This window comes from Theropithecus gelada, chromosome 13 (genome assembly GCF_003255815.1).
Source record: "Theropithecus gelada isolate Dixy chromosome 13, Tgel_1.0, whole genome shotgun sequence".
In the NCBI taxonomy this organism is placed as follows: domain Eukaryota; kingdom Metazoa; phylum Chordata; class Mammalia; order Primates; family Cercopithecidae; genus Theropithecus; species Theropithecus gelada.
Window position 1 is genome coordinate 85,673,449 of NC_037681.1, and position 144,179 is coordinate 85,817,627.

At 44.5% G+C, this 144,179-nt stretch overlaps 2 protein-coding genes across 7 annotated transcripts; one reads left to right on the plus strand and one right to left on the minus strand.

Moving 5' to 3' along the window:
- The first annotated feature begins 32,424 nt into the window (after window positions 1-32,424).
- Window positions 32,425-60,603, plus strand: CEP68 (centrosomal protein 68). 4 transcript variants are annotated; one of them, XM_025405733.1, is made up of 7 exons: window positions 32,425-32,579; window positions 45,276-45,678; window positions 47,334-48,860; window positions 50,157-50,279; window positions 53,768-53,864; window positions 58,617-58,790; window positions 59,725-60,603. In XM_025405733.1, exons 2-6 carry the CDS (start codon window positions 45,322-45,324, stop codon window positions 58,784-58,786), a joined length of 2,274 nt encoding a protein of 757 aa, XP_025261518.1. In that variant the 5' UTR covers window positions 32,425-32,579; window positions 45,276-45,321; the 3' UTR covers window positions 58,787-58,790; window positions 59,725-60,603. The 4 variants fall into 4 exon arrangements, with proteins under 4 accessions (XP_025261518.1, XP_025261521.1, XP_025261520.1 ...); XM_025405736.1 differs by having other exon boundaries at window positions 47,334-48,449; XM_025405734.1 differs by having other exon boundaries at window positions 32,431-32,575.
- A 2,332-nt stretch (window positions 60,604-62,935) lies between these two features.
- RAB1A (RAB1A, member RAS oncogene family) lies at window positions 62,936-110,640 on the minus strand. 3 transcript variants are annotated; one of them, XM_025405737.1, is made up of 7 exons: window positions 110,594-110,640; window positions 110,187-110,348; window positions 82,674-82,746; window positions 76,217-76,312; window positions 67,389-67,484; window positions 65,026-65,157; window positions 62,936-64,766 (listed from the first exon to the last, which is right to left on the minus strand). In XM_025405737.1, the coding sequence occupies exons 2-7, from the start codon at window positions 110,207-110,209 to the stop codon at window positions 64,569-64,571; spliced, it is 618 nt and encodes a 205-aa protein (XP_025261522.1). In that variant the 5' UTR covers window positions 110,210-110,348; window positions 110,594-110,640; the 3' UTR covers window positions 62,936-64,568. The 3 variants fall into 3 exon arrangements, with proteins under 3 accessions (XP_025261522.1, XP_025261524.1, XP_025261525.1); XM_025405739.1 differs by lacking the exon at window positions 67,389-67,484 and having other exon boundaries at window positions 110,187-110,596; XM_025405740.1 differs by lacking the exons at window positions 65,026-65,157; window positions 67,389-67,484 and having other exon boundaries at window positions 110,187-110,596.
- Window positions 110,641-144,179: the final 33,539 nt, after the last annotated feature.

Genomic DNA, 144,179 nt, shown 5'->3' on the forward strand with positions numbered 1-144,179 from the left:
TCACAGACCTAGTACCCTCAGCATCTGTGGGCACCCAGGTTCATGGTCTTTTCTGGAAAACTCCATTCTAGGTAATTCCCCAAAAGCCTCTAACTACAGTGGCCATGGATGACCTCATTTGAGGGGAAATCTGCTCTTGTTTATACCCTGTTGGCCAAGGAGGTGATCTTTCCACAAACAAAACTGAAATGCAGGGCCAGGCATGGTGGCTGATGCCTGTAATCCCAGCACTTTGGGAGGCTGAGGCAGGTGGATCACCTGAGGTCAGAAGTTCAAGACCAGCCTGACCAACATGGTGAAACCCCGTCTCTACAAAAAACACAAAAATTAGCCGGGTGTGGTAGTGCACACCTATAGTCCCAGCTACTCAGGAGGCTGAGACAGGAGAATTGCTTGAACCCAGGAGGCGGAGGTTGCAGTGAGCCAAGATCACACCACTGTACTCCAGCCTGGGCAATAGAACGAGACACTGTCTCAGGAAATAAATACATAAATACATAAATACATAAATAAAAGTGCCTCTACTGGTGTCTTGCAATACAATGTCTCAAAAGCAAAAAACAAAAAAAACTGCAGTGCAATTTCACACTCTGATTGTTGTAACATGGACAATTACAGAATCATCATTTCCATGTTTCACCTTGCTGCTACCTGTGGTTCCATTAAGAATCAAGAATTCTTTTTTTTTTTTTTTTTTTTTTTGAGATGGAGTCTCGCTCTGTTGCCCAGGCTGGAGTGCAGTGGTTCAATCTCGGTTCACTGTAACCTCCACTTCCCAGGTTCAAGCGATTCTCTTGCCTCAGCCTCCTGAGTAGCTGGGACAACAGGCGTGCACCACCATGCCCAGCTAATTTTTCTATTTTTAGTAGAGACAAGATTTCACCATATTGGCCAGGCTGGTCTCAAACTCCTGACCTCATGATACTCCTGCCTCGGCCTCCCAAAGTACAGGGATTACAGGCATGAGCCACCAAGCCTGGCCAAGAATCAAGAATTCTTTAAGGAGAGACAGTATTTGAATGGGAAGCTGGCCTCCAGCCACAAATGTTACTTACTACAAAAACCTACGAGGTTATCTGAAAGCCTCAGACAATGCCTGTGGAGAGAGGAAGAAAAGCCACATTCACAAGGATAAATAGGGCAGAGTAGAAACCCTATCCACTGGTTCTCAATGTTGAAGGCTCATTCGATTCACTCACGCTAAAAAAAAAAAACAAAAACACCAGCACTCCACCCACAAAGATTCTGATTAGACTGGTTTGGGTTTGTGCCTGAATACTGGGATTTTCTTTTCTTTTCAAATTTTTATAAAGGGGAAAGTGGCCTGGTACGGTGGCTCACTCCTGTAATCCCAGCACTTTGGGAGGCCAAGGCAGTAGAATCACTTGAGCCCAGGCATTCAAAACTAGCCTGGGTAACATAGTTAGACTCTGTCGCTACAAAAAATTTTAAAAATTAGCCAGGTGTGGTAGCACATGCCTGTGGTCTCAGCTACTCAGGAGGCTGAGGTGGGATGATCATTTGAATCCAGGAGGTTAAGGCTGCAGTGACCGATATTCATGCTGCTGCACTTCAGCCTAGGAAACAGAGTGAGACCTTGCCTTAAAAAAAAAAAAAAAAAAAGCCAATACACCACTAGAGTCAGTAAGGTGGGTGGAACCCTGGCGTCCTCCAAATTCCCTGGCCTTCTCCCCACTTTCCTCTTTATTTTTGTTTTTCTGCCATATATTGGCATTTTAAAAAAAAGAGCCCAGGTCGGGTGCAGTGGCTCACGCCTGTAATCCCAGCACTTTGAGGCTGAGGCGGGCGGATCATCTGAGGTCAGGAGTTCAAGACCAGCCTGGCCAACATGGTGAAGCCTCATCTCTACTAAAGATACAAAAAAAAAATTAGCCAGGCATGGTGGCACGTGCCTGTAATCCCAGCTACTTGGGAGGCTGAGGTAGGAGAATCGCTTGAACCCTGGAGGCGGAGGTTGCAGTGAGCCGAGATTGCGCCATTGCACTCCAGCCTGGGCAACAGAGAGACTCCGTCTCCAAATAAATAAATAAATAAATAAATAAATAAATAAATAAATAAATAAATATTTTTTAAGAGAGCCCAGGCAATTCTATAATAACACACAACCAAGGCTGCAAACCCTGGACTGGCCGCTTCACGTCCTTTTCTTAGCGCAGGTGCTTTCTCTTCCTAGTTAGTGCTATTTACATGAAGTATCTCCAGGTGACTTTCAACTTCCCTAAATTCAAACTTCCTGCCATCTGCTCTTTTGCACAATAAAAGTACATATACCACATTGAGTATTGTTCTGTGTAAAGCTGGTGGTGCTGTTCACATCAGAAATTGCAGCACTGAAGAACAAAGTTCACACAGATGTTTACAACATGCATCACCTACAGTGAGTATTCTTGCATACTTTTGGCCAGTGCAAGCTCTCATGGCACTCCGTACTATAAGCTCCGGGTCGGTGTGCACTTCTGTTTTGTTCCTGCATTTGAAGCCATGCAAATTGACACATCTTCTTCCCCATGGCATTTGTTTGCTCTTGCTACCAGCTGTCAAAACCCAAGCAAGTGGCAATGCTAGAGGTGCCACAAAAGTGCGAAGGAAGTGTCAGGCTGGATGTCAAAATGAACACCTTGGAAAAGTGGATGATGGAACAGACAGTAAAAATCAGCTAAACATCAGAGTAAATGGAGGAAGAGGTCAAAACTGTGAACAGGAACTAGAAGAAAGTGTAGCAGAAGAAGACCTGTCACAAACCTCAAGAGATTTGGAGAAAATGATGTCAAAACACATCTTCCTCAAGCCCATGCTGAGTATCTCCGATCTGGTTACAGTACTTTCTTGGTTAGTGTTCCAAGTACAGACAATAAAGCAGAAAAGCATTGACTACAGGGAAGAATTAAGGAATGTACAGAATTTCTGGGAGGGATAGGGAAACAGGTGGGTGGCTAGTAGCCGGGAACAATGCAGTTAAGAGTTCTGAGTTTCTGCGGCAGCTGCTTGCCCACACCTGTGACATTAGGAACCGGGCAGTGAAGCCTCCCTCAGAGCTACCCCAATCAGATCTCCCAGCAAGCTCTACCCCACACGGCCCATGCCCACCTTCCCAGCTGCAACTTCTGAGTTTCACACAGGTGCTCTGCTCGGCAGACCTGCGAGGAAGTCTGAAAAAGCAGTTTGTGGTTTTCAGTCTGTGTAGCTCAGGAAGGTACACCTGATGGGAATTAGCTGGGCTTTGGGTAGCCAACCTGCAGGGTCTGGAACTGCTTCTGTTTGCAGGACGCATCCCCCTATTCCAGACAAGGTCTGGATTCCCCTAAGTGCCTATTACATGACAAAGGCAGGCTTTGTGAATGAATGAATACGTCAAACTCTCTCATGGTGCTGCTGCCTACCAGCCAGTGGGTCTGTTTCTGTGCTGCCACCAACTTTGTTGAGCAATATTTGTCTTACAGCTATTTTTAGTGTTTTATTGCACTGCCTTTGTTATTTTATTCCACCCCTCCTTCTCCTCTCTCTCTCTCTCAAATGAGTGGAAAACAGAGAAGTGAAATTAACAATTAACGATATTTGTGATAAGAAGTGTAGGTCTAATACATTTTATGAAACTGAAATAATTAAAATTACCAGTAGTATCTGAAGCAGCCTATCTATATCCTCAATGAGACCTCAGTGGGGAAAAAGATCTACTGCCTCTTCACCTGTAAATAACATGAGAAACTGCTAAGACTATGTTATCGACGAATGTGGCTAGTGGGCAAAGTGCCATTTGGAATTTTATAGTCGTCATTATTTTCTGGGAGTGGAACCTCCCTTATAATGTGGAAGGCTATTTTCAACTTGTGCATTTTTTTACTTGGATGCCTTTTCCAGACTCTGTTAACGCTTGGAATTGGGTTTCAGTCTACAGAGAAAGAGAAGCAGGTGGACAGGTGTAGAGGGGAGGAGAGGGAGGACTGTGGGTAGCAGATCAGGCCTATTCCCCTGCACTCACCACTTTGTCTGTCACTGCCAGCCCACTTCCCCCTTTTCAGATACCAACACCAGGCCAGGGGTAACAGCCCAGGAAGGTGGCATCCACAGCCCTCAGCCCTCTGTCCTTGTCACTCACTCCTACCAGTCCTCAGCCGTCTTATCTGTCTGGGCGTGAGATGAAGGGCAGCTGGAAGCTGGAGGAAAGGTTCTCTCCTCTCCACCACAGTGACAAGAGTTTTGCAGGAGCTTCCGGGTGAGGTTTAGGGGGAGTCCCTCCTGTGCAGAGCACCATGGGCCACAAAAGAGTGGATGTTTGTCCTGTGTGTGGGTCCTTCCTGGGGGCTAAAATGAAATCTTTCATTTTCTGATATCATGTCATCTCCGACTTACAAACCTACTTTCCTGTGCCATTTCTATCTAAGACAACAGTCACTTCTAACAGAGGCAGTCCTACATCACTGAGGAAACCACCACCATATCCCACGCATGAAAGGGCTGGCCTGTTGTGAATAACAAACTGGTGGCCTTAGAGCTACATTTAAAAACAGACAGAGAGAGAGAGAGAGAAACAGAGAGAGAGAGAGAGAGAGAGAGAGAGCGCCTGGGCACAGTGGCTCACGCCTGTAATCCCAGCACTTTGGGAGGCTGAGGGGGGCAGATCACTTGAGGTCAGGAGTTCAAAACCAGCCTGGCCAACATGGCAAACCCCGTCTCTACTAAAAATACCAAAAAAAAAAAAAAAAAAAAAAATTAGCCAGTCATGGTGGTGTACGCCTGTAATCCCAGCAACTTGGGAGGCCGAGACACGAGAATCGCTTAAACCCGGGAGGAGGAGGTTGCAGCGGGGCCGAGATCGCACCACTGCACTCCAGCCTGAGCAACAGAGTGAGACTCTGCCTCAAACAAAAAAAAAGAAAAGAAAAAGAAAAAGAAAAAAAAAAAGAGAGAGAGAGAAATGGCTTGGAAATTCTCCAAATAACAAAAGGTGTTTTAATGGGGTGGGAGTGGGGGCTATGGAGTAATTATTGGAGCTAGGGGGCCACCCTGTGGCTAAGTATCAAAAAATGAAGTCCAGAATTTTTCCGCCCAAACGCATCTGCAATTAATCTTTTCACCCAGAGAGGCAGAAAGGAACACCAGGCCAAAATCTGCCAAATTTCTCCTCAGAATGGCCAGTTGGCCTTCCAGGCTAGAATCATTAAGCCAAAGTGTATGCCTGGACCAGCATCACCTAGAAACCTGTTAGAAATGTAAATTTTTCTGGAGGTAAGGCCCAGCCATCTGAGTTTCAACAAGCCCTGCAGATGATTCTGATACTAGGTAAAGTCTGAGAACCACAGGTTTACACTAGTTGGTAAAAAAGCATCTCTCTGGGTGGGGCTAGCATATAGCTGGTACTAACTGTAATTGATTATAATTATTATAAAATTCATTCATTCAGCAACCATTGTATTCCATTCATACAAGAAATATTTATTTATTTAATTTTTTTTTTTTTTTTTTTGAGACAGAGTTTTGCTCTTGTCACCTAGGCTAGAGTGCAATGGTGCGATCTTGGCTCACTGCAACCTCTGCCTCCCGAGTTCAAGCGATTCTCCTGCCTCAGCCTCCCGAGTAGCTGGGATTACAGGCACCAGCCACCATGCCCAGCCAATTTTTGTATTTTTAATAGAGACGGGGTTTCACCACCTTGACCAGGCTGGTCTCGAACTCCTAACCTCAGGTGATCCACCTGCTTCAACCTCCCAAAATGCTGGGATTACAGGCATGAGCCACCACATCCAGCCAAGAAATATTTCTTGTGTGTTTAAAGAGCAGAAAGAAGGCTTATGTGACGGGTAGAGTGGCTGAGGGGAGCATGCAGGAATAAGTCCTGAGAGGTAGCAAGGGCCAGAGGGCATGATGAGGACTTGGGTATCACAAGAGCCACTGGAAGATACTGAGCAGGAAGAGACGTGATGAGGCTGTCTTCCTATAAACAGTTGCTCCAGCTACTGGATACAGAACAGTGATGGAAGCAGGAGATCAGATAAGAGGCTAATAAAAAGAGAGTGATGACTTGGATTGGGGCGTAGCAGTGGAAGTATGGAGATGGCTGGATTCTGGATGGATTTTGAAGGTAGAGCTAACAGGATTTACAGATGGACAAGATGTGAGATGAGGCCCAGAGGAACCCAGGATGACTCCAAGGTTTTGTGCCTGAGCAAAACTCTATTTAGTGAGAAATAATTAACTGCCTACTAAGGATGCACTTAAGATATATCTCATAGTTCAACTTCAGTAGTTTTTGTAACATAGTTAAAATGTGTAAGAAAGACCAATAAAATTAAGATTATGGGTCAATTTTGCTTCCACCCAATTTATCTGTTTCTGTGTTTTAGTTTAAATATGTTGCCTTCTTTTATAAAAATGTGCTTGTATTTCAGCAAGTAGCTTTGAATTTCATAGACAATCCCTTTTTTTTTTTTTTTTTTTTTTTAAAAGGTTTTTTGTTGCCCCCCAGGCTGGAGTACAGTGGCGCAGTCTCAGCTCACTGCAACCTCTGCCTCCCAGATTCAAGCAATTCTCCTACCTCAGCCTCCCAAGTAGCTGGGATTACAGGTGTGCACCACCATGCCTGGCTAGATTTTGTACTTTTAGTAGAGACGGGGTTTGCCATCGTTGGCCAGGCTGCTCTAAAACTCCTGACCTCAGGTGATGCACTCACGCCCCTCACCTCGGACTCCCAAAGTGCTAGGATTACAGGTGTGGGCCACTGTGCCTGGCCTCGACAATACTTTTATGTCCTGGTATACTACAGTGAAGGTAGGGGTTATACTTAAGATAATCAAGTGCTACTGTCTTTTAAATTGATATATAATAGTTGTACATGTATGGGGGGTACATAGTCTTCATTATAGAAGTAGAAATAGGTCTTCCTTATCAATTTGCTACTTTTATTCTTCCTGTGGTACAAATAAGCAGCAATTATGTGTGCCTTCAAAGACACATTTTCATGTATAATAGAGCCATACACCCCGCTTAATTCAGCAGCCAAGATTCCTGACAACCTCAACCATTTGGAACTCAGGTATGAATTCTCAAACTACACTCAGGAGCTTAAGGAATGTGTCTAAAATTAAGGTTAATGAGTTAACAAGCTTAATTATTTTGTTTCCTCTGGCAAACTTCCAGTCTCCCTGGGTTTAACTCAATTGAAGAAACGGTTATTGAGTGCCTACTTGTACAGGCACCCTGTTAGGCTGTGAGACGGGTACAGGGAGAGCTGAGAACAGATCACAATTCCATGGGAAGGGAGGAAGCAGACATGCTGACTGCAGCAAAATGGGAGGAAACAGAATGATTGCCAGCTAGAAAAGAATAAAAGCCTCTAAGCTCTCGAATTAGCACTAATAACACCAGAAAATTAAATAGCCCCCAAGGCTGGAGTCCAGCCACGACAGTGCCTGGGGTTTCATAATAATGACTGAGTCGTAAAATTAAAAGAACAGAAAAAGTTAAGATGTTACTAACTCAATTTCCTACGGCACAGAATGATATAAGATATTTTAGGAAAAAAGTCTAATCAAAACAATTAGAATTTAGTTTCAAGGGGTCATTTTAAATTGTCTGAATAATTAATTAAATCCAGACTATCCTTTTTTTTTTTCTTTTTGAGACAAAGCCTCGCTCTTGTCCCCCAGTCTGGAGTACAATGGTGCAATCTTGGCTCACTGAAACCTCTGCCTCCTGGGTTCAAGCGATTCTCCTGCCTCAGCCTCCTGAGTAGCTGGGATTACAGGTGCACACCACTACGCCCAGCTAATTTTTTGTATTTTAAGTAGAGACAGGGTTTTACCATGTTGGCCAGGCTGGTCTCGAACTCCTGACCTCAGGTGATGCGCCTGCCTCAGCCTCCCAAAGTGCTGGGATTATAGGCATGAGCCACAGCGCCTGGCCCAGACAATCTCATTTTTGTAGGAATTAATAGGATAGGCGGGGCGTGGTGGCTCATGACTGTAATCCCAGCACTTTGGGAGATCGAGGCGGGCGGATCAGGAGGTCAGGAGATCAAGACCATCTCGGCCAACAATGTGAAACCCTGCCTCTTCTAAAAAAAATACAAAAAATTAGCCGGTGTGGTGGCGCATTCCTGTAATCCCAGCTACTTGGGAGGCTGAGGCAGGGGAATCGCTTGAACCCAGGAGGAGAAGGTTGCAGTGAGCTGAGATCACACCACTACACTTTAGCCTGGCGACACAGCAAGACTCCATCTCAAAAAAAAAAGAAAAACGAAAAAAGGAATAGGATGTTACTATAAAGGAAGAATTTGAAAATGGAATCTTGACTGACCAAATAGTCTAGCCTTTGGATGTTTTTACATTAATGGGCTGCCTTGGAGATGAGGGTTTGGGAATAGAGGGAATAATTGCTAGCTTTAACTTTATTTTATTTGCTCCCTAGAATTTTTTCTTCCTTTTTAAAAATCTTTATTAGAGAAATTTAAAAATGTAAAAGTAAGCAAATAGCATAAAGAACATTTTGTACAGTATTCATCACCCACTACTGAATCCCACTTCATCTAAACCCATCCAAATCCTCCTCCTGCATTATTTTGCAGCAAATCCTAGATATCATATAATTTTATCCATAAATATTTCACTGTGTATCTCTTAACAGTCAAGGGGTCTTTCTTTAAAATCCTCAAAATTCCATTATCCTAACCAAAAACATCAATGGTGATTATTTAATATAATCAAATATCTACTCCAAGTTCAAATTCCCAATTGCTTTATAAAGTTATACTTTTTTTTTTTTAAGAGACAAGGTCTCACTATGTTGCCCAGGTTGGTCTCCAACTCTTGGGTTCAAGTGATCCTCCTGTCTCAGCCTCCCAAGTAGCTGGGATTACAGATGCATGCCACCGCACTCAGCTAAAGTGATAACTTTTAAAGAGTTTATTTGAATTAGGATCTGCAACTGATTGATGTTATCTCTTAGTCTGTACGTTCCCCCAACCCCATTCAAAATTTTTTCATTGAAATTAATTTTTTGAGTCCAGCAGGACATTTGGCCTAGAGAGTTTCCCACGATCTGGTTTTGGCTGATTACAACTCTGTGGTGGCATCATTGAATGTGTTCCTCTGTCCTCCCCTTTGAGTTCCTATAAATTGGTTGTTGGAAAGAGAGGCTCATTTAGATTCAGGTTCCATGTTTTTGCAAGACTACTTCATGGGCAGTGATGTGCACTAGCAGAAGGCTCCTCATGTCTGTTTGTCTCTTTTTTTTTTTTTTTATGACGACAACAATTCATGCATGATAGCTAGAGCCTTTACTACATTAAGGGTTGTCAAATGATGAGAGACTAATTCCACAGGTCCTTATATAGCAAGCTCCTTATCCTTAAAAGAGAAAACACCCTTCATCTTCTATTTTGTTCCCCAGTGGTACAGTTCACACAGAAGAATAAGATAAACGCTTGAATTTTTTATTTACCAGTATTCAGAATGAGTTACTTTCCTAGCATCCTCCAACAGAAAAAAACACATTTCTTTTTAGCAATATTATTAACTCATAGCTTTAAATATATTTGATGTGTTTTAATCCCTTGCAGTTTTTATCCATGTTGATGTTGAAATCACCCCATCTTTGGTCAGTCAAGTCAGCTCCCGAATCCTTTTAGCATGACCTCAGTTTACATTGAAAGCTTCAGAGTGCTTTGGTATGACAAGTTCTTCCAGGTTCACCTCAGATGTTTCCTGCCCAAGACCTGGACCCAGTGATTTCTCCAAATAGTCCTGGTTCCTTTTAGTGGGAAATGGTCATGTGAGACCACAGTCTAGAGGCTAGGGGTGCTCATTATTACAGGGTTGGTCACTGTTTCTAGGTCTTTTCCATGGACAATGTCAAGAAATACATTCTGAATTCATACTGATGGTTCCTATTCAAAATCGGGACAATTTCAGCTTTGTTACAGGTGTAAAGAAAAAAGTTAATAATAATAATATTAAAATCAGGATAACAGCATTTTTACTTAACCCCTTCTGTCTTACATCTACATGCCCTTTCTCCCACACTGAGAATTCTGGTATTCATTGACTCTGAGAATGACAGAATTATAAGGTCACACATTGTACTGCTTTATCATATCACAATAAATACTCAACAATCACTGAGTAACAATTCTGAGTAACAATTCTGCTGGCAAAAATATGATTGCTATAAACAGCTTGATACATCATTATTGTTTTAAAATATGTATGTGTGTTTATATCTTTTAAAAATATAGTTGCATATTCTATATACTTTTTTCTACCTTGTTTTTTGTGGGTTTTTTTTGAGACAAGGTCTCACTCTGTTGTCCAGGCTGGAGTACAATGGCGTGATCATGGCTCACTGCAGCCTCAACCTCCTAAGCTCAAGGGATCCTCCCACCTTAGCCTCCCTAGTAGCTGGGACCACAGGTGCCTGGCTAATTTTTTGATTTTTTAGAGATGGGGGGTCTCACTTTGTTTCCCAGGCTGGTCTCAAACTCCTGGGCTCAAGCAATCTTTGCCTCAGCCTCCAAGGGTGCTGGGATTACAGGGGTGAACAACTGCAACTGGCCCTACTTTGCTTTTTTCACTTCACACTGTATCTTGAAGATCACTCCTTGGTAGTATTTAGAGATCGTTTTCATGCTTGGTTTACCATGTGCCATGTACTGTGCTAAGTGGTTGTATTAGGCCATTCTTGCATTCCTATAAAAACCTGAAAGACTGGGTAATTTATAAAGAAAAGAGGTTTCGGCTGGGCACGGTGGCTCACACCTGTAATCCCAGCACTTTGGGAGTTCGAGGGGGGTGGATCACGAGGTCAGGAGATCGAGACCATCCTGGCCAACATGGTGAAACCCTGTCTCTACAAAAATTAGCTGGACGTGGTGGTATGTGCCTGTAATCCCAGTTACTTGGGAGGCTGAGGCAGGAGAATCGCTTGAACCAGGGCAGTGAGCCAAGATCATGCCACAGCACTTCAGCCTGGCAACAGAGTAAGACTCAGTCTCAAAAAAAAAAAAAAAAAAAAAAAAAGAGGTTTAATTGGCTTACAGTGCTGCAGCCTGTACCGGAAGCATGGCCCCAGTATCTGCTCTGGAGAGGCCTCAGGAAGGTTTTACTCATGGTGGACGGTGAAGCAGAGCAGGCACTTCACATGACGAAAGCAGGAGCAAGGTGGGTGGGGTGGGGAGAGGTGCCACGTACTTTTAAATGACCAGATCTTGCAAGGACTCACTATCATGAAGACAGCACCAAGCCATGAGGGATCCGCCCCCATGATCCACACACTTCCCACCAGGCCCCGCCTACACCATTGGGGATTACATTTCAACATGAGATTTGAGTGGAGACAAATATCCAAGCTGTATCAGTGGTTTATACAGATTATCCCATTTAATCCTCAGAATGATCCAGTGAGGTTGGCACTGTTATAATTGCCATTTCATAAATGAAATTTGAGTTTCACTTGAAACTCAACATGTAACTCAATTTCATTTGAAACACGAGAAATTGAAAGTTAAGTAATTTGTCCAAGGTCATCAAGCTGAGAAGCAGTGAATAATCTTTAGCGAATAATCTTTTTCTTTTTTTTTTTTTTTTTTTTGAGATGGAGTCTTACTCTGTCACCCAGGCTGCAGTGCAGTGTTGCAATCTTGGCTCACTGCATCCTCTGCCTCCCGGGTTCAAGTGATTCTCCTGCCTCAGCCTCCCGAGTAGCTGGGATTATAGGTACTCACCATCACACCTGGCTAATTTTTTTGTATTTTTAGTAGAGACAGGGTTTCACCATGTTGGCCAGGCTGGTCTCAAACTCCTGACCTCAAGTGATCCTCCCGCCTCAGCCTCCCAAAGTGCTGGGATTACAGGTATAAGCCACCATGCCCAGCCCAATGAATAATCTTTTAAGACAGACGGAGAAAACTGATAAATTTTATATATTCATTATTCATATATATATCTATATCTATAGTTAGCATAGAAGCAGATAAATAATTTACACCAGTAAACTAGTAGACATCAGTATCCCAGAATATTCACAGCCCTGTCTGGTTCATAAAAAAGGATTTGTGGAGAAATTTCCAAGGATGCAGAGGGCTTATCAAGTAGGCAAAAAACTTAAATACACATAAAGTAACTTTAATACCAAATTTTTTTTTTTTTTTTTTTTTGAGATGGAGTCTCTGTCACCCAGGCTGGAGTGCAGTGGTACGATCTCTGCTCACTCTAACCTCCTGGGTTCAAGTGATTCTCCTGCTTCAGCCTCCCAAGTAGCTGGGATTACAGGCACGTGCCACCACGCCCAGCTAATTTTTGTATTTGTAGTAGAGGTGGGGTTTTACCATGTTGGCCAGGCTGGTTTCGACCTCCTAACCTCAAATGATCCACCCGCCTCAGCCTCCCAAAATGCTGGGATTACAAGCAAGAGCCACAGTACCCAGCCTTGAAAACCATTTTTAAAAGCTATCTAATACGTGGGAGGAGAAAACTGTATAGATTAACAATATAAATGATGAGATAACTTGGAATAAATGAGAAATCAAAGCAGGCATATCACAAAACTCATTTTGGGGCTATAAATTCTTTGGGCACAGAACCATACTCCATCTTTGCCCATTTGTTGCTGTTCTTTCTTTTATGTGTATGGTGTTTTATAGCAGAATCTCTTTCTGCTTGCCATCTACTGCGGCTGGTCCCTACCCTGGGGTGGGTGGAACAGGTTCTAGAGAAAGGGAAATGACTGGGGGGCTGGGATGGCACCCCAGAAGGCATCTGCCCCAGGCCTTATAATTCTTTGGATTCTAGTTATTCACATGCTTCTTTTCTCCTTTCTTGTAGGCTGCTAACAAGTTTAGGCAGGTCCTAGCACACTCATCCCTTTGTGCTCCCCCAACCTCAGCCTAGCTAATGAACCAGGTAAGCGTTTGACTCAAAGGAAGCCAATTAAACTCCTGTTGGAATTTGCCTTTTGGACTCAGAGATGCTGGGTGGCTTCTGGCCGCTGACCTCCTGATTGCCATCCCTCCCCCATCACCACAACTCAATAATCAAACCAGCAACTGAGGAGTTACTCTACACTCTTCTCCTTTACCTCCCAACCACCCCGTTTCAGCCGCTAGTCATCACGCTGATTCCACCTGTAAAATACAGCTTGGTTTGTTTGGTTTTCTCCGTCTCCACAGCTGGCACTCTTTCCACATCTCTGCTATCTGTCACCTAGACAACACAGCACCTTCCAAATGAGTGCCCCTATTTCCAGAGTGACCTTAAAACAGAAATCAGATGTTCATCCCTGCTGAATATCCTTCAGGGACTGCTCTCAGAACCCAGCTGGAATCCAAACACTGGTCCAGGAAGCCCCGCCTGCCTCTCCTGCCTCATCCAGGTGGCTCTACCCTTTGCCTCCCTCGCTTAGCCACCGTGGCCTCATCTAAGTGCCTCCACATTTAGTATCTATTCATTCTCTAGCCAGTGTACCTCAGAATGCCTGGAATTCGGCCGGGCACGGTGGCCCATTCCTGTAATTCCAGCACTTTGTGAGGCCAAGGCGGGTGGATCACTTGAGGTCAGGAGTTCGAGACCAGCCTGGCCAACATGGTGAACCCCCGACTCTACCAAAAATACAAAAATTAACTGGCCATAGTGGTGTGTGCCTGTAATCCCAGCCACTCTGGAGGCCAAGGTAGGAGAATTGCTTGAACCTGGAGGTGGAGGTTGCAGTGAACCAAGACTGTGCCACTGCACTCCAGCCTGGGCAACACAGCAAGACAAATAAAAAGAATGCCTGGAATTCCTGTCTTTTCCCATCACTTGTCTCTTTCTCATCTTTCCAGCCTTAGCTTAAATGTCACCTCCTCAGGGGAGCCTTCCCTGGTCACATGATCTGAAATAGGTCATCCATGTTTTTCTTCCCTCAGCACCTCACATTTGTTTCCTTCCTAGTACTTAATGTAATAGATCATTATTCTTTATTTGTGTATTTAATTGTCACCCTACAGTGGGTGCAGTGGCTCATGCCTGTAATCCCAGTATTTTGGGAGGCTGAGGCGGAAGGATCACTTGTGTCCAGGAGTTCAAGACCAGCCTGGGCAACATAGTGAGACCCCGTCTCTATAAAAAAAAATAAAAATTAGCCAAGTGTCGTCGTGCAGACCTGTAGTCCCAGCTACTCGGGAGGCTAAGGTGGGAGGATCACTTGGGCCTGGGAGGTCGAGGCTAAAGTGAGCTGAGATGGTGCCACTGAACTTCAGCTTGGGTGACAGAGTAAGACCCTGCCTTAAAAAAAAAAAAAGTTAAATTAAATAACTGTTTCCCCAACTACACTATAATCTCCATCTTGGGAACTACACCATCTTGTTGGCCATCATGTTGTATCGTCTTGGGGGAACAAAGACAAGCTTCAAAGAAGGAGATGGCACTTAGAAAGAATGTGCTGAATTTTCTCCTCCTTCCATTTAGCACTGCTGCATCTTTGATTCTGTTCTGGGAGAACAACGCTTTGTCTATTTCAGTCATGGGGTTTGACTTGAAATGACCCAACCTTCGCACCAGGAAAGTCTCTTATTAGTTTAGGCAGATTACAACTGAGGCCAAAAATAATCAAGATGTTTGCTGGGGCCAGGGACAGTGGCTCACGCCTGTAATCCCAGCACTTTGGGAGGCAGAGGCGGGCAGATTACTTGAGGTCAGGAGTTCAAAACCAGCCTGGCCAACATGGTGAAACCCCGTCTCTACGAATAATAGAAAAAAATTAGCCAGGCATGGTGGCATGCACCCGTAATCCCAGCTACTCAGGAGACTGAGGCAGGAGAATGGCTTGAACCTGGAGGGGGAGGTTGCAGAGAGCTGAGATCGCGCCACTACACTCCAGCCTGGATGACAGAGCAAGGCTCCGTCTCAAAAAATAAAAATAAAAAAGAATTAAAAATATGTTTGCCAGGCAAGAAGTTCACTCTCTCTCTTTCCTGTTAAAATGGCCAAAAGAGAACCTCTTTCTCCCACCTTTCTCCCACTGAGCAGTGTAGTGTGATGATGTGTGATTGGGGATTGCTATATCAGTCAAGATCCCAGCAGGAAGCAGATGGCACACTCAAACTGGACAATTTGAGGAGCAATTAGTAAGTGGACTGTTGGTGGTGCACACCCGTAATCCCAGCTACTTAGGAGGCTGAGGCGGGAGAATCTCTTGAACCCAGGAGTTCAAGGCCACAGTGAGATATGATCTCCAGCCTGGGTGACAGAGTGAGACCCTATCTCTATTTTTTTAAAAAAACCAGGGACTGTTTGCAAAAGTGTGAGCATGTGTAGTGAAAACTTAAGGAATAATGAAGTATCTTAGGGCCATTACCACCCTACGCCTACAGAGGGTGGTTGCCGGAACACAGAGATATAGAGAGAGATGGAGACTGTCACCTCATAGATGAGGGATGAAGGCAGCCTGTGCTGTACACCACGGAGGACAGAGACTTAATTAATACCCCAGCCATCCATGGATCCCATGCTGGTGGTCCTCACTGGCCAAAACCAAGTGGAAGACAGAAGGCAAGGAAGCCCATGAATCTAAGCTAGATCATCCTCCAAGGGCACTGAGCAGGGGAGAAGAATAGAGATGTGAAGAGGCAGAAGGAAGATACGGAGCACACCTACCTGCTAGGGGAGGACTGAAAGAGTCACTGGGGGTTCTGAACGCAAGCCGACACGGCAAAAGGTAGAAGAGGAAAATGGAGTAAAACCAAGTCACCTGCGGTGCTGTCCAAGCTGCGGAACAGACGTCACCTGAAGCTAACTAAATACCTCGGTATTTCTCAGTATAGGAGCCAAGAGTTTCCCTCTATTGTCTGGGTGTTACTTGAAACCTAAAGAGCCCTCACAGATGTAACGAGTTCTTCGAGTATGACTGAGGTTTCAGTAAGCAGAAATGGAGAAATAACTTTCCAGAAACAGGGAACAGAATAAGCAAAGGCCAAGGTGAAAATGAGGGGCATGTTTGGGGATCCGTGAGTAGGCAGTTGACTGGAGCCTATGGGCCAAGTAGAAAAGTATTAGGAGAAGATTCCAGAAAGGTAAGTGGGGTCTCATAGACTGGAAGTCCTAGAGCTGCCAGGTCAAGGAGTTGGGAGCTCATGCAACTGGTAATGGAGAACCACCAAAAGGTGAACTGTTGTGATTGTAATTATTTTGTTCACGGTTTCTTTGGGGTCCTGGGAGTGTGTGGTGGCTGGTATGTGTAATTGTGATTAACTTTATATCATGAAAAGTCAGTCACCAAAAGGCAGAAGAGGCTAGATGGGACTCACCTGTAGAACTGGACGGAGGGTTCTGCGACTGCCACCGAATCTGCTCCAGGATCCTGCCGCGTCCCCTTCCACCCAGAGTAAACCATTTCCACTTACTACGGACTCCACCTTGTGGTCATGCTTGAGAACTGCACCACTGCCTCCGCGGTTCTACCCACAAGGGCAACAGGATCACCACCCTCTTTCCTTGTCCCTCTCATACCTTTAGGTCTCTTAAAAAAATGAAAGCAACAGTGTACAGAAAGAAGTATAAAGGAAAAATTATTTCAAAATTAAAATTTAAAGCAAAATTAAAATAAAAAACAAAAGTATACGAAGATAAAGTCTATTTTGTGAGATTTCATGTATCTTAAACAAATGGGTCTCAAAACAAATATATTCTTTAACCCTCTGTACATCCTCTTCTATTAGTGTTATCTGTTTTCATTAATTTCTTCAAAGCCCCAATGGGCCAGGCGGTTAAAGACATTTTCACACTTATGGCCGGGCACTGTGGGAGGCCAAGGCGGGAGGATCGCTTGAGGCCAGGAGTTGGAGACCAGCATGGCCAATATGGTGAAACCCCGTCTCTACTAAAAATTCAGAAAACATCTGGGCGTGGCGGTGCGTTCCTGTAGTACCAGCTACTTGAGAGGCTGAGGCAGGGGAATCACTTGAATCCGGGAGGTGGAGGCTGCAGTGAGCCGAAATCATGCTACTGCACTCCAGCCTAGGCGACAGAATGAGACTGTCTCAAAAAAAAAAAAAAAAAAAAAAAGTCACATTTAATCCTTACGGTAGTTTGGTAGGCATAAATGCTACTATCCTCATTTCACAAATAAGGAAATCTAGGCATATGGGCTCAGAGAGTTTTAACAACCTGCCCAAGGCCACACAGCTGATTAGTTGGGACAGTTGGAATTTGAATTTGGTCAGTTACCTCCAAAACACAGGCATTTCCCACCAAACCACATTGCCTCTTAGTTGATAGGATTTTCATCTACTCGATTTTCAACTGGAAATTAGTAAGGAGATCTTGATTGTTGCCTCTCCCTCACTTCTTCACCCATATGCAGATATGGGTTATTGATAGCACCTCCTGAATGATACGGGATGTTGTCCCTTTCTCTCTCCCCATGCCATAATCTCAGATAATCTCAGTCTGGCCCTTCCTCGCATTTCATACGAAATATTGCAATTGCTTCCTACGAGGTTTCCAGTGTTTCCCCCATCCCACCCTACTGAAGAGAGGGTTCTAGTTTTAAAATCCAAATCTGAAAAGCCTCAATCCATTTAGGCCATACATGTGGCATTTAAGCCACATGTATCAAGATGCTTAAAAATGTCTATATCCTTTCAATCAGTAATTCTACTTCTGTGAATCTATCTTTTAAAAAAATTCCTGTGTATAAAAAAGTTATATGTACAAAGATGGTCAGGCAGTATTATTGATGTAGTATACCTCTTCCTTACAAAATTTTTAAATTTCCTTTATGAGGCTGGGAATGGCGGCTCCCATCTGTAATCCCAGGGCTGTGGGAGGCCACGGAGGGAGGATTGCTTGAGGCCAGGAGTCTAAGATCAGCCTGGGCAACATAATAAGAACCCATATTTACAAAAAAAAATTTTAATTAAACTGTAACAGCCAGGCATGGTGGCATGCACCTATAGTCCTAAGCTAAGGCAGGAGGATCATTTGAGCCCAGGAATTTGAAGCTGCAGTGAGCTATCATCATGCCACTGCACTCCAGCCTGGGATAGAGCAAGACCCCCTCTCTAAACAAAACAAATAATAAGGCTGGGCGTGGTGGTTCACGCCTGTAATCCCAGCACTTTGGGAGGCCGAGGCGGGTGGATCACGAGGTCAGGAGATTAAGACCATCCTGACTAACATGGTGAAACCCTGTCTCTACTAAAAACACAAAAAATTAGCCGGGCATGGTGGCAGGTACCTGTAGTCCCAGCTACTCAGGAGGCTGAGGCAGGAGAACGTCATGAACCCAGGAGGCGGAGCTTGCAGTGAGTGGAGATCACGCCACTGCACTCCAGCCTAGGCAACAGAGCGAGACTCCATCTCAAAAAAAAAAAAAGAATTAGCCGGGCATGGTAGCGCACACCTATAATCCCAGCTACTCAGGAGGCTGATGCAGGAGAATTGCTTGAACCCAGGAGTAGGAGGCTGAAGTGAGCAGAGATCGCACCACTGCACTCCAGCCTGGGCTACAGAGCGAGACTCCGTCTCAAAAAAAAAAAAAAAAAAAAAAAAAAAGGAGGGGAAAGAAAAACAAATAATAATAATAATAAATTTAAACCAACTTAATTTCTACTCCAAACCCAATAGGATTTTCTACTTCAGGCCATCCTTCAAGGTCCTAGGAAGACCCTCTAGTTATAGATCATTACTGGTCACTGCCAAGGCCACCAGGGCCCAATTTATCTGGTTCCCTCAGTTCTAACAGCCCACTAGCTTTCACGCCACCCTTGGGACACAGGGATATTTGGTGAGGCTGGGAGCCCTGTAACTGTTCCTCTCTGAGGTCTGGCCACTTCCCTGGGTGTTGTCAGAGGGCAGGGCACAAGTCCCAGCTGTTGCAGGACCCTGGACCCCTCCCCTGGCTTGGAGCAATCTTTTACCCTGGGGGAAATCCACCACTGTCTGCTCAGGTTTCCCTCAGAGCCACTTCCTGTCTCCTCTCCCTCCAGTATGCTGTACACTCAGACACTTCAGGGGGCTTAGGCTTTTGAAAACAAAGCCAGGAAAGGAAGTGTTTTGCAGGCAATTTCTGCCTTCATCCTGCCAGCCCCTGAGGAAAGTAAAACAAAGCCTGCCTGAGGAGGAAAAGCGGGGAAATACAAGGAGAAATTCCACATTTGTAGCTCAAAAAGTTATCCTACCTCAAGATGCTTAACGATGAGACAATGTCATAAGATGTAAATGTTCGACATGAAGTCTGCGGGTTGTACATAGATGTTGATGCAGCCTGAACCATACAGTTGGCAAAACTAATTCACTTCACTTACTCATTTCAGATGCAAATTTCCAAAGTTCTGGTGAAAATGGTTGAAGGAATAGTGTTACAGCAACTGCCCTTGTCTTTTCCAGCTTTACATTCTCTTCCATGCCTATGGAAATCTCTTCCCTGTCTGTAGCTTTAAGCATTACATCTATATGATCGACCATCCCATCTTCATCTCCATCCATGACTTCCTAACTTGAGCTCCATGTCTCCAACAAAACAAAAGGCAGGGCGGGGTGTGGTGGCTCATGCCTGTAATCCCAGCACTTTGGGAGGCCACGGTGGGCAGATCACAAGGTCTGGAGATCGAGACCATCCTGGCTAACACAGTGAAATACAGTCTCTACTAAAAATACAAAAAATTAGCTGGGTGTTGTGGTGCTAGCCTGTAGTCTCAGCTACTCAGGAGGCTGAGGCAGGAGAATCGCTTGAACCCTGTAGGCAGAGGTTGCAGTGAGCCGAGATCGTGCCACTGCTCTCCAGCCTCGGCGACAGAGCAAGACTCCATCTCAAAACATTAAAAATTAAAAAAAAAAAAAAAAGACACAAGGCAGCACCACCTGGGAATCTCACTTTCACTTTCATGCCCCAAATCAACTCATTGTCTTTACCCCAAGTCAGCTTCCTCTACACATGTCTCATTCCATTAATGAAACAGAAGGGTAAGGTCTCAGCAAAGTTCTTTCCTCTACAGTGCTGTTAGAAACGCTTGTTCCCTGGTGCCACGAAGAAATAGCACTAGAACATAAATTTAATTTTCTCAGCAAGGCAATTTTTACTTCTATAGAAGGGTGCAACTAGCAAATGGAGTAATGGCAAGAGCACACCTGGACAGGGAAGGGGAAGGAGTTCTTATTCCTGAGGTAGGTAGCCCCTACTGCTGTGTTGTTCCCCTATTGGCTAGGGTTGGACCACACAGTCTAAGCTAATTCCAACTGGCTATTTTAAAGAGAGCAGGGGTATGAGCCAGAGTAGCAGGGTGAGTAGTGTGGCAGGAAAGACGGTTAGGAACAGGTAACTGAAGGTGACTTAGGTCAGAGCAGGTGACCAGGGGTGACTCAGGTCAAAGCAGGTGACTGGGAGGAGTCAGGATGGAGCAGGTGACCAGGGGAACAGATGTGAACTACTGATTAGGACAAGTGGGAAAGTTGTTTACTGAAACCAGAAGCAAAGGGGTGAAGAGCACCAGGAAGTTAAACTTTAAAATGGAGAATCAAAGAATAAGAGAGCTGAACATACTGACATACTGATTCTTTGAAGAGAAACTTGGGGTTCACTATATTTAACAATCCCCCATCTTGAAATTTTACAGTTCTTTCTCTTCAAACTTCCTTAACATGTCTTGGCTTAGTTGTTCTGCTTGATTCTCTAAAAGAAAAAGCTTCTCTGAACAAGGTAGAGGAGAATTAAGGGAGGTTTTAGTAAGTGCTGCCTCTGTGAGTCTGTACACCAGCCCATGGATGCATGGTATGACACAACACCCAACAAGAAAGCGTACACTGGCCAAGCATGGTGGCTCACGCCTGTAATTCCAGCACTTTGGGAGGCCGAGGTGGGCAGATCACGAGGTCAGGAGATCGAGAGCATCCTGGCTAACACGGTGAAACCCCGTCTCTACTAAAAATACAAAAAATTAGCCGGGCGTGGTGGTGGGCGCCTGTAGTCCCAGCCACTCGGGAGGCTGAGGCAGGAGAATGGTGTGAACCTGGGAAGTGGAGTTTGCAGTAAGCCGAGATCGCGCCACTACACTCCAGCCTGGGAGACAGCAAAAACTCCAATTCAGAAAAAAAAAAAAGAAAGAAAGAAAGAAAGAAAGTATATAGCTACTATGGCTGCAAGAGAAGTAAGAATTGAGGCTATGATTCCTTTCCATTTACCAAACCATTTTTCTAGCCACCTTGTAAAGGGGTCATTTACCCCTGGGTTTTTGGCTAACTCACTGGACAGAGAAGTTAGACCTTGCAATGCCTTTGTTATACTTCCATCAGGGGTGATGTTGTTTGGGATGAAGGTACAACCTTGAGTTTTAATCATGATGCAAACTCCTCCTCTTTCTGCTAATATCATGTCTAAGCCTATTCTATTTTCCCAAGCCATCTGGCTAGTAGCCCCTAACTGCTCAGCTATTCCTTTAACAGCATCTCTAATGTAGTTAATAAACCACTGTTGATTGTAATAAATGTAATTTATCTAATCTATGTTCTAATTAATTGTCACCCATCAAAATATTGACTTAAATCCTGCAGCTATTTGATCTTGGGCTTTAAATTCATCTGGTACTCCTCATGGAGCTCTAATAGCGTTTATATAAACATGGGAGTCAAAGGACCCATGTGAGGCACTTCTTTTTTTAACGCTTTTCTTTTTTTTTTTCTCTGTGTTGACAGAATGCTAGGGTAAAAGGGATGACCAATTGGACTAGGGCACAAGTGCTGCTCTAATTACTTGGCAGAGCACAGTACCCAGCAATAGTCCCATGCAATACCACCACACATCTGCTTGGAGATGAACCAGGGCAGACTGATTGGTAAGCTCTTCAAAAGGCTTGGTTTCACTGCACCCTGTTAAGTCTTCAAGGAATGCTAACTCTCCCCTGCTCCCACCCCGCCACCCGCCCCTCAGCAGTGAAAGGCACAAGGTGAAGGTGAAGTTAACATCAGGGGCCGCATGGCCCTCGGGGGCTGACCCACAGGGCTCTTAACCTCAGGGAACAGCAGTGAAAGAGTCTTGCATGACTCATCGCCCCAGGCTGTGGGGTTCTGGAAGAAGAGAGATACCGTACAGTTCATGCTCGGTCCACGAGAAGACCACCCAACTGGAAAGGGGACAATCTGGGTCTCTGGTCTGCCTGTCGCACAAGCCTAACGTCGCTTTGTTTAGTGTGTGAACAGAATATTTAATCCATTCCAGCCAAGCATTTGCGTCCTGATACCGTTTCAATTGCTATAGTTTGTTTTAAATATTTAACCTCTACAACAACTACTTTGGTTTTATCATTGGGTAGATAACATGAAAAGGTTTGGTTAGCAGAGAAGTTAGGAGAGGGAGAAGGGGGTGCAGGAGGTGGCGAGGCAATGAACAGCATTTCAAAGCATCCTGAGACTTCTGCTCCTATGCTATGGAACTCTGGGGAGCAGAGATGGTAATCTGTCTCAATTACATTGGTCTACCTGACAATGGGCAGGGGTAACTCCTTTAGTCAAATGAATATATGGTTTTAAGAAACTGCAAGTACTAGTTGGGGCAGCCCATCCTTGTTCTTTAATATTTTATACAGTATTGGACCGACTTTGGCAGAGAAGATCTGCTCTAGGAGGACAAGATTTCCAGTTTACACTGGAATCTTCGTCAAGCTCTTCTCAAATTAATTTATCCCAGTTAACAGATTTTTAGTCTGAAAAGAGCTAGGAAGGATAAAGCTACTTTTCTGAAGTGGAGAGTTGCTTCTGACTTGGCAAGTCTCCACAGGGTATAACAAGGCAAGCATCAAATGTAATAGTTTGAGGTGAAATCGACTTGGTTACATTAATAACTAGGTGGTCAGCAATACAGTGAGAAAAGAGGAAGGAGTAATCAAATAGATAAAAGAGAGTTAAATTTTTCTCAGCTTTAGTTTGGTAGGGTTTTCCCCCAGGACCATGGCCCATGACTCTGGAGGGAGTGGCACTTTCCTGACTCTGCTGTGATGGCTCCATTCTTTTTCTGCTGCCCAGATTGCAGTTTCAGTAGTTAGGAGCACTAGGTAAGGTCCTTCCCAGGCCGGTTCGAGTTTTTACTTCTCTCCAACTCGAGTGCTATTTCTTTGCAGCATTGGGGAACAAGCATTTCTAACACTGCCCCCTTATAAAAGCCTCAAAATGCTTGTACAAGTCCATGACTTAGGGGACTTAGGGGCTCCTTTGTGGAAGTTGCTCTGTTTGTTACCACCCTGCAGGCAAATAAATGGATTGGATGGAGACTGGTCCCAAGGGCATCTAAGCTATTGGTCAATCCAGACCTTCTGAAGTAGCCTGGAGTGAAAATCCAGATCAACAAGAACACCCTCTGTTAAACAGTGACCAGCCAAGCCATCAGATCATCTCTCTTGGGGCTTTAAAGAGACACAGACAGAGGGGGTTGTTACTGGCAGGAGAGTAAAAACGGAAACAGAAAGAGGTAGTAGCTGAGCTACCCTAATGAGCCTCCAAGCATGTAAACTAGATCATCAGGAACTCTGCTGATATGATTCTCTCCTACAGCAGGGGAGCACTCTGGGCAGCTGGGAGTAGAGGAGTAGAAGAAAGTATAGCAGATGTTTCTCTTCTTTTCACTTTCTCCTCCCTCTTTTCCTTCTTTTTCTTTTCTTATCCATCCCCGCCCCTTTTTGTTTTTTTTTTTCCATCTACTCAGTGTCTGAATACTTCCCTATTTGAGAGACAGGGCCACAATTCTCACTATGGAAGCTGTGAGGGTCAGGTACTTTCTGACCTCACACCTTGGAAGCTGGAGCTTGGGTACATGATCCTGCTAGTGAACCAGAGACTCAGGGTCAGTTGAGAAATAACTTACTGCTGCAGCATCAAATGTTAGCCTGACAGCATGTAGTATGCAGTGGCTATGGTGCCAACAGCAGTGTGTTCACCTGTCAGCACATAAAACTGCAGATCTACAGAAAAGTTGAAAGATTACAATGGATATACCCTTTACCTAGTGAATTAGTTATCTGTTGCTGCAAAACAAATTACTCTAAAACATAGCTTCATGGGAAGAAACATTTATCACACCACAGTTGCCATGGGTCAGGAGTGCAGGCACTGCTTACCTGGCTCCTCTGGCTTGGGGTCTGTCACAAGGCTACAAATCAAAGTGTCAAATGGGCTGCAGTCTCACATGAAGGCTTCACTGGGGAAGGACCTGCTTCCAAGCTCATTCATATGGTTGTCAGCAGGTTTCAGTTCCTCACAGGCTGTTGGACTGAGGGTCTCAGTTCTTCACTGGCTGTTTTCTGGAGGCCTCCCTCAGTTGCTCACATGTGAGCCTCTTCCCCATGAGGCAGCTCACAACATGGCAGCCCATTTCCATCTGAGCAATTGAAGGAGAGAGAATTCAATTTTGGAAGGAACCTCCCACATGCTATTTGCTAGAAGCCAGTCTCTAAATCCAGCCCCTACTCAAGGGAAAGGGATTACACAAGGTGTGAATTCCAGGAGGGAAGGTCAGAATTCACCGAGTGCCACCTTAGAGTCTGTCAACCACAGATTCATCAATTACTAACATTTTATCACATTTGCATGTGCTCCCCTTTAGATAGATAGCTACAAATACAGATATACAGTTTTGTTTGTTAAACAACCAAAATTAAGTTAAAGATTGATATGGTTTGGCTGCGTCCCCACTCAAATCTCATCTTGAATTCCCACATGTTGTGGGAAGAACCTGGTGGGAGGTAATTGAATCATGGGGGCAGGTTTTTCCCATGCTGTTCTTGTGGTAGTGAATACGTCTCACAAGAGCTGATGTTTTTAAAGAGGGGAGTTTCCCTGCACAAGTTCTCTCCTCTTGTCTGCCGCCATGTGAGACATGCCTTTCACCTTTCACCATGATCGTGAGGCCTCCCCAGCCATGTGGAACTGTAAGTCCATTAAACTTCTTTCTTTTGTAAATTGCCCAATCTTAGGTATGTCTTTATCAGCAGTGTGAAAACAGACTAATATAAAGACATTATAACAGTTCCCCTCTAATTACTTCAGCATGTATCTCCTAAGAATAAAAACATTTTTCTACGTAACCACAATGCCATCACCTCCCCCCAAATTTAACAATTGTGCTATATCATCATCTAATATCAGCCCAAATTCAACTCTCTCCAATTATTCCCCAAATACCTTTTATAGCTCTTTTTTTCCTGCTCCAGTATCCACTCAAGTTTCCTGTATTGTTTTTGGTTATTGTCTATTTAGTCTCTTTTAATCTAGAACCATTCTTTCCAATATATTTATTTCTGGGTATTGTTTTTCATACTGTTGACATTTTTGAAGAGTTCAGGCCAACTGTTTTGTATAACTGTTGCCCACACAACAGGTGGGCTAGGTCACTTGGTAAGTGACAACCCAATGGCCACAACCAAGCAGGATTTAACAAGGGGATTTTATTACTTACAACTAGTAAAGAGAACAATGGGTATAGATAGCTCCCAAAGCAATGCCTTCCTGAGCTCCGGGCTGTGTCAGATTTTATAAGCATAGGGTAATGAGGCATGATCTGACTGGATCTTGCAATGAGGTAATGCCAAGAGGCATGATCTCACTGGATCCTGCTAAGGAGTGATGCCAGAGCTCAATCTGATTGCATCATAGATCCAGCCATGCAATGTCAGCTTCCTAATTCAGTCCCTGCTCCTCTGAGCACTTAGGTTCCGCCCTGTGACTACACACTTGTTTAATCTGGGCCTGCTCAGGTTACATGACCTTAGGCTCCATTAGCAACTGAAAAACAACTCATAACTTTGTTACATAAAAGTTGAACCAAATTCGTCTAGTGCAGCTACATAATATCCCATATTCTGGAGATGATTACTTCCTAATGGTGTTCATCTTATACCAGTATCTACTGTATTTCCTGTAAGCAGGAAGTTAGGTTAAATATTTTTGGAAAGAATTTTACTTAGGAGGCACATATCTAGTAGTCCCATTATTGGTGATGTTTGATCACTTGGTTATGGTGGTAACTGCTCAGTCTTTCCATCATAAATGCATAATTTCCCTTTTGTAATTAGTAAATAATCAGTGGGGCAATACTTGGGAGTCTGTGTGAATACCTTGTTCCCAGAAACTTTTTTCCCAATAGTTTTAGCATCCATTAGTAATCCTTATCTTGGTTAATTATTACATTTGAGTTTCCAAAAGGGTAATTGTCTAATCTAACATTCCTCTTACATCTATCACTCTGTAAAGACGAGCTTTTCTTTTTCTCTCCCTGTTTTCTTATGTTTTGTTTGAGATTGACTATGGACCATGATTTTCAAAAAATTATTATATTATAATCAATTATAATTATAGATTACAAATATTTATTTTACATTAACATTTAATACATTATATATTTATATATGTTAAACATTACATAGTACTATATATTAATACTTAATAGATTATATAAATTTTAAATATAATCATATATTAAGCATATATACTTAACTATATACCTACTAATTATATTGAAGTTAATTATACATTTCAGTATATAATTATCTTAAATATAAATACAATTATACTTAAAATATAATTAAATAATAATTAACATTAATTTTTATTTGCAGATTGTCCCAAATTTGGCCAATGAAAAAGTCCTTCAAGGCCGGATGTGGTAGCTCATGCCTGTAATCCCAGCATTTTGGGAGGCTGAGGCAGGTGGATCACTTGAGGTCATGAGTTTGAGACCAGCCTGGTCAACATGGTAAAACCCTGTCTCTACTGAAAGAAAAAAAAAAAATTAGCCGGGTGTGGGGGCAAGCACCTATAATTCAGCAGGCTGAGGCAGGAGAATCACTTGAACCAGGGAGGCAGAGGTTGCAGTCAGGTGAGATCGTACCACTGCACTCCAGCCTGGGAGAAAGAGCAAGGCTCTGTCTCAAAAAAAAGAAAAGAAAAGAAAAAAAAAAGAAAAAGTCCTTCAAGTTGACTCCTATATCTTTTTTTAAAAAAACAGCTTTCTTGAGATATAACTTCCCTACTATACAGTTCACCCATTTACAGTACACAGTTCCATGGTTTTAGTTTATTCACAGAGTTGTGCAAGCATCATCACAGTCAAGTTTAGAACCATCAAATTTAGTTCATTACCCCTAAAAGAAACTGTTACCCATTAGTGGTCACTTCCCATTCCCCTGAATTCCTGGAGCCCTAGGTAACTGCTAATCTACCATCTTCATAGATTTGCCTATTCTGGATGTGTCACACGAATGGAATCATCTATGTGGTCTTCTGTGACTGGCTTCTTTCACTTGGCATGTTTTCATGGTTCACCCACATTGTATAGCAAGTTTGTCTACATTCTGTAGCATTGATTTTACTGCCGGATAACGTTCCATATTATGGATATCCTGTATTTTACTTACCCATTCATCAGTTAATGGGTATTTGGGTTGTTTCCACTTTTTGGCTCTTGTGAATAATGCTGCAATAACCAATCATGTACAAGTTTTTATATGAACATATGTTTTAATTTATCTTGGATATGCACATAGGAGTGGAACTGCTGGGTCATATGGTAACTTTATGTTTAATTTTTGAGAAACTTCCAGACTGCTTTCCAAAGTGGCTGTATTATTTGACATACTTTTTTTTTTCCTTTCTTTTGAGACAAGGTCTCACCCTGTTGCTCAGGCTGGAGTGCAGTGGTACAATCACAGCTCACTGCAACCTTGACCTACTGGGCCCTAGCGATCCTACCACGTTAGCCTGGCAGAGTTGGAATTACAGGTATGAGCCACTGTGCCCAGCCTCCATTTGACAGTCTTACCAGCCAAGTATGAGTTCCAATTTCTCCACATCCTCATCAACACGTTGTTACATTTTTTATAGCCATCCTAGTGGCTATAATTGTGGTTTTGATTTGCATTTCACTGAGGCTAATGATACTGAGTCAGTTTTTCTCCAGGTACCTTTGGTCCCAAAAATTCATGTTTTATTTTATATCCAGAAAACTATCTCCAGTTATAGCTTTGTTTCATTGTCATGTTTCTCTTCTTTGGAGACTTCAGTGATGAATATGTTAACTTCTGTCTATCTTCTCTTTTTTTCTGATATTTTTCCTTCTTTTTCAAATTTGTTTTGAGTTCTCTTGGCTGTTTTAAATTTATGAATGCTCTTTCTTGAATTTTTAGGCTAACCTATTTTCCCGTGGACACAATGTAATTTAGTTTCCATATCTCAAGATTATTTTGGCTTTTTCTTCTACTTCTTTCCTGAATTTAGTCAGTTCTCATTTTATAGCTTTCTGCTTTGTGTCCATTTCTATTTTGAGTTTTTTAATGTCTGATTTTTGGTATTCTTTATAGCTGCAGCTGCTTACTAAATGATATTTACTTCATATGAAAAGTATTATGTTAGTTTTCCTCTGCTTTTTGGCTGTTGGATGGAGTTGTGGTTGGTGGGAAGAATTTTCATTAGTTGAAACTTTTTTTATTTTGTTCTTTTAGTTACTTTATACGGATGTTGGTAGCTCTTCTGTTTAGCTCAAAATAACTTGCATCTGACCAGGTGTGGTGGCTCACACCTGTAATCCCAGCAATTTGGGAGACCAAGGCAGGTGGATCACCTGAGGTCAGGAGTTCAAGACCAGCCTTACCAACATGATGAAACCGTCTCTTCTAAAAACACAAAAATTAGCCAGGCATGGTGGTGGGTGCCTGTAATCCCAGCTACTCGGGAGGATGAGGCCGGAGAATCCCCTGAACCTGGGAGGTGGAGGTTGCAGTAGGCCAAGATCGTGCTACTGCACTCCAGCCCCAGCTGGGTGACAGAGTGAGACACTATCTCAAAAAAACAAAACAAAAACAAAACAACCTTTCAGTATCACTGGGGAAAGGGTTTGTCAAACTCCAAGGCAATTTTCAGTGAGAATGACGCTGAGTTTCAGATTTCATGGCAATAGGAATGATGTCAGACTTCACATTCCCCGTGAAGAACCAGACAGCTAGAGCGTCACTACGTATTTTTAAAAGATGACTGAGGATGGAGACAAGTGAGTTGGCAGACAGTGGCAACCACTGGAAGACGGAATCTTCTCTGTTGGTTCCCAGGCTGCTGTTTCGAAAGTCTCAAAACAAGCGACTGGCCTCTCCTGCATTCCCACCGGCTGCACCTTGCTCCTGCCTAGCATGGAATCTGGCTCCCGGCCACCAAGCAAGAAGCCACCAGCTGGCCAAAATTTTTAATTAAAAAAAAAAAAATTAGTTCAAGTGCCTGCTGGGAGACAAAACTCTGAACCAACGACCAATAGTTTCTTCCACAGCAGAATATCATTGCTGGAAACAACGGGTGTGGCACTTCTCAAATCATACCTGATGATTTATCTTTGCTTTTCCTCAAACCAGCTGGTTTAGATATTTTAGTACAATGCTTTCACCAGAACTACAATAATGGTTCCTATTAACTGGAAACTGAAATTGATGTGGTCTCCTCATGCCACAGGTCACATGCTGTTTGGTGACTGATCTCGACGCTTAGGAGGAAGTGGGGTTGCTGTCACGCCACGGAGGCAAGAGGAGCAATACTAGAACCCAGGAGGTCTCCTGAGGCACCTCATCACTCTCATGCCAGGGCACAAGTTGATGGCAACATACTGCACCACCTACAGACAAACTACAACCTACCTACAACCTCCTCAAGAACAAAAACTTGCTTAACCCAACCAGGCAAAGAATCCTGGCCAGCTGAGGGGTTGTGTGAAGGAAAGAGGGACCTGGAATAGGTAGCAGAGAAGGAAAATTGTAAATGACAATAAAGCTTCATTACCAGTTACAAAAATGAGGATTATAACCTCTAACGGTATTTCCCTTCTTGCTGTATTATATATAAATGGAGAGTTTTTAGCTATTGTCCTTTTCTTTCATTTCCTTTCTCTTCACAATTGTATCTAAAGTCTATCAGTGATGCTTAACTTTACAATTTAGTTTACGCATTGCAACGACGGGATGGGATGATGATGAAACTGAAAGGAAGAATGGAACATCACTTAACAGAAGTTGGACTTGGGCCAAATACAATAAACGAGGAGATTTTGAGATGCCCTGCTTTGGGGAAGGGATAAGTAAATTCTGTTGTAGGAGAGATCCTCGCATTTTGTTGGATGGCAGCATTTTCATTTACCTTTGAAAGCACTTCTGTGAACGCTGGGCAGCCTGAGAGACGGCCTATAGTGGAGCAACTTTTGGCAACCCAGCGTCTCATTCTTCTCATTTGAGGGGAGGCCCCCACACACTGAGTCTTGCTATGAGGCTAGGCCTCCCTGACTAGAAGCCACAGGAGAAACCAGAACTCTATTTGCCTATTAGCAATTGGAACACAGGCACATAACCTAGACTAGGCCTAGTAAATGGTCCTTCCCAAAACTTGAATCTTGAGTGAGAAGAGTTGAAAAATAATTCATGTCACCACCAAAGGAGCTGGCATGCACCCTAATCAAAGTACCAAAGCAGGATGGCTTAGCTGGTTCCTAACATTTCCAGACCTGGTTCTCCAGCATTGCCGGTGCAAGGAGTATAACTACAGACAGCTCCAGGCCTATTTTTCCCATGCTCAGAAACACCAGAGGAAAGAGCCTCTTTCTCCCACCCTTATTCTCTAAAATCCCTGACAAGGGCTCAGATCATCTTAGGTTTGGTCATGTGCACATCCCTGGGGAAATCTGAGAACAAGAGGAGGGAGACTATAGTTGGCCAAGCCTGGGCCCCACACCTCCCCTTCTCCACACCCATCCTGCCTCGAGAGGCCAGAGAAGTGTGGTGCTAAAGAACCATCTGATCCAGGGGACTGCAGACAATTCCCCAAAGGAAAGTTTTCCCATCGGGCAAAAACAAAAGCTGCTCACAACACAAAATTACAGAACGTCAGAACCAAAAGGAACCTTGGGAATCCTTCATCCTATCCCCTCTCTTATAGATTGGGAAACCATAAGGATATGTATGCCTGTTTGGACTTTGTACAGTTCTCTGTTCAGCAGAGGTGACTTGGCTGTGGGATTAGGTGACTCCACTGGAGGTGTTCTGTGTATAGAAAAGATCTAGGGTCACAAACACCAATCCCTTCGGGTAGACAGCAAATGTGTGAAGGCTGGCGGTTACTTAATGGACCAGTGGTGTTGGTGGGATTCAAATTCTTATTAAAAAAACAAAAGCAAACAAACAAAGAAAACCTATGTGATGCCCAAATAAAACCATCTGTGGGCTAGATGCTGCTGTTGTCAAAAGTTTGTGACCCGTGGGTTAGACAAAACCTCTGAGCTGTCCTGACAGGTCTGGGAAAACCAAACAAGTCCTTGTCTCCTAAACTACCTGGGACACAAGAGCTCTGCAGGAAAAAATTTGTACCCTGCACCGAGCTGGGGTTGACATTTACAGACACCTGTTTTATGAATTGAGGAGATATTCAGCAGAAGCCAGATTGTTGAAAGTGCTGCTGAGAGAAAACCATCAGAAGGGAGGACCCCTTCCCCACGCCAGCTAGGTGGTAGTTCCTCTATGCCTCCGGATTCTGCTGAGCAGTAAAAGCTAAAGGGCAGTGTCATTAAGCTCCTAGGGGACGGGATAGAGTGGCTCACGCCTGTAATTCCAGCACTCTGGGAGGCTGAGGCGGGAGGACAGTCTGAGTCCAGTTCAAGCCCAGCCTTGGCAACACAGCAAGATCCCATCTCTGCAAAATAGACAGACAGTTAGTTAGAGATATATGAAAGCTCCTAGGTCTCATGCTGGCAGGGGACAGAGTGTGCACCCTGGCCTCCCACAAGCTGCCTCCCACTTCCCTCTGACTCCATCACCAATTTCCCATCAGAGCAGGCAGCTCGGAGTCGCTAAGCAGCTCCCAGTTCATTTTCCACACCCTTCCCATTCTCTGCGAGCCAGAGCTCCACCTCCCCCCGAAGCTGGCCTCAACCACCCGGCCTGGGGAGCTCCCCTAGGCACTGGCTCCCCGCCTCGCCCCACAGCACCTGTTCGGGCCTCGGTCGCGCCGCCGGGTCTCGCAGATGCGAATGTAAACAGAAACACAGCGAAAGGAGGTGGGACCACCTCGTGGCGGCGGCGCGTAGAAACATCAGTACGTCCAGAGCAAAATGAACGAATGTACGCATGACTCCTGGCGCGACCTTCACGCGGGAAAGCGCGTCCCCCGGCACCCACCCCTAAGCGCCCCAGAATGACCCGCCCTTGCACAACCCGGCTCTCAGGCGAAGCTGAGGTCGGAGCTCCAAAAACGAGGGATGACAGCAGCTGAAGAAGTCCCGGCTTCCCATAGGCCAAGACGAAGTAGGGGGCGGGCTCATCTTGCAGGAGCGTCCATGTATTGGTCGAGACCCGGACTGAGGGTTGAGATTGGCTGCGCGACACTGCCGAACGCTCTCCCGCGGAGGGAGAAGGGGCGGGAAGAAGGGTGTGGTCACCGCGTCCGAAGGGCGTGGTTGGCGCTCGGTCCCGCCCTGCGCGTTTTGGGCTGCGGTTGGAGGGCCGCGGGTGCAGTCAGGGCCCCCCAGCTTGGGGCCACCGCATGGGGCTGCTGAGGCCGTTCCGGACTTGCGAAGCGTTCGCGGTGCGGTAGGTAGGCAGCGTCCCGCGCCCTGGTGCTGGTGTCCAGGGTGCCCGCGGCACTGGGGGCGGTGGCCGGGGCTAGATCCGCGCGCGCAGCCCGGCCCCCTCCGCCCCTTCCCTTCGGTGCTTGCGGGGCCCTTGCGGTGCGGGCCGTCTGGCCTCGCGTCCCCGCCGGCAAGGGCACAAAGGCTCCCTGGGGGCGGGGGCGCCTCGTGCCTTCGCCTCCATTTTGCGGGCGGAACGGCGTGTGTTGTGGCGGCCGAGGGGTCGGGGCCGAGGCGGGCGGCTGGGCTTGGGAGTGCCCGGGCGCGGCGAGGGAGCGCGCGAGTCCGCGCATCTGGTGGCGGAGCAGCTGCGCTGCTGGTCGGCCTGGGCCCCGGGGGAGGTCACTTTCCCTCAGGCCTCTGTCGAGCGTGGGCTGTTTACCCAGATACCCAGTCGGGACTAGTGCAGCGCGGGCCTTTCCCCCTCGAAAGATGGAGACCAGTGATGTCTTCTTATCGCCGTGGATGCTGCAGCGCCCAGATGCGGAGCGAAAAAAATCTAGATGTCTCATTTTTTTTTGCCTCGGAGGGCTACCCTTTCTAACTGTCATCACTAGAACAGTTCTCAGCAGCCTGGGGACGAATGTCCAAAACCTGTTCCAGCCCTTGATGATTAGTAGTTTGGGTTCAGTGTATTGTTTGTAACAAAAATGAGCGGAAACCTGCCAGGGCAGATTGGACCTCACTGGGAATTCATCAGGACCACGAAGGGAGGTAGCATTTGTAAATAATCTAACAGTCCTCAGATCTAGGGTACGGAGAATGTTGTGTTAAAGTGCGTGACAAAGGGTGTTGGGTCAGTTTGCTTTGGGTTTAGTTGAAAGATCTAGAAGTCACCACTTTTTACTTTGTTCACTCCATTCCCCTTTCCCACCCTCTGTTGAGTCAATTCTGTCCCACTTAGAAAACAAAACAACAGCAACGAAAAAAACAAGGAATTCAGTTTAAGCTCTTTTGCAAAGCTTTCGAAGGCACTTACTCACCCTGCGACTGATAACTCCTCCCTGTTCAGGGCTACCTTCTCCGACCTCTATTTTTACACATCACACTGTACTGCGGTTTCCCCAGCCCCTAGCACAATGCTTGGAACATAAAAGGCACTCAATGATGGAAGGAAGCCAAAAGGAAACAAAATCAGCATGGTAGCCCAAAGGTGACACAACAGAAATATTTATTTAACTTCTTGAGCCAGTTATTCTTACAGGTTAGGGAGGCAGCTAAGCTCAGGCTTTCTAAGTCAGACTTTAGCTCTGCCATGTTACTAACTCTGATTAAGTTTGTTTGTTTGTTTGTTTGTTTGTTTTAATGGTGATGGGGTTCTTGCCATGTTGTCCAGGCTGGTCTTGAACTCCTAGGCTCAAGCAATCCTCCTGCCTCTGCCTCCCAGAGTGCTGGGATTACAGGCATGTCATTAAGTTATTTAACTTCTCTGTGTCTTGGTTTCCTCATCCTGAAAATGGGAATAGTAATAGTACCTATGTGGTGGGTTATGAGGATTAAATAAGATATTAATGTAAAGTGCCTACCATAGTTCCTGGCACAAAGAAAATGATCTGTAGCTGTTAGCTGTTAGCAGTTGTTAGGAGAAAAATAAATGGATACTTGAATACACTCACTAATATGAAATATCTGTATAGTACTTGACCTTTCAGGATCTCTCTGCTTTTTGGTCCTTATCCGATCCCTTTTTTTGAGACAGGGTCTGACTCCATCACCCAGGCTGGAGTGCAGTGGCATGATCTCAACTCACTGTGACCTCAGCCTCCTGGAGTCAAGAGTCCCTCTCACCTCAGCCTCCCAAGTAGCTGGGATCACAGGTGCACATCACCACGCCCAGCTAATTTTCTATTTTGTTGTAGAGATGATGTCTCTCTATATTGCCCAGGCTGGTTTGAACTCCTGGGCTCAAGCGATTACAGGCATGAGCCACGGTGCCTGGCCCGTTATCTGATGGCGGATTTTTTTCTTTTTTTGAGAGGGAGTTTCACTCCTCTTGGCCAGGCTGGAGTGCAGTGGCAGAATCTCAGCTCACTGCAACCTCCTCCTCCCGAGTTCGAGCAGTTCTCCTGCCTCAGCCTGCCAAGTAGCTGGGGTTACAGGCGCCCACCACCACGTCCCGCTAATTTTTGTATTTTTTGTAGAGACAGGGTTTCGCCATGTTGACCAGCCTGGTCTTGAACCCCTGACCTCAGGTGATCCGCCCACCTCAGCCGCCCAAAGTGCTGGAATTACAGGCATGAGCCACCGTGCCCAACCTGATGGCTGATTTTTAAACATCTCTTTAGCCTTTGCTGATTCTCTTTCCACAGTGAAAGTATTCCATAGAATATTATCTGTTTATGTGTCTGCAGTCTCACCACCAGCTAAAGATTGATTCGGTGCCAAATAGCAGTTTGGCCAAGAGTTACAGTTGTACCTGATACACTCTTAATGGGGTCTAGTACCTGAAATGGTCATGTAAAATCACAGGAGCTACATAGACTGGGGCCTCGTGTGGCTGACAGAAAATCTTTACATGGTTGATCCATCCAGATAGAAGCAGAGTTTATGGAGGTGGACTCTCCTTATAACTTAAATTTGTTCTCATGAAGAAACTACTGTCTTTAATGTTGTTCACAAACATTGTGAAAAGCCCAAGAAGTGTTCCTGTTGGCTTTAGACCTGTCTGCCAGCTAGGGGTGTCAGATACAACCCTTGGGGGACACTGCGTCACTTCCAGGTTTTCCTGTACCACTTTCTGGTTACAGGAAACAGGTTAAGTTGCACATTTCCTTGTAGCTGTAAGCTCCCTTGGCATACCAGTTTATCTTAAATTATTTCCAGTTTCCAGAACAAACACCTTTCCCCTTCTCACCTGTAACTGGCACAGGAGAATTTCAGGTCTGTGATTCTGTTTTTAACATAGCCACCGTGAATCTCAAATTCTTTCTAGGGAATATTATTATTTCTGAGGACTCCCTTCCAGCTGTGGTATTCTATAATTAGCCATTAAAAACCTGCCACAAGGTGTAAGCCTTTTCTAATGTCCTTTTGCAGAGGCCTTGAAGACAAGGACCGTAAATTTTCTTGTGTGTAACTGGCATATAGGCACCCAAGGAATGGTTGTAAAGCTATTTTAGTTGTTCCTTCTCAGGGTGCTGAAACAGCCTTACTTACCAACCCAGTGCTTCTGAAACATTGTGCTTACCAAGTTATCTGGAGATACTGCTAAACTGCAGGTTCTCATTCCAAGGTTCTGGGGTAGGACCTGAGAATCTGCATTCCCTACAAGCTCTGAGGTAATGCAGATGCTGCTGGTGCTGGATCACACTTTGATAGTGAAGTACTAACCCGAGTATCTACATTTGCTTTGTAGAAGTATTGGGTAAATGGGTTTTATTTTCTTATGGTATTGGAATAAAATCTTGGCTTTAGGAGCTTTTTTCTATTTTTTGTTTTAACAATTTATCTTGTTCAAAAAAAAAACTATTCGAGGAATTGTTCCAAGATACTTTGATATAACAAGATTTTTAATAAAAGCAATTGAGGCACATGGAGTGAAAAAAAAAAAAAAAGGAGAAGGTCAAGGGAGAGATTAGCACAAAAAGGCAAGTACCTCTCTGTCCTATGCATTTTACTCAAGTGAGATTGTGTATTTGGCCCTGAGCTTTGTAGCAGCCAAAGCAGAGGGAAATTTTTTTTTTATCAGTTTTGCCAGTACTTACAAAGTGAAAATGTCTGCTGAGTGGAGACAGCTGTTTCTGTTATTGAGGCCAGAGAATTCTCCCATGGGTTCTCCAAAGAGAATGCTATGGTACAGTGAGTGGCATTCTAAATAGTATCTCTTGAGAGAATCGGTAAGATTCTTCTCAGTCTTCATACATGTAGCCTGATGACCTCACAAAAAAAGTGTCAGGGCCGGGCACCGTGGCCCATGCCTGTTATCCCAGCACTTTGGGAGGCCAAGGAGGGAGGATGGCTTGAGTTCAGGAGTTTGAGACCAGCCTGGGCAGCATAGCGAGGCCTTGTCTCTTACAAAAATAATAAGTGGAAAAATAAAAACTGTCAGTATAGTAAAAGCTATGGTCTATGGAAATGCACCCATGTGGTCCAGGTACAGCCTCTTCTGACAGTGATTTTTCTTATAAGGAAGGTGTTTTTCTGCTTTGCTCTTTGGTGGGAAAAAAAGGTGCAGTTGATTGACATATTCAAACCTCGGCATCCTTGTACATTGAGCTTTGTTACACACAGACACTCTCCTGACTGCTGAGGAGGCCAGAGAACTTGGAGTTGAGGGGAGGAGTAACTGGGACTCAGTCAAGCTCCTTGTAGATGTGACTTACATTTCTTTAAAGGCTATCTAGGCTGGGCGCAGTGGCTCACGCCTGTAATCCCAACATTTTGGGAGGCCGAGGCAGGAGGATCACATGAGGTCAGGAGTTCGAGACCAGCCTGGCCAACATGGTGAAACCCTGTCTCTACTAAAAATACAAAAATTAGCCAGGCGTGGTGGTGGGTGCCTGTAATCCCAACTACTCAGGAGACTGAGGCAGGAGAATTGCTTGAACCTAGGAGGTAGAGGGTCCAGTGAGATAGCGCCACTGCACTCTAGCCTGGGCAACAAAGCAAGACTCCATCGCAAATTTAAAAAAAAAAAAAAAAAGCCATCTGAAGACTTTGCCCTGTAAGTGAGAAGACTGGCCTTGCTGGGAGGCTGTCTGGTGGCCCTGGTCAGTCAGCCGACAGATAAGTGAGTGAGAAGGTGAGGGAACAGACAGCCAAGCAGCCTGGCCCACGGCCCTCCCTACCACATTGATCTAGAGGGACCCACTGGCTCCTCCTAGGCCCTTGGGAGACTCCTTCTGTTCTTTTGACTCTAAGCAAAACTTCCAGAAGCAGCCCTGGGAAGAAAAGAACGGGCTTGTGGTGCCTGAGGATCCTGGGGATGGCCTCGGCCCATGGCCAAGCCACAGCACACATAGTTTACCCTCTGTAGCTTTGAGTCTTTTCTTCATTTTCACTTTACTTTGGTTTTATCTGCAGAGAAGGGGTACAAAGTGCTCAGAGTGACCTACCTCACAGTGGAAGACAAGGCTGGTATGGGGGACTGTGGGGCTCCAGGGGGACTTCTCGGCAGGGCAGGAGCAGGTGGAAATGGCAGTTGCTCTTTGCTGCTGGCCTCCCAGTCTCAGACCTCTAGCCACAGTTTTTCTGGCACCCACACCACCCTGAAGCAGGCCTCAGTCACCTCTTGTGACTGGCCCCTTTGTTGGCTTCCGCTACGTGTCTTTACCTCCTTTTCTGCTGCCTCCCACGCCACTTGGCCTCTGCCTTTAAGCTCCTTTATTCCATAAATCTAGTTCCCCTGGAGTTCTTCCAGCAACCTCTGCTGGGTCCTGCCTTCTGTTTCCTTGTGGACAGTTTCATGTTATTGGAGAAAGAGCAGCATGGAAAGCCTCTTTGTCTAGTTCTGTGGGCAGGTTCTGCCACTGTGTGTTCATAGCAATTATCAATTATACCTGTGGCCTCCTGTGAAAACAAGTGTCGAGGTTTTGACCCTGAACTCATAGGGCTTGCTCAGTCTGACAACACCTGGCCTCTGTAGCTGGCACAGGTGACTGTGCGCTCAGGTACAGAGACAAGCCCTTGCCAGGACAGAGCTCCCAGGGCAAAGTTGGTATAAATTAGATTGTTCTAAAAGGAGCTCACGACTTAAAGAGTTCTGGCCATGCGTGGTAGCTCCCGCCTGTAATCCCAACACTGTGGGAGGCCGAGGCTGGCGGGTCATTTGAGGTGAGGAGTTCAAGACTAGCCTGGCCAACATGGTGAAACCCCGTATCTACTAAAAATAGAAAAATTAGCAGGGCATGGTGGCATGTGCCTGTAGTCCCAGCTGCTTGGGAGGCTAAGCCAGGAGAATTGCTTGAACCCACGAGGCAGAGGTTGCAGTGAGCCAAGGTCTCACTGCTGCACTCCAGCCTAGGCGACAGAGTGAGTGTCCATCTACAAAAAAAAAAAAAAAGAGGCCAGGCATGGTGGCTCATATCTGTAAACCCAGCACCTTGGGAGGCCTAGGCGGGTGGATTGCCTGAGCTCAGGAGTTTGAGACGAGCCCTGGCAACATGTCGAAACCCTGTCCATACTAAAGATACAAAAAATGAGCCAGGCATGGTGGTGCATGCCTGTAATCCCAGCGATTTGGGAGGCTGAGGCATGAGAATCCCTTGAACCTGGGAGGCAGAGGTTGCAGTAAGCTGCAATTGTGCCACTGCACTACAGCCTGGGCGACAGAGCGAGACTCTATCTCAAAAAAAAAAAAAAAAAAAAGTCCTGCGGGAGGTCTTTTTTTGTTCAAAGGAGGATTGCTCTCTAGTTGATCATCTGTTTGAGGGGTTTAGTCAAGAGCAAGAGCAGAGCCTCGCCCCTCCCACAGTTCCCAGTCCTCCTCTCTCCATCCTGGACAGAAGTGAGCGGGAGGAAGCCCGGCAGCTGTGACAGGAGTGTCCTAGGGTGATGCAGCATATACCAAGAAGGGTCAGATGTCCAGGCTTAGAGTTTGTGTTACCACGTGCATGATTTGTGGGCGTATTTTTACTGTAGGGTGAGAGTAAGCCAAGCCTACATCACTCCTAATTATATCTGGTGGATCATACAGCCTCTTCAGGTTCTGGAAACTAGAATTTTAATAGCGAACTCCAGATGGTCCCTAGAATATCCTGAAGCTTATGTGCCTTGTCTCTTGGTTTGGACAAAGGACAAGGCCGTTCTGGTGTGTACAGACCTTTCTCAGAGGAGAGGGTTGAGTTCATTGTGCTCTGATGCCTCCTGTCATTCAGTCCAACCTCCTGGCACTTTCTTCATTTGGGAGGAGACTGGGGCCTGTGCCCCATCATGGAGCTACTAGCCTCCAGAACACTATAAAATGTGTGATCCGAGAACAGGAGGCCCCTCATTAGGAGATTGTTTAAAGCTGATGACCTGGGAGACATTGTGGGTCCAACACAACAAGTGCTGTTCACCAGTCTGAGAAGGATAAGCTGTCTCTTATTAAAAGTTCCAAACCGAATCTGTCCCCTCCATCCCTACCCCAGAGGGTTAGAAGTAATGATATGTAAAATCTTGAATCTATGGAAATGAAGATCAGACCTTGCAGTGTTAACGGATGGCCACCTGGCAGGTGCAGACAGAGTTGAGTCCTAGGAATCCAAAACTTGTGCATTTATCATAGCCTGGGCCAGTGTTTTCTTCAGCATGATTGCTGTTTTAAAAGTGGTTTGTCTTCAGTCATTAATTCAGGAAGTTTTCCCCGATTATATTTATCCCAACTGATTTCTCCCTTTCGTTGCATTTTGGTAACATTTCATAGACAGTTTTGAATGCATTATGGATTGGTTTTCATTTTCTTTCACACGTGTCTGTCTTGGTTCTCATAATAAACTTGTATAGTACAGGGGGAAAAGCATGATTTGTCAGGCAGATTAATAAAATTAGGAAGGGACTGTTTATCCAGTCTGAGAGAGTAACTACCTTCATTCCGTCATTATAGACGCACCATTTCCATGAGCATCATTGAATTTCAGACCTTCTTACCTGGTTGCTGAAGGGGCTTTGGCCACACCACTAACCTAATTTAGGTTTGTGTGTATCCTTGTGAGTTACTTAGGGATGTCAAATGAATAGTTTGTAATAGCTCACCACTCCCCATCTCTCCAGGATAAATAGATACCTCCTTTTTTTTGAATAATGAGGTCCAGACAAGATAAATAAAAACTACATCATCAAAACAAAGGGATAATTTGTTTGCACCCCTCCTTTGCCGCACCATCATCTTATTCCAGCACCCTGTCTCAAGACCGCACCCTTTAGTGAGGGGTGTGGGGATCTCTGGCCATTGAGAGAGTTTTTAGAAACGGAGCAAGAAGTAGCATTTGGGAATTATGGGCTATACCCGGCCTTCACCCTGTTTTTTCCAGCTCAAGGGCTCAGCGTGTTCCCCTAGTTGTGAAAACACACCTTGCCTGTAAACATCTTCATGTGCAGTTTCTTAAAGAGCCACCAGGTGAGGATGTGGCTCCATAAGATCTCTGTCGCAGCAAGACTTGTCACTCTTCTCATTGTCCCTCCACCAGTCTTCTCCCTCTTCTGCTTTGTGGCTTAACTGTTTGATCACTTATTCCCCACTTGGTTCATAAACAGCTTGGGCTCTGGAGTTGGGCAGTCCTGGACTTGTCTTGCTCAGATCCTTCATTTCCCCATCTGTGACATGAGGATTAAAGACCCTGGCTCCCGTGGGAACTGGCCCTCACATGTGCTGGTGGAGTGTAGAGTGATACCACTCAGCAGAGGGCCACTTGGCAGTGTGTGCCAAAAGCATGCCCGTGGGCACCCCTTGCCTCAGCAGCTCTACTTCTGCAATTTGTGCTGAGGATGTGCCAGCACATATGTGTGTGCATAGTGACTCATCATAGCATTGTTTGGACTAGCAAAAAGGACTAGAAATAACCCAGATGTCCACTAATAAGGGACTGGTGAAATAAACTAGTGCGTCCTTGCACCAGAATACAGCACTGGGCAGTAATAAAAAGGAAAGAGGAAGCTCTCTGTGTACAATAAGTTCTCACTTGATGTCATCAGTAGGTTTTTGGAAACCGTGACTGCCACTTGAAAGGACATATGAAGAAACCAATTTTACCATAGTCTAATTGATATAAATAAGAGTTAAGCTCCTATGGCATATTTCTGGTTATGAAAGCATCATCAAACTTCTAAATAAACTGTAAAACACTTCTAAATTAAATATTGAAATAAATGTGAGCTGTACATACATTTATGAAAGATGAATAAAAACAAGTAAGATGAGCCAGGCATGGTGGCTCATGCCTGTAATCCCTGCACTTTGGGAGGCCAACTAGGGCGGATCATTCGAGGTCAGGAGTTCCAGATCAGCCTGGCCATCATGGTGAAACCCCATCTCTACTAAAAATACAAAAATTAGTCAGGCATGGTGGTGAGTGTCTGTAGTGCCAGCTACTCAGAAGGCTGAGGCAGGAGAATGGCTTGAAGCCAGGGGACAGAGGTTGCAGTGAGCCAAGATCGCGCCACTGCACTTCAGCCTGGGTGACGAACCGAGACTTCATCTTAAAAAAAAAAAAAAAAAAGGTTATGATTTACCTGCTTACTCAAATGGGTTCAAGGTCGCAGGTGGCTGGAGCCTGTCCCAGCAGCTGAGGGTGTAAGGAGGGAACCAGTCATGGGCAGGACGTCATCCCATGGCAGGGCGCACTCACTCATATACCACCAACTCAGACCAGGACCATGTAGTCAGCCCCATTCACCTAAGTATATATTTTTGGGATGTGGAAGGAAACCTGAGTATCCAGATAAACTGGATATCATCCAAGCAGAAATGGGGAGAATGTGTACACTCCATACAGACAATGACCTCAGCCAGGAATCAGGGTTTCTTCTCATCAGTGATATAATGAGAAGACATTGGACCGACTGGGCAGTGTGGCTCATGCCTGTAATCCCAGCACTTTGGGAGGCTGAGGCGGGTGGATCACAAGGTCAGAAGTTCAAGACCAACCTGGCCAAGATGGTGAAACCCCATCTCTATTAAAAATACAAATATTGGCCAGGTGCAGTGGCTCACCCTTGTAATCCCAGCACTTTGGGAGACTGAGGCAGGTGGATCACAAGGTCAGAAGTTCAAGACCAGCCTGGCCAAGATGGTGAAACCCCACCTCTACTAAAAATAGAAAAATTAGCCAGGTGTGGTGGCGGGCGCCTGTAATCCCAGCTACTCGGGAGACTGAGGCAAGAGAATTGCTTGAACCCAGGAGGCAGAGGTTGCAGTGAGCCGAGATTGCACCACTGCACACCAGCCTGGGAGACAGAGCGAGACTCGAGGTCTCAAAAAAAAGACATTGGACCAAGTGATGTTACTGAAGGACCTGCTGTATTGCTTAGGAATGATCCCCTAGACGTTTTTTGTAGAGAAAAGAAAAGCAACGTTCTGAATAGTATGACTCATACAGTTTGTTTGCTCCTTTTATATTTTAAAAGAGGGAAGGATAAGCCTGGTGCAGTGGCTCATGCCTGTAATCCCAGCACTTTGGGAGGTGGGTGGATATCCTGAGGTCAGAAGTTCAAGACCAGCCTGGCTAACATGGTGAAACCCTGTCTCTGCTAAAAATACAAAAAAATTAGCCAGGCAGGCCGGGCGCGGTGGCTCACGCCTGTAATCCCTGCACTTTGGGAGGCCGAGGCGGGCGGATCACGAGGTCAGGAGATCGAGACCATCCTGGCTAACAAGGTGAAACCCCGTCTCTACAAAAATACAAAAAAAATTAGCCGGGCGCGGTGGCGGGCGCCTGTAGTCCCAGCTACTCGGGAGGCTGAGGCAGGAGAATGGTGCGAACCCGGGAGGCGGAGCTTGCAGTGAGCCGAGATGGTGCCACTGCACTCCAGCCTGGGGGACAGAGTGAAGACTCCGCCTCAAAAAAAAAAAAAAAAAAAAAATTAGCCAGGCGTGGTGGCACACGCCTGTAGTCCCAGCTACCGGGAGGCTGAGGTAGGAGAATCACTTGAATCCGGGAGGTGGAGATTGCAGTGAGCCGAGATCACGCCACTGAACTCTAGCCTGGGTGACAGAGCAAGACTCAGTCTCCAGGAAAAAAAAAAAAAAGGGAGGGAAGGATGAAATAGTATTTGCATCAGGAAACAAGAGTCATACACAAAACTAGTGAGGCTGGTTCCCTGTTTTTGTGGGAGTATCTAGTAGTAAATATTTTGTTTGATTTATATTTAAAAATGGGCTGCTTTTTCTCCTGTTTGGCTCCTTTGTCCTTCCTTGTAAGGTGGCCTGTTACACTGATTCTGTTGATGCCTCCCCATGACACTAATGACAATAGCCAACACTTAGTGTCCATACCATGCCAGGCACTGTCATAGATGCTCTGCCTGCCCTGGCTCATTTTAGCAAAGGAATGGGGGACAAGGGCGGAGAGAGACTTATATCTATTGTGCATTTTACATTTAAGCTGTATATTACCACTCAAAAATAATTGTTTTTCTGATTAGTTCCTGCCCCACCTGGTGGTTGTGGGAATTAGACGAGAGTCCATGCGAAGGGCATGCTCTCCTCCATGGTCACCTCTGAATCAGGCTGGAGCCTGGCATTCTCCATCAGGCAGGGTAGGGAAGGGGCCTCTTGGATCCCAGTGCGAGGAGGCCTCAGTGTGTGCAGTGCCCATCTAGGTGGTATTTCCCAGTGTGCGAGCTGAGTAGGATGAGCCCGCAGCCACAGCCACTCCCGCCTTTGCAGGCTGTCCACCAGCATCTCCTCTTACCATCTCTTTGCTTCCTGTCTGAGGAAACAAGGCCATTTCTGCCCACACTTAAGCTTTGAGATTGACCCAGTGCACTCCAGGTAGCTGCCGACATCCTGGGCATTCACGGTTCTGTCACCTCCCCTTCCATGTCCTCCCAGCGTTAGTCTTCCTCCTGTTGGCCTTTTGGCCCCCTGCCCCATCCCGCCAGGGCTCCCAGCACCAGCTCTTGCTGGCATGCTTAGGCTGAGGGTGGTGTCCCTCTGTTGTTCCTGAACCTCTTTGTATTGGAATGGTCCTGTTTGCAGATTCAGCTCCCAAATCATCATCCTTCCCTGAGTGCTCTGCCTATGCTCCCTCGCCTACCTGCCTGCCGCCTGGCTCTCACTCTCATGTGCATACATGCCGTGTTACACTTACCCTACCACTGTTAGCCACCAGCTTTCCACAGCTTCCCTCCGTCATCAGGTGCAGCATAACCCAGGCCAGCCTGAGGAGAGTTGCTGATCTTTCTCTTTGGTCACTGGCCATCCTTGGAACAAGAAGCCCTTACCTGTTCCACAGCCTGGATGTGGTTTCTGTGCTTTGAGAGGGTTGCAGCCTGGGCAACATGGTGAAACCCCGTCTCTACAAAAAATGCAAAAATTAGCCAGGCGTGGTGACCTGTGCCTTTAGTCCCAGCTACTCAGGAGGCTGAGGTGGGAGGATCATCTGAGCCCAGGGAGGTTGAGGCTGCAGTGAGCTGAGATCACACCGCTGCACTCCAGCCTGGGTAACAGAGTAAGACCCTGTCTTGAAAAAAAGAAAAAAGGGTCCTGCCTCCTCTGCCAGGCAGAGCCAAGCATCTTGGGGGGCATTCTTCCAGTGCCCAGCTGAGGCCTGGGCATGGCCTGACTTGCTGTTCTCTAGGATAGAACAGTCAGAGCCAGGCTTGAGTTGCTTGCTGAGGGGACTGTTAGGACAACAGAACCACTGTGGGCCTGTGCACAGGAAGGGTCCCACCAGGACTCTTTTCCAGTGGGGTTGGGCTAAAAGGGCAAAAAGGCGACTTAGGCAGGACCCCAGCCTTGATTGGACTTTGGACCTGTGTTGACCCTCCTGGGTGTCTGCTGGTGGGGATGGCACCATCCACTATGAAAGCAGAGGGGAAAATGGTGTGCTTCTGTGTCCCCTTTGGAAAGGTCTGGGGCCAGGGAAAAGCCGGAACTCCGTGCTCCTCTGAGGAAGTAGTCATCATTTGTATCCTTTTTCCTTTGGCCAAAAATATGTTTGCCTTAATTGTTAAAAAAACAAGGCTTCCTGAACACAGATGCAGAAGATTTATATTTTTCTCTCCCCTCCCCTGTTTTGTAGGAAGCTGAAGTCTTCAGCAGAACCCTGACCTAGGTAGGGAGTCTCAATGGCCCTGGGTGAAGAAAAGGCAGAAGCGGAAGCATCTGAAGACACAAAGGCCCAGTCTTATGGGAGAGGGAACTGCGGGGAGCGGGAACTGGACCCCCCAGGGCCTGTGAGTGGGGAGCAGCCCCCACACCTGGATGCTGAGGGAGGGCTCATCTCCCCTGTATGGGGGGCAGAAGGGATACCTGCCCCTGCTTGCTGGATTGGGACTGACCCTGGCGGCCTCTCTAGAGCCCACCAGCCACAGGCCAGTGACGCCAGCAGAGAGCCCGTAGCTGAGAGGTCTGAGCCTGCACTCGGTGGCCTGCCTCCTACCACCATGGGGTCTGGAGACCTTCTGCTCTCTGGGGAAAGCCAGGTAGGTACTAAGGCAAGACTGTAGGTGGACCCGTTGCTGTCCTTTGGGAGTTTGTTCTAGGATTTCCTCACCATCTCGCATCCTTTCCTGGCCACTGTGCAGGGTGAGGAATTAGAGGGGCCTGAGTATGATGATTTCTGTTTTGTGGGTTCAGCTGGAGAGCTGGGCCTTAGGACCAGCCAGGGGGGACTGTCCACGGTATCTCCTGTTCCTCAAGAGTGACTGGTGACTTTTTGAGGACCAGGGATTGTATGGCCAAGAGGCTGTGGCCCAGAGGTGTAGGCCAGGGGAATTCTGGCAAGGGGAGCCCTGTACTGTTTCTGACTTGGTGATCTAAAGGCTTTAGGGGTACCCTGAAGAGACTTGGGAAAGGTGTGTCCAGGGCTTTGGGTTCCTGGGGCCTCTGAACTAAATCCTCTTCAGACCCAAGGGACATGTCAGAACCTTGGAGCCGTGTAGTAGGCAGCACTGTCCCTGGTGAAGGAGAATTCTTTGGGCTTCTCTGACTGCCAGGCAGCTTCTCCTAGTGGGAGTCACATGGGGCAGGGAATCCTACAGGTTCTGTGACTGCAGGCAAATCACCAGATCTTTTAGGCCCTCAGCATCATTGGGAGGTGACCTGAATGATCTGTTCTGCCCAGCTCTTACATTCTTTTCTGTTCTGCTTGCCAAGGCCTTTCCTGGGAATGGCTTTGATCTTCTCGGTGTCATTGTAGGCTTGGCTGCTGCACGGTCCCCTTGTGGAGCTGCATCCTGTGAGGAGGTTCTGAGAGGGACTGGGAGAGAACAGAGGCTGGGCCCCACCTGCCTGGGAGCAAGGGGCGGTGGGAGGCTCTGGCACCTGTGAGTCAGAGATTCAGCGAGGCAGGAAGCGAATAATAAACAGACACAGAAATGGCCTTTCACGAGGATGAGTCTGGTGCATATTGTTAGAATTCCTGTTGTTTGTTAAGCTCTTATCATGTGCTTTGCACACATGGGTGTATTTAATCCTTACCTTCTGAGGAGCTGGTGCCATGAGGGGAGGAGAGTGAGGCTCGAAGTCACACATTTGGAAGGTGGCAAAGTCAGGGGCTGGCCTCAGGTTTGTCTAGCTCTAAAACCCATGTTTGGAGCAACGCTGTGCTGTCCTGCTTCCCTCGGGGTTGAGTTCTTCATCAAGCAGATAAAAATCCAGTGAAGAAGCAGAGATGAACCAGTCATTCTGCTAGTGTTCGGTTACCACTGGCTTGTGAACTGAGCAGGATGGGGCCTGGGGCGACCTCTTGGGTTTGGACGTGTCCTATTAGCGACAGAATGACTGAGGGTTTCGTCTGCCAGGAGATGCTTCTCAGAGGTACGGGACTGTATTCCAGCTTCAGCATGACAGAGCTGTCCGAGTTCTGCTCACTCACACCCTGGATACCGGTGGAGGAAGAACCTTGGAGGGGACTGGAGATGGGAGTCAAGTCACCTTGCTTCCCAGGCAGGCAGGGTCTCAGTGCTCCTGCTGGCAGTGCACACTGCCTGGTTCTTGCCCCAGGCAGCAGACTTTTCATTTTAAGATCTTTCCTAAATACTGTCTAGACCCACAAGGAAACTCCTGGGTTGTCATCTGAGAAAGAAATTGGGTTTGATTTTCACCCAAGTGCTTTTTGTCCCTTTGATCATTGCAGGTGGAGAAGACCAAGCTTTCTGCCTCCGAGGAGCTCCCTCAGACTTTGAGCCTTCCCAGAACAACTGTTTGCTCAGGACATGATGCTGATACCGAAGATGATCCATCCCTAGTGGATTTGCCCCAGGCACTGGACCTCAGCCAGCAGCCTCACAGCTCAGGTCTCTCTTGCCTGTCGCAGTGGAAGTCCGTGCTGAGTCCAGGTTCCGCAGCTCCTCAGCCTTCCGTCTGCAGCGTCTCTGCTTCCTCCACAGGCAGCAGTCTCCAGGGTCACCAAGAGAAGGCGGAGCCTCGTGGTGGTCCTCTGGCCAAGGTCTCCTCCTCCCTGGAGCTGGTCGTCCCCCAGGAACCCTCCTCTGTGGTGGGGCTAGGACCTCGGCCCCAGTGGTCACCACAGCCTGTGTTCTCTGGGGGTGATGCTTCTGGGCTAGGCAGGAGACGCCTGTCCTTCCAGGCTGAATATTGGGCCTGTGTGCTGCCAGATTCCCTGCCTCCATCACCCGACCGCCACTCCCCTCTCTGGAACCCAAATAAAGAGTATGAAGATCTGCTTGACTATACTTACCCACTGAGGCCCAGGCCTCAGCTTCCAAAGCACCTTGATAGCCGTGTGCCGGCCGACCCTGTCCCGCAGGACTCGGGGGTAGACCTGGATAGCTTCTCTGTCTCTCCGGCAAGCACCCTCAAATCGCCTACTAATGTCTCCCCCAACTGCCCAACAGCGGAGGCCACTGCCCTTCCATTTTCTGGGCCCAGAGAGCCAAGCCTTAAGCAGTGGCCCTCTGGAGTACCCCAGAAACAGGGTGGCATGGGCTTGGCATCTTGGAGCCAACTTGCATCTACTCCCAGAGCCCCAGGCAGTAGGGATGCTCCTTGGGAGCGCAGAGAGCCAGCCCTGAGGGGCGCGAAGGACCGGCTGGCTGCAGGCAAGCACCTTGATATGGGCTCTCCTCAGCTAAGGACACAGGACAGAGGGTGGCCCTTGCCCAGTCCAGAGAGGGAGAAGAGGACCAGCCAGAGTGCCCGGCGCCCTACCTGCACAGAGTCTAGGTGGAAATCAGAAGAGGAAGTGGAAAGTGACGACGAGTATCTTGCCCTGCCCGCTCGGCTGACACAGGTTTCTAGCCTGGTTTCGTATCTAGGATCCATTTCTACCTTGGTTACCCTGCCCACTGGGGATATTAAAGGGCAGAGCCCCCTGGAAGTGTCAGACAGTGATGGGCCAGCTTCCCTCCCTTCAAGCTCCAGCCAAAGCCAGCTGCCACCTGGAGCTGCCCTCCGAGGATCTGGGGATCCTGAGGGCCAGAACCCCTGTTTCCTGCGCTCCTTCGTCCGTGCCCAGGACTCCGCAGGGGAAGGCAGTCTGGGGAGCGGCCAGGCCCTCGGGGTCTCCTCTGGACTGCTGAAAACACGCTCCTCCTTGCCAGCTAGGTTGGACCGGTGGCCATTCTCAGACCTAGATGCTGAAGGGCAGCTTCCCAGGAAAGGAGGAGAACAGGGAAAAGAATCACTGGTGCAATGTGTGAAGGTAACGACACTCAACATTAGGAGGCTTTGTGTACAGGTGTCTTGTCTCTTCCCCCAATCCACTAACATCATAATAAAACATGTTCATGTTGACCAGGCACTTTTTATGTGCCAGGCATTGTGCTGTACCTTATCTTATACAATCCTCACAACTTTTACCAGGTAAGCACTGTTCTCATTTTACCTTTTGGAGAAAAGAGCAGAGAGAGGTTAGGTAACCTGCCCACTTATAATTAGCAAGGGCTTGAGCCAGGAATCAGACCCAGGTAGACTGTTTATAGAGGCTGAGCTCTTACTACCCTTGGCTACTTCGTAACTCAGAGGTATTCTGAACAAAAAGGGTTCTGTGCATAGGGGCCTTTAGGAAACACCGGGCTAAACAAAAGTAAGTGGCTTTCTTGACTGCAGGACTTCTCAGAGCTTCATTTGCCAAAGTGGTGTAAGTGCGAAGTTAGGGGCATTGGATGTACTGTTTTCTAGACTTTGTGGCCACTGGACCGTCTTTTGTGGACCAACTATCTTAATATCTGGAGGTATAAGGAACACTGCGTGGAACAGGGTTATTGGTGCCAGGCATCTGAATTTGAAACATGGCACGGCTGTCTTTGGAATGTCAGCTCAGTCTCCCTGAGTTTGCTTGTTTGTAAAATGTGGAGCCCTGCCTTCTTGGGATGTTGTGTGCATTAAATAATTCATGTTGAGGGCTTCGGTGCATTCCCAGACCCGTGTTGAAGGTTCGGGAATGTGCCTGTCCAGGAACATGTCCTAGCGCTTGAGAAGGACTTTCACCTTCCAGGGAGGTGACGTGATTATTTTGTGGGGTAGGTAGGACATGTTATCATGGACCGTTCTTTACCGATAAAAGATTGAGATGCCATGAGGTGAAGTTGTTCTTGGGTATAGCTTCAGGTTAGTCATGATTTTAGTCATTTATTTTGCATTCACTTTTCCAGAGAAACATGGACGTATCTGGCTCCAAGATGCTGATTCTAGTTAGTAATGGTGCTGATCCAATAATTGGTTTCCATGGCAGGCACACCTTTTCTGGGCTGCTCCATTCCCACCTGCAAGGCTGGGTTTTCTCATCCTGTCATTTTTGGTGTCACACCAGGCTGTGGTTTTCATTGCTCTGGCAGAGGGAGGTCTAGAGTCGTGGAGTGGGGACAGGTGAGCAAGGAGAAGAGAGGAGACTAAAGGTGCAGTCTGTCTCCAAGTCCTCCTGATATTTTTAGCCTTTTGATAACATGAATGGCTGTTCGATCAGTAACACCATGTGTCCTTTTATTTGTCTCTGCAGACATTTTGCTGTCAACTGGAAGAGCTGATCCGCTGGCTGTATAATGTTGCAGATGTTACTGACCACGGGACTGCAGCCAGGTCCAATCTTACAAGTCTCAAGTCTTCTCTGCAACTTTACCGGGTAATATACGGTCCTGGCTCTGGCTTATTCCCTCATAAGAGTGGTGACTAAATTACTCGATTACAAAGTAAAATCTCAAATAACCAATGTCTGGTATGTTATAGCTCAGTTGACTATTATACCTGAAATCTAATTAGAGCTTCACATTCTTAAAGCGGAACGCTTTGTAAAATACATGAATTATTTCCCAGGCCAAATAGAGCTTGAAGATACAATATATTTATCTCAAATCAAAAATGCTTTAGGTATTGGGCTGGCAGGTGCAGTGGGACAAGTCTCTTATCCCAGCTACTCTGGAAGCTGAGGCAGGAAGATTGCTTGGGCCCAGGAGTTCAAGTACAGCCTGAGCAACATAGCAAGACCCGCCCCCCCATCTCAAAGTTTTTTCTTAATTAAAAGTAAAAACAAAAATACTTTAGGGTGATTTGCAATATAATTTTCCAAGTGTCTCAGGGATTATAAGGACAGACTTGCACTATTATGACGCCTCTAGTTATGTGTGGCTATTGAAGTGAAGTTAAAGACTCCGATTTTTTTATTTGCACTAGCCACATTCTGTGTGCTCAACCATCACATTTGTCCAGTGGCTACCACGTTAAACAGTGCAGATATAGAATACTTCCATCATCACATAAAGTCCTATTGGACTGCACCGCTATTTAAAGATCTGAGCTGAAATTGTACTGACTCCAGAATCTACAATAGGGCATTTTGATGGTATTTAAACAGAAATCTAGGCCAGGCACCTTGGCTTACACTGTTAATCCCAGCACTTTGGGATGCTGAGGCTGGAGGATCACTTGAGCCCGGGAGTTCCAGACCAGCCTGGGCAATATAGCGAGACCTTGTCTCTACCAAAAAAAAATAAATAAATAAAAAAATTAGCTGAGTGTGGTGGCATGCACTAGCAGGAGGATCACTGGAACCCGGCAGGCAGAGGCTGCAGTGAGCCAAGACCACACCACTGCACTGCAGCTTGGGCCACAGACTGAGACCGTCTCAAAAAACAAACAAAAACTCTGACTTCAGTTTGTGTGCGTGTGTATGTATTTGGGTTTGGTTTTAGTTTTCTTGTTTCTTTATCATTAAGATTTTGTTATTTTGAAAATACTAATGTGGATTTTTGTTGACTTGGTCCTAGATTTAGGATGACTGCATCCCAGTTTGTGCCTGTTGTTCTGGCATAATAATAGGTCCCCTTTCAGTCTCAGAAGTGTCCTGAATTGGAGGATAAATTATATAGTTGTCATCCCTAAATCTAACGTTAACCTTGGCTGAACATCCTGCCTTCTAGCATATGTGGTTGGCTGCACCTTTCTAATCTCTTCATGAAGCAGCAGAGGGATATCCATGGTCTGAGCCTGAGGCTAGTCTGGAAGGAGTTTTCTAAAACAATTCTTTGAATTCCTACAACCTTATAACCTGACCATATCTTCAGCAGCAGAGGGAGCGATTTACATGTGCATGGGCCAGGGCTGAGCTGACTCTGGGCCTTCCTGGGACCGTACTCCAGCTAGAGGGAGGGAGCGGCTTTGTTTTCCAGCTTCAGGCCAACTAAAGTTTAGGGAGGAGCCTGGCTTGACCTGGGCAGGGTGGGCCAGCTGCTCCACCCTGGTGGGAATACTGTTTCCTGCAGCGTGGACAGGTTGCTTTGAGTTCCTCACTTTGAGGAACTCCACAATGAGTTCCTCTCCACACTGCAGGAAATAGCATTCCCACTAGGGTGGAGTGAGCTTGACGAAGGAGAGAAAGGCTGGCTTCAGGGGAGTCAGACTCCACGTGCAGACTCCACATGCATGCACACAGCTGTGCAGGGCCCAGGACCAGTACCACTACAGGGAGAGGAAGCTGCCTTGGTAGACCTAGGTTAGTGGCCTTTCCTGGCTTGTCAGAGCAGGGGCAAACAGAATAATTCCATCCCTCCATCTTATCCCTCCTCCCAGCCTTCTGTCCCTCAGCTTCCAAGCTAGACAGAAACAACCAGCTGGCTTTGTAGGTAGAGCTGAGATTTGAGCTGGGAGTCACTCCTGCAGGTCAGTGAGGCATAGGCCTCTTGTGTCACCCATACAGCTGTCACAAAGGGGGACTGTATTGCCAGCCCCTTCCCCGCACAGAATTGTGCATGGCTCATGCGTATGTATGTGCTACCTTGACTCCTGCTTGGATTAAGACCTAGTATAAGCGAGCGTGTGTGTGTGTGTGTGTGTGTGTGTGTGTGTGTTCACATATTTTAACTGTGACTCATTTTCTCATATACTTGTATTTCGTCTTAACACGGGGGTTGCAGCAGCACATAAACCACACTAGCAGAGAATAAAATAATAAGTATAGGTATCAGGGTAAAGGAAAACTAAAGACAGTAAAATAGTAAATCCAAGGGTAAAACTATCACTTCAAAATGGTAAAACACCAAGTTCTGGCTGGGCACGGTGGCTCATACCTGTAATCTCAGTACTTTGGGAGACTGAGGCAGGTTGATTGCTTGAGTTCGGGGGGGGTTTGAGACCAGCCTGGGCAAAATAGTGAGACCCTGTCTCTATTTCTGTTAAAAATTTAAAAATTTATAAAAATCAGTCAGCAGGTTCTACACCCTGTACTAAAGGTGGTCATGGATTTGACTTTACTTTTTTTTTTCTCTTTTTTTTTTTGAGACAGAGTCTCTCCCTTATTGCCCAGGCTGGAGTGCAATGGCATGATCTCGGCTCACCGCACCTCCAGGTTCAAGCGATTCTCCTGCCTCAGCCTCCCGAGTAGCTGGGATTATAGGCATGCACCACCACACCCGGCTAATTTTTGTATTTTTAGTAGAGACGAGGTTTCTCCATGTTGGTCAGGGTGGTCTCGAACTCCCGACCTCAGGTGATCCGCCCGCCTTGGCCTCCCAGAGTGCTGGGATTACAGGTGTGAGCCACTGCACCTGGCCGACTTTACACTTCTTAACTGCTAAAGGAACATCAAGAACACCAGCTTGGTAGCCAAGAGGGGAAATCAAATGAGTTGCTTGGGAAACTCACAGCTTCCCAGATGTTGAGGTAGTTACCCTTGTGGTCTGCATAGAGCGAGAACATGGAGGGAGGACCAGAGGTAGAGACAGTGGCTCTCTGCGGTCAGTTTAATGGCAGATCTCTTGTGGTCCATTAGAATGGAATAAATTCTGAGACTCCCATAGCCCTGAATTAAAAGAGATACCCCATGAGGTGAGGGCGTTGGAAGAAGACCCTAACTCCAAGCTGTGAGCCAGCCTCTGTCAGGGAAGACGCTTCTGAAGTCAAACTAAACAGGAAAAACTACTGACTCTATTTACCTGGGTTCAAAGAAGCTGAAGTTAAACTGTTGCACTGTTATTTGGGGAATTCTGCAGACCTAGTGGGGTGACTCTTCCACATTAGAGGGGAATAAGGCTACCCTGCATGCTGTGCTTTTCAAATAACTTTTACAAAACAATAGTAACGATGCTTCTTCCTTTTCTTCTTCTGGTACGCCTTAAGCAATTTAAGAAGGATATCGATGAACATCAGTCTCTGACGGAGAGTGTCTTACAGAAGGGGGAGATTCTTCTTCAGTGCCTGTTGGAGAACACCCCAGGTGAGATGCTTAAGGTTTTGGATTTAGCCAGAGCTTAATCCTTGTCAGCAGCAGGCCGAGGGACCGCACTATCCCTGGTAAGGAGCCGGTACCGCAAGAGCCCCTGCCCACACCCAACTGCCTGAGATGCCCCATGCCCCACCGTCTGCCAGCTCCACGCGTCACTGCCCATCACTGCCCCTGCACACCTGCTTAGAGGCAGTCATGGTCATAAAACCAAACTAATTAGAAATTAGGTATTGAGCCTGCAAGAATGACGCTGTCTTTTGCTTCTCTTTTTGTATTTTTCTGGTGGTAGTCTGGGTAGGAATCCTAGTTTTAATCCACCAGCCCTTAGTTTGTGGCCAGGGTATTCACTGGGTATCCCTCCGGTTCCCCACCTTACCTAGCCCAGGTTGAATTCCTCTCTGACTATCTGCTTTGTGTCCTACTTTGGGGAAATGTTTGTTTCAGAAAAGGATTGTATTGCTCAAAAGTATCTGAGGACAGTCTGTCTGTCCTCAGGGAACAGACTGAATAAAGAACTGATGAGAGGGGACAGGGCGGCAGTAGTGTGCAAACCAAGCTTTTTTTGTTTTGTTTTGTTTTGTTTTGCTTTTGAGATGGAGTTTCGCTCTTGTTTCACAGGCTGGAGTGCACTGGTGCCATCTTGGCTCATGGCAACCTCCGCCTCCCGGATTCAAGTGATTCTCCTGCCTCAGCCTCCTGAGTAGCTGGAATTACAGGCATGCGCCACCACGCCCGGCTAATTTTGTATTTTTAGTAGAGACGGGGTTTCTCCATGTTGGTCAGGCTGGGCTCGAACTCCCGATCTCAGGTGATTCGCCTCCCTCAGCTTCTCAAAGTGCTGGGATTACAGGTGTGAGCCACTGCACCCGGCCAATTTTGTAGGATGGGTTCCCCATTTAGGAAAGTGAAAATCACAGACCTCAGGCATATATCTAAGCATGCTGGTGCCAAGGATATACAGTTCTTATTGTCTTTACAGGATGAGGGCATGGGGGATGGGGACGTGATAGAGAGGATGAGCTAAGAGAATGGTAGGGTAAAGCCTTGAACTGATGGCAGCCCCTAATTTCCTGCAAGAGTGTAAATCAAATGCTGACAGAACCTGCCTATATTATGCCTCATTTTATGTTGTTTGAGTGAGATGGGATTTATACTGGAATCCAACCGCAGAAGCAAAGCTGGGCAGGTCCCACGGACTTGAGAGGCAGTGAGGAGGCGCTTTCCTGACCAGCATGGTGGGCAGGTACATACCATGGAGAAGCATATACAGCAGGATTTCTCAGTCTTGGTTCTTTTGCCATATTGGCTGCGTGATTTTGTGGGGGGTTGTCTTATGCATTGCAGGATGTTTAGCAGCACCCCGGCCCCACTAGATACCAGTAAATCCGTTTCCCCCACAGTTGTGAAGACCCAAAATGTTTCTACACGTTGCTAAGTGTACCCTGGGAAGAAAAATCTCTAGGGTTGACAGGCATCAGTGGACAGGGACCACTGAACGGTTTTCAGCAGGTAATTGATTCTCTAATGTGAATTATGTGAGCTCTTTGCAATCCCCTGCCCTTTTAAGGCCTTTATTTTGGCTCTTCTGGCATTTTCACTAGGGTTCTTAGATTTTTTGGGGGGCAGAAATTCCATGTGCAAGGCTCCTTTGCTACATGTAAATTTACACCAGCATTTTACTGAAGCAGTTGGCACATCAGTGTTCTCCATTTAATCACAGCCCTGTGAGATGGACAGAGTTGTAGATTTGCCTCAGGCCACAGAAGAAGTGGCAGCCTGGCAGAGCCCCTGGGCACTGGCTTTCTGCAGCTTCCCAGCGTCTGGAGGTGCAGAGGCCTGAGCATCTCCTCTCTTCACGAAGGCCACGTGTAAAAGTAGGCCTCTAGACCGGGCGTGGTGGCTCACACCTCTAATCCCAGCACTTTGGGAGGCTGAGGTGGGCGGATCACCCGAGATCGGGAGTTCAAGACCAGCCTGACCAACATAGAGAAACCCCGTCTCTACTAAAAATACAAAATTAGCTGGGCGTGGTGACACATGTCTGTAATCCCAGTTACTTGGGAGGCCGAGGAAGGTGAATCGCTTGAACCTGGGAGGTAGAGGTTACAGTGAGCCGAGATTGCGCCGCTGCACTCCAGCCTGGGCAACGAGCTAAACTCCTTTTCAAAAAAAAAAAAAAGTAGGCCTCTTAAAAGCTTCAGGTTTTTTGACCTTCACTTTCAAATCAATTTAATAATACTTTTCTGTGCTTAGTCCCACTTTGCTCTTCTCTCAAAGAGATCTAGAGGTTTTTTACTGGCTTTGGGATTTTCTTTGGTTTTCAGATATGTATCCAGACTCTTTCAGATTGACACATAGCCCTTCCCCATCCATCTGCTTGAAATAATCAGGAATGTGGCTCTTTCCCCCTTGAGACTTCAGTGTCTCTCTCCAGCGGGTGCAAAACTTTTCTTCCACCAGGAGCACGCTGTCAAAGTCCACAGAGCCAGCAGACGAACATGTTATTCCAGTCCTTCCCAACTTCTTTTATTTGGCCCCAACCAAACATTCTAACAGTCTAAATAAAAGTTCAAAAGTATCCGTGCGCGGTGGCTCACCCCTGTAATCTCAACACTTTGGGAGGCCAAAGTGGGCAGATCACCTGAGGTCAGGAGTTTGAGACCAGCCTGGCCAACCTGGCGAAACCCCATCTCTACTAAAAGTACAAAAATTAGCCAGGCGTGGTGACGGGCACCTGTAATCCCAGCTACTCAGGAGGCTGAGGCAGGAGAATTGCTTAAACCCGGGAAGCAGAGGTTGCAGTGAGCTGAGATCATGTCACTGTATTCCAGCCTGGGTGACAAGAGTAAGACTCCATCTCAAAATAAATAAATAAATGAAAGTTAAAAAACAAAGGTCCCTGAACCAATAAAGGTTTCTGTGACATCGCACAAGAAGACTGGGCAAAGGTCTCATGAGACTGGAGGGGTTAGCCAGCTGCAGTGGCTCACGCCTGTAATCCCAGCACTTTGGGAGGCCAAGGTGGGTGGATCACCTGAGGTCAGGAGTTCGAGACCAGGCTGGCCAACATGACAAAACCCCGTCTCTACTAAAAATACAAAAAGTAGCCAGACGTGGTGGTGGACGCCAGTAATTCCAACTACTCAGGAAATGAGGCAAGAGAATCGCTTGAACCTGGGAGGTGGAGGTTGTAGTGAGCCGAGATCGCGCCACTGCACTCCAGCCTGGGTGACAGAGTGAGACTCCGTCTCAAAAAAAAAAACAAAAAGAAAAAAAAGAGGGGTAGAACCCAGCCCAGCCACCCTTACAGCCAAGCTTTACCGTGCGCTCTGACTGCAGTCCTCTGCCACACTTCGCCAACTCTTTTTGTGGGACAGCACTTTGCCCTGATGACACTGCATCGATGTGGCTTCACTAGGCAAAGATCTTGATACAGCCAGCCTGTGTTCCTTCTCCTTCCACCCATCCAGTCAGCAATGTCTGCAGATAGGCAGCTTCCCCTTTCCTTTCCTCTACTGACAGATGTTACAGCTGTGGCAGGAAACTAGGGAGAGTATTAGCACAGCTGATAAAGGCGCAGGAAACTAAGACAGCCTTTGTGCTTAACAAAAATAAATTTTTGAAAAGAGAAAAAAGCCTGCTGTGTGTGATGCACTCTGACCCTAGCCCATCCCTTCCTCACATGAACAATTCTGACACTGTGGGAATGAATCTTCCTTAGCCTGCTCTCAGGTCATTTTTTTGTTTTGTTTTGTTTTGTTTTTGAGACAGAGTTTCACCCTTGTTGCCCAGGCTGGAGTACAATGGCACAATCTTGGCTCACTGCAACCTCTGCCTCCTGGGTTCAAGCGATTCTCCTGACTCAGCCTCCCGAGTAGCTGGGATTACAGGCATGCGCCACCACGCCTGGCTAATTTTGTATTTTTAGGAGAGACGGGGTTTTTCTATGTTGGTCAGGCTGGTCTCAAACTCCCGACCTCAGGCGATCTACCCACCTTGGCCTCCCAAAGTGTTGGGATTACAGGCATGAGCCACCACGCCTGGCCAGGTCATTTTCTTTTTCAGTCTATTCACTGGGGCCCTACAAAAAAGGGGTCTCAAGCACTCCCAAATCTATTACCAGACCACCCATGTGAAGTAACATTCCTCCCAGCCAATAGAAACTGATGGACCTGGTAGCAGGGGTAAGCATCTGAACCTTGGCATGTCGCTTTATTTCATTTAAGCCCAACAGGATCTGGATGTGCCCTTATAGAGATACCTGTCTTACCTCTAAAGTCAGGTAATACTAGCCATCAGAGAACCATGTCTCTGTGCCCGTCTGTAAATTATGCAATTTCAAAGTGAAGTCAGTGAATTCTTTTCTCAGCTTTTTTTTTTTTTTTGAGACGGAGTCTCGCTCTGTCGCCCAGGCTGGAATGCAGTGGCCGGATCTCAGCTCACTGCAAGCTCCACCTCCCGGGTTTACGCCATTCTCCTGCCTCAGCCTCCCGCTTTTCTCAGCTTTAATCAGAAGTTAACAACATAGGTTCTCCAGTGCAACAGAAGTCCCTGGAGAATCCTTGTTGTAGGAATTATGTTGTAGGAATCCTTGTTGTAGGCCTTTAAAAAGGCCATTCAGAAACTACTGCCAGGTCCTACTTTGTGCAAAATACTACACCCTGTATGTTCTTTTGAAAATGCTAAGGACAACACTTGCGTGGGTTTTGTTTCTAGTTTAATTTCTTTGAACCTCATTGTTAGTTTTAGAGGATGTCCTTGGGAGGATCGCAAAGCAGTCTGGTGAGCTGGAGAGCCACGCAGATCGCCTGTATGACTCTATCTTGGCCTCTGTGGACACGCTTGCTGGCTGCACCCTTATCCCTGACAAAAAGCGCATGGCGGCAATGGAGCACCCATGTGAAGGGGTTTAACCTGGTGAGTAGAGGAACTCAAGAAGAAAATTTGCCCACCAACCCTGCTATAACAGTTGGCCACTACTTAGAAGCTTGTTAAGCCAAGAACTATTATTGAAACAAATGAGATACTGGAAGAAGAAAGCCAATGTTACTAAAAAAGGAGTTGCTGGTTTTCCTATGGTAATGGTAGGCTCACTGTGGTACTTTCCATTACTGTTCACCCCTGCTGCCTGCTGAGGATGAGGGTGCCTCTGTGCTGCCATTTCTGTGGCACTTTCTTCACCGTCAACCCTGCCATCCCAAGACAAGAGCAGCAAAACTTAGCTATATACCTACTTTATTTCTGCACAGGTACACTTTTCCAGTATGGGGCCATGACCTGGCCGCCCCTGTTCTGCAGGATCTTCTCCCCAGCTCATTTGGTACTCCAAGCATCTCTGACAGCACCAAGTGCCCAGAGAAACCCAGGGTTACTCATAACTTTGCACCACCACTCCCCTGCCCTGCACAAAGGGTCTCCATATATCTCCCATACCACTCCCTTCCAAGAAGGCTAGGGGGATGAAGGGGTTAAGACACCTTGGAGACTTAACAGGTAGTACAACTTTCTTTTGCTCCCTTGAGAAAGTCAAACAGAATGACAGAAAAGGAGCTAGGAGAGCACGGGTGGGTGTGTCCACCAGAGTTGCTACTGCCAATGCTTTTCATAATTCCGCAATTGGACTGTACTTTCTCTGAAACATCCTCTCCTACAACAAAATGTGTGTGGTGTTTAACTCGTAGATTTTCTAGGTGAGCACTATAGATATGTTAAGAGCAGGAAGTCCCTGTATTTTTTAGCAGAGCAACTGTGAGAAGTCATCTTGATTCTAAAATGAATGCAGGGGACTGCTGTTGTCGTTTCTTCCTCTACAACATTATGCCTGTAACAAATGCTGCCTTTTCTCTTTCAGGCATTTTCTCAGGCAGAGATGCAACCTGTCGGCCAAACACTGGTTGGTGAGAAAAAAAACCTTCAAGAAGTCCTTGCCAGAGCCATTCAACACCGAAGTCAAGGGGGAAACCTTCAATACACTAGCTTTAAAATGCCTTTCTCCTCCCTGAATGGAGGGCTGAGTTACTATTTTCATTTACAATGAATCCTTCCAAACTAAGGTTTTCCTTTTGGTGCTTCTCCACAAAGAGTGTGTAGCTTTGCAATTTTTGATAAAATAAGACGTGTTGCCTTCCCCTCTATCCCATTAAAAAAGAGCAGATAAAGCTCAGACTATTCCACCTGGTAAGGTCATTTACCAAGGGCTGGTAGGAGGTTCCGAATACTCGATACTCTCAGGCATGCAAGAGGACCTAAGAGACTGAAAACAGTGAATGGTTGGCCAGAAACCTTGGGTCTTCTCATAAAAGGAAATTTGAGCTTGTCAATCCCTCTTTGAAGATTTAGGTAGAAGAGATTTTTAACCCTTTGTCTGCAAAAGAAAAAGGGTTAAATGAAGCACCTCTACAGATTACTTTGGGAGATTACAACACCTTTTGCCATCTTCAGGGCTTACGTCTTTACTTTCTTGGCTAACCAGTTTCTTAGAAGAAAATGTGTCAGGGACTTGGGGATCTGCAGTCGTGCTTTAGCATGGCTGTGGAGCTAATTATCAAGCTTAAAGGGTACCTTTGGGGGGACTCCTCCCTTCACTCCTAGTCTCCCTTGGAAGAGCAGTCCAGGCTCAGGGAAGGGAATGGATGGGATGACACAGTAAGTACGGAAACTGAAGCTGTCAATAGTGAAGGAAAAAGGGGAATTCCTTGTTGCTTTGGCATTGACACATAAGTACTTTGATAGAAGAAAAAAAAAAACACTATGGATCAACCATTCGAAGCATCAATTCTATAGTTTTTTGAAGCAAGATGATCGGTTATTGCTGGTAACTGCAGATTCTACAGAAAAGCACTTTTAAAGTTCTGTTGGGCAATGAATGAACCTGGAAGGAGGAAATCACAGTAACAATGGAAACTAAAGTCCTATTATTAATGTGACTTTTCTGCTTCAGAATCTCTGAGACTTTATAGTCACTGGAAAATAGCCATTAAATTCTTTAAAGATTAGCTCTTCAACAGTAGCTACATATAAAATGCAGTATTTCAAGTGCCTGATGCTGCTGTGGTATGCTTTATCGTAATGCTTAAGGGCATGATCAGAATTAAAATGTCTTCTGAGTTTGCCATATTAATCTTAGTTCCATACACAGTGAGACTTTAAAAGAGAAAAATTACTCTAGCAAATAATTGTCAATTATAAACCTGTATGTAAAAATTCTTGAAAACCTAGAATTGGCTAAAAAGGTAGAGATGTCTGATGGCCTCTTAAATTGATATAGTTTACCTTCTCTTAGATGTATATTTATAAGTAGGAACATGCCCTTCCATTGAGTATGTTACTGAATAGCCCTTAGGAAATTAAACCCATTTATTTACTAATATTTGACAGGCACGGAAGTGTATTAGCATAAAAATTGGAGATGAAAACCCTACAGAATGGCCGGGCGCGGTGGCTGAAGCCTGTAATCCCAGCACTTTGGGAGGCCGAGACGGGCGGATCACGAGGTCAGGAGATCGAGACCATCCTGGCTAACACGGTGAAACCCCGTCTCTATTAAATACAAAAAAAAAAAAAAACTAGCCGGGCGAGGTGGCGGGCGCCTGTAGTCCCAGCTACTTGGGAGGCTGAGGCCGGAGAATGGCGTGAACCCGGGAGGCGGAGCTTGCAGTGAGCTGAGATCCGGCCACTGCACTCCAGCCTGGGTGACAGAGTGAGACTCCGTCTCAAAAAAAAAAAAAAAAAGAAAACCCTACAGAAACAAACTGGCCAATATTATACTAATTGAATGCAGAATGTGGCATTCTGTTCCTTCCCATTCAACCAATGATCAGCTTCAACTGACCAGAAGTTTCACAGAATGTTACACAATACCCTGTTTCCCAAGAAAGTGCTTACCTTACCTAGAGATGATCTAAGATATTTTTGTTCATCCTCTGAATAAGGTGTGACTAAGCGGTGCTAACTCCCTGGACCTGGCTGTGAATGCTGCTGAAGAGTATCAACACAACTGTTAATTATACCGCCCTGCTTTAAGTTTAAGACTTCCCTTAAAACTCAAGCTGAAATTGTTTCAGCCTAGTAAGATGCTGCCAGCAGCATTTCTATGAGCAAACATGGCCAAGTTAGAGTCAAGTAGCTGAGCTTGCTAATTGCACTGTGGTGCCACACTGGAATAACTTAGTAGTCCCTTAAAATTAATGGAAGTTGAATCCACAGGGAAGTGATGATACTCAAAGCTGGATCCGCAGTTTCAAGATCTGGGTTCTTGGAGATCGATGGGTAAGCTCAGCAAATGGAAGACGATGTCAATACAGGGCTATTGTGAAGCTCAGGTAGGAATGGAACACAAAGGTTTGATGTAAGATACGCTGGAAAGGCAAGATATAGGCTAAGGGAAATTCAATCCAGGGTGAAAGAATAGGAAATTACTGCTCGGACCACAATGACTGTCATTCTGAAAGGATTTCACAGTGTGCAGCTGCTTAGATTTAAGAACACTCTTCACTATGTAAACTAATTTACAGCAGCACCTTATATTTAGAACAAGTGATAATTCCCTTTACTAAGTGAACAGATTATTAAAGCCCATAGCAGCCTTGAACCGTTTGTACTTGAAAATGTGGGTATAAAGGGGAATATATTTTTTCCAGAACCGCATTTATTGGCATACACATAGAAGCAGATCTTGCAGCATGCTAAAATTTGTTGTAAATCCCAATCTTTACTGCCATGGGAAAAGCTGGAATTTTCTAAACTTAAGTCTGTAAATATGCTCATCTTAAGTTCATGTAATGTTTCCGCTAACTCACCAAGAATAAGCTGACGATTTAAACAACTTTTACTGTATAAAACTGAAGTGCACGGCATGGCATCACAATATCTTGACATTCGTTTTGTGTCATTTTGCTACTTTAGAAAATAGTTTCTGAACTCTTTCCCCCTTTATACTGTATTAAGGCAGAAACAAAACTTTTGAAGCATTAAAGATCTTCACCAAAATAACTATTGGTAACTTCAGGAATTTGTCGGTTGCCTTACGTGAGGATGAATAGATCCACCAAGCACGCCTATAATACAAAGTAAACTATGATTTTTATTGTGAAATTTTCATAGATGGAAAATTGAATATTTATTCTGTCCATTTCATTTTACAATTATCTTACCACTTATTTTTGTACCATGTATTTCAATTGCCTGTTTAGTGAAAAATAAAAATTAAAAAACCTATTAATTTTTGGCTTGTGTTTAGCTTAAATTTTATCATTAAATTAAGGAGCCCACAACAAAATATGTTGCCAGCAGCCATATCCCAAGCCCCTGTGTGAAGAATGTTTTGGCTGCTATTTCAACCTAAGGAAACAACCTTTGACCTCAGTCACCTTAAAATGCCAGTGTGGGCAGATTTTTTATTCCTCACAATTAAAAAACAAAGACCCCTAGGATCTTGAAGGTCCTATTTCAGAAAATCTTCACACATGCAAAATGTCACCAAAATAAATACATTTCCCTCAATTATCATTACCACCCAGTATTCATGTTTTAATTTTTAGGGATATAATTTCTAAAATTAGAGAAATCAAATTTCCTGCTTCCTATTTTAATGCTTAAACCCTCCCTCCAACACCAAGTTAAGCAACTGTGGAGGATAAAATAGTTGAATCTGACTGAAAGCATGGAAGAAAAACATTAGCACACATTAGTCTGATCATTTGCCAATTAGGAAAGGTGCTGCTTTCTACCTCTACCACAGATGCATTTGTGAAATGATCAATGAAGCCATTTCAAATGGTTTTAGAGAAGGATCAGAGATAATGGGCTAGATAGCATATATTCTAAACTTGTTTTCCATATAGTTTGAGCTCCCTGAACCACTGAAGTTGGTTAAATCCCTACACAGCACAGAAGCCTCTCTAGGTCATGTTATTGGGCGTATTATCTAGAAAGCAAATACTGGATGCTGCTCTAAGATAGGTCTAGAATACCTTAGTTTGCATTGTGCACACACAAATGGCTGTGTTGAATATAATGCAAGGCTCTATTTCCCTTTAACCATAAGAATTAAAACAATACTTATCACCATACAGTTTGATATTACTTCCAATAAGTACAATATTTATTAAACATATCTTCAGTTGTTTTGTTACATAGTGTGCAACAAATTACAATATTCTGCAGCCACAAATTATATGCAGAGTATGAAGAAACTATTAATCAGATAGTGTAATCTTTCCATTTATAACTCTACAAGGAAGAACTAGCAAATCAGATCTTACATATAACATCTCACTAAACTTTATGCATGGAAAGTGACAGACACTGCTTGTGCTGTTTGATACAAAATGGCTGAACTTCATCTTCAGAAGACTAAACCTGACATCTAAACATGCCAATATAAACATCAAAACAAAATATATTCTAACCAACCACGGGAAACAGTCTGGTATCAGGAAAGCAACAAGGATTACACACATTATTTTATAAACCAGCACACAAAGGTTTAAAACAGTTCTGAAAATGAAGTTAGCTGTCTTGAGTCAAGGGAATAAAAAAAAAGTCAGTATTGACCATTTACAATCTCTGACCTTTGTGGAGACGGTAAGAATCTGTTGTAGTGCAGCTACATACAGTACAATTCAGGCAATTTTGTTTTTTCACTTGGGTTCAGATTGCAAATTCATTGCTGTGAGAAAAGGACGGAGGCAAATTTTAGCAGCAACCTCCACCTGACTGCTTGACCGGAGTGCTCTGAATTTTAACATTGGACTTCTCAGCACCACCAGCTGTTGCTCCGGGACCCATTCGCTTTTTAATCTCAGCTGCCATCGTCATGAAAGACTGTTCTACATTCGTTGCATTCTTAGCACTGGTTTCCAAAAACGGAATTCCAAGGGAATCAGCAAATTCCTAAGAGAATAATGAGGCACAATTAACACTGAAAAATCTTTTTCACTACTACTTAGTGCATTTCTACCATCCATAATGGAGCGTGAGGAACCAATAAGTTCATTGGATCCAAACAGATGTTACACGAATTGTCACTGTCACAGTATTCTAGTGCACATATTTTTAAAAGTTAAGGTGGCTGTGGCCTTAGTATTACTGTAGAACCCATACATAATTCAACACCTTCAAATTCAATATGAAAATTAAACTTTAAACATACCTTTGCTGTTGTGTAGTCTACTACTTTCTTTGTGGTCAGATCACATTTGTTCCCTACCAACAATTTGTTGACATTTTCACTGGCATAACGATCTATTTCCTGCAGCCACTGTTTAACATTATTGAAGGACTCCTAAAAAGACATTTGAAAGTTTGATAATATGGTTCTGGAATAAATGGAAACAACCTTCCTGACCTAACAGACAAATAACAAAGAGCTAGTGAGACAACTCTAGGTACAAAATAACCACTGCTAAGGAGTGAAGGGGATTTTTTTTTTTTTTTGAGACAGGGTCTCTAGCTCTGTTACCTAGGCCAGGGCGCAGTGGCACAATCACAGCTCACTGCACCCTCGACCTCCCAAGCTCAAGCCATCCTCCCGCTTCAGCCTCCGGGATAGCTGGGACTACAGGCACATGCCACCACACCTGGCTATTTTTTTTTGGACTTTTTGTATAGATGGGGTTTCACTATGTTGCCCAGGCTGGTCTGAAACTCCTGAGCTCAAACAATCGGCCCACCTTGGCCTCAAAAATGCTGAGTTTACAGGTGTTAGCCACTGTGGCTGGCCGTAAACAGATATATTAAAATGACTATAAATATCTAAATGATGACAAACTAGAATTTACAGGCTTAATGATGAAAATACCTTATTTGAAAGGGAAATACAGCTTAATATTAAACTGCAACTCAGGCAAACCCAACTGCTTTGGAATATGCAATTTAAATGTACTACAAAACTTGGTTTTGAAATTTGATAATTTTTTTTTTTTTTTTTTTTTTTTGGGGAGACAAAGTCTTGTTCTGTCATCCAGGCTGGAGTGCAATGGCACGATCTCGGCTCACTGCAACCTCTGCCTCCTGGGCTCAAGTGATTCTCCTGTCTTAGCCTCCCAAGTGACTGCTAGGATTACAGGCACGCGCCCCCACACCTGGCTAATTTTTGTCACGCCTGGCTAATTTTTGGTTTGTTTTTGTTTTTGTTTTGGAGACAGAGTCTGGCTCTGTCACCCAGGCTGGAGTGCAGTGGCCGGATCTCAGCTCACTGCAAGCTCCACCTCCCGGGTTTACGCCATTCTCCTGCCTCAGCCTCTTGAGTAACTGGGACTACAGGCGCCTGCCACCTCGCCCGGCTAGTTTTTTGTATTTTTTAGTAGAGACGGGGTTTCACCGTGTTAGCCAGGATGGTCTCGATCTCCTGACCTCGTGATCCGCCCGTCTCGGCCTCCCAAAGTGCTGGGATTACAGGCTTGAGCCACCGCGCCCGGCCTAATTTTTGTATTTTTAGTAGAGATGGGGTTTTGTCATGTTGGCCAGCCTGGTCTCTAACTCCTGGCCTCAGGTGATCCACCCGGCTCGGCCTCCCAAAGTGTGGGGATTACAGGCGTGAGCCACTGCACCCGGCTTGAAATTTGATAAAATTTTGGTTTATGAATAAGATGACCTACTGTTACTACTAGACATGTCAAAATGTTATTAAATATACTTATTTTCTTATCCACAGTCATATTTACAGGAGGAAAGTTTTCATTTAAAAGTATTTCACGGCAATATGACTAGAGATTTTTTTAAACTAGCATCATTTTTTTTCTCTTGCAGATATCACCCACCCAGCACTTCTAATGGCACTGAATCAAAATGTTTACATGTAAGTTATCTCCTAATTAGCTATGATTTCATATTAGAGGTGAGATTTAACATTTGCCAAAAGAAAAATAAATTCCAATTTTGAATGTTTCTCTTCTGTCCTTTGATAGAAAGGACATCGAAATCTAAGTTTCTGATTAAAAATAATAATAACAAAAAAACAGTTATGGCCCCTGGACTATACATGCTTCACTGTCCCAGATTGTTCCCTCCATCGCCCTGCCCTCTCACAGCTAATCTTCAGATACTCATTCTCATACTAAGATCCTCCTACAGCTTATTCTATTCAAATCCTTTTTTTCTGAACCACATCCTCCACAGGCAGAGACCCCCAAATCCCACTTTTAGCAATTCTGATTACCAGGCCATATTCCTGTTAACAACACCAAGAATACAATATAAGTCAAGCAACTCACGATTCCCTACAAACTCTTGCCTATATGTTAGAGTCTTGGCTATTTGATCAGTTATTTAGTTCATAATAAATACAACCAGAATCCCTTGAAAGCAAATGTAAAACTTATTACTAATGTTCTATTTATTACAGGAAAAAAAATGTCTTTTAAGTGATTCACATTTATATTTGAGAGTGGACAAAGTTTTCTGCCATAAAGTTAATACTGATGGCTTATATGCGAAGTAGTAAATGAATCTTACGTTAATCGAATAATGACTTCCTACTTGGTCACTGTAACACAATCTCCTCTTGGAACTTACCTGATCTGTCACATCATACACAACTATGATGCCATGGGCTCCTCTGTAATAACTGGAGGTGATTGTTCGAAATCTTTCCTGGCCTGCTGTGTCCCACTATTACAAAACAATCAAGAAATCCAAACAATTCCATTAAAATAAAGTTGGGGAAAAGTGTAGGAGGGAGGGGAAATAGTTTAGTTTTCATAACTGTGGAGATTATCAGGATGTGATATAGAAACATTAGTCCTCAACTCATACCACTATATTGCACAGTAATAAGTACCTGGAAGTCCAGAAAAGAAGGTAGTACCTACAACTGAGCTTACGATAATACTAAAATTACAAGCTGTTGAGAGCAGGAAGTATGTCATACTTTTCACATTCCCTACCGCCTTTAGCACCGTGTTGAGGAATGTCACTGGCCTAAAGCCCTTGAACACAGAACTCTTCCATGTAAGACAAACTCACTTGCTTGCACATTCTACCATGATTAAATTAGCATTGGAGGGACCTGATTCAAATAACTACCAGTCAAGACAGAACTTTAATTATCCCAAGCAGGTGTCTTTTTCTTCCCCCCTTCAAGCAGGGTCTCAGATCTGTCATCCAGGCTGAGTGCAGTGGCATGATCATGGCTCACTGCAGCTTCAACCTCCCCAGCTCAAGCAATCCTCCCACCTGAGCCTCCTGAGGAGCTGGGACTATAGGTACATGCCACCACACTCAGCTAATTTTTTCTTTTTTGTAGAGACGGAGTTTTGCTATATTGCCCAGGCTGGTCTCAAATTCCTGGACTCAAGCAATTCTCCCAAAGTGCTGGCATTACTGGCATGAGCCACCATGCCTGGCCAGGTGTTGTCTTCATCCTAGAGAAAACAATGTAAGGAAGATGATTCCAAACACTTTTATAAAATGTATTTTAAGAGCAACTTAACTGCCTTTCAACTAGTTAGGCTCAAATTCCAAAAACAAATGCTAACATTATTGCATTATAGTTCTGGGTTTAAAAAAACTGTTGGGGCCGAGCGCGGTGGCTCAAGCCTGTAATCCCAGCACTTCAGGAGGCCGAGACGGGTGAATCACAAGGTCAGGAGATTGAGACCATCCCGGCTAACACGGAGAAACCCCGTCTCTACTAAAAAACACAAAAAACTAGCCAGGCGAGGTGGCAGGTCCCAGCTACTCAGGAGGCTGAGGCAGGAGAATGGTGCAAACCTGGGAGGCGGAGCTTGCAGTGAACTGAGATTCGGCCACTGCATTCCAGCCTGGGCAACAGAGCGAGACTCTGTCTCAAAAAAAAAAAAAAAAAAAACTGTTGGGACTGGGCGCGCTCACTCCTGTAATCCCAACACTTTGGGAGGCTAAGGTGGTCGGATCACGAGGTCAGGAGTTCGAGACCAGCCTGACCAACATGATAAAACCCCATCTCTACTAAAAATACAAAAATTAGCCATGCATGGTGCGCGCCTGTAATCCCAGCTACTCGGGTGGCTGAGGCAGAAGAATAGCTTGAACCCGGGAGGCGGAGGTTGCAGTGAGCCGAGATCGCACCATTACACTTCAGTTTGGGGGACAGAACGAGACTCCATCTCAAAAAAAAAAAAAAAAAGAGAAAACTGTTAGCCAGGTGCAGTGGCTCATGCCTGTAATCCCAGCACTTTGGGAGGCCAAAGCAGGAAGATCGCTTGAGGGCAGAAGTTGGAAACCAACCTACGCAACACAGCAAGACCCTGTCTCAACTAAATTAAAAAAATTAGTTGCGCAAGGTGGTGCACACCTGTAGTTGCAGCTATTTAGGAGGACTGCTTACGCCCAGGAGTTTGTGGTTACAGTGAGCTATTATTTTGCCACTGCGCTCCAGCCTAGGGGACAGAGGGAGACCCTATCTCTTAAAAAACAAAACAAAAAAAGTTAAAAATATCTAGACGCAAACTCAATTTTTAGATGTAAAAAGCTTTGGTTTGGTTTTTTTGTTGTTTTTGTTTTCGTTTTTTTTGAGACAGAGTCTTGCTCTGTCTCCCAGGCTAGAGTGCAATGGCGTGATCTTGGCTCACTACAACATCCGCCTCCCAGGTTTAAGTGATTCTCCTGCCTCAGCCTCCCAAACAGCTGGGATTACAGACACCCACCACTACACCAGGCTAATTTTTGTATTTTTAGTAGAGACGGGGTTCCCCCATGTTGGCCAGGCTGGTCTCGAACTCCAGACCTCATGTGATCCACCTGCCTTGACCTCCCAAAGTGTTGGGATTACAGGCGTGAGCCACCCTGCCCAGACAAAGCCTTGGTTTTAACAAGGGGAATGATCATGGACTGAGCCTCACTAAGATTTTAAATGACAAAACTTAAAAAAAAAAAAAGTTCAGTAGTATTCAGTGAAATCGCTTTCTTTTCCTGACCCAGCCAACATAGAGCTAAAAACAAGTTGCAATTTTGGGTAAACTGGAAGATGAGCTGGGTATTAAGGAATTAATGTCAGTTCTATTTGATGTGGTAACAAAATAGAGATGCATATTGAAGCATTTTGGAGTAAAATATCAAATGTCTATAATTTAATATACTCTACTACTAGAATAAGACAAATAATGTAAAATGTCAATAATTGTTAATCTAAAAAAGCAAATAAACAAAAATACAAATCACCACAGCTTTATTTCCTTTTCTGTCCAAATTACTAAGCCTGGGAGCTCAGAAGACTAGTTAGACAGTAATCAATAAAGAGGCTCAAGGCCAGGCGCGGTGGCTCACACCTGTAATCTCAGCACTTCGGGAGGCCAAGGCAGGCAGATCACTTGAGCTCAGGAGTTTGAGACCAGTCTGGGCATTGCTGGTCTCATGACATGGTGAAACCTCGTCTTTTACTAGAAAACCCAAAAATTAGCCAGGTATGCCAGGTACGGTGGTGTGTGCCTGTGGTCACAGCTACTTGGGAGGCTGAGGCAGGAGAATCACTTGAGCCCAGGAGGCAGAGGTTGCAGTGAGCTGAGATCATGCCACTGCACCGTGGGCAACAGAGCCAGATGCTGTCTCAATAAAAGAAGAAAAAAAGAGGCTCAAAGTCTTTCAGTGTATCTTTGGAGGGACCATGAACTCTAGAATCAAGCCACCCTGACTTCAAAACATCAAATCTAGGTTCCTGGTTATTTAATATTAGGGAGAATCACCTAACAGTTTCTTCATCTGTAAACGCTAGATAGTATTCACCTTGTACAACAGCTAAAGGGGTTTAAAATGAACTAATGTTTGTAAAATGCGCCTGACTATAGAAACTGCTCAGTAAAATAACTTCCTTTTCTTCCTTGCTCACCAACCCCTTTCACAAAGATAGAAGGAAAAATTGTTTTTTGACTAAAAAGTCAACAAGAAGTTATAGCTGACTAAAGTAAGCAATAGCATCCAAAAAGTAAAATTTCCTTTTTTTTTTTTTTTTTTAATGGAGGTATTGCTATGTTGCCCAGGCAGATCTTGAACTCCTGGGCTCGAGTGTTCCTCCTGCCTCAGCCTCCCAAGTAACTGGGACTACAGGCACTGATACGGTTTGGCTCCGTGTCCCCACCCAAATCTCATCTCAAGTTATAATCCCTACTTGTTGACTGAGGGAAGTGATTGGATTATGGCGACGGTTTCCCCCATTCGAGTGATAGTGAATGAATTCTCACAAGATCTGAGCGCCCTTCGCTTCCTTCACACACTCTCTCGCCTCCTGCCATGTAAGACGTGCCTGCTTCCCTTTCTGCCATGGTAAGTTTCCTGAGGCCTCCCCAACCATGCAGAGCTGAGTCAATTAAACCTTTTTTTAATAAATCACCGAGTTTTGGTCAGTTCCTTGTGGCAGTGTGAGAAGAGAAAAATACATGCACCATGCCTGACAGAAAGAGTAAAATTTCTGACGTTTCCTTGCTACTCTGAAAACTTTCCTGACTCTAAATCCTAACAGTACTAACAGTACTTTCCTTCGTATGTAATTCTCATTACCCCTCATAATCAGAGTAACTTTTTCCCATGTTCGTCTCTCCCACTGTCTGCCTCTTAATGGGCTATGTTTTATTCATCTCTGTAACCTCCAAGTGCCTGGTATAATATAGACATTTTCATAAAGCCTCTTGAATGAACAATCACAGAAAGAGGCTTTCCATGGTGTACAACTGGACTCAGTACCTGCCCTACCTTGCTGAATGTTTTGTAATCTAACAAAACTCAGATAAAGACCCAGATGTCACACCTGAACAGGAAAAGCAGAAAGGAAAAGATAATTAAAATATAAATCAACAGAATCAAGATTTTGAAAAGATCTAGAAAACTTGAAGGATTACTGAAGCCAAGCAAGAGGAAAAGATAGGATTAAAAGTAAAATCTTGTGCTTAGATTTTTGGGTTTTTTTTTTTTTTTTTTTGAGATGGAGTCTCGCTCTGTCGCCAGGCTGGAGTGCAATGGCGCAATCTTGGCTCACTGCAATCTCCGCCTCTCGGGTTCAAGCGATTCCCCTGCCATAGCCTCCTGAGTAGCTGAGATTACAGGCACGAACCACCATGCCCAGCTAATTTTTTTGTACTTTTAGTAGAGATGGGGCTTCACTATGTTGGCCAGGCGGGTAATGAACTCCTGACCTCGTGATCTGCGCACCTCCTCCTCCCAAAGTGCTGGGATTATAGGCATGAGCCACCGCGCCTGGCCTGTTTAGATTTTTAGAACACCAGTCATAGAAGTGTAAAGTAAGACCTTTTTTTTTTGAAACAGGGTCTCGCTCTGTTGCCCAGGCTAGAGTGCAAATGGCATGATCTTGGCTCACTGCAACCTCCATTTCCAGGCTCAAGCAATCCTCCCACCTTAGCCTCTTGAGTACCTTGGACTACAGGGACACACCACCATGCCTGGCTGAATTTTGTGTTTTTGGTAGAGACAGGGTTTCGCCATGTTGCCCATACTGGTCTTGAACTCATGAACTCAAGTGATCTGCCTGCCTGAGCCTCTCAAAGTACTGGGATTACAGGGGTGAGCAACTGCATGCGGCCAAGACCCCTCTTTTAATTAAAAACAAACAAATCAAAAACCTTAAGACCCAAACCAGAAATGATATGGCTACTGAAACAACAAATGGTTATGTCTTTGATTAATAATAATAAAGGGCCATGAGCCTTTGAACTTCAGGAGAGAAATTCATTCAGGCTCCAAATCAAGACAGGATTTACCTCATACTTGATTTAAGAAATCAAATTTAAGGCCGGGCGCGGTGGCTCAAGCCTGTAATCCCAGCACTTTGGGAGGCCGAGGCGGGTGGATCACGAGGTCAGGAGATCGAGACCATCCTGGCTAACATGGTGAAACCCCGTCTCTACTAAAAATACAAAAAAACTAGCCGGGCGAGGTGGCGGGCGCCTGTAGTCCCAGCTACTCGGAGGCTGAGGCAGGAGAATGGCGTGAACCTGGGAGGCGGAGCTTGCAGTGAGCCGAGATCGCGCCACTGCACTCCAGCCTGGGTGACACAGCGCGAGACTCCGTCTCAAAAAAAAAAAAAAAAAAAAAGAAATCAAATTTAATAAAAGGCATTTATAAAATGTAAGAATAACCCAAACTGCCCAAGGTTCTGAAAATATCATTACAGGAAAGAATGAGGAACTTCAGAGGTAGAAGAAAGGTGGTGATAAGATCAATCTGAAGGGCAGGCTTGCCAATAAAAGAGGAATTAATCTGATTCAGGCAGCTCCACAAGGCAGAGGAATAAGAGACAGAAGTAAAAGGAAACAGGCTTAAGCTCAATATAAAGAATTAACATGTCTCTAAAAGAATCATGCAGTGAGCTGAGATAGTGCCACTGCACTCCAGCCTGGGAGACAAAGTGAGATTTTGTCTCAAAAAAAAAGAAAAAAAAAAGGAATCACTAGGAATAAATAAATAAAAGTAACTGGCAACTAGAGGTTTTGTGTTTTTTGTGTTTTTTTCTGTATATTTTGCAGAGATTAGGTTTCACCATGTTGCTCAGGCTGGTCTTAGACCTCCTGAGCTCAGGCAATCTGCCGACCTTGGCCTCCCAAAGTGCTAGGACTATAAGCGTGAACCACGACGCCTGGACAGCCACTGCACCCAGCCTTATTTTGTTTTTGAGACAGGGTCTCACTCTGTCCCCAAAGCTGGGGTGCAATGGTGCAATCTTGCCTCACTGCAGTCTTCTGGGCTCAAACGTTCCTCCCACCTCAGTCTCCTGGGGAGTTAGGACTACAGGCATGACAGGCATGGACCACCACACCTGGCTTTTTTTTTTTTTTTTTTTTTTGGTAGAGATGGAGTCTCTATGTTGATCAGGTTGGTCACAGGAGCTATGTTTACTCCTGGCCTCAAGTGATTCTCTGACCTAGCCCTCCCAAAGTGCTGGGATTACAGGTGTGAGCCAACATGCCTGGCCGAAGTTATATATAAAATGGAACTAGCTACTTTGAAAAAATGGTAAGCCTCTTAAAAATGTTCAAAAAGCCAGGCATGTAATCCCAGCACTTTGGGCGGCCAAGATGGGTGGATCACTTGAGGTAAGGAGTTTAGAGACCAGCACTTTGGGCAGCCAAGATGGGTGGATCACTTGAGGTAAGGAGTTTAGAGACCAGCACTTTGGGAGGCCAAGATGGGTGGATCACTTGAGGTAAGGAGTTTAGAGACCAGCACTTTGGGCGGCCAAGATGGGTGGATCACTTGAGGTAAGGAGTTTAGAGACCAGCCTGGCCAACATGGCGAAACCCCATCTCTATGAAAAATACAAAACTTATCCGAAGGCCGGGCACGGTGGCTCATGCCTGTAATTCCAGCACTTTGAGAAGCTGAGGCAGGCAGATCATGAGGTCAGGAGTTCGAAACCAGCCTAACCAACATGGTGAAACCCTGTCTCTACTAAAAATCCAAAAAATTAGCAGGGCGTGGTGGCACATGCCTATAATCCCAGCTACTCAGGAGGCTGAGGCAAGAGAAGCACTTGAACCTGGGAGAAGGAGGTTGCAGTGAGCTGAGATCACACCACTACACTCCAGCCTGGGCGACACAGCAAGGCTCCGTCTCAAAAAAAAAAAAAAAAAAAAAATTGTCCGGGCATGGTGGTACACACATGTAATCCCAGCTATTAGGGAGGCTGAGGCAGGAGAATCACTTGAACCCAGGAGGCAGAGGTTGCAGTGAGCTGAAATCGTGCCACTGCACTCCAGCCTGGGAGACAGAGCAATACTATATCTCAAAAAATAAAAAACACAAACAAAATGTTCAAAATGAGGCCTTCAGGCATGGAAAAGAAATTCCTATTAAAGATGAAAGACAAAGAGTGTCCTATAAGATCCCCTCCAGCCACAGGAAAGTAACAAAATATGAATGTTTCACATACAAATACACACCCAAATCTTATGAAAGCCAATGATCACACACACATAATACAATTATTCCATACCAGTACTTTAAAGTACAGTTTTGGGTAGATCTTTATGTACTCTTTATGCTGCCAAATAAAAAGTTGATAATGTACTTATATAGCGGGAAAAAATATGGATGGTAATTTGTTCACTGATTGAAAGTATTTCAAGCTATTTCTGAAAACTAAATCCTTGCAAGTCCTAATTTGACACATCAAGTGTATTTACTTATATCAATACCCACATCCACCTATCTTTTGTAACGTACCTTCTTTTCCTCATCAGAATCATATAAGGGAGCAACTTAACCTATCAAACACCCATTTATCTGGGCATGTCATATCATAAGTAGTATCTATATACTGCCCAAAAGTTTACAAAGGGCTTTCACGTGTATTGTCACATACATAAAGCTATTAGATTTGGTTCTCACAACTACCTTATAAATTAGTAAATCAGGTGTCATCACACTCACTTTAGAAACGAAACTGGGTCTCAGGGTTACTTCGGCCTTTTCCCCCAAGACACAAACCCATGATTCTCTAACAAATAAACACGAGATCCAAGACAACAAATCTAAGTCTTCTGACTCCTAATACAGGACTCCTTCCAGTTCCACGTGTCATCAGTTCCATGAAAAGGGACAGTCACTGGTTTCCTGTGTTTATAGCCTACTTCTTGCTAATAGCCTACTCTGAAAACTACTGATTTATTTTTTAAAAGACCACAGATATGTCCACACTGACAGGACTCAGACCCATACTGAAGAGGCACAACTGAACTATTATACCTGCCTATATTTAATTGGGGGCTGGGGGTATAAAGATGGATAAGGGGGATAGGATGGCACAGACACACAAAATATTGAAGACAGAGCTTCGGTCACTTGGTTCTACCAGTAACTGTAGGCAAGTCATTAAATCTTTCAGCATTCATTTTTTTGAGCAGTAAAATGAACATGTTACAAAAACTAAGTTCCTTTCCAACAAAATTCCGTGTTTCTACAGAGTTGGTGCACACTATCTAATAAAAATACTTAAAACAGAACTACATAAGTACTTTTCTTCAACTGAGCCACATATGAACAATCTCTTCCTAGGGTTCCTTTAATGTTCCATGCACTTAGCACAGTAAAAGACAAACAAAAATGGTCTGTAACATTTGCACTGTAGGACAAGGTAAACTTGAACTTAGATTTCCCCCGATAAAAGAAAACGATGAGGACCAAGTTTGATTTAAAACATGAGTTTCTCTGCTTCATGAACAGAAAATTCAGTGAGGCCTAAGTAATCTTGAAAACATATTTTTAATCTAAATAATTCTTATTCTACTATTCTATCTTAAGTACATGATTCTTGACATTTTACATTCAATTGTTCGCATATTAAATATATACAAAATAGTAATACATTACAAATTTGCCAAAATAAATTCCAAAAAAATTACTAGCCAAAAGTCACTTACTATTTGAAGCTTGATTGTTTTCCCGTCTAACTCTATAGTTCTTATTTTGAAATCCACACCAATTGTGCTGATGTAGCTTTCTGTATATGTATCATCCTGAAGGGGGAAATAATTAACAATTAAATGTATTGTTCAGTGGAGCAGATGCAAATCTAAGTGAAAAAAAAAAACCTGCTGTTCAAGAGTAAATAAAAAAAATCATGTTTACTTTTATCTACAGTCCAAGTTTATGAATAAAATGTATAAAGTATAACATGCTGACAACAGTCACTCCATCCACTTTCAGTACTTTCTTTATATTCTGATTAGAAAGCACTACTTAACTGTAGTTTCTTCTTTCCTTAAGATCTCTACAATAGCCATTCTTTATTTTTTCCAAACATCATCTCTTGCCACATTCTTTACATACATCATATAGAAAAATATTTTATATTTTCAATGATTATGAATAATTTTTCTAATCACTAATCAGCAAAACTCTTGTGACCCACCTACCCAATTTATTCACCACAAAACAACAATCATTTCACTCCACTATTATGAACTTTTTCTTAGAAGTCAATCTTGCTTCCTAGTTAATGATTTTTTTTTTTTTTTTAGATATAATGCACATAACATAAAAGTCACCCTTTTGAAGTGGACAATTCAGTGGTTCTTATACATTCACAAGGTTGCGAACTATAACCACGAATTCCAGGATATTTTCATCACTCCAGAAAGAACCCTGTACCCGTTCCAGAAAGAACCCGTCTTCACACCCTGGCAACCACTGATCTACTTTCTGTCTCTTTAGATTTGCCAATTTTGGACATTTCGTATAAATGGAATCATAAAATATCTGGCCCTCTGTGTCTGCCTTCCTTCATTTAGCAGAACATTTCCAAGGTTCATCCATGTTATACCATGCAACAGTACTTCATTACTTCATTCTTTTTTTTTTTTTTTGAGGCAGGGTGTTGCTCTGTTGCCCAGGCTAGAGTGCACTGTCATGATCTCAGTTCACTGCAACTTCTGTCTCCTAGGTTCAAGCGATCCTCATGACTCAGCCACCTGAGTAGTTGGGACTACAGGCATGCATCACCACACCTGCCTAATTTATGTATGTTTAGTAGAGACGGGGTTTGTGATGATGGTCAGGCTGGTCTCAAACTCCTGGCCTCAAGTGATCCCCTTGCCTCAGCCTCTCAAAGTGCTGGGATTACAGGTGTGAGCCACCATGCCTGGCCCATTTTATTGGCTGAATAATATTACATGTACAAATATACCACATTTTATCTATTCATAAATTGATTTGGGTTGTTTCCACTTTTTGGCTATTACAAATAATGCAGCTATGAACATTTGTGCACAAGCTTTCCTGTGAATGTATGTTTCCTGTTAATTTTTTAACCCAATGTTAAACTTTTAAAATTATAACTGCTTCTCGCAAGTACCTGCCACGAAATAATATTAAGAATGGAATAAAAATATTTCTTGTGAAAAGATATATGAATGAACAGACCAGGCTATCATTATGTGAACCACAAAGCACCACCTAAGAAGTATTCTGTCAACAAAGATGGACCTTAATCGAATCAAGTCTAATGAGAACAGCACTGCCAAACAGAACTTTCTGTGACAATGGAAAGGTTCTATAAGCTGTGCTAGCCAATATGGCAGCCATTAGCCCTATGCGGCTTGTGAAACAAGAAACTAAATTTTTTATTGTTTTTCTATTATTTTTCCCCCTTAATGGGACAGGGTCTCGATGTCTCCCAAGCTAGAGTACAATCACAGCTCACTGAAGCCTTGAACTCCTGCACTCAAGCAATCCTCCCACCTTGGCCTCCCAAAGTGCTGGGATTACAGGTGTGAGCCACCAAACTTTTTCAGTTTTAATTAATCTAAATTTAAATAGCTACAAAGAGCTAGTAGCCACTCTAAGGATAGTGTAGTTCTAGATCTTCTAATTACAGAAAGAGGGATAAACAAATAAACATAAGGACATCACAAGGAAGCAAAATAACAAATCAAAAATACTAGACAATCTACAGGACAAATGCTCCAGTTTCTGCAAAAAGTCAATGGCATAAAAAAATATATATATAAAGGCCGGGCGCGGTGCCTCACACCTGTAATCCCAGCACTTTGGGAGACCAAGGCGGGCGGATCACAAGGTCAGGAGATCGAGACCATCCTGGCTAACACAGTGAAACCCCGTCTCTACTAAAAATACAAAAAATTAGCCGGGTGTGGTGACAGGCGCCTATAGGCCCAGCTACTCGGGAGGCTGAGGCAGGAGAATGGCATGAACCCGGGAGGCGGAGCTTGCAGTGAGCCAAAATCATGCCACTGCACTCCAGCCTGGGTGACAGAGCGAGACTTCGTCTCCAAAAAAAAACATATATATATATATATATGTGTGTGTGTATATATATATATATATGGTAAGTTATAAACTCTAGATTAAAAGACTAAGCAACAAAACAACCAATGGAAAACGTATTTTGTAGGTTGATAATGGCAATGTCATTTTATAGAAAACATTTTTAGAAATATGGGCGGGGCATGGTGGCTCACGCCTGTAATACCAGCACTTTCGGAGGCTGAGGTGAGTGGATCACAAGGACAGGAGTTCGAGATCAGCCTGGCCAGGATGGTGAAACCCCATCTCTACTAAAAATACAAAAAAATTAGCTGGGTGTGGTGGCGGGTGCCTGTAATCCCAGCTACTCAGGAGGCTGAGGCAGGAGAATCACTTGAACCCAGGAGGTGGAGGTTGCAGTGAGCCGAGATCGTGCCACTGTACTCCAGCCTGGACGACAGAACTAGACTCCATCTCAAAAATAAAAAAGAAATAAATACTTAATTCTTATAAATCCCTAAATGACCTTAACTCCCATGCCTCTGAGCTGTTACTATTCCTTCTGCCCAAAAGCCTCAGTTATCTCTTTCTGCATAACCCTATTTACTCCCCAGCCCCAAGGTCATATGGCATTTATTCATCTGATTTTAAGCTCAGGCAATACTGAGTGCCCAATTTCTTCAACTCCTCAGCCAACAGATTCTTCCCTCTGTGCCCCCAAAACTTATTGCACATTTCTTTATTATAGTCCTCACCACAACTGTCTCTATTAATATTTTGAGGATATAGGGATCAGCATTTTAAAAATACTTTCCAGGTATCCTACTATGTAGGCAGTACTGGAAAACCTCTGACTTCAAGCAATGGGCATCCCAGAGAGGGTTTTCCTTGAAGCACAAACACCTCAGGCTACAGCTAGATTCTTCCCACCTACTGAGTGTTGCTTAAGAATTATTCTTACTTTTAATATTTGCCAATAAAAATTAAATGATACCTAATTTTAACTTAAAGGCGTTTAATTACAAAGTTGAGCTTTTTTTTCATGTTTATTGGCAATTTGTATTACTTCTTTTTTTTTTTTTGAGACAGAGTTTCGCTCTTGTTGCCCAGGTTGGAGTGCAAAGGTGCAATCTCAGCTCACCACAACCTCCGCCTCCCAGGTTCAAGCGATTCTCCTGCCTCAGCCTCCAGAGTAGCTGGGATTACAGGCATACGCCACCACACCCAACTAATTTTGTATTTTTAGTAGACACGGGGTTTCTCCATGTTGGTCAGGCTGGTCTCAAACTCCTGACCTCAGGTGATCCGCCAGCCTCAGCCTCCCAAAATGCTGGGATTACAGGCATGAGCCACCGCACCCAACTGGCAATTTGTATTACTTCTTTTTTCAACTGACTGCTGATGTATTTGCCACTACTTCCATTAGGACAAATATTCTTTTCTTATTGATGTGCAAATGTACTTTACATATTGAGAATACCAATCCTCATATATATTTATTTGCTAGTGCCATTAGTTTTCTAACATTTTTGTGCCCATGACAAATTAATTTTAATACAATCAAATGTAGCAGTGATTTCTTTGATTTTTTCTTATTTTAGAAAATATCTTCATACACCAAGATTAAAGAGCCACCTATGTTTTATTCTAGTACTTCACGGTTTTATTTTTAACTGTTATATAAAAAGAATTATACAATATTTCACATTTTTTAAATAACCTTCATTAATATCGGCACTCATCAGAAAAGTCGTATGTATTTAGGATACTGTCAAGCAGTAAACTGTAAGTTTTTTCAAATTCTAATTTTCCATTGTAAACTTAAATTTTATTTCAGCCAACAAATGCTTGCAGCTACTTCCCTTGAAATGACTATCACAGTTCATCTGAGAAAATATGTCAAATAGCCAATTCTGTACAATTCTAATCTAATTTGTCTGTTAGCTGTTGCTTTCAAGTTAAAAAAAAAAAAAAAAAAAAAAGGCCGGGCGTGGTGGCTCACGCCTGTAATCCCAGCACTTTGGGAGGCTGAGGCAGGCGGATCACCTGAGGCCAGGAGTTCGAGATCAGCCTGGCCAACATGGTAAAACCCCATCTCTACTAAAAATACAAAAACTAGCTGGCCTTGCTGCCTATAATCCCAGCTCCTTGGGAGGCTGAGGCAGAAGAATTGCTTGAACCCAGAAGGTGGAGGTTGCCGTTAGCCAAGATCGCACCATTGCACTCCAGCCTGGGAAAGAGAGCAATAGTCCATCTCAAAAAATAAAATAAAATAAAATGGTATTCCATGGAAAAAAATAAAGCAGTTAGCTCAGCTTACAACTCAAAAAACTATAAATGCTTTTCTTTTTTCCAAAATAACCAACACACTAGCCAGTATGCAGTCAGAAGTGCTTTCTCCAGCACTTTGGGAGACTGAGACATGTGGATCGCTTGAGCTCAGAAGTTCGAGACCAGCCTGGGCAACAAAGTGAGACTCTTGTCGCTACAAAAAATACAAAAATTAGCCAGGCATGATGACGCATGCCTGTGGTCCCAGCCACTTGGGAGGCTGAGGTGGGAGAATGGTTTGAGCCTGGGAGCCAGAGACCATGCCGCTGTACTCTCGCCTTGGCGACAGAGTCAGACTCTGTCTCAAAAAAAAAAAAAAGTTTTATGTGAACTTCCCATTTCTTCACAAATATTTTTAAAGGAATACTCATGGATCAACATTTTTCAAAAATTAATAATTTTAACTGTTTTGTCAAGGACATTCTTCAATAAAAATGGCAGGGTTTGCTGTTGTTCCTGTGAGTACACAGAGGTAAAGAATGCCATCACTATGAGTACAATCTGGAGCTTAGCACTGCCTTGATGTGTACCAAGCCACCAGCAATTTTATCCACATTGCTTTTGTACTACCAGAGCCAATGTCATCACTGAAAAAGGCAAACATCTTTTATTTTAGTATTATTACCAAGTAAATATTTCCTTACAAATACTAATGTCTTAGTATTATTAGGATATTCTGACCTCATGGGCTACCGGAGAGGGTCTTGGTAACCCCCAGGAGTCTTTGGTCCCTGCTCTGAGAAACAATGATCTAGACAGTAAGAAGGGAAACACACTAATTTTTATATATATACACACACACACACACACACACACATATATATTTTTTTTTTTTTTTTTTTTGAGAGAGAGTCTTGCTCTGTTGCCAGGCTGGAGTGCAGCGGCGCAATCTCAGCTCACTGCAACCTCCGCCTCCTGGGTTCAAGTGATTCTCCTGCCTCAGCCTCCCAAGTAGCTGGGACTACAGGCATGTGCTACCATGCCCAGCTAATTTTTTGTATTTTTAGTAGAGACAGGGTTTCACACCATGTTGGCCAGGATGGTCTCGATCTTTTGACCTTGTGATCCACCCATCTCGGCCCCCCAAAGTGCTGGGATTATAGGCATGAGCCACCACGCCTGGCCAGGAAACATGCTAAATGTAAAGGTAGTTGATAAAGACTATGAAGGACACTGTGGATTCTGCTAAGTCTGAAGTCTATCTGTCAGCTTCAGCATTTAGAACTATGCCACTGGCCAACAAAGTTTGTCCAGGACTCTACTTTTTCTTTAATTAATTAATTTTTTTTTTCCCCCCAGAGACAGAGTCATGCTATGTTGCCCAGGTTGGTCTCAAACTCCTGGCCTCAAGTGATCCTTCCACCCCCAGCATCCTGAGTAGCTGAGATTGCAGGCATGAGCCACTGCACCACCTGGCTCTGCTTTTTCTTTTTATTCTACCAAAGTTTAACTTTAAAATTTATTTTCATCAAGTCACTTTCAACACAGGCCAACAACTACCCTTTTAACTTGGTGCCTATATTGGAACTGCTGTTTGACTCTGACCAAAAATATTAGACATTCTGACTTTAAAACCATACTTCACTGAATTTAAGAGCAGCAATATTTTTTATTTAACAGTCCAAGATACCACTGGGGATGCATATTTGGAGTCCTTAAATATATAAATTCTGGAATAATTAACTTATTCTGAATAAAACTTTAATTTTTTTTGTCTACCTAGAAAACATACATAGCATTAAGTATACCATTAATTGTAAAGGCATTTCAATTTCAACTTACTGCAAACCTAAGAAGAAGGCAAGACTTTCCAACCCCAGAGTCGCCAATCAGAAGTAACTTGAATAAATAATCACTGCAAAAAGAAAAAGAAAATGATGTTAATAAAAAGCATACTGCATTATTGTAAGCTATAAACAACAAAAACACAGCTACAAATAACAACTCACTGTGAAGACTACATCTCCTATAAAGCCCATGCATGGCTTAAGCCAAAACTGGGAACAGCTGCAGCCCTTCTGACAGATCACTAAACATGACAGAATATGTAAAAAGTAGGCAATGTCACCTATGATCTCTAACATCAGTGAACTTCCACTTAAAAGAAGGAAAAGAAAAATAAGTGATATGCACTCTTGGACTGCCCAAGATACTTAAAACATTCTAAATAAATCCCACTCCTCTACAGTATTAGATTACAGAAAGCTAACTTTTCATTGTTTTTACCCATGAAATATTAGTCTCTCCTTCAAATTCTAAGATCAGGCCAGGCGCAGTGGCTCACACCTGTAATCCCAACATTTTGGGAAGCCAAGGCAGGCAGTTCACTTGAGGTCAGGAATTCAAGACCAGCCTGACCAACACAGTGAAACCCCGTCTCTATTAAAAATACAAAAATTAGCCAGGCATGGTGGTGGGTGCCTGTAATCCCAGCTACTCAGGAGGCTGAGGCAGAAGAACTGCTTGAACCCAGGAGGCAAAGGTTGCAGTAACCTGAGACGCTGCACTCCAGCTCCAGCCTGGGCAATAAGAATGAAACTGTCTCAAAATGAGGAGAAAAAAAAAAAATTCCAAGATCAAATAATTTCACAGCACTCCTCCAATGAAGGGGTTTTCATGATCCTTCTCTAGCATCCAGCTTGAATTCTCCCCTCAAAACAATGTTCATTTAACTTCTGAAAGCCCTTATTATATTTTAAACTAGAAATGTGGTAAATTCACAGGCTGTTTAAGTGCAAAACTTGACCAACATTCTACACTTGTATTAAAGCATTTTTCAGAACCATTGAAAACCAGGCTCTTTTTTTTTTTTTTTTTTTTTTTTTTTTGAGATGGAGTCTTGCTCTGTCACCAGGCTGGAGTACAGTGGCGCGATCTCGGCTCACTGCAACCTCTGCCTCCCTGGTTCAAGTGATTCTTCTACCTCAGCCTCCCAAGTAGCTGGGAATACAGGCATGCGCCACCATGCACAGCTAATCTTTGTATTTTTAGTAGAGACGGGATTTCACCATGTTGGCCAGGACGGTCTCAATCTCCTGACCTCATGATCTGCCCGCCTCAGTCTCCCAAAGTGCTGGGATTACAGGTGTAAGCCACCGCGCCCAGCAATAAAACGAGGCTCGCTTTATGTATCTCTAACATTGCCAGGCCTAACTCAAAAACTATCCCCAGAGATTACTTCATGGAACTAAGACAACATATTATTCATCCATGGTCTCCAAGGAAATCCCTCATAGATCCTTTCCAACTGAGACCAGTTCTATGCATTCTTTTAAGCAATTTCAAAAGGACAAAAACCTTAGAATTTACATATCAGTTTTGTAGAAGATACACGTGATTTTGTATTTGTCCTTTTTGATTTACTTTCCAAAAAATGCTAAAGTGAAAACCACGTCACAATTTAGATTAAAATTATGTACATATAAACAAGATATAAAACTTTTTATTTTTTTATTTTAATTGCACTGCCAAAAAAGAGAGGATATAAAACTTCCATTAAGTGATTATCTTTGTGAATATTTAACTATTATGTAGGTTTACATAATGATATGCATTACTTAAAACATTGTTTTGGTTTTAGCAAACTACCATATTACACTTATTGTTATACTTATTGTCCTTAATTATCAGCAGCAAAACAGAAGTCAGAGAAGAAAACAAAAAGCTTTTTTTTTTTTTTTCTTTGAGACGGAGTCTTGCTCTGTCGCCCAGGCTGGAGTGCAGTGGCCGGATCTCAGCTCACTGCAAGCTCCGCCTCCCGGGTTTACGCCATTCTCCTGCCTCAGCCTCCCGAGTAGCTGGGACTACAGGCGCCCGCCACCTCGCCTGGCTAGTTTTTTGTATTTTTTATTAGAGACGGGGTTTCACCATGTTAGCCAGGATGGTCTCGATCTCCTGACCTCGTGATCCGCCCATCTCGGCCTCCCAAAGTGCTGGGATTACAGGCTTGAGCCACCATGCCCGGCCAACAAAAAGCTTTTAAACAAGTAAATCAGAAGAGGGGACTGAAGCACAGAATGAACTAGACATCCTTTCCAGTTTGAGATTTTAAAATTTTTAAAAAGATTGCTATTGTAGAATATTATCCTTAATAAATGATACCTAATATCAACGATTTGTATGTGGCAATTCAGCTGGCTGACTGACTTTACTACTATTGATAAGGCTCCTTCTTAATTAAACCAAATATTCTTTTTTCTTTTTTTGAGACAGAGTCTTGCTCTGTTGCTCAGGCTAATTTTTGCGTTTTTAGTAAACACAGGGTTTCACTATGTTGGTCAGGCTGGTCTCCAACTCCTGACCTCAAGCAATCTACCCGCCTTGGCCTCCCAAAGTGCTGGGATTACAGGTGTGAGCCACCGTGCCCGGCCCCAAATATTCTTTTGTTGTTTGTTTGTTTTGAGACAAGAGTCTCGCTCTGTCGCCCAGGCTGGAGTGCACTGAAGCAATCTCAGGTCACTGCAGCCTCCACCTCCCAGGTTCAAGCAATTCTCCTGCATCATCCTCCAAAGTAGCTGGGATTACAGGCATGTGCCACCACGCCCAGCTAATTTTTGTGTTTCTAGTAAAGACAGGAATTTCACCATGTTGGCCAGGCTGGTCTCAAACTCCTGACCTCAGGTAATCCGCCTGCCTCAGCCTCCCAAAGTGCTGGGATTACAGGCGTGAGCCACAGCGCCCAGCGCCAAACATTCTTAAGAATACTAAACACCGAACATTAACAATGAGTATATGTTAAGAATTTACATGTATTAAGATAGCAAGACTATCACAGCATTGATACTACCATAGTAGGTTGGTTTTTTGGGGGGATGTTGTTGTTGTTATTACAGAGTCTCACTCTGTCGCCCAGACTGGAGTGCAGTGGCTCAATCTCGACTCACTGCAACCTCTGCCTCCAGGGTTCAAGTGATTCTCAGGCCTCAGCCTCCTGAGTAGTTGGGATTTAGTAGGGAGGTTTTTAAACAAGTTTCAACACAACAACTGGACTTAACGTACCAATCTCCCTGAGCACCATGCCAGGCATCCAGTAAACACTCAAAAACATTCTCTGAATTCGCCTTACTGGACCCAGTTACAGTAAAGGACTGTACAGGGCCTCAGATGTTGTCTGAAGTATCACCTTAAAGATCAACAACTCAGGCCAGGTGCAGTGGCTCACGCCTGAGGTCAGAAGTTCCAGACCAGCCTGGCCAACATGGTGAAACCCTGTCTCTACTAAAAATACTAAAATTAGCCAGATGTGGTGGTGGGCAGCTTTAATTCCAGCTACTCGGGAGGCTGACCCATGAGAATTGCTTGAACTCAGGAGGTGGAGGTTGCAGTGAGCTCAGCCTGGGCAAAAGAGGAGTTTCAAAAAAAAAAAACAAAATCAACAACTCTATTTCAGAGCAACCATCAAGCTTTAAAAAACATGAATGGGCCCCCTGAGGTCAGGTGATTAGCTGGGTGTAGTGGCAGGCACCTGTAATCCCAGCTACTCGGGAGGCTGAGGCAGGAGAATCACTTGAACCTGGGAGGCGGAGGTTGCAGTGAGCTGAAATCATGCACTCCAGCCTGGGCAACAAGAGCAAAACTCCATCTCAAAAAAAAAAAAAAAAAGAAAGAAAGAAACATGAAGCCTTCCTAATTGCATTACAAGTTACATTATGGATCCAAGAAATTAATAGTCAATTTTTTTTTAACTACCTTTTTCAACCATTACATTCTTTTTAAGTTTTACAAATACCACACTGTTATTTTTAAACACTGGGCGCAGTGGCTCAGTGAGCCTGTAATCCCAGCACTTTGGAAGGCTGAAGCAGGTGGATCACCTGAGGTTGGGAGTTCCAGACCAGCCTGGCCAACGTGGTGCAACCCCATCTCTACTAAAAATACAAAATTAGCCAGGCATGGTGGCACATGCCTGTAATCCCAGCTACTCAGGAGGCAGAGGCAGGAGAATCGTTTGAACCCGGAAGGTGGAGGCTGCGGTGAGCCAAGATCACACCATTATACTCCAGCCTGGACAGTAAGAGCGAAACTCAAAAAAACAAACCAAAAAAAAAACATTATTTATGAGTTTCTAATAATTTAAGGTTTAAATTTAAGCCACTATAAATAATATGAAGAGTTGAGTGCTCTGTGTAAGACAATCTTTGCAAAAGACTACTGGTTCTCTCGCAAACCATTTGTTTACTAGCATAACAGTCACATGAGAAAGGCAAATAAAATCAAACCCACAAACTTCCCCACCTCCCCTTATCAAAGACATACACCGAAATAGTGTGATCAGTGACATGTTAACTTGCATTGGGACATTTTAAATCACCTACTACAGAAGCAGTTTCTCAACTGTAAATATACTGAATATTCGTGAGAATTCATTGCTCTGAGTTTGCTTTAAAATGTTTCTATAATTTACAAAACACCACACAGTAAAAATGTTGATAGAAAACATGCAAATATAAAATTAGAGAGCACAAGGACAGAAGTTTGGTACAAAGAGCCAAGACTAATTTAGCAAATGGTTAGACTTTAAATGTATTTATTCTTCATTCCTCATGAATTTGGATCAAGTTTTCATCCTACAATAATATAATTTTGACTTAAGTGAAAAAAACTAAATTATGCTAGTTTAGAAACCTATAAAGATTTGGCTGGGTGCGGTGGCTCACACCTGTAATCCCAGCACTTTGGGAGGCCGAGGTGGGTGGATCACCTGAGGTCAGGAGTCCAAGACCAGCCTGACCAACATGGTGAAACCCCGTCTCTACTAAAAAAAAAAAAAAAAAAATACAAAAATTAGCTCAGTATGGTGCCAGATGTCTGTAATCCTAGCTACTTGGGTGGCTGAGGCAGGAGAATCACTTGGACCCAGGAGGCGGAGGTTGCAGTGAGCCGAGATTGCATCATTCCACTCCAGCCTGGGCGACAGAGCGAGACTCCTTCTCAAAAAAAAAAAAAGAAGAAAAAGAAACCTTTGAAGATTTACAATTGTCACCCTCCTAAATTATTCTAGTAAATCCCATCCACTGTTTCCAAATCAGAACTTCCTCTAGCTTTTTGTACTTCTAATCTACTATAACTTCATTATTTTCTACCCTCCAGAAGTTTGGAGTCTGTGTTTCTCCACCCTTATGTTTGACATAGCTATCTGTGGGTGTGGAATGTAAGCTGGCTTATGCATCTATGTATACAAGGATCTAGCACTGTGCCTTTTACAAAGCATGTGCTAAGAGATCAGGGAACATTTTAGTTTTACATTTTTAATCAGGCCTCTTTCATCATGAGATACAGCTACAGAAAATTTGTGCCATCCTTGATTAACATTTTTGGCCAAAATACTAGGTGGAAAAAACGATGAGGGTAGGCCGGGCGCGGTGGCTCAAGCCTGTAATCCCAGCACTTTGGGAGGCCGAGACGGGCGGATCACGAGGTCAGGAGATCGAGACCATTCTGGCTAACACGGTGAAACCCCGTCTCTACTAAAAATACAAGAAAATTAGCCGGGCGAGGTGGCGGGCGCCTGTAGTCCCAGCTACTCGGGAGGCTGAGGCAGGAGAATGGCGTGAACCCGTGGGGGCGGAGCTTGCAGTGAGCCGAGATCGCGCCACTGCACTCCAGCCTGGGGCACACAGCAAGACTCCGTCTCAAAAAAAAAAAAAAAAAAAAACGATGAGGGCATGGCATGTTAAAAGGATACAGGAATCGTCCGGGCGTGGTGGCTCACGCCTGTAATCCCAGCACTTTGGGAGGCTGAGGCGGGCGGATCATGAGGTCAGGAGATGAGACCATTCTGGCTAACAGGGTGAAACCCCATCTCTACTAAAAATACAAAAAATTAGGCATGGTGGCAGGCGCCTGTAGACCCAGCTACTCAGGAGGCTGAGGCAGGAGAATTGCTTGAACCCAGGAGGTGGAGGTTGCAGTGAGCACAGATGGCACCACTGCACTCCAGCCTGGGCAGCAGAGGAAGACTCCGTCTCAAAAAAACAACAACAACAACAACAAAAAAAGCCAAGCCAGAACAATTTGAGGCACATAGTAAATAACTATGTATCAGATTATAACTCACAAAATAAATACCCATGAATTCATTACCAGTATAAATGATTAAATAAATAAATGGGAGAGAAGAGACAAGTCTTCCTTATAGGACTTCAATAATACATGCTGAAGAAATGAGAAAAACAGAAAATGACCAGTAGCACTACATTAATAATTGCTGCAATGCTGGGTGTGGTGGCTCACACCTGTAACTCCCACGTACTTATAAGGCTGAGGTAAAAGGATGACATGAGGCCAGAAGTTCAAGACTAGCCTGAGCAATACAGCAAGACCCCCATCTCTAAAAATACTTTTTTTCATCAGTTGGGTGTGGTGGTCTATGCCTGTAGTCCCAGCTACTTGAGAGGCTGAGGCAGAAGAATCACTTGAGCCCAGGAGTTTGAGTGAGCCATGAACTCACTACAGCATTCCAACTTGGGCAACACAGTGAGATCCATCCCTTTAAAAAAAAAAAAAAAAAATTAAGGAAAAAAGAAAAAGAAAAAATAATTGCTGCAAGGAAGATTTACTAGATAAATGCTAAGTTAATGGGTAAAACTAAGGGGAAACAGGATATTTGCATGACCTCATCAAAGTATATCCCTCAAAATATTGGCCGGGCATGGTGGCTCACACCTGTAATCCTAGTGCTTTGGGAGGCCAACGCGGGTGGACTGCCTGAGCTCAGGAGTTCAAGACCGGCCTGGGCAACACGGTGAAACCCCTTCTCTACTAAAATACAAAAAATTAGCCAGGCATGGTGGCACATGCCTGTAGTTTCAGCTACTTGGGACACTGAGGCAGGAGAATCACTTGAACCTGGGAAGTGGTGGCTGCAGTGAGCCAAGAACACACCACTTCACTCCAGCCTAGGCAACAGAGCGTGAGGCCGTCTCACAAAAAAAAAAAAAAAAAAAGAAAAAACATCAGACAAATGCAAACTGACAGACAACTGACAGACATTCTACAAAATACCTATCAGCACTCTTCAAATGTGTCAAGATAACGAAAAAGAAGGAAAGACTGAGAAACTGTCACAGACTGAAGGTGGCTAACATGGCCTAGAACTAAATACAATATGGTATACTGAATTAGATCCTAGAATAGAAAAAGAACATTAGTGAAAAAATTAGAGAAACCAGATTAAGTCTATAGTTTAGTTAACACTGTACCAATATTTATTTCTTAATTTGGACAAAAGTACCATGTATGTAAGATGTTACTATTAGGAGAAGTGGAGTGAAGGGTATACAAGAACTCTACATTGATTTCACAATTTCAGTAAATCTAAATTTAGTTCAAAATAAAAAGGGTTTTAGAAAAGGTTTTAAAAGGTTTTTATAAAGGTTAAAAAAATTATGAGGAGGCCGGGCGAGGCTCAGACCTGTAATCCCAGCACTTTGGGAGGCTCAGGCAGACGGATCACCTGAGGTAAGGAGTTCGAGACCAGCCTGGCCAACATAGTGAAACCCTGCCTCTACTAAAAATATAAAATTCGCCAGGTGTGGTGGCAAGCACCTGTAGTCTCAGCTACCTCAGGAGGCTGAGGCAGGAGAATCACTTGAACCTGGGAGGCAGAGGTTGCAGTGAGCTGAGATCGCACCACTGCACTTTAGCCTGGGCAACAGAACGAGACTCCATCTCAAAAAACAAAACAAAACAAAACGAAAAACGACAATCACTTCAAAAAGCTAGCTCATGATATAGATATAATTTTTTTTTTTTTTTGACGGAGTTTTGCTCTTGTTGCCCAGGCTGGAGTACAATAGCAGGATCTCAGCTCACTGCAACCCCCACCCCCCGGGTTCAAGGGATTCTCCTGCCTCAGCCTCCTAAGTAACTGGCATTACAGGCATGTGCCACCACACCCAGCTAATTTTGTATTTTTAGTAGAGACGGGGTTTCTTCATGTTGGTCAGGCTGGTCTCAAACTCTGACCTCAGGTGATCCACTTGCCTCGGCCTCCCAAAGTGCTGGGATTACAGGCATGAGCCACCATGCCCGGTCTTTTCTTTTTTTTTGAGACAGAGTCTTGCTCTGTCGCCTAGGCTGGAGTGCAATGGCATGATCTCGGCTCACTGCAACCTCCACCTCCCGGGTTCAAGCACTTCTCCTGTCTTAGTCTCCCGAGCAGCTGGGATTACAGTTTTGTGCCACCACGCCTGGCTAATTTTTGTATTTCAGTAGAGATGGGGTTTCACTATGTTGGCCTGGCTGGTCTCAAACTCCTGACCTCAAGTGATCCACCTGCCTCAGCCTTCCAAAGTGCTGGGATTATAGGCATGAGCCACCATGCCCAGCAACTTACAATATTTTTAAACAATATGAGAGACATTTCACGTTTTCTCAAGTTAAATCTAATCACAAATTGGGCTGGGTTTGTAAAATAAAGCTGCTTTTGAGGTACAAGTATTTCTATTATCAGTGAAATTCTGCTGAACTGCTTGAATTTTATAATACTATGAGCAGATATTATATTTTAATTTTAAAAGTTCACTCTATGAGAAAGCTAAAAACAGTTAAGGCAAGAATGGCATAGAATAAGCGTGGACAGAAAGAAGTAGGCAGAGAGAAATTAACAGTAGGCTTTAACAACTAGATGGTGGGCATCAAATACAGCAACAAGAGAAAAATTATTTTTGCTATCAGTTTTTCCTATAAATCAACTTTTGGTCTACTGAGATTCCAACGATAAAACAAAAGCAATAAGGTACAGTAAGGATGAGTTTTATTCTACTCAGTTTGCATGAAGTTAAATGACTGATGACAGGTACAGGCACGGTAGCTTGGGCCTGTTAATTCCAGCACTTAGGGAGGCTGAGGTTGGAGGATCACTTGAGCCCAAGAGTTCGAGACCAGCCGGGGCAACATAGTGAGAAGCTCCAGCTCTTAAAAAAATTTAAGGAAAAAATGATCAATGACAGGATATGTGAGTTTTTGCTAACATTAGAATCGTCTTTTGCTTAACAGATGGGAAAAAAATTGAACTATATATATTCAATTACAAATCAGTAAGAGGGCTCACCCCAGAACCCTTGTTTCAAATTTCAGTTTAGAGTTCTATTTCCATTATTTGTTGGCGTGCAAAAATGGCACTGGTACATATATGTACATTTATGATCTGAATATAGTCTTGATGTCTGCTGATGTATGTACCTATGCCATTTTTGTATGCAAGCACTACCATTTCCTATACCTTTTTAAAAAAAGCCTGGTGCAGTGGTGCACACCTGTAGCCCCAGCTACTTAGGAGGCTGAGAGAGGAGGGTAACTTGAGCCCAGGAATTCCGGGTTGCAGTGAGCTAGGATAGAACCACTGCACTTGCTCTAGCTTAGGCAACAGAGTGAGACCCCATCTCTAAATTAAAAATATAAAAATTAAAAGTCACTATTGTGAAAGCATGGAACAATATTTTTTAAATAAAATGTTAGAAAAACAGACTTTCGGTTCAAAATTCTATTTAGGTAAAATTCTTTTCTTGCCTACAGTACAAAGTAGAGGATGAATCAGCTTGTTTCCGAATCTAACATGCTACTGGAAATTCTAAAACCTCCAAAATAACACTGTTATGTGAAAGGATTACGGAATTTTTTTTTTTAAGTATAACCTCATTTTTGTTTTTTAAAAAGTCTTTAGAGGAGCTAGGCATGGCTAGCTCATCTCAGCACTCAGAGGCTGGAGCAGGAAGTCTAAACTGCAAGATTATAATGGATTGATGGTTTCTTCTTTATACCTTTTTAACAACCTGCAATAAGCTTGTATGACTTTTATAACCAGGAGAAAAAAAAATGTTATTTGAAAGGAGAAGAAAAGCATTTTATTCAATGACTTAACACCCTTACAAATGTGTTCAGCATATGTCAGCATAGCACACCGATCATAACACAAATTACTTCTAAGTAGGTAGAGTAGGTCAAGGTTGTAAACAGATAGCAATGGCATACTCCCAATACAGCCACAAGTACATGAAGTTAAATTTTGGGTTAAATGAGAATATACTGTTTTCTTCTTTCATGGAATAAAATCTAGATTCTCAGACAAGGTTCACATGTCAATGAACACTTTACAAAAGAAAGCTGTTTGACATTAACCCAACTTTCAATATTCCACCCTTTGGAAACATGCTAAGGAAGAAAAAAAGTCTAACAGCAGAGAACTATAGTGTATAGTTGTATTTGTACAAACAGAAATACAAATATAAATTTATACAAACAGAAATACAAACTTTATAATATCAGCTGTAAGTACCTTAGAAAAGGCCTATTCTAAAAAGCGCAATGGAAACTATATTTATTCTCTTTCATCTAGAATGGATTCATTTGCATGACAGGAATTCTTATGGTTTAAACGTATCCTCCGAAGTTCCTGTGTTAGACACTTAATCCCCAATACAACAGTGTAAGGATGCAGAGCCTAATGAGAGGTGATTAGGTCACGAGGGCTCCGCCCTCATGAATGGATTAATGCATTCTCTCAAAAGTGGGTTAGCTTTCTCCTGAGTCACTCTGTTATAAAAGTGAGTTCAGGCCGGGCGCGGTGGCTCAAGCCTGTAATCCCAGCACTTTGGGAGGCCGAGACGGGCGGATCACGAGGTCAGGAGATCGAGACCATCCTGGCTAACACGGTGAAACCCCGTCTCTACTGAAAAAAATACAAAAAACTAGCCGGGCGAGGTGGTGGGCACCTGTAGTCCCAGCTACTCGGGAGGCTGAGGCAGGAGAATGGCGTAAACCCAGGAGGCGGAGCTTGCAGTGAGCTGAGATCCGGCCACTGCACTCCAGCCTGGGCCACAAAGCGAGACTCCGTCTCAAAAAAAAAAAAAATAAAATAAAATAAAAAAAAATAAAATAAAAAAAAAATAAAAGTGAGTTCAAGCCCCTTCGTGCTCTCTGTCTTGACATACTCACTTGCCTTTCTACCTTCCACCATATGATAACAGCACAAAGGCCAGAACCATGCTCTTGAAGTTCCCAGCCTCCAGAACCACAGACCAAATAAACTTCTACTGTTTATACCCAGTCTGTACTATTCTGTTATAGCAGCAGAAACAGACTAAGACAGGAATGTTATTTTATCTTCTTCTAAATGTCTTCTTTGAAAATAGCATAAGACTAAGCTCACATATCAAATTTAAAACAAAATCCTGATACACTGGCCAAATAAAGTTTAAGGGAAAACTATCAAGACAACTAAACTACATACTATTTTAATAACCTTGGGGTATAAAATAATAAAAACTTCAGCTGTAATGATCATGTTTGACATATATGTTTCTTCTTCACTCACTTTAAGTACACTCCACAGAACACAATTCAAAACCGACCTTCAGGTTGAAACACTCCTTGCTGGAGACAAGAGGTAAGAACTTTTAGTTAGTTCATATGCTTCTGTACTGTGAATTTTACAGTGAGCACATATTACTTTTATAATTAAAAAAAAAATTAAACAAACATTCAGCTGTGGACAAGCAGCCTGCCAGTCAATATAAATGGTCAATATGATCAATTACCAGGAATCTGAGAGGGCAATGGTCTTTCTCCAAATTTAAGGAAATAGTCAAGCAATTAAAAAAAAAGTTTCCATTCAGATGAACCATCTTAAAAAAAATGGTTCCCATAATCAACCACTAAAATTACATGTTTTTATTTGATATTTAGAGACAATAGATTAATTTTCCAGGTTCCAATACAGTTATGTTTAGAACAGTATTCTAAAAATTCAAAGCTGGCCAGGTGCAGTGAGTCACGCCTGTAATCCCAGCATTTTGGGAGGCCGAAGTGGGTGGATCACTTGAGGCCAAGAGTTCGAAACCAGTCTGGCCAACATGGTAAAACCCCATCTCTGCTAAAAATACAAAAATTAGTCGGACGTGGTAGTGGGCGCCTCTAGTCCCAGCTACTAAGGAGGCTGAGGCAGGGAGAACTGCTTGAACCTGTGAGGCGAGGTTGCAGTGAGCCGATATCATGCCACTGCACTCCAGCCTGGGCAACAGAGCAAGACTCCTTCTCAAAAAAAAAAATAAATAAAATAAAAATAAAAATTCAAAGCTGAAATTCTGAAAGAAATTTTGGTAGTGCCAAAGGAAGCAGCAAGTGACACAAGATGACAAAAGGGTAGACAGTCTTTAATCTGCATACAACAAGTATTTGCTGAAAAACACACCAAGAAGGGTGTGTTCAATGTTCTCTACCTCCTTACCTCTCAAAGTCTGCATGCGTTTGGACCTGGAAGACCTGTACTTAAATTCAGGCTCTACTGCATACTAGCTATAGGATCTTGGTGCAAGTTACTCACTTATCACCATGAGCCTCAATTTCCTCATCTATAAGGTTCAATTAGCACCCACTACCACCCAATTAGGCTTCTTGTCAGGATTATAAATCACGTTTCTGAAACATCTAGCACATACTGTCTGGCACATACAGAAGCACAATAAGTGGCCATGGTTATTTCTCCTTCCTCCTACCAAAACCATGAGGTAACAATACAAATTTCAGAGGTTTGGACAAAAACTTTGAAGCTATTTATCCAAAGCTTCTGTTCAGATTATCGGTGACAAAGGAACACAGGAGTTTACATATATAATCTAAAGTTAAAGTTTAAAAATTGCCTAACAGTTATAAGTACTATGATCATACAAGTCACAACTCCCAAAGCCTAGTAATGCATAAAACAGTAACATGCTCTGAAAGTGTGCCCTCTACTGCAAGAGAAGGCAGCTCTCTGCTTCATTTGCTTTTCATAGAAAGACATCCATGACTTCTAAGGCTCCAAGTTTAAATATATAACAAGACAGAAAAACTGAGAATGGATACAATTAATTTCAACCCAAGATGTGAAGGGTAAAGTTAAAAGCCCATTTATAAATAATACATACCTCACAAACCCTTCTTAAATCCTTCCCCCCCCCCCCCCCACCACCACCACAAAGACACAGTTTTGCTATGTCACCAAGGCTGAAGCGCAGTGGCGCAATCACAGCCCACGGCAGCCTCCAACTTCTGGGCTCAAGCAACCCTCTTGCCTCGGCCTCTCGAGTAGCTGGGACCACAAGTACACCGACCACACCTGGTTATTTTTTTAGTTTTTTAGTTTTTTTTTTTGAGACAGGGTCTTCATATGTTGCCCAGGTCTCAAAATCCTGGCCTCAGGCAATCCTCCCACCTCAGACTCCCGAGTGGCTGGGACTACAGGTGCACACCACCACACCTAGCTAATTTTTTAATTTTTTGTACAGAGGGGATCTTACTAGGTTGCCCAGGCTGATTTGAACTCCTGGCCTCAAGCAATCCTCCTGCCTCAGCCTCCCAAAGTGCTAGGATTATAGGCATGACCCACCACACCAGGCCTCCAATCATGAATTCTTAAAGTAACTGACCACAAAATGTTAGTGCCTAATTACTTGACTAAAATTTTTTTTTTCTTTTTTTTTTTTTTGAGATAGGCTGTCACTCTGTCACCTAGGCTAGAGCGCAATGGTGCAATCTCGGCTCACTGCAACCTCCACCTCCCAGGCTCAAGCAATCCTCCTATTTCAGCCTCCCAAGTAGCTGGGACCATAGGCGCATGCCACCATGCCCAGCTAGTTTTATTTTTGGTAGAGACGAGGTTTTACCATGTTGCCCAGGTTGGTCTCAAACTCCTGGGCTCAAGCGATTTACCCACCTCAACCTCTGAAAGTGCTAAGATTACAGGAGTGAGCCACCACAACCAGTCTAAAATGTTAAATTCTTAGAAGTAACCACACGTAGTAAAGCAGAAAGAGCCTACTTGTACTGTGACATCCAAGCCTTTGAGTTAAAATTCCAATTCAGCTGCTTACTTTGAATGCCATTGGGCATGTCATTTAACTCTTCTCTGCCTCTGTTTCCTTGTTTGTAAAACTAGGACATTTTCTTCACAGGATTATTGTGACGGTTAAGGGAAATAATGTACACATAAACTTTCCGGCTGGTTTTGTAAAACTAGGACATTTTCTTCACAGGATTATTGTGATGGTTAAGGGAAATAATGTACACACATAAACTTTCTGGCTGATGGGAACTCAGTTCTGCTGACCCCACTCAGACAAACATCTAGTGTTCTGGAGTCCTTTGGGAGTCCTTTGGGAGCAGCTCTGTTCCTCTCCAGTTGAATCAACATAACTAAAACTTTCGTTAACAGAAATTACAGGCGCCTTCCTCAAATCTTTCACACTATTTTGCCACGCTGTTTCGTAAACATATCACAATATTTAACTTGTATTAATCGTTATATTGATTATGTTTGTTTGAACATGAGTCATTTTCTTAACTAATTTGTAAGCCCCTGGAGCACAGTCCATGTTTTATTTTTTTTTTGGAGACGGAGTCTTGCTCTGTCACCCAGGCTGGAGTGCAGTGGCACCATCTTGGCTCACTACAAGCTCCGCCTCCCAGGTTCTCGCCATTCTCCTGCCTCAGCCTCCCGAGTAGCTGGGACTACAGGCGCCTGCCACCATGCCTGGCTAATTTTTTGTATTTTTTAGTAGAGACGGGGTTTCACTGTGTTAGCCAGGATGGTCTCGATCTCCTAACCTTGTGATCCGCCCGCCTTGGCCTCCCAAAGTGCTGAGATTACAGGCTCGGCCACAGTCCATGTTTCGTAATTTAAAACAAGCAACAACAAAAGTTTTTAAAAAACAGGAAAAAAAACTCAACTCTTAGTACTCTGATGATAGAAAAGGGCTATTTTCCTTTTTTGTTTGTTTTTTCTTGAGACAGTTTTTTGCTCTGTCGCCTAGGCTGGAGTGCAGTGGCACAATCTCGGCTCACTGCAACCCTTGCCTTCAGGGTTCAAGCAATTCTCCTGCCTCAGCCTCCTGAGTAGCTGGGACTACAGGCACGTGCCGCCACACCCAGCTGATGTTTTGTATTTTAGTACAGACAGGGTTTCACCGTGTTTCCCAGGATGGTCTCGAACTCCCGAGCTCAGGCGATCCATCCGCCTCGGCCTCCCAAAGTGCCGGGACTACAGGCGTGAGCCCCCCGCCCAGCCAAAAGGGCTATATTCTTTACCAAGCCTTCCTCCAAGATAAAATTCTCCATGTGTGTACCTTTGTATGTATGTATAGACAACTACAACTTTTGAGACGGAGTCTCGCCCAGGCTGGAGTGCAGTGGCGCGATCTCGGCTCACTGCAAGCTCTGCCTCCCGGGTTCATGTTACTCTCCTGCCTCAGCCTCCCAAGCAGCTGGGACTATAGGCGCCCGCCACCACGCCCAGCTAATTTTTTGTATTTTTAGTAGAGATGGGGTTTCACCATGTTGGCCAGGATGGTCTCGATCTCCTAACCTTGTGATCCACCCGCCTTGGCCTCCCAAAGTGCTGAGATTACAGGCTCGGCCACAGTCCATGTTTCGTAATTTAAAACAAGCAACAACAAAAGTTTTTAAAAAACAGGAAAAAAACTCAACTCTTAGTACTCTGATGATAGAAAAGGGCTATTTTCCTTTTTTGTTTGTTTTTGTTTGTTTTGATCTCCTGACCTCATGATCCGCCCGCCTCGGCCTCCCAGAGTGCTGGGATTACAGGCATGAGCCACGGCGCCCGGCCTGGGTTTGTTTTTTAATAACAAATTTTTAATGTAGAAAAGGCCAGGTACAGTGGCTCATTCCTGTAATCCCAGCATGTTGGAAGGTCAAAGAGGGAAGATCGCTTGCGCTCAGGAATTCAAAACCAGCCTGATCAACATGTGAAACTCAGTCTCTACAAAAAGAAAAAGAAAAAAAAAAACAAAAACAAAAACTGCCAGGTATGGGCATGTGCCTGTAGTCCTAATTACTCCAGAGGCTGAGATGGGAGGATCACCACAGCCTGGGAAGTTGAGGCTGCAGTAAGCCGTGATCTCACTACTGTACTCCAGCTTAGGTGACAGGGTTAGACCCTGTCTCAAAAATAAAAAGTTCTTGACGCCTGGTGTGGTGGCTCACACCTATAATCCCGGCACTTTGGGAGGCCGAGGCAGGCAGATCACCTGAGGTCAGGAGTTAGAGACCAGCGTGGTCAACATGGCGAAACCCCATCTCTACTAAAAATACACAAAATTAGCCGGACATGGTGGTAGGCGCCTGTAATCCCAGCTACTCAGGAGGCTGAGGCAGGAGAAACACTTGAACCTGGGAGGCAGAGGTTACAATGATCCAAAATCGAGCCCCACTACACTCCAGCCTGGGTGACAGAGCTAGATTCTGTCTCAAAAAAACAAAAACAAAAACAAAAAGCCTATCAGAATGAATCAAATAAACTAGCACCCAGAACCTGACCAAATACAAAGAAAAGTGTGATTCACTGCTTAAATTAAATTAGAACACTTGTGTTAGTAGAGAATAAGGTCAACCTGGCGCAGTGGTTCACAACTCTAATCCCAGCACTTTGGGAGGCTAAGGTAGGAGGACTGCTTGAGTCGAGACAAGCCTGGGTAACATGGAGAGAGCCTCTCTAAAAAAAAAAAAAAAAAATTAGTTAATTAAAAAATAAAAATAAAAGAGAGAGTAAGTTAGCTCAGCTCAAAAGAGCCTGGTGAAAATGCCTAATTTGGAGTTCAGATTTCACTAGCTTTAGTAAGTAATGAATCCAACTGCTCTTCATCAGGATAGATGCTAACCACCAATCTACACATAAAGCACTACATAATTATCCACATTATATATTTCACAAAATTGTTTCAAATGGCCTTTTATAAATGTAGCTATTTGACTATTTTTATAAATTTCATCTAACCCACTTTAAGACTAACATCTATTTTTTTTGAGACGGAGTCTCGCTCTGTCCCCCAGGTTGGAGTGCAGTGGCCGGATCTCAGCTCAAGGCAAGCTCCGCCTCCGGGGTTTACGCCATTTTCCTGCTTCAGCCTCCCAAGTAGCTGGGACTACAGGCGCCCGCCACCACGCCAGGCCAGTTTTTTTGTATTTTTTTAGTAGAGACAGGGTTTCACCATGTTAGCCAGGATGGTCTCGATCTCCTGACCTCATGATCCACCCGTCTCGGCCTCCCAAAGTGCTGGGATTACAGGCTTGAGCCACCGCGCCCGGCCAAGACTAACATCTTAAACTCCACATTTTAAAACTCAAATTAGGCCGGGAACAGTGGCTCATGCCTATAATCCCAGAACTTTGGGAGGCCGAGGTGGAAGGATCACGAGGTCAGGAGTTTGAGACCAGCCTGGCCAACAAGGTGAAACTCCATCTTTACTGTAAATACAAAAATTAGCTGGGCGTGGTGGCGCAGACTGTAATCCCAGCTACTCTGGAGGCTGAGGCAGGAGAATCGCTTGAACCTGGGAGGTGGAGGTTGCAGTGAGCCAAGATCGCGCCACTGCACTCCAGCCTGGGCAACAAAGCGAGACCTTGTCTCAAAAAAAAAAAAAAAAAAAACAACTCAAATTAGTTTGGGATACCAGATTTAAAGCTAAGCTTTGTCACTCTCACATTTTCACATTTTAATACTGATAATGACAGTTAACATTCTCTTTTCTGTTTTCAATCTCCTAAATCAAGTATTCTTAATCTGAGGTTCATGAACAGACTTGGTGTGAACCGCCTATAACTTTATGCAAAATGTTATGAGTATACAGACACAAAGGGAGCAGATGCATTAAATGTAATGTGGGTATGGCTACAGGGCCATAAATGGTTTAAATGTAACTGTCCCAAATCAAGATACTAGAAAATATCTATACACAGAGTAGAAAGGACAAAGAGTAATTCCACTTAAGTACTATTGTTATACAAAGGAAATACATTCAGAGAAATTAAATTCATCATTGTTCTTGGAAAACATGAATTAAATAATTCATTGAGTTTCACTGTTGAAGATCACTAGTTCGAGGTGCAGACTGTACAAAATGCCCTATGTAAAGACCACAGATGGCCGAGTGAGGCAGGTCACACCTGTAATCCCAACACTTTGAGAGGCCCAGGTGGGAGGATCACTTGAGTCCAGGTGTTCGAGACCAGGATAGGCAACATACTGACATATCATCGCTTAAAAAAAAATTAGACAGGCATGGTGCCAGCTACTCAGGAGGCTGACAGAGAAGGATCACTAGAGTCCAGGAGGCTGAGACTGCAGTGAGCCATGACTGTGCTACCACACTCCAGTCTGGGAGACAGAGATAGACCCTGTCTCGGGGAAAAAAAAAAAAAAATAGCCAAGTGGCTGGCACTGAGAGTAAGTGCTAAATAGTACCCAGTATTATTAAAAAGTGATGTTTCCGGCCGGGCGCGGTGGCTCAAGCCTGTAATCCCAGCACTTTGGGAGGCCGAGACGGGCGGATCACGAGGTCAGGAGATCGAGACCATCCTGGCTAACACGGTGAAACCCCGTCTCTACTAAAAAATACAAAAAAAGAAAAAAAAAAAAAAAAGTGATGTTTCCAAAAGAATGGTCCCTCTTGTGAATAAAGGCATGCATATGTAACACTACTTGTCCTAATTAGGAAATCTACAAGCATAGAACACAGTAAACTTAACTGCAACCTATCACAACCTTGGATTTAATAAAGCAGTGTAGGGTGTTCCAGTCAGCTGAGCCAACCTGTCACAAAAGGACCAAGGAAAACTTTATTTCCTACTTCTTCCGTACCCTATTTCTCACATGTTTCAGTCAGTCAACGAACTAACAACAGTTCTCTGGCTCCTCAGGACCATTTTTTCCCCCTAATATCATTCCACTATTACCCTATTTATAATCTGCAACACTCCCAGGGTGGTTCCAAAGAAAGGCCAAGACCTAAATTTTCTTCCCTAAATTACATTCCAGATATCAAAGCAGTAATCTCAGCTCCACCTTCTATAGGGAAACAAAGGAATAATCTAATTGCTCCCCTCTCCCTCTAAAGGGAGGGGGGAGTCTGGGCATTTTGCCTAATTCTCAAAGGAAAATTCCAAAATGTAGTGCCGACAAAGTGGTAAAAAGCTGATAAGCAGCTGAACATAGTGGCTCACGCCTGTAATCCTAGAACTTTGGGGGACCAAGGCAGGCAGATCATCTGAGGTCAGGAGTTGGAGACCAGCCTGGCCAACATGGTGAAACCTCACCTCTACTAATACAAAAATTAGGTGGCCGCGGTGGTGGGCACCTGTAGTCCCCGCTACTCAGGAGGCTGAAGCAGGAGAAATGCTTGAACCTGGGAGGTAGAGGTTGCAAATGAGCCAAGATCATGCCACCTGCACTCCAGCCTGGGTGACACAGCGAGACTGTCTCAAAAAAAAAAAAAAAAGCTGGTAAGCTATGCATTTAAAATACCTCATGCACTGGCACACTACACCCATTTTCAGTTTTTCTTCATCTTAAGACACTCAGCCAAGCATGGGGCTCATGTCTATAATCCCAGCATTTTGGGCAGCTGAGGCAGGTGGATCTCTTGAGACCAGGAATTTGAGACCAGCCTGGGGCAACATATTGAAATCCCGTCTCTACAAAAAAAAAAAAAAAATAGCCAGGTGTGGTGGCATGCGCTTGTAGTCTCAGCTACTCAGGAGGCTGAGGTGGGAGGATCACTGAAACCTGGCTAGGAGTTGGAGGCTGTAGTAAGCTATATGCATCACTGCACTGTAGCCTGGGTGACAAAGTCAGACCCTGTATCTCAAAAAACAGACACTCGGGCCAGGCGCGGTGGCTCACGCCTGGAATCTCAGCACTTTGGGAGGCCAAGGTGGGCAGATCACGAGGTTAGGAGATCGAGACCATCCTGGCTAACACGGTGAAACCCTGTCTCTAGCAAAAAATGCAAAACTTTAGTCAGGCGTGGCGGCAGGCACCTGTAGTCCCAGCTAATCGAGAGGCTGAGGCAGGAGAATGTTGTAAACCCGGGAGGCAGAGTTGCAATGAGCCAAGGCCGTGCCACTGCACTCCAGCCTGGGCAACAGAACAAGACTCCGTCTCAAAAAAAAAAAAAAGAAAGTTATTCTTTACTATCCAAAATAAAACTTAACTATTGCAACTACAAACAGTGAAACCATCACATAGGTATAGTCAAAACTCCCCAGGAGAGAAAACACACACACATACACAACACACAGTCAACAGATTGCTATGGAATGTGAATACAGCAGGAGGTTAGCACATACGTAAATTATTAAGATTGCTTCCAGAATTAAAAAGACCAAGATATCTGAGAAATAAAATTACTCAGAAAGCAAAATTCCCTTTAAAAGCCAAGTAGCAGCCGGGCGCGTGGCTCACACCAGTAATCCCAGTACTTTGGCTGAGGTGGGCGGATCACGAGGTCAGAAGTTTGAGACCAGCCTGGCCAACATAGTGAAATCCCGTCTCTACTAAAACTACAAAAATTAGCCAGGTGTGGTGGCACGCACCTGTACTCCCAGCTACTCGGGAGGCTGAGGCGGGAGAATCACTTAAACCTGGAGGGCGGAGGTTGCAGTGAGCCGAGATCATGCCAACACACTCCAGCGACAAAGCGAGACTCTGTCTCAAAAAGAAAAAAAAGAAGCCAAGTAGAGAACTGGCAAGGGAAGATTTGATTTTGAAGCACTTCCATCTTTAAGACAACGTAAAAAATAAAATAAAATAAAATATTTGATGGTTAAAAACTGTCCAACATCCCTTAATTTGACGAAAACGGGAAATGTTTATTTTTTTTTTTTTTTTTGAGACAGAATCTCACTCTGTCACCCAGGCTGGAGTGCAGTGGCCAATCTCGGCTCACAGCAACCTCCTCCTACCGGATTCAAGCGATTCTCTTGTCTCAGCCTCCCGAGTAGCTTGGGACTACAAGCGCACACCACTGCGCCTAGCTAATTTGGTGTTTTTAGTAGAGGCAGGGTTTCGCCACGTTGGCCAGGCTGGTCTAGAACTGACCTCAAGTGATCCGCCTGCCTCGGCCTCCCAAAGTGCTATTACAGGTGTGAGCCACCTCACCCAGCCGAAAGGGGGAAATTTTTAAATGCAAAATTTCAGGCTGGGCATGGTGACCCACCCAGTGCTTCGGAAGGATCGCTTGAGGCCAGGAGTTTGAGACCAGCCTGCACAACATAGAAGGCCCAGTCGCTACAAAAAAATTTTTAACATGAAATTTCAGTTCTTATCTTCATTTATTTTATTTTATTTTGAGACAGAGTCTTGCTCTGTTGCGCAGGCTAGAGTGCAGTGGCTTGATCTCAGCTCACTGCAACCTCCGCCTCCAGGGTTCAAGAGATTCTCCTGCCTCAGCTTCCCAAGCAGCTGGGACTACATGAAGGCACAACCACACCCAGCTAATTTTTCTATGTTTAGTAGAGACGGGGTTTTGCCATGTTGGCCAGGCTGGTCTCAAACTCTTGACTTCAGATTTTGCCATGTCGGCCAGGTAGGTCTCAAACTCCTGACCTCAGGTGATCCACCGCCTGGGCCTCCCAAAGTACTGTGATTACAGGCATGAGCCACTGTGCCGGGCCTCAGTTCTTACCTTTAAATGATCCTACAAGATCATCTCATCATCTTATTCACACAAAATTCTCAATATATATATTTTTAAAGGCTCTATACAACTACTGAAAAATTACCGAAGAATTACAGATGTTGATATTCTACAGACATTAAAAAATCATATTCTGGACAGTAAGAATACTAGTTATCTTTCTTCTATAAACTTTTCTGAGTTTTTCAAACCACCACCAAAAGTCACAAAGGCAACCTGATTTCACTTTCAAACACTTAAGTTTTTAAAAACATTATTTGAAACACAATGCAAGAAAAAAAAAAAGGTCAAATGTTTCTTGAGTCTAACATGAAAGGAGAGCAAAGTCTGAAAGACTGATAACATTTTGAGAGATTCTGGAGCCATGATATACTTAAGGGGGTAGGGACTAAAAATAAAGTAATCGAACTTTTTCTGCATTAAAGAATTATAGTTGATCCAAGTAGACTACTATATTTCTTCCTACTATAGTTAGCTGGTATACTGAAGACAGGTACACATGCTTTATTCTTAACACATTCCTTAAAGACGAAGCAATCAAAATTATTTTCTTGACACCAAAAAAATCCACTAAAAGCCAGTGGATTATGGAAAATGTTGTAAGAATAATCATGGGAATAATGTTAAGTATTTCTTTCTTTCTTTTTTTTTTTTTTTTTTGAGAAGGAATCTCACTCTGTCTCCCAGGCTGGAGTGCAGTGGCATGATCTCAACTCACTGCAGCCTCCACCTCCCAGGTTCAAGCGATTCTCCTGCCTCAGGTTCCCGAGGAGCTGGGATTACAGGCGTGCACCACCACACCCGGTTAACTTTTTTATTTTTATTTTTATTTTTTTTTTGAGACGGAGTCTCGCTCTGTAGCCCAGGCTAGAGTGCAGTGGCCGGATCTCAGCTCACTGCAAGCTCCGCCTCCCGGGTTCACGCCATTCTCCGGCCTCAGCCTCCCGAGTAGCTGGGACTACAGGCGCCCGCCACCTCGCCCGGCTGTTTTTTGTATTTCTTAGTAGAGACGGGGTTTCACCGTGTTAGCCAGGATGGTCTCGATCTCCTGACCTCGTGATCCGCCCATCTCGGCCTCCCAAAGTGCTGGGATTACAGGCTTGAGCCACCGCGCCCGGCCAACTTTTTTATTTTTAATAGAGGCAGTGTCTCACCATGACCAGACTGGTCATGAACTCCTGACCTCAAATGATCCACCCACCTCGGCCTCCCAAAGTGCTGAGATTACAGGTGTGAGCCACTGCTCCTGGCCATGTTAAGCATTTCTTAATGTGCTGAAATAATCACTGCCTGCTTCAAAACGTAGCTCAAAAATAATCCCTATTTTTCTTCAGATCCTCAAAAAAAAAAGCTTTGACGGCCCTTTCTATCTACTTTTTTAACTGTTCAGGTTATACTTTCAATTGCTTTTTTTTTTTTTGGAGACAAGTCTTGTTCTGTTGCTCAGGCTGGAATGCAATGGTGTGATCTCGGCTCACAGGAACCTCCACCTCCCAGGTTCAAGAGATTCTCCTGCCTCAGCCTCCCAAGTAGCTGGGATTACAGGCACCAGCCACCACACCCAAATAATTTTTTGTATTTTTAGTAGAGATGGGGTTTTGCCATATTGGCCAGGCTGGTCTTGAACTCCTGACCTCAGGTGATCCACCTGCCTCGGCCTAACCAACATCTCTTTAGTAGAGATGGCTAGGTACTCTATACAAAAATTAACTGGTTATAGTGGCACATGCCTGTAATCCCAGCTAATCGGGAGACCAAGGCAGGAGAATCGCTTGAACCCGGGAGGCAGAGATTGCAGTGAGCCGAGATTGCACCATTGCACTCCAGCCTGGGCAACAGAGTGAGACTCCATCTCAAAACAAACAAAAAGAAAAGAAAACAGAAAAAAAAAAAAAAATGGCCAGGCGCAGTGGCTCAGGCCTGTAATCCCAAAACTTTGGGAGGCCAAGGCCTGGACAACACAGCAAGACTCCATCTCAAAAAAAAAAAAAAAACAAAAAAACCAAAAAAGTAATACAGCTACCAACCCTTATGTAAACCAAGATAAATCTAAAAATTCTGTTGCTTCAGAATCTTTTTTGTCAAGATTCCATTTTCACTACCAAATTTAGCAGCACCCATAACACAGATTATAAATTTCTAAAAGAAACAATATAAATTAGTAATGATAAACCAAAGTAAGTTAAGGAACATCTGGAGTAGATATGTAAACATTAGCTAATATACTATTGTTAAGTTACTAAGATAACATACTGGAAGCAGGAAAAGCATCCACCCATTAAAGTTTTAATTGAAGAGAAAGCATAAGACTTTGGAGTTTGGAACAAGATGTTAAAAACGAATGAACTTGTACTTTAGTGATAAACAAAGAAAGAACTTTTCTTTCTTTCCTTTATTTTCCAAATTTTCTCTAATTACTTTTACAAAGATAACAAGCTCCATTAAAACAAAAAGAAACCTGCTAAAGTCAGATAGCTGAAAATCTGATTGCTCACTGCCCTTGTGACCTCCCCTAATAAAATATCCCTCACTTCCTCTCACCCTCCTAAGTAATTTTCACTAATACTTTTGCAAAGGTTTTCCCAAATTCCTGTATTATTTTACTAGACAGTCTAGAATACAAAGATAGTAGGCCAGATACTCATGTATTTGATTCCAGAAAAAAATATAAAAACTGTTTCTGGGTTTGATCCCGTTGAGGTCAGTCTTCAAAAGAAAGGATGGGCCGGGCGCGGTGGCTCAAGCCTGTAATCCCAGCACTTTGGGAGGCCGAGACGGGCGGATCACCTCGGGAGTTTGAGACCAGCCTGACCAACATGGAGAAACGCCGTCTCTACTAGGTCAGGAGATCGAGACCATCCTGGCTGACACGGTGAAACCCCGTCTCTACTAAAAATACAAAAAACTAGCCGGGCGTGGTGGCTGGCGCCTGTAGTCCCAGCTACTCGGGAGGCTGAGGCAGGAGAATGGCGTAAACCCAGGAGGAGGAGCTTGCAATGAGCTGAGATCCGGCCACTGCACTCCAGCCTGGGCGACAGAGCGAGACTCCGTCTCAAAAAAAAAAAGAAAGGATGATTTGACACCGTATTTACTTATTAATTACTGTCATTGCCATTTATGAGCCATTCCTCCTCCTCCTCCTCCTCCTTGAAAATTCCTCCTCACTCCCTCTGTTCCTCCAAATCTAATTGCTGACAATTCCCTTTCAGGTCTCTTTTCTATAAAGTCTTTCAAAACCCAGATAGCCAATCACAACCCACCATCTCCCTGAAATCCTGTTGCTCTCATCCATGCCATACATCTGGAATTTGCTATATCTACTGGTATTCGACATGTATAAAACCTATTTCTGCCGGGTGTGGTGGCTCACGCCTGTAATCCCAACACTTTGGGAAGCTGAGGCGGGCGGATCACCTCGGGAGTTTGAGACCAGCCTGACCAACATGGAGAAACGCCGTCTCTACTAAAAATACAAAATTTGCCGGGCGTGGTGGCACATGCCTGTAATCCCAGCTACTCAGGAAGCTGAGGCAGGAGAATCACTTGAACCCAGGAGGCGGAGGTGCCGATGAGACAAGATTTGCGCCATTGCACTCCAGCCTGGGCAACAAGATTGAAACTCCCTCTCAAAAAAAAAAATTATTTTTTTTTTCTTTTTTTTTTTTTGAGACGGAGTCTTGCTCTGTCGCCCAGGCTGGAGTGCAGTGGCCCGATCTTGGCCCACTGCAAGCTCCGCCTTCTGGGTTCACGCCATTCTCTTGCCTCAGCCTGAGTAGCTGGGGCTACAGGCGCCCACCACCACACCCGGCTAATTTTTTTGTATTTTTAGTAGAGGCAGGGTTTCACCGTGTTAGCCAGGATGGTCTCGATCTCCTGACCTCGGGATCCGCCCGCCTTGGCCTCCCAAAGTGCTGGGATTACTGACCTGAGCCACGGCGCCCCGCCTATATCTAAACTTCTTAAATGCAAGGATTATATTTCTAAATCCTAGTACTAATAGAATGCCTTTCATGAAAATGATGCATACAACCTGAAGAATGCTCATACAGTTTTCCAAATTCTTTTATATACATTTGAATTTCACCACTACCCTGACAGGAATAATGACTCCAATTATCCTATTTTACAAAAGGGGAAAAAAATTCAGAGGCTGAGTAACTTGTCAAAGTTCTCGACTAATCTTGAAGATTTATTTACAGTAATAAACATACATATATATAGCAAATTCAGAAAATTTCCTGAACAGTAGAGGTCTATAAACCTCGATAAAGCAGTAAATCCATGTTCTTTATTGTTACCAAGAAAACTACTAAATTAAGAACCTCAAGTTCAACTCCATTCAACTGTGCAAAACCAACTTTGTCCTTGGAGCCCTTGAAAAAAAAAATTTGTTTTAAACTGTCAACACCGCAAATGTCACTACAACAACACTATCCTTAACTTCTAAAGCATGAAATTCTAATAAAATACTATGGTTTCTGTATAGTGCAAGAGATTTCAGCATCAAGCCACAGTATTACAAAACTTGAAGAAAGCATTTTGCAAGAGCCATGTGACACACATATGACAGTCAGCTAAACTGGTGAGTGGACCTTTTAGGGGGAAATGTTTAGCAGTAATTGACCAAAGCAGCAAATAAACTCAACTTTTACAACAAATACTGATTTTCCCCCATCCCTCAAAGGCCTTTGACACTGAAAAGGAATACCAATTCGGTCTCTTACAATTATTCATTACTTTACATACATGTAAACTGTAGAGGAAATTTTTAAATGGCCACTGAGGAGAGTCCAACAAACTCTACCCAAATGAAGTGAACACCAGTTCCCAGGAAAGGTGCCAGGTGTGTCACATCTGCTGTGGTGACTTCTTGAGTAAGCAAGAAAAAGAAATGCATTAACTTTTCATGACACGTCATGGAACCTCATTCCCTATCTGCAAGCATCCAAGCAGGTAATCTAAAACTACATACAGATCTATCATAGGTCTCATTCGCTTCTCTTTCAACTTGACAGCAAGCTTCCTTTAATCTGTGAGTATCAGAAACACATTCCTTGGCTTTAGTTGTTTTTTTTGGAGTTTTTTTCCCTTGACCTACAGAAGACAAAATGACTTAGGTGTCCTCTTTAAAAAAAAACAAAAAAAAAACAAAAAAACTCACAAATGCCCAGGTTTTTAGGAGGGCAATGCACCCGGCGAGCTCTTAAAGAACTCGTTCAAGGCACAACTCAAAAAGAGAACTAAAAAATGTTCAGTTGCTTCTCCCTATCTACTCATTCCCCTCAATCCCACGCAGTCCCGAAAAGCATCCATATTACCTGAAACCTGGCGGGGAGGATGGAAGAAGAGAGAGCCAACAAGCTCAGGATTTACAAGTAAAGCTGGTTTCCACCCCGAGGATCCTGACAGCTCCGCAGAGTGCGGGCGCAGGGTCTGCCAGTGCCCTCTAGAAGGGTTCTCCCACCCCATCCCCTCCTCTTAGAAACAAGTCCTCCTTCAAAAGTCACTGCCTCCGAGACAAGCTACCTCTTCACACCGCCCCAGGCCCCTGGGCAGACTTCCTCAGCACCCGCCCCGCAGTCAGGCCCTCCAACCTGACCCGGTCCAGGCCCGGGCGGCTCACCCCTCCGACCCGACCCCTCCCCCGCCCGGCCGCCCCTCCGCGTCAGACAATGGGGCCCGACTCCCGGCCGCCAGCCTCTCCTGACCCATCGCCCTCGCCTCACCCCAGCCGATGCCCCGACTTCCGCCCCAACCCTCCTCGCCCCCTTTAAAATCCCCCAAGCTGGCCCACGGACCCAGCCGACCGGTGCTCTCCTGAACTCACTATTCGGGATTCATGCTGGACATGTCACTGCAGCTGCCGCCGCCGCCACCGCCGCCCTTGCTGCCGCAGCCGCCGCCTTGACTCTCCGCGCCACGGGTAATCGAAAGAAAGGAATGAGATAGGCTGTTCCGGGAGAGCAAACGTCTTCCCCTACTCTGTCCCCTAGAACACAATCAGCAGCCGCCGCCACTCAGCTATCGCTTCCACCCAAAATGGCCGCCGGCGAACCAGGAAATAGGGAAGCCTTAGACCGAGGGGCCTTTACACAGCCCAGAGGGCGGCCGCACCGCCTGGCATGCCGGGAAAGGGAGTCGCGAGTGCGGCTACGCCAGCTGAGGATAGACAGTGAGGCGCGGAGGCCAGGACTCAGCTTCCCGCCAAGCGCCGCGCCTCTGGGGCATGCGTACTTGAAGGGTTGTCGTCCGCCCCATTCCCCGCTCCCTCACCTCCCCACCCTCCGCCCCTCCCTGCTCCCCTCCCCTCTGACTCGCTGGCTAGGACTTCGCTCGGACTCCCCCTGGCGGATTGGCTAAGGCCGAGCGGCCCTGGTGATGTCATCAGTGAAACGTGGCAGCCGGGCGAGTCAGCGCCCCACGGAGGAGGGGGCGGAGAGGGGCGGAGGGTGGTGCAGGCGGCCGATGGAGGCTGGGGGTCGGGGGAGGCAAAGGATCGCAGGGAGTGGTCAAACTGAGGGACTGCCGGCGTGCAGGAGCGGAGAGGGGGCCGGGGGACACGCGTGTCGGCTTTTGCCTCCCGTGCGACTTTTGCTGACCTGACCAGCTTGAGGCTTGCGCCACCCTGGTGGCGCTGGTTGGAGGCTGGTCGGAGGACGTCCGCTCTAAGGACAGAAGGGAAGTCAAGGGGCTCCCTGGACAGCACGGAGCAGTTCTTTCACTTCTCGTCACTCACCCAGACCCACCTCTATTCGGTCATCGTCCATTGTTGGCCCCGCGCACTGCCATTTTCTTATTGGATTTCTTCCCATTCTTACTGTGCCCCGCTCTCGTCAGCCTGGCTATTGCAGTAGTCTCCAGATGGACTCTACCTCTCTCTCTCTCTCCTCCGCCCCAGCCCATTTGCACACACAGTCGAATGTATCTTTCTGAGACAGCACCTCCATCGTGACCCCACAACCTTCAATGGCTCCACATCCCATGGATGGGAGAGGCACAGCCCAGAGCCAGCCTAAAATTCAAGTCCTCCTCCCTTCGTGCCAGCCTTCAGGTTGAATTGTAATGTATTATTTATAGTTGCTGCTAATCCTGAGCCTTTCTGCAAGACTGGAAAATAGTAAGCAATAAAAACATGCAATTCATCACTATATGGTGCCTACAATTTCTGGGAGTAATATTAACTCATTTTTTAAAAACATGTGGTCTTAACAGCTCTCTTTAATCAGCTCAGTAATTTAAATCTCCACTAAACTTTAACACATTATCTTGAGTTATTTAATTACAAAGGGCATAGTGTAATACGTTGTCCAAAGTTTATCTTCCAACTTCTAAGAACTAAGAAAATTGTCTACTGAGACTTATCGCAGAATTACTTTAGATTCCTACAACGCCAAAATATAGAAAGAAGGCACTTATTTCTACCCATACACTAATTACACCTCTTAACCCTCAAATTCTGCCATGGGCCTTAGTTGATGAACTTATCAAAAGTTACCCGAGTTTCTTCACATGTTGGCTTCTGAAATGAACACCGTCACCACCCCAGGAATACCCTGAATGGTTCAGTAATAGGCACCAAAAAGTGTTCATTAACCTGGACTCTAAAGCCCATGACCCTTCTTGCTTATTGTGATTTCAAATAAAAACTCAGAAAACTGGCCAGGCGCGGTGGCTCACGCCTGTAATCTCAGGACTTTGGGAGGCCAAGGAGGACGGATCACGAGGTCAGGAATTCAAGACCAGCCGGGCCAACATGGTGAAACACCCTCTCTACTAAAAACACAAAAATTAGCCGGGCATGGTGGCACGTGCCTGTAATCCCAGCTACTCGGGAGGCTGAGGCAGAAGAATTGCTTGAACCCGGGAGGCGGAAGTTACAGTGAACTGAGAGGCCACTGCACTCCAGCCTGGGCGACAGAGCAAGACTCCATCTTGGGGGGGGAAAAATCTCAGAAAACTGTGACCTGAGTCACTAGTAAAGGCACACACACACACACACACACACACACCCCTCAGAAAACTGTCCAGAACTCGTCCTCAGCCAAAAATACAGTCTGTCCTTCCCTGGGAAGTATACTCCTAAACTTCCTTTAATGAAATATTTTCTTTCCCAACGAAGAATTACCTCCGACCGGGCGCGATGGCTCACGCCTGTAATCCCAGCACTTTGGGAGGCCCAGGCGGGCGAATCACAAAGTCAGGAAATCGAGACCATCCTGGCTAACACGGTGAAACCCTGGCTCTACTAAAAATACCAAAAATTAGCCGGGCGTGGTGGTGGGCGCTTGTACTCCCAGCTACTCTGGAGGCTGAGGCAGGAGAATGGTGTAAACCCGGGAGGCGGAGATTGCAGTGAGCCAAGATCACGCCACTGCACTCCAGCCTGGGCCACAGAGCAAGACTCCGTCTCCAAAAAATACAAAAATTAGCTGGGCGTGATGGCGCGTGAGATTACAGAATCTCAGCTACTCCAGAGGCTGAGGCAGGAGAATCGCTTGAACAGGGAGTCGGAGGTTGCAGTGAACCGAGATAGCGCCACTGCACTCCAGCCTGGCGACAGAGCTAGACTCTGTGAAATCCCATGTCTACCAAAAATATAATACAAAAATTAGCCTGGTGTGGTGACACACATCTGTGTTCCCAGCTACCTGGGAGACTGAGGCAGGAGTGTCACTTGAGCCCAGGAGGCAGAGGTTGCAGTAAGCTGAGATTGCATCACTGCACTCCAGCCTGGGCGACAGTGAGAATCCATCTTAAAAAAAATGAAAGTGGAAGTACAGAGGAAAGAAACAATTCCAACTCAAACAATTGGGAACAGTTTCATGAAGGAGGTAGTATTTGAGTGAGGCCTTAAAAAGAGGATACAATTTTGATCATTGGCAGAAATGGGAGTGAGGAGGCCATTTATCTCAGAATGACAAGAGGATGTAAGCAGAATCACAAATGTGTGAAAATGCACATGTGTTTGAGGAATAGTGATCACAGGTTCCATGGGAGACGAGGTGGGAGAAATTTAGGCTAAGATCAGATCATGGGGAGCCCTGATGCCTGCTAAAGGATTTAGACTCTATTCAGTAGGCAGTGGAGAGCAAGAAGAGTAATGAGAAGGAAGGGATGTGAGGTCATCAGTTCAGTGTTTATTTTATTTTATATTTTGAGACAGAGTCTGGCTCTGTCGCCCAGGCTAGAGTCCAATGGCACGATTTTGGCTCACTGCAACCTCTGCCTCCTGGGTTCAAGCAATTCTCCTGCCTCAGCCTCCTTAGTAGCTGGGATTACAGATGCATGCCTCCACGCCTGGCTAATGTTTGCATTTTAGTAGAGGCAGAGTTTCAGTATGTTGGCCAGACTGGTCTCGAACTCCTGACCTCGTGATCCGCCTCCCTTGGCCTCCCAAAGTGCTGGGATTACAGGCGTGAGCCACCATGCCTGGCCCAGTTCAGTGTTCTAGAAGGAACTCTTGGGAGCTCTGTGGAAACTGGAGGTAGGAAAATTAGTTAAAAGGTAATTAAAGCTGGGCGTGGTGTCTCAGCCTTGTAATCCCAGCACTTTGGGAGGCTAAGGTAGGAAGATTGCTTGAGCCCAGGAGTTTGGGGGATGTCGTGTGCCACTGCATTGCAGCATGTGTAACACAGCAATACCTCATCTCTAAAAAAAAAAAAAAATTATATATCTGAAAGCACTTTACACAGTGCCGAGGATGTTTTAAGCCCTGAGGAAATGTTTAGTATGTGAAGTTTCTAGATAAACCCAATAAAAAAGCAAGTAACAGTCCTCTGGTCACTTGTATTCTAATATGTATGTAACAATGAGAGGCTTGTATCAACCAAACCATTGTTTGATAAATCTCAATAATGGCTCTCTTATGACAGATTGCTGCTGCTGTGGCACCACCTGTGGGTGTGGCACCATAGCCTTCCTCACTGGTTACTCAATGTCGGCTGACACTCTTCTGTCAGTCAAGCCATAACAACATGCTATGTGCTACAAAGAACCCATCTTCGTTCCCTTGTCATTGACAATCCTGTGGACAACTTTTATTTCATCTAATGGTGATACCACATAACTAGGCTGGGCAAATCAGAACCCTGAACCAGCAGATAAGCAGCTACATGACAATATGAGTTCACACCAGAGCTCCATGTAAAATGTTATATATTGAGCAATATTCTCTGGAATTGGGTTAGAGTGGAAGGGTAAGAAAGTGCAGTTATCTTTTCCTACTCACTTTGCCACAAGAAGGTCAGCCAGGAAGTCTTATCAGTAAGAGTTGCCTTTGCATACTCCATGAAATCCATTCTGTATTGATCTTTCATCTACTCATTGATCCACTCATTCACTCAATTATGTATTAATTACCTATTCTGTTCTGATATGGAGATATACCAGTGATCAAAACTCACCAAGTCTAGACACTCATGGAGAATGTAAATTCCCATGAGAGGCTGGGCGTGGTGGCTCACGTCGGTAATCCCAGCACTTTGGGAGGCTGAGGCGGGTGGATCACTTGAGGTCAGGAGTTCAAGACCAGCCTGGCCAATATGATGAAATCTTACTTCTACTAAGATACAAAAATTACCTGGGCATAGTGGCATGCACCTATAATCCCAGCTACTTGGGAGGCTGAGGCAGAAGAATCACTTGAACCCAGGAAGCAGAGAGTGCAGTGAGCCGAAATCGCACCATTGCACTCCAGCCTGAGCAACACACTGAGACTCTGTCTCAAAAACAAAAACAAAATCTCATGAGAGACATCTATTGATCGATTACTGTATTTCCTCAAATCTGAGGCACCATTGATTGCCACAATGGGTTTCATAACAGCTTTTCAGGAAAGAAAAAAAAAGTGTTACCACATTAAATATACACATTGATTAGATATTAGTATCACAAATGCCTTCCCCAAAATATCACCAAAGCAACGTCACTGAGACAAAATTTAGTTTATTGCTTATTGTGGTAAGGCAGAGCACTTTCTAGACAGTCTTTGTAGCATCTCAGAGGAGAGTAAGGGCAAGATTGGGCTATTTATTGAGCTGTACAAGTTTGGTTTAAGGAGAATCTTTTAATGAGGGAAAAGGGAAGACTTGGTTGGCCCAAGATAAGAGTCATGATACAATGATTTAGGATTGGTAAGCACAGCAATTTGAGGCAAGGGGTTCAGAGAATCTTGGGATACAATTTGTCATTTGATGCCTTATTTTAAAGAATTGACAGGTCTTTCTGGAAGTCCCTGAAATCAATAATAAAATTATTTTCAACTTTTATCTTCATTAGTCAGCGTTTCCTGGAATAGTAAAGTTACATTGAAGATGGCAGTACAATAGTAAGCCATGTTAATGTTTAGGGTAAGCTATGTCATAAACATGTAAAAAATGTGCACCTTTGGAGAAATAAAGTAATTACACAATTAAGGATATGTAGTTACAGTTACAAAACATGCTGTGGAGAAATACAGGGTGCAATAGGAACATGTAACTGGGGCACCCTACCAGTTCTGCAGAGGTCAAAAAAGCATCTTTGAGAAACTCATCTTTGAACTAATGCAAAATGCTGAGTTTGGCTTGATGAAGTGGAGAGGTGGATGTGGCAGGATGAAATAGCATGTGCAAAGGTCCTGCAGCAGGAAGGAACATGATGTATTTAAGGACTTGCAAAATCAGCAAGGCTGGAGCACAGGAAGTGACAGGGTAGAGGCACAGCATGAAGGCTGATGGAGGGGGTGGAGAGCATTCTGTTGTAGAGGCCAAGGGAAACTTCCCCTTTGCCCTCTGAAGAGTTGCTAAAAAAAAAAATCAACTCACTGGCCATGCACAGTGGCTCACACCTGCAATCCCCGCACTTTGGGAGGCTGAGGCGGGCAGATCATGAGGTAAGGAGATTGAGACCATCCTGGCTAACACGGTGAAACCCTGTCTCTACTAAAAACACAAAAACTTAGCTGGGCGTGGTGGCAGGCGCCTGTAGTCCCAGCTACTCGGGAGGCTGAGGCAGGAGAATCGCTTGAACCAGGGAGGCGGAGGTTGTAGTGAGCCGAGATTGCGCCATTACACTCCAACCTGGGCAACAAAGCGAGACTCCATCTCAAAAAAAAAAAAAAAATTCAAGGCCGGGCGCGGTGGCTCAAGCCTGTAATCCCAGCACTTTGGGAGGCCGAGACGGGCGGATCACGAGGTCAGGAGATCGAGACCATCCTGGCTAACACGGTGAAACCCCGTCTCTACTAAAAAATACAAAAAACTAGCCGGGCGAGGTGGCGGGCGCCTGCAGTCCCAGCTACTCGGGAGGCTGAGGCAGGAGAATGGCGGGAACCCGGGAGGCGGAGCTTGCAGTGAGCTGAGATCCGGCCACAGCACTCCAGCCTGGGCGACAGAGCAAGACTCCGTCTCAAAAAAAAAAAAAAAAAAAAAAAAAAAAAAAATTCAACTCACCAAAGGCAGATGAATAGGGGAAAAGGCATACAAAGGGTTCAAGCGATTCTCCTGCCTCAGTCTCCTGAGTAGCTGGGATTACAGGCATGTGCCACCACACCTGGCTAATTTTTGTATTTTTAGTAGAGGCGGGGCTTCACCATGTTGGTCAGGCTGGTCTCAAACTCCTGACCTCGTGATTCGCCTGCCTTGGCTTCCCAAAGTGTTGGGATTACAGGCGTGAGCCACCGCGCCCAGCCCAGGTATAGTTACATTCTTAGGAGAAAAACAATTATTCCTTTTGGTGGTTCCAGATCTTAGGCAGATAAAGGACTTTACTGTGCTTTGGGAGAGATGGTGGGTGGGGGTCAGGGAGAAGATCAGAGAGGCCTGGAAGCTGCTGGTTCAGGTAAGGATGTCAAAGCACCATATTTGAGGGTATTGGCTTCTGAACCCCAACACTGTCCACTGCTATGTTTCCCAATGACTATTTTTTGAGACAAAAACGCTTTATGCTCTGATATCTGAAGATTGTATTTCCAGAATTATGATCAACACTCTCAAGCCCTTCAAAACATTGGCGAATGAGCCTCCATGCTGAGCTACCACAATAACATCAGATTCAAATTGTTGCCCAACCAGAGCAGAACCAGTTCCAGAATATCCTCCTACATGAGCCCAAACTTGTGGTCAAACAGGTTGTCTGGATTCTGGGCTGGAGATCTGGCCATGCCCAAGAGGAAGCAAAAAGAAACCAGATAAATTTAAATTAAGGAAGAAGAGCTATTTCTAAGTGCTTGGTTTGAAAGCAAACAATTTTTTTTTTTTTTTTTTTTTTTTTGTCTTTGAGATGGAGTTTTGCTTTGTCTCCTAGACTGGAGTGCAATGGCGTAGTCTCCGCTCACTGCAACCTCCACCTCCCGGGTTCAGGCAATTCTCCTGCCTCAGCCTCCTGAGTACCTGGAATTTTTTATAGGCATGTGCCACCATGCCCAACTAATTTTGTATTTTTAGTAGAGACAGGGTTTCACCATGTTGGCCAGGTACGTCTTGAACTCCTGACCTCGGGTGATCCACCCTCCTTGGCCTTCCAAAGTGCTGGGATTACAGGCATGAGCCACCATGCTCTGCCAACTGCAGTAAGCTATGATTGTGCCATTATACTCTAGCCTGGGTGACAGAGGAAGACTCTGTCTCTTTAAAAAAAAAAAAAAAAAAAAAAAGGGCCGGGAGCAGTGGCTTATGCCTGTAATCCCAGCACTTTGGAAGGCCAAGGCGGATGAATCATGAGGTCAGGAGTTCGAGATGAGCCTGACCAACATGGAGAAACCCCATCTCTACTAAAAATACAAAAATTAGTGGGCACGGTGGTGTGTGCCTGTAGCTACTCAGGAGACTGATGCAGGAGAATCGCTTGAACCCGGAGGCGGAGGTTGCAGTGAGCCGAGATCGCGCCACTGCACTCCAGTGTGGTCAACAGAAGGAGACTCTGTCTCAAACAAAACAAAACAAAACAAAAACAAACAAAATGGTTTTGGGTTGAAGATACATCATTTATAGTGATTTTAGTTTTGTAGACGTTTATTAATTCATAAAAATGCTTAAATAATGTCTACTAAGTACAAGCTGACATGCTGGGTCATGAGTAAAACTTGCTTCCTGCCTTTAAGGATGTAAGGATGGGTTTAAAACTACATGCTTAAGTGAAATTCTTTATTCAGGGGCCTCTTTGTTCCTGTTATCTATGGCTGTGCAACAGGCTACTCCAAAACAATGTCACTTAAAATAACACTTTGTTATGTTTTTTGGAGTTGGTTGGGTTTAGTTTAGCAGTTCTTGCTCGGTGTCTTTCTTGCAGTTACAGTCATACGCCAACTGGAACTGCAGTCATCTGAAGACTCAACTAGATTAGACATCTAAGATGGCTCTTTCACCTATCTGGTAGTTGATGCTGACTGTTGGTTAAGAGCACAGCTGAGGCTGCCACCCAGGGCACCCACCTACTTGTGGCTTCCCTGTGTGGCCTGGGCTTCTCACAACATGAAGGTTGAATTCTCAGAGGAAGCAGCCCAGAAACTAAAGGTTCCAAGAGGCAGGAGCAAAAAGCTGCCAGGCCAGTAAAGGACTATGCCTGAACTTCTCCAGTGTTACTTTTGCCATATTCTATTTGTCAGAGCAGTCACAGGGCCTTTGCAGATTCAAGGGGATAAAAAAATAGACTCCACCTCTTGGAAAGGGAGTGACATGGTTGCATTGCACAAAAGCGTGTGGAGTGGGAAATATCACTGCTGCCGTCTTGGGAAAGCACAATCCACCTTATTGACATAGTGATTATACTTGGGCAGAAGCATATAGGAAGTATGAGGGGAATGCAAAGGAATAAAATATGTGACTCTTGCTTTTGGGGTGGTTGTGGCATTGCTAAGCTTATGCCTGAGAAGATGAGTTAAGTTACTTCCGGAACAACATACCAGTAAGTATGAACAAATACACAGGTTTCTACCACTCAATAGCAGAGAAACTCTTTTGAAAAGCAGAAACTTTTCTGTGTGGTGTGAAAACTCAAATGGGGAGGCTATTTTGTATTATTATTATTTTCTTTTCTTTCTTTTTTTTTTTTTTTGAGACGGAGTCTCGCTGTGTTGCCCAGACTGGAGTGCAGTGGCATGACCTTGGCTCACTGCAACCTCTGCCTCCTGGGTTCAAGCAATTCTCTCACCTCAGTCTCCCGAGTAGCTGGGATTACAGGCATGCGCCACCATGCCTGACTTTTGTTGGTATTTTTATTAGAGACGGGGTTTCACCATGTTGGCCAGGCTGGTCTCAAATTCCTGACCTTGGGAGATCTGCCCACTTCAGTATTTTGTATTATTTAAAGAGGAAAATGTGTAATCGGTTACACATTAACCCAAAACTTTCTATGTCGTAAATAAAACACCATAGAGTACCTATATATAAGTGACAACTCATTATATCAAGGTATAAAATGCTTAAAATATTTCCTTCCAGATTACCAAATAATTAATGTGTTTTTTTTTTGTTTGTTTTTTTTTTTTTTTGAGACAGAGTCTTGCTCTGTCACCCAGGCTGGAGTGCAGTGGCTCCATCACAGCTCACTGCAGCCTCAAGTTCTCAGGCTCAAGCAATCTTCCCACCTCAGCCTCCTGAGTAGCTGGGACCATAAGTGCACACCACCATGCTTGGCTAATAATTCTTGTATTTTTTTTTTATAGACATGGGGTCTCCCTATGTTGCCGAGGCTGGTCTCAAACTCCTGGGCTCAAGGGATCCTCTGCCTAGGCCTCCCACAGTGTTGAAATTATAGGCATGAGCCACCGTGCCCAGTCTCCAAGAATGTTAATAAATAGCTGCTTTGTGTCAATAACTGTGAAGGGCTTGAGATTTTATTCTACTTGCAAATAGCTAGTAGCTGCAAATAGCTGCAAATGGTCTGCCAATTTTGTGGATAGTGACCAACGACAAATCTGTGTCAAAGGATAGTTTATTACTCACAGCAATAGTTGTAGCCAAAGAATCGTCATTTTCTTTTTTTTTTTTTTTTTTTTTTTTTTTTTTTTTTTGAGACGGAGTCTCACTCTGTCACCCAGGCTGGAGTGCAGTGGCCGGATCTCAGCTCACTGCAAGCTCCGCCTCCCGGGTTTATGCCATTCTCCTGCCTCAGCCTCCCGAGTAGCTGGGACTACAGGCGCCCACCACCTCGCCCGGCTAGTTTTTTGTATTTTTTAGTAGAGACGGGGTTTCACTGTGTTAGCCAGGATGGTCTCGATCTCCTAACCTCGTGATCCGCCCGTCTCGGCCTCCCAAAGTGCTGGGATTACAGGCTTGAGCCACCGCGCCCGGCCATAAGAATCGTCATTTTCTTGCATTCGTTCCTCAACACCCAATTCCTCCTATAGGTGATACAATGAGGTCCAGGTGATGCCTGCACACCTGGTGGGTTGCATTATAGGAAAGAAACCCCTAGTTTAGAAAACCCTAGTTTTGTATAGGGGGCTGCAAGCAAACACATTGCCCAACCTTCACCTAAGAGGGAAACACTCTTAATTATACTGGACAGCAAGCAAACCTACATTCTGCTCTGGTGGAAGGTGCTATCTCCATCTTCCGAGGCATTCTTATTGTTGAAAAGCTAGTACAAGGCCAGGTACAGTGGCTCACACCTGTAATCCCAGCACTTTGGGCGGCCGAGGTGGGCGGATCACCTGAGGTCAGGAGTTCAAGACCAGCCTGGCCAACGTGGTGAAGCCTTGTCTCTACAAGAATACAAAAATTAGCTAGGTGTGGTGGCACACACCTGTAGTCCCAGCTACTCAGGAGGCTGAGGCAGGAGAATCACTTGAACCTGGGAGGTTGCAGTAAGCCAAGACTGTGCCATTGCACCCCAGCCTGGGAGACAGAGCAAGACTCCACCTCAAAAAAAAAAGAGAGAGAGAAGGATGGAAGGAGGGAAGGAGGGAGGGAGGGAGGGAGGGAGGGAAGGAAGGAAGGAAGGAAGGAAGGAAGGAAGGAAGGAAGGAAGGAAGGAAGGAAGAGACTGTCAGTGCCTCTGGTTAGGATACACGCAAAAATGTGAGAGACCCCTGGAGAATTGTTTCCCATGCTACATGAAGTAGCATGTGTGAACGAAAAGAGTCAAACTCCATAAAATATTTGAAGATATTTATTCCGAGCCAAATATGAGGGGCCATGGTCTATGACACAGCCCCAGGAGATCCTGAGAACATGTGCCCAAGGTAATAGTGTTCCAGGAAAGGGGTTCCAGTACAGACCCCAAGAGAGGGTTCTTGGATCTTACGCAAGAAAGAATTCAGCGTGAGTCCACAGTGCAAAGTAAAAGCAAGTTTATTAAGAAAGTAAAGGGGTGAAAAAACAGCTACTCCACAGAGAGAGTAGGATGTTCCCGAAAGTAAGAGGAGCAATGCATCCACCCTGGGTACAATGCTTGTATATATGGGGAGATGTGCTGTGCTACAATGGTTTGTGATAAAGGATTAATTTTCTTAATTACTGTATTTTGCAAGAATTGATATTATCTTTAAAGCAAAATTAGGAATGCCTTTGTCCTCCAGATATCGGGATATCTGGACACTCCCAACTCTGGGTCTGTTTTAGTAAACATTATTAATTTGTTCCCTTAACCGTAAACATCTAGAGGCTAGGAATACCTAACTTTCTGGGACTGCAGCCTAGCAAGTCTCAGCCTCATTTTCCTAGCCCTCACTCAAAATAGAGTCACTCTTGTTTGAACACCTCTGACAGTAGGGCTACAGCTTGGTTTTATACATTTTAGGGAGACATAAGACATTATTCAATACATGTAAGATGTACATTGCTTCAGTCTGGAGAGGTGGACAACTCAAAGGGGTGGGCGGAGTGGCTTCTAGGTCATAGGTAGATTCAAAGATTTTTTTGATTGGTAATTGGTAGAAAGAGTTCATCTTAAAAGACCTGGAATCCATAAAAGTGGAGTAAGTATCCATAAAGTGGATAAGGTGTTGTGGAGGCCAAGGTTCTTATTATGCAGATGAAGCTTCCTGGTAGCAGGCTCAGAGAGAATAGAATTGTAAATCTTTCTTAGACTTAAAAAGATGTCAGACTCTTAGATAATTCTTTCCTGGATCAGGAAACAACTAGAAAGGGAAGAGGATTCTCTAGAGAATGGAGATTTTCCCCACAAGGGACAGTTTTGCAGGGTCATTTCAAAGTATGTCAAATAAATGTATTTTGGGGTAAAACACTTTCGTTTCTTTTTGGGTCTGCTTTCTGTCATGTTGGTATCTTCGTCAGGCCTCTGAGCCCAAGCTAAGCCATCATATCCCCAGCGACCTGCACGTATACATCCAGATGTCCTGAAGCAACTGAAGATCCACAGAAGTGAAAATAGCTTAACTGATGACATTCCACCATTGTGATTTGTTTCTGCCCCACCCTAACAGATGGATGTACTTTGTAATCTCCCCCACCCTTAAGAAGGTTCTTTATAATCTCCCCCACCCTTAAGAAGTTTCTTGCCGGGCGCGGTGGCTCAAGCCTGTAATCCCAGCTCTTTGGGAGGCCGAGACGGGCGGATCACAAGGTCAGGAGATCGAGACCATCCTGGCTAACCCGGTGAAACCCCGTCTCTACTAAAAAATACAAAAAAAAAACTAGCTGGGCGAGGTGGCGGGCGCCTGTAGTCCCAGCTACTTGGGAGGCTGAGCCAGGAGAATGGCATGAGCCCGGGAGGCGGAGCTTGCAGTGAGCTGAGGTCCGGCCACTGTACTCCAGCCTGGGCGACAGAGCAAGACTCCGTCTCAAAAAAAAAAAAAAAAAAAAAAACAAGAAGTTTCTTTGTAATTCTCCCCACCCTTGAGAATGTACTTGGTGAGCTTCACCCCCTGCCCCCAAAACATTGCTCTTAACTTCACCACCTATCCCAAAACCTGTAAGAACCAATGATAATCCCACCACCCTTTGCTGGCTCCTTTTTCGGACTCAGCCCACCTGCACCCAGGTGAAATAAACAGCCATGTTGCTTACACAAAGCCTGTTTGGGGGTCTCTTCACACGGACACGTGAAACAATCTTATTGCTACAAAGAGTGTTTTGTCAGTCTTAAGGTCTCCTTTTTTTTTGTTCTGAGATGGAGTCTCACTCTGTCACCCAGGCTGGAGTGCAGTGGCGCGATCTCAGTTCACTGCAACCTCCGCCTCCCAGGTTCAAGCAATTCTCCTGCCTTAGCCTCACAAGGAGCTGAGATTACACCCAGCTAATTTTTGTATTTTTAGTAGAGATGGGGATTTACCACGTTGGCAGGCTGGTCTCGAACTCCTGACATCGTGATCTGCCGACCTCAACCTCCCAAAGTGCTAGGATTACAGGCGTGAGCCACTGCGCCCGGCCAGAATAGGTTAATCTATAGAAACAGAAGTTTAATAGTTGCTCCAGGCTTGGAGTGGTGGGAAGATGTGGAGGGAAAAAGGCATGATAGCTATTGTAAAAGTTACTGGATTTCTTTGTGAAGTGGTGAAAATGATCTAAAATTAACTGTGGTGTGGGTGCATATATCTGTAAACACACTAAGTGCACCATTGCATTGTATACCCTAAATTGATTAATTACATGGTTTGTGAATTATATCTCAATAAAACTGGTATTTTTTGTTTGTTTATTTGTTTTTGTTTTTGTTTTGAGATGGAGTCTCGCTCTGTCACCCAGGCTGGATTGCAGTGGCACAATCTCAGCTCACTGTAGCCTCCGCCTCTTGGGTTCAAGTGATCCTCCTTCATCAGCCTCCTGAGTAGCTGGGATTACAGGTGCCTGCCACTGCGCCTGACTAGTTTTTGTATTTTTAGTAGAGATGGGGTTTCACCATGTTGGCCAAGCTGGTCTTGAACTCCTGACCTCAAGTGATCCACCTGCCTGGGCCTCCCAGTGTGCTGGGATTACAGGCATGAGCCAGTCACCATGCTCTGCCAAAGTTGCTTTTTGAAAAAGAATGGCATGGTGATATGGTTTGGCTGTGTCCCCACGCAAATCTCAGCTTGAATTGTAGCTCCCATAATTCCCACGTGTTGTGGGTGGGACCCGGTGGGAGATAATTGAATCATGGGAGCAGTTTCCCCTGTACTGTTCTCGTGGTAGTGAATAAGTCTCACGACATCCGATGGTTTTATAAGGGTTTCTCCTTTTGCTTGGCTCTCATTCTTTCTTGCCTTCCCCCATGTAAGGTGGGCCTTCCGCCTTCCGCCATGATTGTGAGGCCTCCCCAGCCATGTGGAACTGTGAGTCCATTAAATTTCTTTTCCTTTATAAATTACCCAGTCTCGGGTATTTTTTTATTAGCAGTGTGGAAGAGACTAATACACACAGTTAAGAGTGTCAAATGGTCAGAGAAATCAAATAGGAAAAGAACGGGGAAGTGAGAGGTGAAGGAGAGACAAGTTAGATGACGTTTTCAGGAAGTTTGGCTGTGAAAGAAGGGCCAGGGAGGTATTTAAGGTAGATGTAGTATCAATAATTATTTTTAAAATAGAAGATCACAGAATATGTCTAAAGGCCTCAGTAGAGAGGGAGAACTTGGAGAGAACAGAAGAGTGAGAATTATTGCTAGATGGGTCCCTGAGATGGTGGCAGTAGGGAAAATTCAGGACACAGGTGAAGAGTGTAACCTGTGACAGCATGGGGAGCGCCCCTTCTGGTGAAGTGCTAATGGCTGGAGAAAGGCAGGCAGGTGAGGAAACAAATAGGTTTGCAGTTTGGGTCATAAAAAGTTGGGGAATTCCCCTGATGGTGAATGTTCTTGCTGGGAATTAGATCTGGCCCCTTGAGGAAGTGAGGAGAAATGTGGTAGACTCTGCGGATTGAGACTGGGGGAAAGTTTGAAATGATTGTTTTTGAGATTGGGGGAGTAGGCTTCAGTGTTGCAGGAAAGACTGTAGTTAGACCAACCTTATCGGATTCTCACTCAGAAGATCCAAAGAAGTTTAATTTATTAATATATCTCCAATATAAACAGGAGAATGGCCAGGCATAGTGGTTCACACCTGTAATCCCAGTACTTTTGGAGGCCAAGGCAGGCAGATCACCTGAGGTCAGGAGCTCGAGATCAGCCTGGCCAACATGGCAAAATCCCATTAGCTGGGCATGGTGGCATGTGCCTATAATCCCAGCTACGAGGGAGGCTGAGGCAGGAGAATCGCTTGAACTCAGGAGGTGGAGTTTGCAGTGAGCCGATATTGCGCCACTGCACTCCAGCCTGGGCAAAAGAGCAAGACTCTGTCTCAAAATAAATAAGTGAATTAAATTAAATAAACAGGAGAAAAATGGATACCAGGAATAGGGCAGACTGCTGGAGACACGTAGGAAAAAGTATCATTGGTTTGGAGACCTGGATTCTAGTTCCAGATTAATGAATGCAATAAACCATTGTATTCATTGTGTGATCCTGAGCAATCAACTCACCTCTTTGTATTTCAGTATTTTTTTCATTGCAATCGTATTTTTCAAACTTTTATTTTGGCATAATTTTAAATGTATAGAAAAATTGCAAAGATAGATGCAGAGGAAGTTTCATACATCTATACAATGGAATACTACAGAGCAATGAAAGTGAAAAACTAGTATTATATGTGTCAATATGAATAAATCTCACAAACATAATGTTGAGCAAAGTTGCAGAAGGATACATACAGTATGATTTAATTTATATGACTATATAAATACATGGAAAGGGTAAATATTTTTATTTTGTTCCTATAAGTACATGAGAATAATAAATACAAAATTTGGCATATGGCCGAGTGTGGTGGCTCATGCCTGTAATCCCAGCACTTTGGGGGGGCCAAGTCGGGTGGATAATGACATTAGGAGTTCAAGACCAGCCTGACCAATGTGGTGAAACCCTGTCTCTACTAAAAATACAAAAATTAGCCAGGCATGGGGGCAGGCGCCTGTAATCCAGCTACTTGGGAACCTGAGGCAGGAGAATCACTTGAACCCGTAAGGCAGAGGTTGTGGTGAGCCAAGATCGCACCACTGCACTCCAGCCTGGGTGACAGAGTGAGACTGTGCCTCAAAAAAAAAAAAAAAAAAAAATTGGCATAGTGGGGCTTTCTGGAGGAAGGAAGGGGGATGGAATGGTGTATTCCTCTGTTCTTGCATTGCTATAAAGAACTACCTGAGGCTGAGTAATTTATAAAGAAAAGAGGTTTCCTTGACTCACAATTTTGCAGGCTATATAGGACAAATGGCTGAAGAAGCCTCAGGAAACTGACAATCGTGGCAGAAGGTGAAGGGGAAGCAGACATGTCTTACATGGCTGGAGAAGGAGGAAGGGCGGGGGCAGGTGCCAAACACTTTTAAACAACCAGATCTCATGAGAACTCACTCACTATCCTGAGAACAGCAAGGGGAGACCTGCCCCCATGATCCAATCATATCCCACCAGGCCCCTCCTCCAACATTGGGGATTACAATTCAACACGAGATTTGGACGGGGACACAGAGCCAAATCATATCAAATGGGAAGGGCACACAGAAGCTTACAGCTGATGGGCATGGTTTTATTTCAGTCAGGTGGAGCATACCCAGGTGTTTCTGACATTAATTACAATCTACAAATAAATAAAATGTGGATCCATTATTTATGGATTTTTGTTTTGTTTTGTTTTTGAGATGGTGTCTCGCTCTGTCGCCCAGGCTGGAGTGCAGTGGCGCGATCTCAGCTCACTGCAAGCTCCACCTCCTGGGTTTATGCCATTCTCCTAAACTCAGCCTCCCAAGTACCTGGGACTACAGCCACCCACCACCACGCCCGGCTAACTTTTTTGTATTTTGAGTAGAGATGGGGTTTCACCATGTTAGCTGGATGGTCTCGATCTCCTGACCTCGTGATCTGCCCACCTCGGCCTCCCAAAGTGCTGGGATTACAGGCGTGAGCCACCGCGCCCAGCCCCCATTATTTATGTATTGAAAGCCTCAAAATTGATTATGTCTTTTCATCTGATAATTCCTCTTGAGTTTTTCCTAAGGAAATAATAAAAATATACACACATTTCTATCAATCTACCCTTGAATCAAATAAAAACTTATATATATATGTATATACACACAAATATTTGTATGTAGTGATAGTTGTGGTGGCTTTATTTATAATAGTGAAAAAAGTATAGACAACCTAAAAGTTCAAGTTTTAGGGTTTAGTTAAATGTTTATGTTCTATTCACATGAAAAATAGATGAATACAACATAGCCACTAAAAATTTTGTGTTGGGAGAATATTTGGTGGCATGGGAAAGTGCTGACACTGTAGGTTTTTTCAAGGATAAATGTACTGTATGATTTTTTTTTTTTTTTTTTTTAGATGGGATCTCACTCTGTTGCCCAAGCTCTGCTCATTGCAACCTCCACCTCCACAGCAAAAGCAATCCTCCCACCTCACCCTCTTGAGTAGCTGGGACTATAGGGGCACACCACCACACCTGGTTACTCTTTTTTGTAGAGATGGGGTTTCACCATTTTGCCCTGGTGGTCTCAAACTCCTGGCCTCAAGGGATTCACCCGACTCTGCCTCCCAAAGTGCTAGGATTACAGGCATGAGCCCCCGCACCCGTTTATGATTTCATTTACAAATGAAGATGGGGCTGGGTGAGATGGCTCACACCTGTAATCCCAGCAGTTTGGGAGGCTGAGGTGGGCGGATCACGAAGTCAGGAGTTTGAGACCAGCCGGGCCAGCCTGGTGAAACCCCCATCTCTACTAAAGATACGAAAAATTAGCCAGGCATGGTAGTGCATGCCTGTAGTCCCAGCTACTTGGGAGGCTGAGGCAAGAGAATTGCTTGAACCCAGGAGGCAGAGGTTGCAGTGAGCCAAAATCCTGCCACTGCACTCCATCCTGGGCGACAGAGTGAGACTGCATCTCAAAAAAAAAAAAAAAAAAAAAAAGAAGATGATATATGGACATGGGGAATAAACACACGGTATACTGTGGTATATTCCTACAAACGAATGCAAAAATCATACAATACAACTGTGAATACAATACAAAGCAGAAATTAGAATCAATGAATTTGGTTCTGCAATCCTAGCACTTTGGAAGGCCAACTTGGGTCGATTGCTTGAGGCCAGGAGTTGAGACCAGCCTGGCCAACATGGCAAAACCCCATCTCTACTAAAATACAAAGTTAGCTGAGTGTAGTGTTGCATGACCGTAATCCCAGCTACTCAGGAGGCACAAGAATCACTTGAACCTGGGAAGTTGCAGTGAGCAAGATCGTGCCACTGCACTCCAGCCTGGGAAATGGAGCTAGACCCTGTCTCCAAAAAAGGAAAAAGAAAGAAAGAAAAAAGAGAAAGAAATGAATTTGCCCTCATGTATCAGCTTGCTAGAGCTTAAAATTAGAAGTTGAACAAAAAGTGCTACAAAATAATACATTCCACATAAAGCCATTTATGTAAAATTAAAAACATACAAAATAGTACCACTCTTGATTATGGATATGCAAAACATAATAAGTGTGTGTGGCATTCTGTATTTTCCAAGATTGCCATGGCAGGATTTTTCATTGTACATCATCTTCTTACAATGGGACATTTATATTTATCTCACCAAGAAATGGGGGCTGTCATTTTTGGACCAGAGAAAGAAAGGAAGAAAAAAAGAAAGAAAGAAAGAGAGAGAGAGAGAAGAAGAGGAGTTTGAATCGGGGTGGGCCTATGATTATGGTGGAAATTATGCTATGTGACTTCCAAAGTTAGGTCATAAAAGGCAATACAACTGCCACCTACTCCTCTTGGAATATTCCCTCCTAGAATCTAGTGACCATGCTGTGAAAAAGCCCAGGCCACATGAAGGGCCTACATGTGGGTATTCTAGCTGACAGCCGCAGATGAGGTCTTAGCCAACAGCCAGCATCACCCACCACGAATGAAGAAGCATTCAAGGTAACTACAACCCCTGCCGCCATCTGAATGCATGCTTATGAGACAACCTTCTAGCTGAGCCCAGCCAACTCAGAGAATTGTGAGAGATAATAATACAATTAATTGTTATTTTAAGCCAATAAGTTTTGGAGTGATTTGTAATTCAGCAATAAAGTGATATTGTGCTCTGTAAGTTTTTGTTCGAATAAATAAATAAAATAGTGAAAGTATAAAAACAGAGACAGGAAGTGTGCCTGCCAACCTCATGAAAGTAAATGCATCTGGGAAGAGAGGGGGAAAGTTTAAGACCAGAGAGGACTTGGCCGGGCGCGGTGGCTCAAGCCTGTAATCCCAGCACTTTGGGAGGCCGAGACGGGCGGATCACGAGGTCAGGAGATCGAGACCATCCTGGCTAACACGGTGAAACCCCGTCTCTATTAAGAAATACAAAAAACTAGCCGGGCGAGGTGGCGGGCGCCTGTAGTCCCAGCTACTTGGGAGGCTGAGGCCGGAGAATGGCGTGAACCCGGAAGGCGGAGCTTGCAGTGAGCTGAGATCCGGCCACTGCACTCCAGCCTGGGTGACAGAGCGAGACTCTGTCTCAAAAAAAAAAAAAAAAAAAAAAAAAAAGACCAGAGAGGACTTAATATGTTGTTCTTTTTCACCCCCTTTTTTTTTTTGAGACAGGGTCTCACTCTGTTACTAGATCTCAGCTTCCTGCAACCTCCACCTCCCAGGCCCAAGCTGTCCTCCCACCTCAGCCTCCCTAGTAGCTGGGACCGCAGATGAGCACCACCATGTCTGGCTAATTTTTGTATTTTTTGTGGAGATGGGGTTTCACCATGTTCCCCTGGCTGGTCTTGAACTCCTGGGCTCAAGTAATCCTCACACCTTGACCTCCCAAAATCCTGGGATTAAAGGCATGAGCCACCACACCTGGCCCAAACTCATCTCTGATGCAAGAATGATAAAAACATACCACCTCCTGGAACAGAAGGGAGGAATATGAAGGCTCCAGAGAGAAAAGATACTCCTTAGCACCTCTCTAAACAGAGGGCCAAGCCAGAGTATCACACACCCCTTACACAGGGCATGACTTGTTGTTGTTGTGTGTTTGTTTGTTTGTTTGTTTGAGTCAGGATCTTGCTCTGTCATCCAGGCTGGAGTGCAGTGGCATGATGATAGCTCACTGTAAACTTGAACTCCTGGGCTCAAGCGATCCTCCCACCTCAGCCTCCTGAGTAGCTAGGACTAAAGATGCGTGCACAGCACCCAGCTAATTAAAAAAATTTTTTTTTGTAGAGACAGGATCTCATTATGTTGCCCAGGCTGGTCTTGAATTCCTGGCCTCAAATGATCCTTCTGCCTCTGGCCACCCAGAGCACTGGAATTACAGGCTGAGCCACCAGGCCCAGCCATGGGCTTTTTTTTTTTTGTATGGCATAAGATCTGGAAGAAAATTAGTCTTATTTGGAATTGAATTAAGGAGACTAGAAGGACAGAAGGAATAGAAATCGGTTCTCTGTCAGAGGAGCTGCTATTTGCAGGTGAAAACTCTGGTTGTTGTGTGTCTTCACACTTTGAAGCAGAACAGTTAAGAACAGAACAGCATAATTCTGGTGCCTGAAAACATGTACGAGGACAGTGCTACTTGGAGAAGATGGCATAGTGCTGAAAGAAGTCCCCACAACAGCACCCACAACAACACTGTCTCGGAGAAGGATCGGCTTCTTAAATTTCCAGTCCAACATGAACCAACGCTTTTGCCAAATGAAATGAAAATAAAGTACTAGAAAAAGAATCACATACTTAGATTGCTATAAATCTACCTAGATATTAAGTTACTCTCAATTTCTGTGTTTATATTATCATGGACAAGTAGCAAACCATTTGCAGACTGGTACTAGTCAGTAGATCCCAGTTTGACTAGCACTGTCCTATGCTGCTGTCTTAGGAAGGCAAACTTCATATTGTCCAACTTTACTGTAAATAGATCTTTTGTAAAGTGGCCAGTATAAAAAGGTGGGGGCTGGACGCCGTGGCTCACACCTGTAATCCCAGCACTTTGAGAGGCCGTGGTGGGCGGATCACATGAGGTCAGGAGTTCGAGACCAAAATGGCAAAACCCCGTCTCTACTAAAAATACAAAAATTAGCCAGGCATGGTGGCAGGTGCCTGTAATCCCAGCTACTCAGGAAGCTGAGGCAGGAGAATCGCTTGAACCCAGGAGGCAGAGGTTGCAGTGAGCTGAGATAGCGCCACTACACTCCAGTATGAGCAACAGAGAGTGAGACTCTGTCCAAAAAAAAAAAAAAAAAAACAACCTAAATTAAGTTAAATTAAAAAAAATAAAACAGATGTGAATTCCTTATTACATTCTTTATTATTAAAAGACAATCTAGGGCTAGGCACGGTGGCTCACATCTGTAATCCCAGCACTTTGGGAGGCCAAGGCGGGCAGATCATGAGGTCAAGAGATCAAGACCATCCTGGCAAACGTGGTTAAACCCGTCTCTACTAAAAATACAAAAATTAGCTGGGCGTGGTGGCACGCGCCTGTAGTCCCAGCTACTCATGAGGCAGAGGCAAGAGAATCGCTTGAACCCGGGAGGCAGAAGTTGCTGTGAGCCAAGATTGCGCCACTGCACTCCAGCCTGGTGACAGAGTGAGACTCCATGTCAAAAAAAAAGAAAAAAAAAGAAAAAGAAAAAGAAAAATCTATTCTACTTCTATGACTTGTTTACTTATTTATTTATTTATTTACTTTTGGAGTGCAGTGGCACAATTTCGGCTCACTGCAACCTCTGTCTCTGGGGTTCAAGTGATTCTCCTGCCTCAGCCTCCCAAGTAGCTAGAAGTACAGACACATGACACCACACCCGGCTAATTTTTTTGTGTTTTTAGTAGGGACAGGGTTTCACCATGTTGGCCAGGCTGTTCCTGAACTCCTGACCTCAGGTGATCCGCCCGCCTTGGCGTCCCAAAGTGTTGGGATTACAGGCGTGAGCCACCTCACCCAGCCAATGGTTTATTTTACATTGCTGCATCAAAAAAAAAAAAAAAAAAAAAAAGTTGGCTCAAGGTAAATACATTTTAAATGGTTTTGTTAGAAGAAATTAGGACAGGCTTGCGTTTTGTAAAACTCCATCTCAAGTCTTAAATGTAGCGTAATACAGATTGCCCCAAGTCTCAGGAGGCAAGCTACTTTTCCTATCCAGTAATTTTTATTAATTTTAATTGACCCTCCAGTTAAGGTGGGAGTTAAACGAGAGAAGTCTTGATAGTTAATGTAGTGCATGGGTTGTCAAAACTGATGAGCATATAAATTCACTGCTCTTGAGACATCTGGCACCTGGTTAATATGGAGCCAGGCGCACCTGTTTCCCAAGACGGAACTCCACAGACAATGCATCTAGTCAGGCTGGCAAGAACAGGAATGCGTTTCACGCAAGAACATGCATTTGGGGCTTAATGAGGCACACAGGATTATTATTTATAACACAATCAACATACGCAATTTATGAAGTGATTAAATCTTGTCCCAGAAGAGCTCACATGGATCCAAGCCATGACGACCCAATTATTTAGGAGGTTTTTTTTTCTTTTCTTTTCTGTTATAATTTACTCTCCTGGGACCAAAGAGGGATTTGAATAACTCTGAGATAAAATTCAAGGCCATAATGGCCTTTGTTTTCCTTCAAATTAAATGGCCGCAAAAAGTAAAAACTCAGTTTAAAAAAAAAAAAAAAACAAAACTTAAAAATAACCTCACCCTAAGTCCCCAGATGGAACCATGCAGATTTTGGTCTTTGGGTTGTCATCTTTAGTATTTTCCAATCCCTCCTTTCCTCAGGACCTCACATTTTATAGTTGTTATGCTTTTGAAAGTATTTTCTTTTTTTTTTTTTTTTTTGAGACGGAGTGTCGCTCTGTCCCCCAGGCTGGAGTGCAGTGGCCGGATCTCAGCTCACTGCAAGCTCCGCCTCCCGGGTTCACGCCATTCTCCTGCCTCAGCCTCCCGAGTAGCTGGGACTACAGGCGCCCGCCACCTCGCCTGGCTAGTTTTTTGTATTTTTTAGTAGAGACGGGGTTTCACCGTGTTAGCCAGGATGGTCTCGATCTCCTGACCTCGTGATCCGCCCGTCTCGGCCTCCCAAAGTGCTGGGATTACAGGCTTGAGCCACCGCGCCCGACCGAAAGTATTTTCAGTTACTGCACAAGATCTTTCCAAATCCTTTGAGGTGGGCAATGTAGTTATTATATCTACTTTTTGTGGTGATAATAAAGACACTGGGCTTGGGCACCCCGCCAGTCTAAATGAGACATGAACCAATTAGAAATTATGGCAGCAGTGAACTCTTCATAAAGCCAGAGCGGAGCCTGCAGTGAAAACTGTCCCTGGCCATTTGTGAGAGGAGGAAATGGATGGTCAGGAAAGCTATGCCTGTGGTCACATGGTCAATATTTTCTACTTCAACGTAGTAGGACTGTCAGGCTGCCTGACTTCCAACCTGAAACCCCTCTACCCATCATACTTTCCACCACCACTTAATTTTTTCTTTTTCTTTTTCTTTTTTTTTTGAAACGGAGTCTTGCTCTGTCGCCCAGACTGGAGTGCAGTGGTGCAATCTCGCCTCCTGGGTTCACGCCATTCTCCTGCCTCAGCCTCCTGAGTAGCTGGGACTACAGGCGCCCGCCACGACTCCTGGCTAAGTTTTTTTATTTTTAGTAGAGACGGGGTTTCAATGTGTTAGCCAGGATGGTCTCGATTTCCTGACCTTGTGGTTCGCCTGCCTCGGCCTCCCAAAGTGCTGGGATTACAGGGGTGAGCCACCGTGCCCGGCCAATTTTTTCTTTTTTTTGAGATGGAGTCTCACTCTAACACCCAGGCTGGAGTGCGGGGGCGTGATCTTGGTTCACTGCAACCTCCACCTCCTGGGTTCAAGTGATTCTCCCACCTCAGCCTCCCAAGTAGCTGGGATTATTACAGGCACCCACGACCACACCCAACTAATTTTTATATTTTTAGTAGAGACGAGGTTTCAACCACGTTGGCCAGGCTGGTTTTGAACACCTGACTTCAGGTGATCTGCCCTCCCCAGCCTCCCAAAGTGCTGGGATTACAGGTGTGAGCCACTGGGTCCAGCCCCTACCACTTTAAAATTAATGATAGAACTCCAAAATGAGTAGTGCAGATGGTATATGTGCCCCTCATATCACTACACTAGAAAGAAAGGGAGGAAAAAAATAAGGAAAGAAGAAAAAAGGAGGGAAGGAAGTAAAGAAGGGAGGGAGGGAGGGAGGAAGGAAGGAAGGAAGGAAGGAAGGAAGGAAGGAAGGAAGGAAGGAAGGAAGGAAGGAAGGAAGGAAGGAAGAAAGGAAGGAAGGAAGGAACTATTGGAGCCGTATTACCAGCTGAACTGAACACCTCTGTGAGAACTGGAAATTTAGCTTCATTTTGATCAACTCTTTTCTTTCTTTCTCTTTCTCTTTCTCTCTTTCTTCCTTTCTTCCTTTCTTTTTTCCTTTCTTTTTGACAGGCTATCACCCATATTATACATAACTGCATTTTTGTTTTGTTTTGGTTTGGTTTGGTTTGATTTGGTTTTGAGACAGTGTCTCACTCTGTCTGGATGCTTGGTTCACTTAAACCTTGATCTCCTGAGCTCAAGCCATCCTCTTGCCTCAGTCTCCTGAGTAGTTGGGACTACAGGCACGGGTCACCATGCCCAGCTTTTATTTTATTTTATTTATTTTATTTTTGAGACACAGTTTCTGTCTTGTTGCCCAGGCTGAAATGCAATGGCATGATCTCGGCTCACTGTAACCTCCACCTCCTGGGTTCAAGCGATTCTCCTGTCTCAGCCTTCCGAGTAACTGGGATTACAGGCATGCGCCACTACACCCAGCTAATTTTGTATTTTTAGTAGAGACAGGGTTTATCCCTGTTGCTCAGGTTGGTCTTGAACTCCCAACCTCAGGTGATCCACCCACCTTGGCCTCCCAAAGTGCTAGGATTACAGGCATGAGCCACCATGCCTGGCCTATTGTTTTATTTTTTATTTTTAGTAGAGACAAGGTCTCACTATGTTGCCCAGGCTGGTCTTGAACGCTTGAGCTCAAGCAGTCCTCCCACTTTGTCCCAACGTGCTGGAATTACAGCCTTGAGCCGCCGTACCCAGCTATCATCTTTTTTCAAATACCAGTTCTTTCTGGGTTAATTATACGTGTTTGATACTTTGTTCATTTAATTAGGGTTTCTCAACAGTGCCACCACTAACATTTTGGCTGAATAATTCTTTCCTGTGGGGGCTGTTCTGTGCATTGTAGGATGTTTAGCAGTATCTTGGCCTCTATTCACTAGATGCTAGTCACACTCCCCTAGTTGTGACAACCAAAACTGTCTCTAGACATTGCCAAATGCTTCAGACAGTTCTCCAGTTGAAAAACACTGTTTTAGTGAGTTTGTTCTAAACATATTTCCAAACTCAATTCAGTTTTTATCTGAAGGTCAAAAGCTACAGCTCAGAACTGGAATTAATATAGAAAGGAAAAGACAAGATTTTTTCATTAAGGGAACACTGTAATTTTTTTTTTTTTTAAATTTTTAGTAGAGATGGCAGGGGCATCTCACTATGTTGCTCAGGTTGGTCTCGAACTCCTGCGCTCAAGTGATCCTCCCCCTTTAGCTTCCCAAAGTGCTGGGATTACAGGCATGGGATTACATCATATGCCTGGCCTGGGAACACTACAATTTGATCAAAATCGTCCCTCTTGCCCATGTTCTGGCCACACTGAAATGCAAATAGAATTATTAAATCAGGCAGGCAGTCAAGAGCAATCTTTGAACTGTATGATGCATAGACCTAATAACAGGTTTGCATTCTTCTACTCACTTATGATATATAGAATGCTATTTCTTCATATTTTCCTAACATGTTCAATAATTTCTGTTTCTTTTTTTTTTTTTTTTTTTTTTTGAGACGGAGTCTCGCTCTGTCGCCCAGGCTGGAGTGCAGTGGCCGGATCTCAGCTCACTGCAAGCTCCGCCTCCCGGGTTCACGCCATTCTCCTGCCTCAGCCTCCCGAGTAGCTGGGACTACAGGCGCCCGCCACCTCACCCGGCTAGTTTTTTGTATTTTTTAGTAGAGATGGGGTTTCACGGTGTTCGCCAGGATGGTCTCGATCTCCTGACCTCGTGATCCGCCCATCTCGGCCTCCCAAAGTGCTGGGATTACAGGCTTGAGCCACCGCGCCCGGCCTAATTTCTGTTTCTTTTAGATTTATAATATCTTTAATGTTTTCTTAATTATAAAAACTCCACATTATCTTGGGAAATTTACTTGAATTCTTTTTAATTTCCTCATACGAAAGTTATTTTCAAGGTTGGGTGTGGTGACTCACGCCTATAATCCCAGCACTTTGGGAGGCCAAGGCGGGTGGATCACCTGAGGTCAGGAGTTCTAGACCAGCCTGGCCAACATGGTGAAATCCCCTTTCTACAAAAATACAAAAAAATATATATATATATTAGATTGTAGGTGCCTGTAATCTCAGCTACTCGGGAGGCTGACGGGGGAAGAATCACTTGAACTTGGGAGGTAGAGGTTGCAGTGAGCAGAGATCGCCCCATTGCACTCCAGCCTGGGTGACAGAGTGAGACTCCGTGTAAAAAAAATAAAAAAAAAAAAGGTATTTTCAAAGTACTTCGAGATAACTGAAAAGTCCTCCGTGAGTCAAAAATGTACCTTTCAGCACTATTCCCAGTAGCCAAAAGGTGAGCTCAACCTAAATGTCTATCAATGAATGAATGAATGGGTAAAGAAAATGTGGTACATATAAATACAATGGAATATTATTCAACCTTAAAAAGGAATGAAATTGTGATAGATGCTGCAACATGGATGAACCCTGCAGATATTATGCTAAGTGAGGTAAGCCAGTCACAATAGAACAAATATTGTATGATTCCACTTACATGAGGTACCAGTTTAGTCAAATTCATAGAAACTAAAGTAGAATGGTCATTACCAGGGCCTAGAGGGAGGAGGGAATGAGGAGTTATCTTTGTTGTTGCTGTTGTTTGATACGGAGTCCTGCTCTGTGGCCCAGGCTGGGGTGCAGTGGCTCAATCTCGGCTCACTGCAAACTCCACCTCCCAGGTTCAAGCGATTTTCCTGCCTCAGCCTCCCAAGTAGCTGGGATAACAGGCACCCGCCACCACGCTTGGCTAATTTTTGTATTTTTAGTACAGACGGGGTTTCACCATGTTGGCCAGGCTGGTCTCAAACTCCTGGCCTCAAGTGATCCGCCCACCTCGGCCTCCCAAAGTGCTGGGATTACAGGCATGAGCCACTGTGCCCAGTCTTGGGGAGTTATCTTTTAATGGGTATAGAGTTTCTCTTTGGGATGATGGAAAAGTTCTAGCAATGGATAGTAGTGATGGTTTGTACAACAATGGGAATGTACTTAATGCCACAGAACTGTATACTTACTAGTTAAAATGATAAATTTACATTGTATGTATCTTGCCACAATAAAAAAATCAAATCAAACATTCAGCAATATACACTCTACATTAAACATGCAACCTTAATATTTCATTCACCAAAAGCTCTTTTCTGTGTGATATGCATGGACACGCTCACTGTTCCTTGGAATTTGGTCTAATATGTTTCCAAATGCCCTGTTGGACTGCACTATAGTCAATCCAGTGATTTCTGTCCAATTGCTTAGGTAAGTCATTCCCACGGGAACTCACTGAGCTCATTCTGACACTCAGAAGAAATTGGCCTTCTTTATTCTTTTTTTCTGAGTCCCAACCTTGAATTTAGTTCATTAACCTCAAAAATCATTCAGATCATTAGGACCTGAGAATTAATATTGTTTCTCTCATCGACTGGGAAGCAAAGTACAAGCAGCACCCCATTTCTTTCCTTTGCACAAAATCTTATTAATAAACATTTGACACTACGTCTGCGAAATTGATTTGTTCTGTTGGTAACATAAAAAATTGACTGTTTCTCTAGTAGAGTGCATTGTGCACAAAATTATTCTCTATACTACTCAAAGTCGCAAAAGAGTTGTCACATGAGTCATGTGGGATGAAGTGCAGTCAATATTTAAACGCATATAAGTCAGGGCATTTGTTGTCTGATTGCTATAGACAGCATAGACACCCTTCTTCTACCATGAACCCCAAATCAGTATCAGTTAACATATATGGATTCATATGTAAGGGAGTTTTTATTTTGAAACTGAGAATGTGAGAGAAAGTCATTCCCACAGGAACTCACTGAGCTCGTTCAGAGAAGGGGAGAAGCTGAAGTTAAGGAAACGGAGAATGGAAGGAGAGCAAAAGGATCCTACCTCCTTCCTTGGACTGGTTTTGAGTTCACTTGTGAGGGTTAGAGGCAGACGTTGATGGAATTATTCAAGAGAGTCTTTGAGAGACCAGTCAATAACAGAGAAGGAAGAGGAAGAGGCCCTTTTCTCCCACTTCTGTTTGTCGCAGCACTGTTCTTGGACTCTGAGACCTGGAAGCATTAAGCGTACCCAGAGACCACAGCTTGGGGGCAGGGAATCAAAGTGTAGCACCATGAGGCCACAGACAGCAACTGTGGATGAAGAGGATCCAAATCTGGAGAAGATGCAGGTGGGCGGCAGGGGCAGGCACTAGGAAGCACCCCTTTGGCTATTCCAAATAGTAATGCAGGGTCACTGTGGAGGGAAGGGGGAGAGAATCTCTTATTTTTTACGTTTTTAACCTTTTATTTTAAAAAATTTTGTAGACAGGATCTTGGTATGTTGACCAGCCTGGTCTCAAACTCCTGGCCTCAACTGATCCTCCTGCCTCAGCCTCCCAAAGTATTTGGATTACAGACATGAACCACTGCACCCAGTCTGAGAGTCTCTTTATGAGTACAGCAATTCATAAAAGCCAGTAGATACTGAATTACACACAGATTGTTTTATTTAACCCTTATAATAATACCCTGTGAAGGTGGTATTATTATTATTATTATTATTATTATTATTTCCACTTTACAGATGAGGAAAATGAGCCTCAGAAAGGTTAAGTAACTTTCCCTTGGACACGTGGCTCCCAAGAGGCAGGGCTGAGATTAGAACCAAAGTATATTTGACACAAGGACCTACATTCTTAAGTGCTGTACTTTACTGCTTCCTAATGTAGAAAACGAGGACAGGACAGGCGCCGTAGCTCACACCTGTAACCCCAGCACTTTAGGAGGCCGAGGTGGGCAGATGACTTGAGGTCAGGAGTTCAAGACCAGCCTGACCAACATGGTGAAACCCCATCTCTACTGAAAATACAAAAATTAGCCAGGCATAGTGACGTATGCCTATAATCCCAGCTACACAGGAGGCTGAGGCAGGAGAATCGTTTGAACCCGGGAGACAGAGGTTGCAGTGAGCCGAGATTGCACCATTGCACTCCAGCCTGGGTGACAGAGCAAGATTCCATCTCAAAAAAAAAAAAAAAAAGGAAAACAAGGACAGGTTTGGAATGTCAGAATTCCAAATGCTTTTATTTGCTCCATTTTATGCATTAACTCTTACTTTATTAAACACTGCTAAGAAAGCTGCAGGTCTTAAAACATGTGCATGGTTTTGTCATCTTCCTACTAAATGCCATAGACAAAGACTTGTAGTCTTTCTTATAAGTTCATACATTCAATATAAGTATGTGACTTTCTTTTGTATCCTACAATAGAACTTTAAAAATGCTCAGCATTGGCTGGGCATGGTGGCTCATACCTGTAATCCCAGCACTTTGGGAGGCTGAGGCGGGTGGATCACGAGGTCAGGAGGTTGAGACCACCCTGGCTAACACGGTGAAACCCCATCTCTACTAAAAATACAAAAAAATTAGCTGGGCGTGGTGACAGGCACCTGTAGTCCCAGCTACTCAGGAGGCTGAGGCAGGATAATGGCGTGAACCCGGGAGGTGGAGCTTGCAGTGAGCTCAGGTCGCACCACTGCACTCCAACCTGAGCGACAGAGCAAGACCCCATCTCAAAAAAAAAAAAAAAAACAAAACAAAACTGCTCAGCATTAAAGTGGGAACCAACAACTTATCCCACGCCATTTTCAGATAATGTTGTTTAAAGATAAATGCCCTCTAAAGCAGCAGGCCCCAACACTCTTGGCACCAGGGACCAGTTTCATGGAAGGCAATTTTTTCATGGACCAGAATGGGGGGGGGTGGATTGTTTTGGGATGATTCGAGTACATTACATGTATTCTGCACTTTATTTCTACTATTATTAATATTACATTGTAATGCATAATGAATAATCATACAATTCACCATAACATAGAATCAGTGGGAGCCCTGAGCTTGTTTTCCTGCAACTAGACAGTCCCATATGGAGGTAACGGGAGACAGTGACAGATCATCAGGCGTTAGATTCTCATAAAGAACATGCAGTCTAGATCCCTTGCGTGCACAGTTCACAATAGGGTTCGTGCTCCTGTGAGAATCTAATACCACCACTAATCTGATGGGAGGCAGAGCTCAGGTGGTAATGCCAGTCATGGGGAGGGACTGTAAATACAGAGGAAGCTTTGCTTGCTCGCCCGCCACTCATCACCTGCTGTGCAGGCCAGTTCTTAACAGGCCACAGACCAGTACCAGTCCATAACCCGAGGGTTGGCGACCCCTGCTCTAAAGTATAATTGTGAAAAAATTCAAGAGTATTTTCATTCACCTCTCACTTTCTTTATCACTTGGAAGTGTATATAACTCACACACCAGTTTGTCTAAAAAGTCTGAATGCAAACTTCCTGAGCTGAGGGGCCTATTTTACTCTCCGTTGTATCTCTGGAGCCCAGAACTGTGCCTCCAGTAGAGTAGATGCTCAATACATACTTGCTGAAGGAAGAAATGAGTGAGTGAATGTATCCAGACTACGTGAGGAAAAGGGGAGGGAGTGTTTTGGACACACAAAATGAATGGAACTATTAAGCCTATCTGGCCCCTGGGGAGTTATAGTCACTACCTCTGGTGCCTGGCCTGTGCTTTCGTGCAAATTCCTGGTCCAGGTGGCCCAGCTAATTGTTATAGCTGCCTTAGGCCCCGGCATCTTGTATTTTGAAGCCTAGCCTGTGGAAGAGTTCTCCTTGAGTCAGAAGCCCACTGTGGGGCCAATAAATATACTCCCCTCTCTACTCCTCACAAAAGTCCTGAATGGAGGACCATGGAGGAGGATGATCAGTTTCAGCTATGAGGGGTTATCAAGTAAGGCAGATACCATGGCCCACATGCCCTCTACTTTGCTCATTAAACTGAGGTCCCTGGACCAGCAGCATCACTTGGGAGCTTATTAGAAATGCAGACTCTCAGGCCTACCCAAGACCTGTTGAATCAGAATCTGCATACTAACACAATCCCCAGATGATTTCTAGGAACATGAAAGTTTGTGAAGCCCTGTTATACAATAACAATAACACTCTTGCAACATTTCTGCCAGACGCCAGGTAGCTTTTCGGTATTACCTTTTACCTTGGTAGTATATTTTTAGGCTCTTATTTTGCCTCTTTTTTAATTCTTATTTTTATTATTTATTCGTTTTTGTTTTGGAGACAGAATCTCACTCTGTCGTCCAGGCAGGAGTGCAGTGGCACAATCTCAGCTAACTGCAACCTCTGCTTCCTGGAGTCTTGCTCTGTTGCCCAGGCTGGAGTACGGTGGCACAATCTCAGCTCGCTGCAACCTCCACCTCCCCAGTTCAAGCAATTCTCCTGCCTCAGCCTCCCGAGTAGCTAGGATTACAGGTGCCTGCCACCATGCCTGGTTAATTTTTATATTTTTAGTAGAGATGGGGTTTCACCACGTTGGCCAGGCTGGTCTCGAACTCCTAACCTCAGGCGATCCACCTGCCTTGGCCTCCCAAAGTGTTAGAATTACAGGCATGAGCCACCGTGCCTGGCCCATAATCCATTTTTTTTTTTTGGGGGGGGAGGACAGAGTTTCATTCTTGTTGCCCAGGCTGGAGTGCAATGGTGCGATCTCGGCTCACTGCAACCTCCACCTCCCAAGTTCAAGTGATTCTCCTGCTTCAGCTTCCCAAGTAGCTGGGATTACAGGCGCCTGCCACCACACCCAGCTAATTTTTTGTATTTTTAGTAGAGACGGGGTTTCTCCATGTTGGCCAGGCTGGTCTGGAACTCCTAACCTCAGGTGATCCACCTGCCTCAGCCTCCCAAAGTGCTGGAATTACAGGCATGAGCCACCACGCCCAGCCCCCATAATTCTTTAATACTACCAATATCCATAAAATGTCAGCATTTTTATTCAGTGGGGTTTCTCTTTTCCTGGTACAGGTTGAAAATAATAAACAGGGTCTACCCTTTCCCTATCTACTATTTGAGAGACAGGGTTTTACTCTGTCACCCAGGCTGGAGTGCAGTGGGCAATCAGCGCTCACCGTAACCTCAAATTCCTGGCCTCAAGCGATATTCCTGCCTCAGTCTCCCAAAACACTGGGATTATAGGCCTGAGCCACCACACCCAGACCAAATTCTGTGTTTTTTGTTTATTTGTTTGGTTGGTTGTTTTTTTTTTTTTGAGACGAAGTCTCACTCTTGTCCCTCAGGCTGGAGTGCAATGGCGCAGTCTCGGCTCACTGCAACCTCCGCCTCTCTGGTTCAAGAGATTCTCCCGCCTCAGCCTCCCGAGTAGCTGGGATTACAGGCACCTGCCACCATGCCCAGCTAATTTTTGTATTTTTAGTAGAGACAGGGTTTCACCATGTTGGCCAGGCTGGTCTCAAACTCCTGACCTCAGGTGATCCACCCGCCTTGGCCTCCCAAAGTGCTGGAATTACAGGCGTAAGCCACCGCGCCCGGCCCAAATTCTGTGTTTTAATTGCTGTCTTTAGACTATTTATTTTCAATAATAAGATAGGGTTTACACCTGCCATTTTATTTTTGGTTTTCTGTTTGTCCCCTCTGAAGAAACACATTTTAGGTTCTCCAAGGTATCCTCTTGGCATTGTTCTACAAGTGTGGGATTAAGAAGGTGGCATTCCAGCTCTCCTCCCTCAGGGACTGGGCTCTCTCCCCTTTCTATAGCCTTGATAGAACTGAGGAGTCTAAGAATTGTAAAACAGGTTTTTTCCCATTCCCTTCGAAAATTCCTCCTAGGCAGAGAGGACTGTTAGCTTCAGCTGACTTTGTTAAACTGATTATCTGTTCACTGGTGCCACAGTGGATGCTGAAACGAAGGAGCCCCACTTCATAATCTTGAGACATTTATTTACATGTCTCTCTCTCCTTCTAGATTGTGAATAATATGTGGACAAGATCTGTACATCATTCGTCATTGTATCCCCAGCAGCTACCAGATGTGGATGCCTTATTTACTAATACTTAGCCCAAAAAGATCAGACGTGTTTTTAACTCTTTATTTTTAAGTAATTCAAACTTACAGAAAAGCTACAAGAATTCTACAAAAGCTCTCTGATACCTTTTGCCCAATTCACCAATTGCTCATATTTTGGCACATTAGCTCTATCATTCTCTCAGGAATCAGTCTTTTTTTTTTTTTTAATCCTTTGTTCAACTTACTTTCATTTCCATTTAGTGCCTTATATTAGTTGTCTTTTCTCTCTGAATTTACCAATTTTCATACACCAACAAAAGGGAGGAGAGGGAGTAAAAAGGATCAGATGAACTTGTGAACCATTGGCTTTTCATCCATTGAAAGCTACAAGATTGGCCAGGTATGGTGGCTCATGCCTGTAATCCCAGCTCTTTGGGAAGTGGGTGGATTGCTTGAGGCCAGGATTTCAATATCAGCCTGGGCAACATGGCAAAACTCTGTTTCTACAAAAAATACAAAAATTAGCCAGGTGTGGTGGTGGCAGGAAGGCTGAAGTGGGAGGATCGCTTGAACCCAGGAAGTAAAGACTGCAGTGAACTGTGACCGCAGCACTGCACTCCAGCCTGGGTGACAGAGTA

Excerpts from the sequence above, each read along its gene's own strand:
- RAB1A (XM_025405737.1), bottom strand. The coding sequence starts at position 110,209 with ATGTCCAGCATGAATCCCGAATA. Across the intron at positions 67,485-76,216 it reads AAACAATCAAGCTTCAAATA|TGGGACACAGCAGGCCAGGA; the intron begins GTAAGTGACTTT and ends GTTTTGTAATAG. Across the intron at positions 65,158-67,388 it reads TGTATGATGTGACAGATCAG|GAGTCCTTCAATAATGTTAA; the intron begins GTAAGTTCCAAG and ends ATGTCTTTTTAG.
- CEP68 (XM_025405733.1), top strand. The coding sequence starts at position 45,322 with ATGGCCCTGGGTGAAGAAAAGGCAGAAGCGGAAGCATCTGAAGACACA. Across the intron at positions 45,679-47,333 it reads TGCTCTCTGGGGAAAGCCAG|GTGGAGAAGACCAAGCTTTC; the intron begins GTAGGTACTAAG and ends TGATCATTGCAG. Across the intron at positions 53,865-58,616 it reads CCTGTTGGAGAACACCCCAG|TTTTAGAGGATGTCCTTGGG; the intron begins GTGAGATGCTTA and ends CCTCATTGTTAG.